This window comes from Mobula birostris, chromosome 5 (genome assembly GCF_030028105.1).
Source record: "Mobula birostris isolate sMobBir1 chromosome 5, sMobBir1.hap1, whole genome shotgun sequence".
NCBI classification, from domain to species: domain Eukaryota; kingdom Metazoa; phylum Chordata; class Chondrichthyes; order Myliobatiformes; family Myliobatidae; genus Mobula; species Mobula birostris.
Window position 1 is genome coordinate 133,474,397 of NC_092374.1, and position 144,179 is coordinate 133,618,575.

The window sequence follows — 144,179 nt, forward strand, 5'->3', positions numbered from 1 at the left end:
TCTTCACAGATGTGGAGGTAAATCATCCAAGTATTTCGAGCTGAGGAGGCTGACAAGTGCTGACAAGTGGCTTGTATTATGCTTCAGGTAGGAATTTAGCGCCTCTCAAGTAGCAGCTGAAGCGTTCACAAGCCCACATGAAAGCCAGAGTCACTTTTCCAATTTGGGCATAACACTGTTCAGTAGGAGTCAGTGCTCTTGATGAATATGCCCCCAGTTTCCTTACACTACGTCGTTTTGCATGAGCACTCCCTCTAGGCTAAAGGAAAAGGCATCTGCTGAGATATTGGTTGATTTGTTCAGATCAAAGAACGCCAATATTGGCAGAGAGATAAGCTCTGCTTTAAGTGATGAAAATGACTTCTCCTGTGGTTTGTACCAGGTCCAATTGTTTCTCTGACAGAGGAGGTCACGTAATGGCTTTGTTGTTTCCACCAAATCTGTAATGAGCTTTCCCAGCTGGTTTACCACTCCAAGAAAACTACAGATCTCTGATCCATGTTCCGAACTCCTGCCAGTTTGTCTGAATTTGGTTTCACTCCCTCTGAGGTCAGTTGGTGAGCTAAGAACTTCACCTCTAACTTTGCAAATTTGCATTTCTTTGTGTTCAGGATGATTCCAGCCTGTTTCAGTTTCTCCAAGAAAGCTTCCACTCTTTTGTCATGTTCCTCACTTGAGCCTCCGAAGATGAGTATATCATCCATATGGCAGACAACTCCTTCCAGTCCCTCCAAAATTTGCTTCATCCTCATCTGAAAGAGTTCAGGGGCTGATGAGATGCCAAAAGGGAGTCTCTTGAAGGCGTAGCATCCATATGGTGTGATAGAGTTTGTGAGCTTCTGTGACTCAGAAGCTAGGCAGATCTGCCAGAACCCTGAGTTTGCATCTAGTTTGGTGAAGAACTTTTACTCCAGCATACCCAATGTGTGCTCAACAGAGAGCAGAGTAAACTTCTCCCATTTCACTGCATTATTCAGTTTTGTTAGATCAACACAGGCCCTCAGTTTGCCATCTGGCTTGGGAACAGTAAAAATGCCCACACACAGTCAGTAGGTCCATTCACTCTACTTATGATGTCAAGAGCCTCCCTTCTCTTAAGTTCAGCGTTGACTTTGTTCACCAATGGGACTGCTGTACACCTCACTGTGATCAGAGAGTAGGGTGTCACTGCTGGCCTCAGTTGGGTAGGGTGCTCTTCTTTCAGTACCCCCAGGCCTGTGAACGACACTGGGTAATTCTCCTGCCAATGAGCATTGTTTGGCTAATCCAGTCTTGCAATGAGGTTCATTTTTTCGATGGCATGTCATCCCAGTAGTGGTGAGAAGAGATTCCGACCAACACAGTGGTTGGCACCTGTCTGGCTCGAAGGACAATGGGTGCTGATGATCATCATCACAAGCCTGGGCAGAAGGTATGGGGGATCCTGAGATACGTGGTCATCAAAATCACCCTCTCAGGCTCACCAGTGTAGTCCAAAGGAATTCTTATGAAGCAATAGGTTTGGCACTAGCATGGTTGCAGGAGCTGCCAGAGGGATGTTCAATGACATTCAGCCACCTTAGGGGCTCCACTCTAGATTTTCTGTCTCATTTACTCACATGGCCTTTGTCTCTCCTGAGGCTGTCCACAAGGTAGTGGGGTTATTTACTCTTGGCTGGGGATCTGGTTCCTGAGCACCAGGGCGTGTCCACACCGGTGGGCCTGTGCGCTATGTGTGCAGGGGTCAGACCTCCTTCTCGTCTTCAACATAGACATCCTCTTTTAACTGTTTCTCATTTTTATGGATGGAAGTAGTAAACATTCCTTTCACGCACAGCTTATATTTCCCTGACCCCATGAGTGCTTCCTTTGTTGGCTTTAACGTAATTAGTTTTCTTCACCAGTCTTGTGAACAGTTCTCGGGGATGGCTGCGATATCTGTCCCAGTGTCCAATTCGAATGTCACTGCCTCATTTGCAACTGAACGGTAGTACACCAGCTTTGTCTCCAAGGAAAGCTGGTTCTCCATCTGAATCATGGTCTTCTGTGACCACTTTGAGGAGAGTGAACCACAGGAGAAAAGAAAGGTGGAAGGGACCCAGGGAGATGAGATAGACGGGTGAGAAGAGAATAGAAGAACTGGGTGGGAGAGGGGATTTTTTTTAAACCAGAAGAAGAAATTGATATTCATACCATCAGATTGGAGGCCACCCAGACAGAATATAAGGTGTTGCTCCTCCACCCTGAGGGTGGACTCATCTTGGCACAAGAGGAGGCTATGATCGATATGTTGGACATGTCACAAGTGTGTGATCATACATTTCCTTACGCTGTATTCAATTTGCCACTTACTTGCCCATTCTCCTGATGACTGGCTTAAGCTTATCCATCACCTGAAGCTTCAAAATTTCAAAGTTCAAAGTAAATATATTAACAAAGTACATATATGTCATCATATAAAACCGTGAGATTCGTTTTCTTGTGGGCAATCACAGTAAATACAAGAAACACAATAGAATCAATGAAGGACCACTTCCAACAGGGCGGACAGCAACCAAAGTGCAAAAAAAAACACCAAACTGTGCAAATATAAAAAAGAGAGGAAAAAATAAACAATAATAATGAAAAATAAATAAGCAACAAATATTGAGAGCATCAGACAAACAGTCCTTGAAAATGAGCTCATAGGTTTTAAGAACATTTCAGTGTTGGGGGTGATTGAAGTTATCCCTCTTGATTCAAGAGCCTGATGGTTCAAAGTTGAAAGTACATTTATTATCAATAAATGTATAAATCATGCAACCTTGAGATTTGTCTGCTTACAAGCAAGAAATCCAAAAGAAACCAATTAAAAAAAATAAAGACCAATCCCAATGCTTACAGAGAAAGCAAATAAAAATCAGAAATCATGCAAACAATAGAACTGAGCAACAACAATAGAAAAAATAGAGGGCTATGGGTAACCCTAGTAATTTCTAAGGTAAGGACATGCTCGGCACAAATTTGTGGGCCGAAGGGCATGTATTGTGCTGTAGGTTTTCTATGTTTCTATGTTTCTACAACACAGCATTCTGAACCAAATTGAGTCCTTAGATCCAAATCCCCGAGCAGCACAGTGTAGGCCCAAAGCCTCGGTATTCAATTCATCATATCAGTGGGGCAAACTGCCTCAAAGTTTACAGACACGAAGCACAGCAGCCAGGGGTAGTCTCATACCCTTAGCGTCATGGAGAGAGGAGCCCCCCGTCTATCTGGGCCGGCGTTTAAATTGTCCAAACAGTGGATCATGCCTCATATTAGGACCTGGGCTCTGCTGCAGCAAATCGCTCTGGGCTTAGATTTCACTGCTGAAGATGCTGTTCTTGACCTCTCCACTCCAAATCAGCCTGGTGCTTATAGCGATCCATCCTCGCAGCCGGGAGAGTTGGATGGGCATCAGATCTCCACTGCCTCTGCCTCGTCCTCTCCTCTCTAAATCGTTCACTCCGACCAGCATGGCTCCTACTCCAAGTGCGTCAACTTTGCACCACGCCGGCACAGCACATCTCTCAAATTCACTTTGCTTTTGCTCAGCTGTTCATTATTTGCAGTGGTAGCTTACCACAATTTACTTCAAAAAAAGTGTTGTTAGTAACGTTTTTTAATTGAATTCCTTTGCTTTCAAACTACCAGTAGGCCGTCACACGTCTTCGGCAGTGCCATCTTAGACCGTAGGATGGTTGAGAGATAATAACTTAACCTGATGGTGTCTGTCCTGAGGCTCCTGTAACTTCTTCCTGATGGCAGCAGTGAGAAGAGAGCATGACCTGGATGATGGGGTTCCTTGCTGATAGTGTCAGCATCTCCTTCCCCAACAGCAATCTGTGAGATTAGAGCCACAAGAAGATTGGAAATGTAGCAATGTAGGTCCTGCATGTAAGGCCGCTGAAGAAGTTTCAGTTGCTTGGCATTCAAGATGAGGTAGACATTAGATCAGACCTTGGCTTTGTGGAGGAGGCCAGAGAGTGGTAGAAGATGGTTCCCTCTCTGACTACTGGAGTGCTGTAGGGATTGGTGCTGAGTCCATATATCAGTGATCTAGTTGATAATGTGGCAAACTGGCTCAGCAGATTTACAGATAACACCAAGACTGGCGGGTGTGGTGGACAGCGAGGAAGGCTATCAATGCTTGCAGTAGGATCTGAACAATCAGCTTGGACAATGGGCTGAAAAATGGCAGATGAAATTTAATGCAGACAAGTGTGAGGTGTTGCACTTTGGGAGGACCAAGCAGGGTAGGTCTTACACGGTGACCAGTATGGCACTGAGGCATGCGGTAGAACAGAGGGAACTGGGGAATACAGGTGCATAATTCCTTGAAAGTGTTCTCATAGGTAATAGGTTTTCATAAATCAAACTATTAAGTACAGGAATTGGGATGTTATACTGAAATTGTATAATACTTTGTTGAGGCCCAATTTGGAGTATTATGTGTAGTTTTGGTCACCTACCTAAGGAAAGATGTAAATAAGTTGAAAGAGTACAGACAAAATTTACAAGGATGTTGCCAAGACTTGAGGACCTGAGTTATAGGGAGAGGTTGAACAGGTTAGGAGTTTATTCCCTGGATTGAGGGGAGAATTGATAGAAGTAAACAAAATCATGAGGGGTACAAACAGGATAAATACAATCAGGTTCCTCTGAGGTTGGGTGAGACTACAACTAGAGATCATGGGTTAAGAATGAAAGGTTAAATGTTTAAGGGAAACATTAAGGGGAACTTCTTCACTCAGAGTGGGGTGAGAGTGGAAGTGGTGGATTTGGGTTCAATTTCAACTTTTAAGAGAAATTTGGATAGCTACATGGATATGGAAGCCTGTGGTCCGGGTGTGAGTCAATAGAACCAGGCAGATTAATGATTTGGCATAGACTAGAAGGGCCGAAGGGCCTGTTTCTGTGCTGTAGATTAATGGTTCATCATAAACTAGATGGATCAAAGAGCCTGCTTCTGTGCTGTAGATTAATGGTTCAGCATGGACTAGATGGGCCAAAGGGCGTGTTTCTATGCTGTAGTTCCTGGTTCATCATAGACTAGATGGGCTGAAGGGTATGTTTCTGTGCTGTGGTGCTCAATGACTCTATGACTGAGTGTTCAAACAGTTTTTATGACTTCAGGTTTGTTGCAGCTGAAGGTTTTTGAGTTTCAATGGCTGTTGTCTTTTAACAGCCCTCTGAAAATTGCCCCCCATCTTGGGGGCAAGTAGAGATGTTTCATAAATATTGTCTTGGGAATCAATCAGCTAACCCTTTGAACAAGTAGGTGTATAGTGTCTGACCGCTGGCAGTATTTTACATTGGTACCTACATTTTACATTTATGTCATATTGCTAGGCTACTATTCAACATATCATTAATTTGGCCTTACTATTATGGACCATCATGTCCTTTAATAATCTGTCAGCTGGAATTTTATGAAGCATTTTCAGAAAATCATTTTAAATTATATATCTTCAGCTTAATTATTTCACCAAATAATTCCAATTGAATAATAAGGTATGATCCATTATTTCCAAATCCTCCCCATGACTTTATTGTGTTGTTTCTAATTCGTGGTTAAATGCATCCTTTGGATCTCATTCCACCAGTTTCTCTAATGTGCAGGTTGAATTAAATACAGATAACCTCTAGGCCTTGGTTACATTTACACTCAGTGGCCACTTTATTAGGTGCACTTCTACACCTGCTTGTTAACGCAAGTATCTAATCAGTCAATCATGTGGCAGCAACTCAATGCATAAAAGCAGGCAGACATGGTCAAAAGGTTCAGTTGTTGTTCAGACCTAACATCAGAATGGGGAGGAACTATAATCTAAGTGACTTTGTCTGTGGGATGATTGTTGGTGCCAGAGAAGGTGGTTTAAAAATATCAGAAATTGCCGATCTCCTGCAGTGTTTACAACACAACAGTCTCTAGAACAGGGGCTCCCCACATTTTTATAGCATGGACCAATTGCATTAAGCAAGGTGTCTGTGGACCCCAGGTTGGGAACCCCTGCTCTAATTTACAACAAGTGTTGTGAGAAACAAAAGACATCCAGTGAGCTGCAGTTCTGTGGCTGAAAACCCTTTGTTAATCAGAGAAGTTAGAAGAGAATGGACAGACTGGTTCAAGCTGATAGGAAGGCGACAGTAACTCAGATAACCACATGTTATACCAGTAGTGTGGAGAAGAGCATCTCTGAATGCACAACACATCACACCTTGATGGGAATGAGCTGCAGCAGCAGGTGGCCACACCAGATTCCACACCTGTACCTCATAAAATAGCCACTGAGTGTATGTCCCATTCTATTCAACGCAGACAATACTCCAGAGCAGCTTTAAAGGAGACTGACATTATTGGACAGCAAACTGCTCAGTTAAGACATTAAACTGGTGTCCCACCTACTCTCTAAGGTAACATTGCATGAGTTCAAAGGAAAGAGAGAGTGTCATACATGATGCCATATGCGATGACACCGAAGGTTTCACTGAGGACGTCCAATAGTTTTGCTTTCATATCTTTAAAGTCAGGGGAGGAGAAGATGGCAGCATGACGCAGCGCGCACGGCCACTCCAAAATGATATCGTATTTGTGAAGTAGATACCATGCACAATCCTGATTTGATGGAGACAGACGTGAGAAGCACAGAGGAACATCTGGAGAAACTTCTGAAATGCCCACTTCACTGCCACTGCTACTGTACGATCGAGAATCTCCGGAGGGGAAGGCCCCAAATCCTTGGCTTTGCCTATTGCCTGTTTCCGGGGCCAGGGTCGAAGTGCTCGGCAGAGATGGTGCTCGGTGCTCAGTGTCAGAGGACTGGTCAGAGGCTCAAAGTTTTTGGACGGACTCAAGACTCGGCTGTGGTCGGGTGCTTCCAGGGTGCTGCATTGGCAAGTTTGCAGCGCTGGAAGCTCATGGCAGGGAGAGTTTTTCTTCCTTCTACCGTCTGTGTGAGATGATGGGACTTTCGAGAGACTTTGAGACTTTTTTACCGCACCCATGGTCTGTTCTTTATCAAATTATGGTATTGCTTTGCACTGTTGTAACTATGTGTTATAATTATGTTTTTTTTGTCAGTTTTTCAGTCTTGGTTTGGCTTGTTTTCTGTGATATCACACTGGAGGAACATTGTATCATTTCTTAATGCATTCATTACTAAATGACAATAAAAGAGGACTGCGTGTCCTCATAATCTAATCTAATCTAAAGCACTTTGTACTGTGATCATGAAGGTTGCTACATAATTGCAATTATTTTCTTTAACAGTAAATTCTGCTAACTTCAAGAGGAATTTGGGGTATCTCCATTGAGATATTCCTACCAAATGCATCTTTCTGTACTCCATTTTTAAAATTCCTCTGAGATTGTTTTTTTGAGGAAAAACTGTTTCACTCTTCCATCTCCATCAATACCTATTCTCCCTGTTCTCCGTCCCAAGCAGCCATAGTACACACACACACACACACACTCACACGCACAAACATCTTTTTTCCTCGTTCTTCAGGATTCTAAGCATGCTTTCCAGATCAAGCAGCAACTTTTTCTGATCTTCTTCCAATGTAGTATACTACATTTGGAGCTCATAATGTAGTCTCCTTTACATAAGGAACATTAAATGGTGTTTTTCTCTTTCCCTGTTCTGACGATATTTCTCTTTTCCAGATGCCATATGATCTGCTAAATGTTTTTTTTTGTTGCTCCTCCACATTAAGATAACCAAATGCAGATGGGGCATCTGCTTTGTGAAACATTTCCATTCAATATGCAAACATTTTCCTAAACTGTCACCTCATGCCAATTCTATGCTCTGTCCTTGGCCTAGTACATTTCGAATCACTCTCAAAAGCATTTCATTTTCCTTCTATGCACACTACTGTCTAACATAGAATTCAGCAATTTCAGATAATGAGCATTTTAATCTTTTCCTTTTTATTCCCAGCTGCCAAGCAATTATTTTATTTTAAGGTAACTGCAATTTTCATTTATGCCTCATCGAGATTGTCCTTTCATTTGTTTGTTTCTAAATGAGGCGGCATGGTAGTGTAGTGGTTAGCACAACACTTCGCAGTATCAGTGACCCCCGTTCAATTCCCACCGCTATTTGCAAGGACTTTGTACATTCTCCTCGTGACTGCATGGGTTTTCTTCAGGTGCTCTAGATTACTCCCACAGTCCAAAGACGTACCAGTTGATAGGCTAATTGGTCATTGTAAATTGCCCAGTGATTAGGCTAGGAATAAATTGGGGGTTGCTGGATGGTGTGGCTCAAAGGGCCTGTTCCACACTGTATCTCAGTAAATAAATAAACCTCTTTTTTTTCGCATGTATTAATTAAATACTGCTCAATTGATTTGCAATCGATTGCTTGTACTTGAGAATCTGAGTTATGGGGAAAGGTTGAAAAGGTTGGGACTTCCTTAAAGCATAGGAGAATGAGGGTAGATTCGATAGGGATATACAAAGTTATCAGCTGGTGGGGTGGAGACCCCAAAATTATTGGGTTTCTACCAAAGGAGGTATAAGGCATTCATAGAAACATAGAAACAGAAAATGTACAGCACAATACAGGCCCGTTGGCCCACAAAGCTGTGCCGAACATGTCCTTACCTTAGAAATTATCTAGGGTTACCCATAGCCCTCCATTTTTCTAAGCTCCATGTACCTATCTGGGAGTCTCTTAATAGACCTTATCGTTTCCACCGCCACCGGCAGCCCATTCCAAGCACTCACCACTCTCTGCGTAAAAAAACTTACCCCTGACATCTCCTCTGTACCTACCTCCAAGCACCTTAAAACTGTGCCCTCTCGTTTTAGCCATTTTAGCCCTGGGAAAAAGCCTCTGACTATCCACATGATCAATGCCGCTCATCATCTTATACACCTCTATCCGGTCACCTCTCATCCTCCGCCGCTCCAAGGAGAAAAGGCCGAGTTCACTCAACCTATTCTCATAAGGCATGCTCCCCATTCCAGGCAACATCCTTGTAAATCTCCTTTGCACCCTATCTATGATTTCCATGTCCTTCCTGTAGTGAGGTGACCAGACTGAACACAGTACTCCAACTGGGGTCTGACCAGGGTCCTATGTAGCTGTAACATTAACTCTCGGCTCTTAAATTCAATCCCACAGTTGATGAAGGCCAATGCACTATATGCCTTCTTAACCACACAGTCAACCTGTGCAGCAGTTTTGAATGTCCTATGGACTCGGACCCCAAGATCCCTCTGCTCCTCCACACTTGCCATTAATGTTATATTCTGCCATCATATTTGACCTACCAAAATGAACCACCTCACACTTATCTGAGTTGAACTCCATCTGCTACTTCTCAGCCCAGTCTTGCATCCTATGAATGTCCCGCTGTAACCTCTGACAGCCATTCACACTATCCACAACACCTCCAACCTTTGTGTCATCAGCAAATTTACTAACCCATCCCTGCACTTCCTCATCCAGGTCACTTATGCAAACCACGAAGAGTAGGAGTCCCAGAACGGATCCCTGAGGGACACCACTGGTCACTGACCTCCATGCAGAATATGACCTGTCTACAACCACTCTTTACTTTCTGTGGGCAAGCCATTTCCGGATCCACAAAGCAATGTCCCCTTGGATCCCATGTCTCCTTACTTTCTCAACAAGCCTTGCATGAGGTACCTTATCAAATGCCTTGCTGAAATCCATACACACTACATCTATGGCTCTACCTTCATCAAAGTGTTTAGTCACATCCTCAAAAAACTCAATCAAGCCAGTAAGGCACGACCTGCCTTTGACAAAGCCATGCTGACCATTCCTAATCATATTATGCCTCTCTAAATGTTCATAAGTCCTGCCTCTCAGGGTCTTCTCCATCAACTTACCAACTACCGAATTCCTTCCCTCCACTAGCCTGCAAGTCACCCTTGGGCAAGGTGTAGCAGCTGCTTAGCCACATCATCCCGCTGCCCCTGATCAGGGTCACGTGAAGCCATGGGAGCAGGTGGTGGGTGGTCGTATCAGCAGCTGGTGCATATCACAAGTCTTGGTTTTGTCACCAATGACGCCAGGCAGGTAGTCTCTGAAGAGTATTGATAATGGCTGGTGTCATACTGCCCAGAAGGTGGCAATGGCAAACTACTTCCGTAGAAAAATTTGTCAAGAACAATCATGGTCATGGCATCATGATCACCCACATCATACAACAAGGCACAAAATGATGGTGATGATACAGAATTCTGAGGGATATCGATAGGATAAATGCCGACAGGCTTTTTCCACTGAGGTTGGGTGAGACTGAAACTAGAGGCCATAAGTTAAGGGTGAAAGGTGAAATATTTAAGGAGAACATGAGGGGGTACTTCTTCATTCAGAGGGTGGTGAGAGTGTGGCATGAGAGCCAGGGCATTGGTCCTGGAACAAGTCGACAGGACTGGGCAGAATAATCATTCGGCACAGACTAAACGGGCCAAAGAGCTTCTTACTCTGCTGTAGTGTTCTCTGATTCTAATTAGGTAACATCAAAGAAAATTTAGTACAGTTTTTTCCATGTATAGACAATGTTTATTTTTGGCCAATTGGTTACCTGACCAGCAGTAAATCCAAGTAGAACTGCTGCTGTACTGTCAGGAGTTGTATGTATACTTAATAGCTGAGTGGAAGATTACTGTGGCCGGTAGGTGAACATAAAAGGATTATTTTTATATCGGCATATCTTATTTCACCTTTGTTACTGATAGGCTTCATGTGAAAGCAATCAGCTATCAGAATACCCAGTTTGAGCTTAGTGAATGACTTTTCTGTAGAATCACAAAGGGAACAGCCTGAGGACAACTGTCACATGAAACCTACATTATCAAGATGACAAAGACAATTTGTAACAATTTGCTTCTTCCCACATGGGTACAATTTATTCAAAGTAATCGTTTTCATTTTCCATCACTTATTATTCTCCCCGTGACACTGGGTGAGCAGCAAATCTCCATCTGTTCAACCAGTGTAAAATTCATTACTGAAATTGAAGTATAACCCTTGACAGGTACTTACAACAATTAGAGTATTTTGTTTCAGCTCACTGGCAATCAGCCACCACTATACAACAGGTGTGGATAGTTGTAGAAAGAGTAACTTTTCATTGAAATCGTTAAAGGGGGAGATTTGGTCATAGGAAGGGTGAGGTGAATTCCACGATACTTATAAGCTGCTTTGTGTTTAGAATTCTGAGACCATTAGTGTTGCACATGGATCTGTGCTGGGACCTCTACTGTTTGTTAAAAAGTTTAATAATTTCAATTTGTTGGTATCATGAAAATTGGTATTATTGATAATTAGGATAAAGGACAAGGTTAAGTCAGTAAAATAGGCAGAGCAATGATAGATTCCAAGCACAAAGCAACTTCCCACCTTTACCCTCTGCCTCCTGTTACTAAATGAATTTTGGATAGAATTTGCCTACTTGTTTTGGATACCATGTTTCTAAGCATTTAGGTCTTTATTAACTCTTTGTGGAAAATGTAATTGGCAAACTTGGATCTCCCCCCCCCATCAGAGATGCCATGTTTAATACCTGCTTTTCCAAGTGTTATCCTGTACCTCAAATGCCATCCCCACCCCCACCAATAATATACATTATATTCAAGTTTAATTTGGGACATCACAGTAGTGTAGCAGTTAACATTGTGCCATAACAATATCAGTGACAGAGGTTTAATTTCCACCACTGTCTGCGAAGAGTCTGTACATTCTCCCCATGACTGCATGGATTTCCTCCGGGTGCTCCAGTACCCCCCCCCCCCCCCACAGTCCAAAGGCGTACGGGTTAATTGGTCACATTTTGTAACTGGGCGGAATGGGTTTGTTGGGCCGGAAGAGTCTGCTACTGCGCTGTATCTCTAAATATTTTTTTTTTTGAAATTACCTGACTTCTCCCTCCTGTCCTGCTACAGTACATGAAAATTCCCATGGTATTAAAATTGTCAAAGAAATTTTTATTGCATTCACTAATATTACATATTGAAGCCATAAAGTTAGAAACTTAATTAAACATTAAAGTAATACTTGGTGTATTAATTAGATAGAGGTAAATATTCCAATTCATGCACTGTACAGTTTTATTACAATTTACTGCTTCAGTGTCAATTTAACTCTGTATAGTCTACTTTCAATGTAGTATAAATTTGGCAAGTAACATTGTGACAGAGAATGTGAAATATACAAAGTTAAAAAAAATAGACATTCATGTTAAATGTACAGAAACACATTTCAGATGGGGAGGTACACAACAATAAAATACTCAGTTTGTTTTTAAAACAGAAAACACAAATTACATTGTGATGTCTCCAAAATCAAACGTTAAAGGTATTGAATACAAATTAATGCATTAATCTGCCTGTTTCCCTTCAGATCTGAGATTCTAAACAATAGATTACTGGTGGTGTCTTGAATTTACCATTCCAGATTTATCCTCAAGGACCTGAACACAGTAAGTACCAAATTGTAATTCAGATGAGAATTGACATACAGTCAGTGGCCACTTTATTAGGTACACCTGTATACCTACTCATTAACACAAATATCTAATTAGCCAGTGTCATGTGGCAGCAACTCAATGCATAAAAACAAATAGGCATGGTCAAGAGAAAGGTTCAGTTGTTCAGACCAATAGAATGGAGAAGAAATGTGATCCAAGTGATTTTGATAGTAGAATAATTGCTGGTGCCAGATGGAGTGGTCTCAAAAACTGCTGATTTCCTAGGATTTTTACACACAACAGACTCCAGAGTTTAGAGATTGGTGCAAAAAAAAAAACACAAAAAAAAAATCCAGTGAGTGGCAGTTCTCTCAACAAAAGAGAGGTCAGAGGAGAATAGCCAGACTGGGTTCAAGATGACAAGGCAACAGTAACTCAGATAACCACACATTAAAACAGCATTGTGCATAAGAGCATCTCTGCGTGCACATATCAAATCATGAAGTGGATGGACTACAGCGCAGAAGACCATGAACACACACTCAATGGCCACTTGTTAGGTACAGGAGATACCTAAGAAAGTGGCCACTGATTGATTGAGCGTTCACAATTACCTGCTCAGATGGTACACAAAAAAGCAACAAACTGTTCAAAATATCAATGATTGGCATGTTTATAAAACAGAATAGACCATTAAAATACTTACTTAGGAAGGCTTCCTATAAAGTTAACTGACAAAAATGGGATATCAGTCCTAATTTCAAAACTTAAAACATCAAAGACATTGCTTTTACTGGATAACTGGAAGAGATTGTTTTACTTAGACTTGAGAGATTTACAGTTAAAGTGTTATTCATTGTGTTGCTGTGTTGAACATTGTGTGCATGCTATTTTAGCACCAGAATGTGTGGAAATGTATGTGGGCTGCCCCCAGCACATTTTTGTTAGTTGTTAATACAAATTATATATTTCTCTGTACGTTTTGATGGATGTGTGATAAATACATCTGAATCTTCAAGGATCCTTGTAGCAATGTACCCTGAAGTCCGGTAGAGTTGACCATGATTAGAATACTGACCAACAAAACACTGAACATTTTACACAAACAATTAGAATACTTGAACTCTACGTATGAACCCAGAATGCCTGGAACAGATTTATATTTGAGCAAAATGCTGAAAATATTGACATTACATAAGCAATTTAGTAGGTTTTGGAGAAGGCAGCATGTTTATTAGCTAAAATGTGGGACAAAACTCAAAGGTTCCAAAGAATACAGCACCATGTAAAATTCCCAATCTCCCAATTTTATTTCAACACAAGGTTTGATTTGCATAATTATTAGAATATGCAATGGAAAAGTAAATGAATGATAGCATGCCAGGAAACACTTCAAAGCACAATTTCCCTTGGTCATTCTACCCTAAATGCAAGATCAATTACATTTTGTCAAATGGTTTGCTCACAAGCTGCCTTTATAAATAAAGATTGCAACATAATGCCACAACCATAAATGACAAAGAACATTTTTATTTAGTATTTTCCATAGGATTAAGAACTCCTGCCCCAAACAAATTAAGGTTACAGTATTGTGCAAAAGTCTATTTTTTTATATAGATATAAAATTAAAAAAACTAGGATGCCCAAGACATTTGCAGAGTACTGTATTTGTCAATGTGGAGTGAACAGCGAGAATGTAAATCTGGTGGGAGCAAATGATTTGGGAAAGGCGAGGGTGGAATGCCACAGGACAGGTGGTAGAGAAGGATTGTTGGAGCAGTGGCACAGATACAGATATAACCAGCCCCAAGACTCCTGAAAAGTCATTTAATTCCAAAGAATTGGTTTATTGATCATTACAGAATGCCTCCCTGGTGCTTCCTGCTCTCTCCGCTCTCCTGATCTCAACCATGATTTCCCTCTTCCTGCCTCCTTCCCATTCTCAGTCCACAATAGAGACCCATATCAGAATCAGGTTTATCATTACTCACGTCATGAAAATTGTTTTTTTTTTTGTAGCAGTACAGTGCAATACATAAAATTACCACAGTACTTGGGCACCTTGGAGAGAGACAGATATACAGTGGCATGCAAAAGTTTGGGCACCCCTGGTCAAATTTTCTGTTACTGTGAATAGCTAAGTAAAAGATGAACTGATTTCCAAAAGGCATAAAGTTAAAGTTAACATTTCTTAAATATTTTAAGATTACTTTATTTCCATCTTCTACAGTTCCAAAATAACAAAAAAGGAAAAGGGCCAAAGCAAAAGTTTGGGCACCCTGCATGGCAGTACTTAGTAACACTCCCTTTGGCAAGTATCACAGCTTATAAATGCTTTTTGTAGCCAGCTAAGAGTCTTTCAATTCTTGTTTGGGGGATTTTCACCCATTCTTCCTTGCAAAAGGCTTCTAGTTCTGCGAGATTCTTGGGCCGTCTTGCATGCACTGCTCTTTTGAAGTCTAGCCACAGATTCTCCATGATGTTTAGGTCAGGGGATCGTGAGGGCCATGGCAAAACCTTCAGCTTGCGCCTCATGATGTAGTCCATTGTGGATTTTGAGGTGTGTTTAGGTTCAATATCCTGTTGTAGAAGCTATCCTCTTTTTATCAAAATAGAATTTCTTGGCCGCAATGAGCAAAGGTACGCTTGGAGAAAAAAGGGTGCAGAATTTCATGAAAAGAACCCCTCTCCAACTGTTAAGCACGGGGATGGATCGATCATGCTTTGGGCTTGTGTTGCAGCCTGTGGCACGGGGAACATTTCACTGGTAGAGGGAAGAATGATCTCAATTAAATACCAGCAAATTCTGGAAGCAAACATCACACCGTCTGGAAAAAAGCCAAAGATGAAAAGACGATGGCTTCTACAACAGGATAATGAACCTAAACACACCTCAAAATTGACAATGGACTACCTCAAGAGGCACAAGCTGAAGGTTTTGCCATGACCCTCACAGTCCCCCGACCTAAACATCATCGAGAATCTGCGGACAGACCACAAAAGAGCAGTGCATGCAAGACAGCCCAAGAATCTCACAGAACTAGAAACCTTCTGCAAGGAAGAAATGGGCAAAACTCCTCCAAACGAGAATTGGAAGACTCTTAGCTGGCTACAAAAAGCATTTACAAGCTGTGATACTTGCCAAAGGGGGTGTTACTAAGTACTGCCTTGCAGGGTACCCAAACTTTTGCTTCAGGCGTTATTCCTTTTTTGTTATTTTTAAACTGTAAAAGATAGAAATAAAAGTTTTTTTTTGCTTAAAATATTAAAGAAATGTGTCATCTTTAACTTTTTGCCTTTTGGAAATCAGCTCATCTTTTTCTTGCTTAGCTACTCACAGTAACAGAAATTTTGTTCAGGGGTGCCCAAACTGTGTGTGTGTCCGTGTCTGTCTCTCTCTCTCTCTCTCTCTGTGTCTGTGTACACACACACACATATATACACACAGCTGAGTGACCCAAACACAACTTCAACAAGTGGGTTAAACCAGGTGAGGTGTGATGGACCTCCTACTCCAGTCAGACAGGGACATGCCTGTCCTAGCATGTGAAGTCAGCTCCAGCACACTGGGTGGATAAGATCAATTGAGATCCAACGGCTAGGATGTCACTTCTGCAACACTCTGAAAAGAGCGAAGGGCATGGCAAGGCACAGAAATTGTGGTTATTTATTGCAACCAAGGAAATCCCCAGTTTGTGATGACTGGTCTTACCACTGGACCCTGACTTCCAAGATCAGGAGAAGAGAATTGCCCCAGGGAAATGGTTTTTCCACTTTAAAAACTCTTCTGCACAGGCTTCCTGTCATTGTTGGATATGACGGACAACCATCAGTAGAGTCAGTTTTTCAGCCCAACTCATGCAATGCCAACCAAGGAACCCACTTGAGCTAGTCCAATTTGAGTGTGTTTGGCCCACATCCCTCAAAACTTTTCCCATCTATGTACCTTTAAACATTGTAATTGTACCCACCTCTATCACCTCCTCAGGCACCTTGTATGGAAAACCTGTTCCAAGTGCTCCAAAGCTCCCCCATGTCTTCCCCCAGCCCACATTAATCCATTTCCTTAGTTTTAGCTCCCCTACCCTGGCTGATAATTCACCTTATATAAACTCCAAGGTCACTTCTTGGCCTCTTATGCTCCAGGAAAAACAGGCCCAACCCATAGTCTCTTTATGGCCCAAACTATAAAGTCATTGCAAATCTTTACTGTACATTTGAGCTCAATGATGGCATCCTTTTGTAGCTAGACAACCAGATCTACACTCAGTACAGTTCAAGTAGTCTCATTAATGTCTTGGACAGTTTATTTGAAAGGCAAGAAGTTCGTTGGAACATCAAAGTAAAATAGAATGGAAATTGATCCGTAAAACCATCAGCTTGCTGGTGTTAATCAGCAGATTTACCTCAAGAGCAATGGCAGCAAAAAAATTGCAAAATTGAGATGGGATTCAGTGTAAAATGGTGGAGTGAATAGAAATATAGAACAAGCATTTTCTCTTAATTCAATACCAAAATGCATGGCTCAGTTTGTTAAACCACATGCTGCTGTCCTTCAATCCAAGCACATTGATAAGAGTTTAACCATCCTACACTAATGTGGTACTTAAAATTCCATTTCTCACCTGACTGAACCTTTAAAGTAGCATGTGATTTTGCACCAGTTTTCATACTTAGAGAATTTGCACTGTCAGTGATCATGCCTCAGAATTCATTCCTGGTTTCAGCAGTGAACATACCATTTAGTTAATCACACCAGTGCAAAGGTACACTGTTTCTGTAATGTTTCCCTTTATGAGGTACAAACACATGTTTAGTACTGCTAGCCCAGGATGAATTTCAGACAATTCTTTATACCACTTATTGGGAGCTGGGGCAAAACAAAAACATTTTCCTTCCCAGATCCAGAGGTGTCAATACAGTTTTTGAATTGTCGATGTCTCACTCGCTTGGGAAATAATAAACATTGAGGTATACTGGAGATTGAAGGAATGCTGGAGACGAAAGATTAGTCAAGTTATGCTGGTAAATTTTATTTGTAAATCTTCAAATTTATTTTTTTTTCAAATTTTGATGACATTTTTCTGATCAAGAAAAATTAACCTTGAAATTAGTTTTGTTAAAGATTGTAAACAATCTGGATAGCTATTTGGCAATATAATGTCACAGTTCATTATTACTATAGAACCTCATCCCCTTCAGCTCAACAAAAAGGTCACAATAAAATCATGGAAAGATTCAATTACCTACAAGAGGGTGAAATTCAAATTGCATGCAATTCATGTTAAGGCAAATGGAGAAAATAAATTGCTATAGTGTTTTCAGTTTTAAACTACAGTAACAATCTACCACCATTCAGAAATTATTCTTGACTTCAAAATATTCTTATACAAATCAGTCACATGATATTACAGACACTAGTACAATCCAATCTCATTCTTTTACAAATGTCTAAAAACAGCAAGATATTGGTCCACTTCACTACAGGTCCGTTGTATTCTTCAAAACATCTGCAAGAACTGGATTTTATTTTTTCCCTTCACAAGTCCATAAGGGATAGTGTACATGCATTTAGTCACATAGGACAATTAGTTCCAACAAATAGATCAAACTTTTCAATTCTTTGCCAAAGAAAGTCAGGTAATGCAAAACAATACCATCTTAATTATTGTGCTGGTGTGGTAGTGGCAGTGTGGAATATTTAACTGACAGTGACGTCGAGATCTCCACCTGTTTTTAATACACCACGTGGATGCAGAGGACGCAACATGGATTGTACAAACAGTGGAATGGGTATTGTGCAATCAATCCATTAAAGGCTAGTGACAATAGTGACAAGTGCTAGTGGAGAATTAGGTCTAAAATGACCCATTAAGTTTTTCTTTTAGCCAGGGTATTAAGCAAGGAGGTGAACTCAAGTAAATACTTCCTATTGTGTCAACTCAAAGATGAGCAACAGCAGTGGATACAAGATTATTCACAGTGAACTGCTTTCCAGCCTGTTCAAGATTTACCAGATGCATTGATAAATCTTAATATTTACCATTGGCCTCCACTAGCCAAAAGCAAGTTGGGGTTAATCATTCTCCTCTCCTCCAATGAATGGCACATGTAGAAAGATCACAAATGGTAATATACAAAAAGGGGATTGAGTGCTCTACCTACTTTATCAAATGTCATTTAATAATAAGTTCTCACATTAAAAAGGTAAATTATACTTTGATGAACTGAAGTACAACAGCTTCAATGTACTGCCTTTTATAGACCAGCCACTTTGATGCATTTGAAATCTTCCCTGTAATTATTTCCAAGAATGATTTTGAAAGGTAGTTTTGAATAATTAGTTAACTGGATGAATAAATCCAAGAACAGAAGAATGTTATTACTGATATGAACAGTTGCTCAAAGTTAAATGTCCAGAATAAAACAGCAAAGAAATAGAAATTTTAAAGACGTCTAAAGGATACAATGTATTTAACAGTTCACAGAGCAATGCATTGGCAATGTACCCAGCATTACCCAGCACTCAAAATTAACACTGTTTTACTACACAATAAACAATGGCCAATTCTAAACAAATTGAGTGGCTACATGAATACCAAATGCCCAATTCAAATTTCTGTCAATTTACTCCAAACAAAAAAAATATTCACAGAATGCAACATCGCTCTCGGACACTCTTTTTGTTTCGGCTGCTCTTCTTTCCATTTTTATCTTTGTTTTCCGACATTTTCTTTGCTCGGACCTCTCTCATTAAATCAAAAAATACCTAAGAAAGTAGAATATTTTTTTTAGGGCTAGTAGTATTAGAAACATACAGATTCCAAGCCATTTCAAAATCTCCACAGTTTCACCTGGAAATTATATACATTATGCTATTGACAGATCTGTATAAATGAAGAATTTGCAGGGCTGAATAGATAAAAATCTATTCTGGAAGCTAGTTCTAAGACATTCCTATCAAAATTGCAAGGTGTAAAGTCAAAAAGTCAAAATAAAATTATGTATACATTACCATACTACCTTGAGATTCATTTTCTTGCAGGTAATTTATAGGAAAATGAAAAACAAAACCATGGAATTTATGGAAACTACATAAACAAAGACTAATAACCAACATGCAAACTTTTTACCTTCATGAAAAATACCAATTAGGGTTAGTCCTTTATTTTCAATACCTTATTCATCAAGTAAAACTGTAAGCGATTAAACTATCCAGTAAACTGAGTCCTCACCTTATCTACATTGGCACGTGTTTTGGCTGAAGTCTCAACATACTGAACTCCCCATTCTTCCGCTTTGCTCCTTGCTTCTTCAACAGAGACTTGCCTCCGATCTTCCAAATCAGACTTGTTACCCACTAAAAGTAATGGGATTTTATCTTCCTCTGCTTTCACACGGAGAATTTGTTCCCTTTAAAAAAAAACACACACACACATTCTGTAACTACAAGTGACAATTCCATAGTAGTTTTTAAAATTGGTTCATTGGCATAACAGAACAGCTATGACAAGAACCCGTGTGCAACAAAAAAAAAGTAAAGGGGAAAAAAAAAATCAGGCTTGTCCAGCATTGAAGCTGGTCACCTCGTCATTGCCAATGTCTTTGCCTATCCACACTTTTCCATCATTACGTTCACATCCATCTATGTCCTGCCCATGTCTGTACCTGTCCAAATGTCTCTTAAATGTAGTGACTGTATCTAACACTTTCTCTGGCTACAAGTTCCAGATAATAATCACTGGGAGGAAAACCCTCCCCTACCTTCAAAATCTCCCTTCAAACTCACTCCACTCATCTTAAACTAGTCTTCATTCCTGGTATCTCTAGCCCGGAAAAGGATTTGACTATTTACACCTTTCAATCTTATATACCTCCAGCCGGTCAGTCTTACATACCTCCAGCAGATTAAGTTAGTTATCATTATTTCTTTGTTATGAACATTAAATACAGTGGCCAAAACCACCAAGGTTTATGCCTCATTTATGACTTTCGAAGAACGTCTGAATTTGTGTCTTCAGATCCAACGCCATCCTTGCCTTTCACTTTACTGGAACACGCTGAACTCGTATTACATCTTAAGAGACTTACACTTGTTAGTTGTGGTTTCATCTGCAAGCACTGCTCCCAATCGACTTTCTCCAGCTCCTTTCTTATGCCGTTGAAATTTGCTTTCCCCCAAATTCACAATTAACTCATTGATCAACATTATTCCTTACATCTACTTTGAAATTACAGAATTATAGTCACTGTTCCCAAATTGTTCACTGACATTTGCATTGATTTCCTAAAATTAAGTAGTGCCCCACTGCACGCAAGACTCTAAACATTGTCTAAAACTTTATTGGACACAAGAAATTCTAGCTCATTTCAGCCCCATTGCAATGAGGCAATCCTGATCAATATTGGGAAAGTGAAAATCACCCATGACTCCGTGACTATGCTCTACACCTTTGTAATTTTCCTACATATACTGCATGTTCCTTCAGTTCCTCTTGGGTGGCCTATAGCTTAATCCCAGCAAAGTCATTCCTCAATTCTACTCGTGTTTCACTGGCTGAGCCTTCCAAGATGTCCTCTAGGTAGTGAAGCTCTCCAAGATCAGTAGTGTGATCCCTCCATTTCCCTGTTTGTTAAGCATGAAACTTCTACATCCCAGAGGAAAAACAACATTGGAGCACCAAAAATCTCATCATCCATGGGCTCAATCACGACAGAACAATAATCATAGAGCGAACTGAATCAGAATCAAGTTTAATATCACAGGCATATGTTGTGAAATTTGTTAACTTTGCTGTAGCAGTGCCATGCAATACATGATAGTATAGGAAAAAAACGTACAGTAAGTATATCAAATAGCTAAATTAAATAAGTAGTGCAAAAATAAAATTAAGAAAGTAGTGAGGTAGTGTTCATGAATTCCACTTCCATTCAGAAATTGAATGGCAGAGGGAAAGAAGCTGTTCCCGACTTACTGAGTGTTTGTCTTCAGGCTTCTGTACCTCCTTCCTGATAGTAACAATGAGAAGGGGGCAGGCATGTCCTGGGTGATGGGGGTCCTAATGATAGATGCCACCTTTTTGAGGCACTACTCCTTGAAGACATCTTGGATACCATGGAGGCTAGTGCCCATGATGGAGCTAATTTTACAACTCCCCACAGCTTACTATGGTCCTGTACAGTAGCCCAAGACAGTGATGCAGCCAGTCAGAATTCTTTCTATAGTATATCTGTAGAAATTTGAGCGTTTTAGGTAACATTCCAAATTTCTGTAAACCCCTAACAAAATATAGCAGCAGACTTGCCTTCTTTAAAGCTGCATTAATACGTTGGGACCAGATTAGATCCTCAGAGATATTAATACCCAGGAACTTGAAATTGCTTACTTTTTACTTCTGATCTCTCTACAAGGATTGCTGTGAGTTCCTTTGTCTGACCTTTCCTGAAGTCCACAATCAACTCATTGGTCTTACTGACATTGAGAGCAAGGTTGTTGCTGAAACACCACTCAACTAGCTGGTATATCTCACTCCTGTACAGCTTCTCATCACCTGAGTTTCTGCCAATAATAGTTGTATCATCAGCAAATTTATAGATGGCATTTGAGCTGTGCCTAGCCACACAGACATGAGTGTAGAGAGAGTAGAGCAGTGGGCTAAGTACATCCCTGAGGTGCGCTGGTGCTGTCAGCAAGATGGAGATGTTATTACAAACCCACGCAGACTGTGGCCTTCTGGTTAGGAAGTGAAGCATCCAGTTGTGGATGAGGTACAGAGGCCCAGGTTCTGTAGCTTTTCGATCAGGACTGCAGAAACGATGGTATTACACTCTGAGCTATAGTTAATAAACAGCATCCTGACATAGGTATTTGTATTGTCCAGGTGATCCAAGCACTAAAAAACAATCCTATTAATAAAGTCCTAACCTATTCAACTTTTTCCCTACAACTCAGGTCCTCAAGTCCTGGTACTATTCTTGTAATTTTTCTCTGCATTCTTTCAATCTTATTGATATTTTTCCTAGAACACTACAACACAAAAACATGCCTTTTGGCACATTTAGTCCATGCCAAACTATTATTCTGCCTCATCACACTGACCTGCACTCAGACCATAGTCCCGCATATCCCTCCCATCCATGTATTTATCCAAATTTCTCTTAAATATTGAAATCAGACCCACATCTACCACTTCTATCGGCAGCTCATTCCACACTGTCACCACCTTCTGAGTGAAATTCCCCCTCATACCCCCTTTAAACATTTCACCTTTCACCCTTAACCCATGTCCTTTAGTTGTTGTCTCACCCAACCTCAGTGAAAAAAGACTACTTGCATTTACCGTATCTATACTCCTCAATTTTGTGTACATATACACATATCCACATACACATACGTTGTGCAGCAGTACGGTGCAATAAGAAAAACAATTTCATGAAACGTGAGTGATGATAAACCAGACTCTGATATGGGTTTCCATCATTGATAAGAGTGTGGGAAGGGGGCAGGGAGAGGAGAATCATGACTGAGAAACGGGGAAAGGGAGGGGGAGGGAGTGGGAAACACCAGAGAGACATTCTAATGATCAACAAACCAATTGTTTGGTTTCAAATGACCTTGCCTGGTGTCTCAGAGTTGGGTGTGTCTGCACCTGAGCCACCACCTGCCCTTGGCACTCATTCTCTGCCACCTGTCCCACACCCCTCCACCCTCACCATCATTCCTAACATCCTTTCCTCCTGTCAGATTTACAAATTCACTCTTCGCTCCATGATGACAAATACAATACCGTGCAAAAGTCTTGGGCATATTGGCTATATATATGTGCTTGCTGTGTACACCCACGTTAAGGACTCCAGCTGTTCAAGGAAGGTCATTGTCACCTTCTCAACAGTAGTTAAAAAGTGGCTCAGCCTGCAAAGCACACATTGCTGGAATGAATGGAAATGTTGATAACTATCAACCTGCCGAAGACAATTGTGCCATAACTTACTCTTTTCTATGGACGCTCTCTGACCTGCTGACTTCCTCCAGCATTATGAGTGTGTAGCCTGGGATTATGCTGTGACTGACCAATTATATATTAAAACATTATTTTAATCCATGAGGGAAGGGGACAATTTCAATCTTTCACAGTCATCTGACACCTGAGAATACAAGAAACCAGAACGTCAGCCAAGCAGTGAACCAAAGCTATCAGAACTACCACAATGGTACAGCAGACAGTGTTCTTACCACAGAGCTACATACTTGGAATCAATCCAGTGCTGTTTGTGTGGAGCTTGCACATTTTCATCGATGGTTCACTTAACAAGACATGCTGTCTGGCTGCCAGGCTAATCGCTTTTTCTAAATTACCAAATGTAAACAGGTGCTCAAATAGTGGCGTGCATAGGTACACAAAGGAATAGTTTATAGTTTAATAAGTGGTTGTACTGGTGTGGGGATGGTGGAGATAGGGAGATTAAAAAGATTAGTTTTGTCACATGTACCTCAAAAATTACAGTGAAATGTGTCATTTGTGTACAATCAAACCAGCGATGATTGTGCTGGGCAGGCCGCAAGTGTTACCCTGCTTCAGGTGCCAGCGCAGCATGCCCACAACTTGCTAACCCTAACCATACACCTTTTGAAATGTGAGAGGAAACCAGAGCACCCAGAGGAAACCCACGAGGTTACAGAGAGAAAGTACAAACTCCTTACAAAGGCAGGAATTGAACCCCGTCGTATAGCTGGCATTGGCTACGGTACCAAAGCATCCACAGGGAGGAGGATGATTGTCAAGTATAGAGTCAGCAGACCTTCTTATATCAAAATACAAGACCCACAAACATTTAGAAATAACAATGATCCTGAAGATTTCATTCCCTCTTCGGAACACATTTAAATTATGCAACTTAACTGCACGTTTTGTGAAGTAGCACAGCCCAGCTAAATCAAGATGAAAATTTGAAAGACAATGGATGCAGGGATAAGAAATTTAAAAAATAGTAACTATATAAACAATCATCCAAGATAAAAAGGGACAGTGAGGAAAGAACCAGAGGATCTCTGGCAGAATTAAAAAGGGATGTTAGTAATTTGTACAAGTACAGATGTGTAGCTGGAGATCAATTCTGAATTACTTTCCCATGGCTACAATATTATTTCTTGATATTTTAATCTTGTTATTGGATGGCACAAGGAATATCTGATTCTGCTACATCTGCTGCGTGGCCTGCTAAACATCTCTTCTAGAATTCACGCGCTGTCTTCTGAAACGTATTTGCATACAGTAAAGCTAAATTTAAAAATACACAAGAAATTTTTGCATCTTTTCCCTATTAATCAGGAAGCAAGTTGAGACAGGTAGATAAGGGCAAAGGGACATGATTTTTGTCAGTGATAGTACGAAAACCTGAAGAGATAATAGGACATTAGATACTGACAAACTGTTGAATTTTTCCAAAGAAATAACGAGGTTCCAAGCATTTCAGGACCATTAAGTCCCCAAAAAAATGGAAACCATCAAAATAAAATGAGGTAACTTGTAAACAGTAGTTAATAGGGATTCAGAAAGGGGAAGATTCTGTACAAACTGGCAACAAGCGTGAACTTACTTCAGGAAATAAATGATAAATTAAAGGAAGAATGATGAACAATGGATACAAGTAGAGGGCTGGGTAGTATTTTAATTGATCACTTTTGTGATACTGGCACTATATCCTAGATTAGGAAAATATTAATCACTGCAGTAGTCAAATGACACCATTAATCTGTGAAATTCAAAGCACTGTTCATAAGATATAAAACACATGCTTCATGAATGACTGTCCATCTGGTGCAGACAGAAATTCAAGCAATAATATGCTGCATTTTACACCAGAGAACTTTCAAAGGCAGCTCTTGAGATTGAAAAGAGCAATGATTGGAAAAATCAGGGGTATCACAGCTTCCATCAATTCACTGATTTTCCATTAGACTCCGATTTCATAGCTAACTCATATTACATGAACTGAGCAATTTCTATCTCACTTCATTCTAGTCAAATCCTTTGCTAATATTAAAATCTTTGTTCACTCATTGCTATAGTACTATTCTCAATTGATTAATCTGTAAATTTCAATAGTTTCAATAGTTACATTTAATAGAAATGTATACAGTATACAATGTGAAATCTTGTCCTTTGCTGGCATCCTCGAAAACAGAAGAGTGCCCAAAAGAATGAGTGACCGTAAAAACATTAGAACCCCAAAGCCCCCCTACTCCCCCCTCCCACACACAAGAAACAGCAAAGCAATGACCCTCTCCTCCTCCACTTACTTTAGCAAAAAAAGCATCAGCTCCCCATACCCACCAAACAAGCAAGGCCCCCAAGACAGACCATGATCTGCACTACAACAAAAACTAATCGTTCACCTGATAATTCAACATACCAAAGAGGCTCTCTTCCTAATAAAGGGGCAGAAAAGTGTCACCATTTCACAGTGAGAAGGGAGACATAACCAAGCAACTCACTTATGATTATATATGATTCCATATAGAAAAATATTGAATGTACAGATCATAAGTGAATCACCTACCAACCAGACATTTTACCACCCAAACACCAGTCTAATGCCACATTCCTGCTCACTCATTATACTGACACTTACATTCCACAGCTCCCTTCTGGTACAGTTCAATGAACTGAATACAGGAGTTGCTGCAATTCTTGATACCTCAAAAGGTTTTCATGTATAACCTTTGTCAGACTGAGAATTAGATCAGCAAAAGTTCAAAGTTCAAAAGCTCCAAGTAAATGTATTATCAAAGTACAGATGTCACCACATACATGCCTGAGATTCATTTTCCTGCAGGCCTACTCAGCAAATCTTTAGAATGGTAACCATAACAGGATCAACGAAAGATCAGCCAGAGTGCAGAAGACAACAAACTGTGCAAATGCAAATATAAATAGCAATAAATAATGAGAACTTGAAATAATGAGATAGAGTCCTTAAAGTGAGATCGTTGGTTGTAGGGACATTTCACCGATGGAGTTGTGAGTGAATGCAGTTATTCAAGAGCCTGATGGTTGAGGGGCAGAAACTGTTCTTCAGCCTGGTGGTGAGAGTCCTGAGGCTCTTGTACCTTTTACCTGATGGCAGCAGTGAGAAAAGAGCATGGCCTGGGTGGTGGGGATCTCTGATGACGAATGCCACTTTCCTGCAACAGCATTTCATGTAGATGTGTTCAACGGTCAGGAGAGTTTTACCAGTGATGTACTGGGCTGAATCCACTACCTGTTCTAAAATTCTCCGTTCAGTGTTTCCATACCAGGCCATGACACAGCCCAGTCAATACACTCTCCACTACACATCTACTGAAGTTTGTTAAAGTTTCTGATGTCATGCTGAATCTTTGCAAACTCCTAGGTAAGTAGAAGTGCTGCCGTGCTCTCTTCACAATTGTATTTACGTGGTGGGTCCAGGACAGGTCCTCTGAAATAGTAATACCCAGGAGTTTAAAGTTGCTGACGCTCTCCACCTCTGATCTTCCTATGAGCACTGGCACATGGACCTCTGATTTTCCTCTCCTGAGTCTATAAGCAGTCCCTTGATCTTGCCGACATGGAGTGAGAGGTGCTTGTTATGACACTACTCAGCCAAGTTTTCAATTTTCCTCCTGTATGCTGATTCACCACCACCTTTGATTTAGTCCATGACAGAAGTGTCATCAGCAAACTTGAATATAGTATTGGAGCTGTGCTTAGTCACACAGTCATAGGTGTAGAACAAGTAGAATAGGGAGTCAAGCACACAGACCTGTGGTGCACCTGTGCTGAAAGAGATCATGGAAATGTTGTTGCCAATCTGAACTGACAGGGGGCTGAAATGCTTGGTTTCCAAATATGGTAACAAGATTAATTTATATGAAGTGTATGTGACAGGAGGGTGCCAGAGTGGAGATGTGTCACCATCAAAGGAGGTGCAAGGTGCTCCTACCTTCCTCTAGCCTGCATATCACCCTGGGGCAAGTGTAGCATCTGCTCAGCCCCCCCATCAGGGTCACATGAAGCCACAGGAGCAAGTGATGGATGGTCATACAAGCAGCTGGTTATGTGACCACTGATGCCAGCCAATCTCTGAAGAGTATTGATAATGGCTGGGGTCACCCATCTTGTAAAGACACTGCCCAGAAGGCAGCAATGGCCAACCACTTCTGTAGAAAAATTTGCCAAGAGCAATCATGGTCATGACACCATGATCACGGCAATGATGTGACAGGAGGCATTTAAATTACAACTTCCCAAGAAATGCCTACAAATCAAAAACCTGGAATGCCTCTCGATCTGGTCTTTGTGATCCTCTATCAAGACAAACACCCAACTATCCTGAGGCAAGACAATCCACAGGTACACAGTTTAAAGACAGTCTACAATAAACAGAGGTTGAAAGTGTGGCAACTGATTCCATGCAGTTAGTTATTTACCACTTGCTGACTTGGTGCTGCAAAATGACACAGACCTTTACATCAACAGACATCAGCTTAGCAAGTTAAAGTTGTCTAGATCCCCATGAAGTCACAAAATGAATACACAAAACCTTAAAACAAAAGCTGGCATCAGAATACGATGCCAAGATAGAACATTGCTGTATTGCCCTTTGAAGATGTTGGGAGGCTCATTTAACCATTCCAGATTAGATAGTACAAAAGCTAAATTCATCTCAGGAAATCAGTGTGCTGTACTTGTTTAATTCAGAGATTAAAAATGCAGGTACAATAAACTCAAGATATAATTTCAATTTCCATCTAATGAGTGTGTATTGTTGAAGTCCTTCAGGTAGCATAAACAAAAACTTTGGCTGCATGTTAATATGGCCTACAGAACAGACAATACAAACCACTAGCTCTACATACACTTTAAGAAACAAAGTACCAAGGAACTCACATAAAAAAAATCTCAAATATTATACTAATTCACAAAACAAAAGACCACTTAGAGTCATAGAACACTACAGCACAGAAACAGGCCCTTCTGCCCAACTAGTCCATAATAAGGCATTAAGCTGCTTATTCTCATCAACCTGCATCCGGACCATAGCGCCCCCCCCCCCCCCCCCCATGCACTTCCCATCCATATACATAAGTTTCTTAAATGTTGAAATCAAACCCACATCAACCACTTCTACCGTTAGCTCATTTCACACTCACCAGCCTGAGTCCCCCTCCTGTTCCCCTTAAACCCATGACCGCTAGATGCAGTCTCACCTAACCTCGGTGGAAAAAGCCTGCTTGCATTCATCCTATCTATATCCCTCATCATTTTGTATCCACTATCAAGTCTCCCCTCAACCTTCTGTGTTCTAGGGAATAAAGTCCCAACCTTTACAACCTTTTCCAATAACTCAGGTTCTCAAGCCCCCTCAACATCTCTGCACTCTCAATCTTATTTACATCTTTCCTGTAGATAGGTGACCAAAATTGCATACAGTACTCCAAATTAGGCCTCACCAACTTCTTATACAACATCCCAACTCCTGTATTCAATACATTGATTTATGAAGGCCAATGAGCCAAAAGCTTTCTTTACAACCCTATCTACCTGTGATGCCACTTTCAAGGAATTATGTATCTCTGTTCTACAGCACTCCTCAGTGCCCTACGACTCACCATGTAAGACAAACCCTGGTTGGTCCTTCCAAACCAGAAACAACAAATGTAGGCTCATTCAAGTTTTAGAAATCCCATTCTTCCATCAAAGTACATTCTCAGAGCATTGCATCAGGAAGGCCAACGGTATCTTTTCTATTTTCCAGAAGACACAGGAGCTTGAAAGCCCAGACAACCAGGGTCACTACTTCTGCACAACTATTAAATTTTTGAACCAGTCACTTCATGCACATCCTTTCCCGGTAGTGCTCGAACAGTCAATTCTACCTGTTTTTGCACTACCTCAGTTTGCACTACCATACTTTGCACCCTTTGTTCTTTAGTGTTGTATTTATCATTACTATTTATACAATTTACTGAGAGCTTCACAGAAGCAAGGTGTATATAAATATACATTAATCAGAAATTTTAGACCTTAGGAAATATAGAGAAATAGTTTTAGAGCTTTGCATGATGTGCAATCAGCAATGATAATGAACAAAGGAACTTCAAAATAAATGCTTCTTGATGAGCAATTTTAAAATTCGAAGGCAATGAGGTATGGAGGAGCTGTGTAGAAAGGTTTTTTTTTTGTGCATGGGCCAAGACAGCCAAAGGAATTAGCAATGGAATAGAGTCAATGGCTTAGGGAGAAGTCATGCGTCCAGAGTAGATTGCAAAGGATAAGGAAGGTTTATTTTAAGTTGTTCTGATTGATGCACAAGTTTATGGGATAAGAAGCTTAGAAAGGATAAAGAAGAATTTCTCTTTCCACTCAAGTGGTTGGAAGTTGGAATGCACAAGAGCAGGGGGTTCCCAACTTTATGCCATACAGTCTTATCATTAACCAAGGGGGTCAGTGGACCCCATGTTGGCAACCCCAGCAGAACATGCCACAACAATTAATTATCAGGATGAGCACTTGAATTACTAAGGCATAGAAGGCTATGGATCAAGTGCTAATGAATGGGGTTAGTATAGATAGATTTTTGACTGCCAGTCTGCACAAGATGTGATGAGTGGAAGGGCCTGTTTCTATACTGTACAACTTGAAAAGCAGGAAATTCTTCATTATTTCATACAAGTACTTCCTCAACGGCCCCCCCCCCCCCCACTTTGCTGTTCTTGGCACTACTGTGTATGCTTAGGCAAAGTTTCTGTTTGCAACTTAATTCGTTGGCTATAGGAAAGGCTGAGAAGCCTTAAGGACATAGGAATAAAAAGCAGTTATTCTTTGCAAGTAAAAAATACATTTCCCATCATTTAAGAAAGCAAATTTCATTACCATCACAGATATTCAAGTAGCTGGCACCCTACAATTAGGTTATTAGGAGAAATAGCCTATTTAAGCTCTGACCTCATTCACAAATTTAATAACTGGTAGAAACCAATAGCAGTAAAATTATGAATAAACCTGCAGAAGCAATCATCATGGTTCCTGTGTTTAGGAAGATAGTTTTAGATGTCACATACAACTAATTTTGTTACTTATTTTTGACACCATTAGACTACCATATTGACTCTAAATTGCTCCAATGTCTTGCTAAGGGGGAAGTGAGGAATGCATATCTGCCAGATGAACTCCTTTTAAGAGAATAGCAAGTTCAGAGTGGCCTCATTAATGGAGTACCACTGCACATTAACCAGCAGAGGGCTTATTGTCAGACAGATGTGGAGCAGCTTCCAACAGAATCCTCTAGCGGCTGTTAAATGGATGTGCTTCAATTTATAAGACTGCTAGCAATCCTTGCAACAAATATCACTGAACCAGCTGTGTATGAAAAAAATGTGAATATCTAAGCATATCAACATAAAGATTTAAAGTTTTTCCTTAAATAAAAGCCATGAAGCAATGAGATTTTAGTTTCCATTAATCTTTCAGCATATTTGAAACGAACAACTTGACTACTCTATTACTGATCAACATTTTAATTGTCAAGGCATGTTTTAGCACCTCAACTCCTCCTTACTACTGCCTCCCCTTTATTTTAGTTTAAGATTGTTTAATTTCTTGCTACAATACTGTTTGTATATACAGGAAATTTCTAGTTAACTGGGACACATCGGGACCAGTACATTTTGGCTCAATTAAGCCGCTGCCATAATTTCCAGAAGTTTCTTGCAAATAGTATAAAAAGACCAACAACCATTTAACTGAGTAACAAATGTGTATTTACACAAAATACAGAAATTAGAAGACTACAAATACCACTACAGTACTATAAAACTGTATTCCTTGTAGTTAGAGGAATTCATCCACTACACACCATGTTCTTTTGATTGACTGTAGATAAACAAATGTGTATTTACACAAAATACAGAAATTAGAACACTACAACTACTACAGTACTATAAAACTGTATTCCTTGTAGTTAGAGGAATTCATCCACTATACACCGTATTCTTTTGATTGACTGCAGATAAACAAAATCAGGGAAAACACATAGTGCAGATAATGGACTGCCTTCATACAATGCTTTCGACAGCTGAATCTTCCAAATCTTCTTTTTCAATGTAACGTTCAAGATTGTCGATCTTCAAATTCTTCGTAGTTCCTCACTTGACGTGGTGAAATTGTTTCATATTCATTCCCAGCCGTTTCTGGCATCTCCAAGACTGAATGCTTGAAACTGCAGTGAGCAAAACGGTTCCGAGTTGTCTTACTACTTATTTGTTGCCAACTATTAGTGATAAAAAAAAAAATCACTGCTTTGAACACAAACACACGCAACTGGCAGCATTTAAAAAACTGTTCTCTCTAAGCATGGTGTGGTGTCTAAAGGCCACACATGTGCACACGACTAATGCTAGTGAAAAACTATCAGCAACAGTCTCCTGAACCAATTAAGCAGCAGAGTGCCCCAAGAGAATCCTGGTTACTTTCTCAATTAGTTTCGATTCTTTTAGAGTTATTCCAAATAAGTGGCTACCTTGATTAACCAATAGCCCAATTAACTAGAATCCATTGTATACACGAATACCTCCATCATACATCTTTTGCTCGATAACAATAGATAAAGAAATATGCCTACTACAAAAAGGTTGTAAGAGGTCAGTTACTGAAAAGTTATATTAAAACCAACAGAAATTTTTAATGTTTTAGCATAAATTCTAAATCTTCCTGGAGTTGCATAACCCTCAGACTTTTCAAACAGAAGTCCTGTAGGGGATTGAAACACTGCAATTGCTTTAGTTGCTATGGAGAAAACTGTAAACAGGAGTTCCCAAAAACCCTTACATCTGTAGTATTAAGTACAGCTGACACCATGAAATAACTTAACTTCAGCCACGAACAAGTCATTACCAGTCCGCAAGCTTAGAAGACCAAGACAATATATGATTGAGTAGTGCATAAACAAACACCAGGTGTAACTTGTTCAATAGGTAACGCTCATGCAAGATGGACACTGACTAAACTCAGCCCTTAAAGTGAAAAATCCTTCAGTGGATTCTCTCCTCTTGCCACCAACTAGTCCTGTTCCAGTGGTCAACCACATTACAAAGGCACCTCCAGTACCTAATAAAGTGGCCACTGAGTACATCTTCGTGGTCTTCTGCTGTTGTAGCCCATTCACCTTAAGCCTCAAGGTGATATTCTTCTACATAGTTTCATCATGTGGGTATTTGAGTTACTAGCACCTTCTTTTCACGTTGAACTAGTGTGGCTACTCTCCTCGGACCTCTCTCATTAAAAGAGATTTCCGCAAATAGAACTGTCGCTCACTGGATGATTTTTGTTTATCACATCATTTTCTACAAACTCTATAGACTGTTGTGTGTGAAAATCCCAGGAGATCAGCAGTTTCTGATACTCAAAAATCAAGATCACATTTCTTCCCCACTCTGATGTTTGGTCTGAACAACTGAACCTCTTGACCATGTTTGCATGCTTCTATGCACATAGTGCTACATGATTGGCTGACTAGATATTTGCATTAATGAGCAGGTATACAGGTATACCTAATGAAGCAACCTCTGAGTGCAAATCATCATTCACAAGATTGAATCTGTGTCTCCGACTGTCCAGTGAATAATGCAATATGCTCAAAATAACTAAAAGTGCTTGGGTATTATTATTATTAACTAAATTCTGTATTTTTGGATTTCGACAATACGGGAAGAGAAGAGAATTATCTCCACATGGTTCAGTGGATGGCAGATGTTCCTTAGTCTTCTGCTTCCAATGAAGTGATGCTTTTCAAATGTCACATTACATCAAGACCTTGGAGGTGCAAGAGATCAGATGAGAGTGAGGAGAGTAAATACCGATGGCCAGCAAATATTTATACTTTTTTTAAATTAAAATTGCCAGTCACAATTCCTACATTACTGAAGTATTCATTGACTACAAAGATTTTGTGGCATCTGAAAGTCAAAGTCTCTCTCCATCACTGCAAGTCTTACCTGTGCAAGTGACTGGATACAACTTAAAACAGCTTAAGTGGCTGAATGCATACATGAATAAAATGACAAGATGCTTACCCAAAATGTGATAGAAATACAGAGGCAAGCCAGTCCTCTACATTTAACAGATCTGCTTGTGCAGACAAAAAAGGTAATACTTTGGTAAGCATAACAGTTCAGGAATAAAAAAAATAAAGATGTCTTCATACCAAAATGCTCCAATGAATGTAACAGATTTCACAAGAATACTAGTGCATTAATACCTCTGCAAGCTAAATTATATGATCATGTTAGAATGTTGGCCTCCATTGGTGTTACACAGAAAAATCATGGCATTAAGTTTAAAGCAGGATATTGCAATGAATCATACCTACAAGTTAGTCAATGGCACCATAACACAGCAGTAAGTTATCAACAGCTCCCCTCTCATTTAAAGCCCATCCTTTTCCCTGAAACTAGTTTCAGTAAACCAACTTCCATTTGCAAATACTGGAAAGTACTAGGATGCTGCATTTAAGCACCCCTGTACTATTGGATGATTTGGAGGGGGGGGGGGGGTCGGGGAATTCGGCAGGAGGCTGTTCCAACCCAAAATTCCACAACAGCCATCTCAAAGTTGGGTAGCCCCAAAAGCTCCAGGCTTCCTATGCAACACAAACATATCACAAGTATTTATTCATCTCACTAAAAATCAGGCAGCAACAAGAGGTATTGCTTGAAGTGGCTGGTTAAAAATAGTAGTATTTGATCTTAAAAGTCCATATGAATTTTACCACACATCTGTTTTCTTTAGCTTTGGGTCCAATCGTAAACTTTTGAAGTTCAAATGAGCTGCTGCTTTTAAAATAAGAACATACATCAAGGAATAATTGCAGCTCTTGGGGAAAACCCAAGTTGTCAGTTTTGTTTTCATTCAATGCATCTACAGTAGGCAATGTGCCAAACAAAAATCCCTACAGAACAGGCTTTTGCAGCACGTTACACAAATGTATCCTAATATATCAAGGTATCAAAGTACTGCTGATTTTGTCTTGAGAAGGATAAGAGAACTGTGTAGTTCTGCCTTTCTTCCTTGAAACTTTGGATCATGCCAAAGAGCTGAGAAAGCATGATACTGAAGATTCAAGGAAGAAAGTTTTAAAAAAAAATATGACCTTATCACTCAATTTTGAGTAGAATTTTGCACATTTGGGAGGGCAATATGTTTGCTCGATGTTTCATTTACAGCTTCTATGGAAACTCTTATTTTTCTGAAGAATAGACTGTAGTTTTAGTTTTCAAAACACACCACCACCAATATTGCAAGGATTGCAAGATAGGTACAGAATTTATAGTACTGTGCAAAGGTCTTAGGCACATGTAAAAACAAATCCAGAAAGCAAAGATGCTTTCAAATATAAAGAAGTTTCTAAATGTTAAAACATTGACTTAAAAAAACTATAGTAAAGATATATCAAATCTATATTTGATGTGACCACCCTTTGACTTTAAAACTGCATCAATTCTCTTAGATACACTGTCATGCAGTTTTATAAGAAAATTGGCTGGTAGGTTGTTCCAAGCACCTTGGGGAAATTGCCACAATTCTTCTGCAGATTTTGGCTGTCTCGCTTGCTTCTGTCTCCCCAGGTAATCCTGAACAGCCTCAATGATGTTGGGATCAGGGCCCTGTGGAGGCCATAGTATCTATTGCAAAACTTCTTGTTCTTCTCTCCACTGAAGATAGCTTTTTTAAAAAAAAAATGACTTCGCCTGTGTTTGGGGACATCCTCCTGCCGCAGATTGAAGTCGGGACTGATCAGAAGCCTCCCTGATGGTATTGTGTGATGGTTGAGAGTCCGCTTTGAGGAATCCATTACCTCTGACCAGATCGCTAATCCCATTTGCAGAAATTCAGCCCCAAACCTGCAGAGATCCTCCATTGTCCTTCTCTTTTGACTCATCAATCCAGACCACTTACTGGCATTGTCCAGCCTCCCAGTCCTTGCATTTTCTGCACATAGGTGAGTCTCTTGGCTTTGTTTCCACTTCAGAAGAGGTGGTTTCTGGCAGCAATTTTTCCATGAAGACCACTTCTGACAAGAGTTCTCTGGACTGTAGAGGGGAGTACTTGGGTTCCACTGGTTTCTACGAGTTCAGAGCTGACAGCAGTGCTGGACTTCTTCCAATTTAGAAGGGGCATCAATTTGATGTATCTCTCATCTGCTGCACTCAGTTTTCGTGGTCAACCACTGCGTTTCTGGTCCTCAACCTTGCTCATTTCTCTGTGCTTCTTCAGAAGAGCTTAGAAAGCACAGCTTGAAACTCCTGTTTGCCGCAAAATTTCTGCTTGGGAGAGACCTTGCTGATGCAGGATGACTACCTAGTGTCTTGTTACTGTGCTCACTCATGCCACGGTGTAAGAATTGATGATTTGAAGGTCAACCCGTCACATCTTCACCTTTTAAGTTTGGCTCTCCTTCACCCAGTTTGATTCCTTTCATACTCATTTGTTTCAGTTAATCAGTTTTGACCATTCAGCTCATTATGCCATTGATTATTAGCATCCTGCTTGTTACCTTTGTTTAATCATGCACTGTTTTTATTGGAAAAGTAGTCTATCTTACTGTCTTTAATGGAAACAAAAACTTCTCTGTAAAATTTGATTTTTTGGAAAATGAATGTTTGAAAATCTAAAATTGCCTCTTTTCTACTGTCACACTAATGAAGACAAAAAATAAACACCCAAAACAAAATTTATATTAAAAACTGAGTGTCTAAGACTTTTGCACAGTACTGTAAGCCATTTGGTCCATCAAGCCTGCTCCACCATTTGATTATGGTTGATTGATTTTCCCTTTCAAGCTCATTCTTACTAAGTACCCATCAATCTCCACTTCTCAGGAAATGAAGTGGGGCTGCAACAGCATGGAAGGTTGGACTGAAGTCCAAGACACTGATCGGAAAGCAAACAGTCAATAGGCAGTAATGAACTGATGACTATTTGATATTTTAATAAATGAGAATGAAAGGTACTAGAGGACACACATTTAAATGTAAGAGGGGGAGACATTTTAAATGGACCAGAGGGGCAACTTCTTCATACAGGTCCATAGAGAATGAGCTGCCAGAGAAAGTAGATGAGGCAGGCACAATAACACTAGGATAATACATCAATAGTAAAGGTTTAACAATAAGGATTAAACACAGGCAAATGGGACGAGCTTAGATGGGCACTGTGGACAAATCTGGACCAAAAGGCTTATTTCTGTGCTGTATTACACTGACTATGGCTACATGAAAACCTAGGTGCTAAATGAAAAATTGTAAAAAGTAGAGGAAATAAACTAGTTTTCAGAGCCAGCTCTACAGGAGCAGCTAGCTAATAGGAAATGAAGCCATAAGCAAAGTTCCTACACAGCAATAGACACACAATAGTCAGCAAGTCCATCCCATGAATCTCTCAAATGGCTCTTTGCATGTTCTGTGCACGCAGGTCAGGTATTTGTAAGCCAGGGAGGACTTCTAGAATCCTTACAAAATATTTTAAAACTTCAGATTACATAAAACTTAAGACTAAGTGGACCAGGGTGAATCTGCAGTGTGGAATTAAAATACTTTTTAAACTTTCAAGCCAAAACTGCTTTCTCAATTCATGCTAAATGTGCACTATGATTTTACTTCTCATTGCTGCTCGATTTTACTGGTTAAACCTTACAACAAACATCCAATATTTGATGCCACACTGGCTATATTCTCGAAATTAAATAATTCGTATTTAAGATTTCTCAGAAATCTTCTCCCACTCTGGCAACAGAATGAAAAATGGCACTGGGTCCCCATGCTTTAGACAAAAACTATTTGGAAGGGCCTCAACACTGGGAAATTAGGATTGCTTAGAAACAAAAGATAGCTGATTTTCAATGAGCCTCAGTAGGATCTGTGGGATACATTACTAGACAGAGCCAACAAAATAGAAAACAGATGAGTTAAGAATTGAATGGACAACACCCACCCCCCCAACCACCCAGAGAAATGAGTGACTGAGGGACAGTGCTGGGTTGGATTAATCTAATCAAAACAACCAATATACAGTCAATATACTTTTCTCTGTGCAAAACCTGGTACAGAGTTTGCTTTAACTAGAACTGTTAAAAGTAACTAGGATTTTACCAATACATATCCTCTTTAAAGAAGTCAAAAGATGCACAGCTTTCCTTCTTCCTGTAAAAAGCAAAATCAGATTATTTTCAACGACTTACCTAAACTCTACAGTGGCAGTAAAAGATTCTTGCTCAGTTATCGAGAAGACACAGAGAAAACCCTCCCCACTACGGAAGTAGTTGTCCCGAATTGCTGCATAATCCTCCTGTCCAGCAGTATCCAAGATGTCTATCTGCACCTCCTCACCATCCAGAACAACTTTTTTTCTGTAACTGTCAGCTTTAGTAGGCTCGTAGTCTTCAACAAACTGAAAGGGAAAATTAAAATGGTACAAAAAGAACAGGCATCAAATGCTTGCCCCATTCCTAAATATCGTGTAAATTGCATTCCTACTTTTCTGAAAGAGTTCTATTATCTTCTGAAGTAACTTTTTGCAATGGTACTTTGAAAACCACACCTCAGGGGTAACTTAACCACAAATGTCTGTTGTGGAAAATGTGGTCTCAACCAAGCATTTTCACCCCTTTTGATTAGGACTTCTAACTCATTTGTCTTCTTAGTAGAGGCACCAAGATCATCAACTTCCCCACTACTCCCATAAACATGATAGCTCAGTTGGAGAAAATCAAACCCAGTACCTCCCTAGTCCTTGCAACTCAACTGATTACTATCTTAATTTCACAAATGTGAGGAAGGTAGTAGTACTCCATCTGCCTTCATTACAACAAATGGCATTTCTGTTTGCATTACGATGTCTTGCATACAAACTAATACTTCTTTATAGCACTGAAAATATCTTGAAGGGAATAGTTTGATTTTTATAGCATATTTTGAGTTGGAAAAATTGGCAATGACTTTTAAAGTGCAGGTTATCAATCCTTTGCAGAAATGGAAAGCTCATGCAAAACTTCACAGCAGATATGCTTTCATAAGGTAGGAAGAGGCAAAAGTTATTTGTCATAATGTTACACAGCAGTGAAATGTAAGACAGATGGAAGGAGATCCCAAAGTGCTGAACAGAAGCAATTTCACAGAAATACAACTTTAGAGAATGAGATACTAAAAGCAGCAAAATTTTATTGCAGATGTTTTTGGAGGTTTTCAAACTAAACTTACTTGGGTACGAGAACCCAAAGCAGGTCTGTAACAATGGATTTCATGTGAAATAGGATCTCATGAGTGAGATGGAGATATTATTGGGCAGTTCAAAGTTCATGGAAAAACTGAAGCAACAGCAATGGTGAGAATCGCACTTGATTATGCAAATTCTTAAACATTGTTCATTGCAAGAGAATAAGTCGACGATTGACCCATTTTTAAAAGATTACGATTTAACAGGGTAGATGAAATGATCTATTTGTAAGGAGGTGGGTAAAATCCCACCCAAGACTTTGTAGTTGACAGCAACAAAATCGGAAGCTCGTATTTTGGCATTGAAGAGGTTGGCACTTAGTCACAACAATACCAGGAGGATAAAATAGCACTGGTAAAACAAGCTGAGCAAAATGTGAAGATTAAGTCATGATCCACATCAAGGTGTTTACAATAATTTAACATGGGAAACTAATTCCTCTGATATAAACCCACATTAAAGTTTAAAGCCTGCATAATCAAATTTGCCCCTGAATGATGGTAAAAGTTTCCAACTCACGCCATTCACTTTCCTTCCCTATGAATTAATAATTACTATCCCTTCGAAAGTTACTTCTGGGAAGTCCGGTCACACACAAGTCAAATCCTTGCTTTCCAAATTTTGTGGTGGATTCCATTACCATCTTAGTTTTACTACTAAAACCCAGCTGCACCTTTTTCCTTACTGGCACCTCTACCTAGCACAATAGTGAAATGAAGCTCCTTCTCTGCCACCACCACTTACACTCTAAAGTAAAATGAATTTAAGGACCGCTTTGCCATAAATACTAAGACCACCATTTCATGACAAACCTTGAAGGCTCCAACAGATGTACACTTGAAACAGCTTTGCACTCTGGTTTCTCTCCCATCTCTTATTTTCACCAATTAGCACACTTAACCCAATTCCAGCAGAACAAATCACTTGGGCCGATGTGTTCCCAAAAGGGTAAAAAGGACAGCAATTCCAAGGAATTCAGGAGACTAGAGGAATAGATTTTAAAAAAAAAAGCACGGAGCAGGTACAGAATTGAAAACAGCTCCAATCCATTATGAATGTATAAACTATAGAAAGATACTTCAATAAATTAGGATGTCAAGGCAGCTACACACGCACAGTGTTAGGTTTGCTTTTTCTATATAAAAATTTGAATGGAAGTTTGATTATGAGGTTTGCAGGTGGCGTAAAAATTAGTCCTGGAAGGGTCATAATACTGAACAGTCCTAAACTGTTTCAATGACTTTGCAGCTTCACGTTTTATATTCTGTGCTTTTCACTCTTTTTTGTTGTTTGTGTCCTTTGTTCGTTTGTTTTTTTTGTGTTAGCCGTTTTTGTTTCTCTATACACACTAGACCAGGGTCCCAACTTTTTTTATGCCATGGACCAATACCATTAAGCAAAGGGTCTGTGGATCCTGGTTGGGAACCCCTATCCTAGCAACTTGTGTATGAAAATCCCAGGGAATCAACAGTTTGACATACTCAAACCACCCCATATGGCACCAACAATCATTCCACAGTCAAAGTCACTCAGGTCACATTTCTTTCCCATTCTGATGTTTAGTCTGAACAACTGAAACCTCCTGGCTATGACTGCATGCATTTATGCACTGAGGTATTGCCAGTTCATTGACTGATTAGATTTCGCATAAGGTACAGGTGCAGCTAATAAAGTGGCCACTGAGTGTATACAATGGTCCTAGGGTCTATCAAGGAACAGAGGCACAGAGTACAGTGCAGGATCCTTAAAAGGTGCCAGCCAGGTAAATAAGGTAGTGAAAGAAGTACACGGAATACTTGCCTTTATTTGCCAGAACACAGAATAAGAGGCCAGAGTTTTGTTACAACCATATAAAAATCACTGACAAAGTTGCAACTGCTATACACTATGCAGATCTGGTCACCACAAAACAAGGAGGGTATAATTGCATTGGAGTGCAGAGGAGATTCAACAGGATGTTGCTTGAGGTGGAACTTCTTGGTCATGAGAAACCTGGCTGCCTGCCTTGGATAAAAGAACACAAAGGAGGAACTTGATAGAGGAATACAAAATTATGAACTGCACAAACAGGGTAGATTAAGAAACTTTCTCTCCATAGCAAAGGTACCTAAAACTAGAGTATAGGAGTTTAAAGTTGGAGGCTTAGAGAGAAAGAGCTTGTTCAACAAGAGGGAGTTCAAAATCGGAATGCACAGTCCCAAGGGGTGGAGGAGGCACAGATACTCTACATTCAAGTGTCCAGCCAGGCATTTGAACAGCCAAGACTACAGACCAACTGCTGTACAATGTGATTAGTGTAAATACGTTCTTGATGGTAAACACAGACATGGTGGGCCAAAGACCTCGTTTCAATGCTGTATTAACTATGACCGACATTTTGCCTTCCTAGTTCCTACTGCAAATAGATTCTTCTTCAATATGGCCTTAACTCTATATACCAGTCATAATTCCTTCTGCAAAAACATCTGAAATTACCCTGAACACACTGCCTCCACTCTTTCTGCACAAATCCCAACCTCACCATCAAACCCACAGATAAAGGGGGTACCAAGGCTTGGTGGCAACTCTGAGACACCTTCTCATACCTAACCCTTGAAGATGATACCATGACTGACCTCCATCTCTGGAGAACTCCCATCCACTGCCACCAAAATCATAGTTCCCTTAACTTGCACTGCTCATTTCTACCTCCTACCCAAGTTCCACAAACAAAACTGACCTCAATCGGCTCATTGTCTCTGCCTGCTCCTGCCCCACTGAACTCGTTTCCTTATACCTTGACTCCATTCTAATCCCCTTGGTTCAGTCCCTTCCCACCTACATCCCTGACGTTTCTCTTGCTCTCGATCTCCTTACTTACTTTCAATTCCCTGGCCCTTCCAACCTCATTTTCACCATCGGTGTCCAGTCCCAGTCCTTCTATACACCATCAAGGCAGCCTTAAAGATCTCCACTTCTTTCCCAATAAAAGAACCAACCAGTTCGCTCCATCACACTCTTCCGTCTGGCAGAAATGGTCCTTACCACCCAAATTTTCCTTCAACTCCTCCCACTTTCTCCAGACTTTAAGGGTAGCCATTGGCCTCAGCAATGCCTGCCTTTTCATTAGCTACAGGTCCATGCTCCAAGCCTTCCTCAGTAATCTCCCCAACTCTTCCTCCCATGCAGAGCTCGATTTCATCAATTTTGCTTCCAACTTCCACCCTACCCTTAAATTCATTTGTTCCATTTCTGACACCTCCCTCCCCTTTCTCTATCTCTGTTTCCATCTCTCTAGACAAACCATCAACCAACATCATTTGTAAACCTACCGCTTCCCACAGTTATCTTGACTATACTTCTTCCCACCCTGTCTACTGTAAAAATGTTATTCCCTTTTCACAGTTCCTTTGTCTCCACCACGTCTGTTCCCAGAATGTGGCTTTCCTTTCCAGGACATCAGAGATGTCTTCCTTCTTCAAAGAACGTGGCTCCCTTCCACCACTATTGATGCTGCCCTCACCCACATCTGCTCCATTTCTTGAACATCCGTGCTCACCCTATCTTCCCACCACCTGAACAGTTCCTCCTATCCTTACCTACCACCCCATGAGCCTCCACATCCACAACTTCCACCATCTCCAAAGGGATACTACCACTAAACATATCTTTACCTCCCCTCTCCATAAGATTGTTCCCTCCATTTCTTTGTCCATTCATCCCTCCCACTAATCTCATCCCTGCAAGCAGCCAAAATGCTACACCTGCTCAATTACCTCCTCCCTCAACTCCATTCAGGGCCTCAAATAGCCCTTCCAGATGAGGCAACACTTCACCTGTGTATCTGCTAGGGTCAAGTATTGTGTCCAGTGCTCTGGATGTGGCTTCCTCCACACTGGTGAGACGTGACGTAAATTGGGGGACAGCTTCTTCGAGCAGCTCTGCTCCATCTGCCAAAAGCCGAACTTCCCATGGCCCAACATTAATTCCAATTCCTGATCTGACACGTCAGTCCATGGCCTCCTCTTGTGCCAAGATGAGGCCACCCCCTTTGGGTGACGGAGCAACATCTTGGATTCTGTTTGGGTAACCTCCAAACTGATGGCATATTAATTTCTCCTTACAGTTAAAAATTTTTCCCTCCTCCTCCCCTCTTCTTCTACTTCCCACTCTGACGTTTTACCTCTTTCTCACCTGCCCATCTCCTCCCCCTTCTCTTTCTCCTATCAGATTCCTTCCTCTCCAACCCTTTACCTTCTCTACCCATTTAGCTATCCTCCTCCTCCTAACTTTATTTTGGCATCTACCCCCTTCCTTTCCAGTCCTGAAGAAGGGTCTCAACCTGAAACGTCAACTATCTATTCATTTCCATAGATGCTGACTGACCTAACGAATTCCTCCAGCACTGTGTGCTGCTTTGAAGTTGTTGAACTTTTGTAACTTTGAAATGTACAGTAATACCCCCCTTTATTCTTAAAATATGAATTGTAGCAATTCCCACTATGTCACTACAACAAAATAGTCCTAACCAAAATTACATTTTATTACAAATAGCTTACTGCTACCCAGTCTTTGATACCATTGATTACACCACATGCCCTCAAGTCTCATACAGTCTCTCGAAGAAACTTTTACCAAATCATACTTTATATCACATCATGTAGCATCCCGAAACAACCTGGGTCCCATGTTTTGACATCCAGCTCATCCTTTGACTCAGTCTCTTGATTTCTCATTCCAACCCCAATTAAAAGGAATAAAAATCAGACGTGAGTGCATAGCGAAACATCTGGAAAACTTCTGAAATGTCTGCTTTGCTACCGCTGCTACTATGTGGTAACCGGAATCTCTGGAGCTGAAGGCCTTGGAATCCTCGGCTTTGCTTGTTTCAGCGGCCCAGGAGAGGTCGAAGGCACCTGGCAGAGGATGGCGCTCGGGAGGCTGTATCGGAGAGGCTGCTCGGAAGCTCCGAGTTTTCGGACGGATGGTCTCAGGGTCGGCTGCTTCCAAGGTATCGGCAAGTTGATGGTGTCTGGAGGTATATGGCAGGGAGTTTCTCCCTTTTGCCGGCACTATCTGGGACTCGGGAGTTGATCGACTCGGGGACTTTGAGACTTTTTTTTGTACTGTGCCTATTGACTATTCTTCATCAAATTATGGTATTGCTTTGCACTGCTGTAACTATATGGTATAATTATGTGGTTTTGTCAGTGTTAGTCTTTGGTCTGTCTTGTTTTCTGTGATATCATGCCGGAGAAACATTGTATCGTCTCTCAATGCATGTATGCATTTCTAAATGACAATAAAAGAGGACTGAGTGTTCTCATAATCTAAAAATCAACCTTACATTAATAGAATCTAGACTGGATTAGAGAGACAGTTTACACTAACAAACTAGATTGCAAAAAATAAAATGATAATTTTTTACTATTCACCATCAGATTAAATTTGATGCACACTAGCAAACATGTCACAACTATATAAAAGCTAGATGAAAATAAACAAAAAGCATAATGATTAAGAAGTCCAAACTCTACAATCTGAAACATTATACAAAGAAAACAATGATTTATATGAAATGGCAGATTATAAACTCCCTTTTTTAAAAAATTTCAGACATCAGGGAAAAAAAAAGACATGTTTAAACAGTCAGTGAAAGGAAAACATTTAGAATAACTTGTTTGCTGGGAGCAAAAAGTGAAGAAAAATTAATAGCTACTACAGTGGAAGCACCAAGATATTAGGGATGATATTTTCTGTTGAGACAACTAACTTCTCACCTTTGACATTTTGAACTTTTGGAAATATTTTTAAACAATTGACAGCCACATCTATAGTGGATCTGTACGAATGAATTTTCTTTATTGCTTCAGATCAAGTAGATTAATTAAATGCAGCTTTCAATTCATCTTCAATTTCCAAACATTGATGGAGAAGAAGTGAACACAAAGTTTATGGTTTCATCCTAAATTACTAGATAACAATGGAGAAGTACACGTAAGTACTGTATAAAAAATTGGGCAATTTTAATATTTTCTGGTGGCACACTGTCTTCTTACACTTAGCTTACATGATCAATCTCACTCTGGCAAGATCGTGGAAAAAGTAAATGGGAAGTATCACTTTAGTACAGCAGAGGGTGCTCTTTGAAAATTGGATTACAGCTAAGTATTCTGTGCTTCCAAATAACGACTTGCCTGGGAATGCTCAACGTTGATATTAGAAGATTGGTTTCATGAGCCAGCACTAGTGCTCTTCATAAGCAGGAATTCACAAAAGTCTTGGCGTGGTCCCAAAAGTCAATCAGCCAGTAGGTACCTGATGTAATAGTTGCTGTCATCAGAAAGGAGGTACAGGAGCCTCAGGGCCCACACCACCAGGTTTAGGTGCAGTTATTACCCATCATCCATCAGACTCCTAAACCAGAGTGGATAACTTCACTCAACCCCTCACTGAACTGTTCCCACAACCTATGGACTCTCCATATTTATTGCCTATTTTATTTTTTCTTCTTTTTGTATTTTCGGTTTGCTGTCATTTGCACATTGGTTGTTTGTCTATCCTGTTGGGTGTGGTCTTTCATTGATTCTATTGTGTTTCTTAGATTTACTGTGAATGCCCACAAGATGATGAATTGCAGGGTTGAATATGGTGACATACATGTATTTTAGTAAATTTATTTTGAACTTTAACAATGCAAATTTGTTAACAAAATGTTATACGTTACTGCAAGGAAACTTGGGTTTTAATTAAATTTTTTCTCCAATCCATCCAAATTGATTCATGAAATGTTCCTCAAAGTCATTTGTGTGTACTCTGCATTAGAATCAAGCAGCAGTTAGAACAAGGTCTGCACATAGTATAAAGCACAATCTCGCTATCGAGTACATGGGAATGTAGCTCACGCGGCCTCTCAAATGATATAATCAATATGGTCACAGCTAACTTACCCAGGCTGCAAACTCACCCTTCTAAACTTTAGCTTCTATTTCATGATCCTTTAAAAATATATCTGCTTCCTCTTTAAATACCTAATGATTCCAGCGCAAGGAATAACAGAGATTCACCACCCCCGGAGTCAGAGTTACCCAACATGGGAAATGCTCTTTAACCCAACTCACCCACACTGACAGTGTGCCCAGTGAGCTGATCCTATCTGCCCGCGTTTGGCCCATAGCCCTCTAAACCTCTCTTACCCATGTACTAATCTAGATGTCTTTCAAAATGTTCTGAATGTTGTGACTATGTCTGCTTGTTCGAGATCCTCTCACTGGGAGAAGTGTCAATATCGACCCCATCATACCATAAGATAAAGGAGCAGAATTAGGCCATTTGTCCCATCGAGTCTGCTTCGCAACTCCGTAAGATCCAGACATTTTTCAAAAACTTTAAACAATACAAAATCTAGACCTTTAGCACCTGATGACAAGCCAGCCCTCTCAACCCAGGAATCAGCCATGTGAATTTTGGCATAGCTCCAAGAAATTATTTTCATTACTATTGCAGAAGACTTTTTTTTAAAAAAAATGCCATCTCGCTTAAGTTTTAATGCTGCAAGGATGTAACTCAACTGAATGGGGAAAACAAACTTCATTCAAATTTGTCTATTGCAAGGTAATGTTTAAACAAATGGAGTATTTCATGAACCTACCTACATATACTCCAGAAATCATAGACAATTAAAACTAATTTCTTAAAGTTTAGAAGATGAACTGAATCCTCTAAAAACAAAATTGACAAAAAAAAAATCAGGAAAAATACAATAATTACTTTACTGTTTTTGAATTGTTCAGCTTCCTATTTTATTTAAATTGTCCTTTATAACAGGATTAATACATCTGTGTCAGTATATTAAGATGCTATCAGAACTAGAGCAACAATTTAAGCTATAAATTTGCCCTAAACAAAACAAAGATACTCTTCTTGTAGCTAAGTTCCAACCAAGATGCCATCTTACCTCATCATACATGAACTGCAAGGTTAGTGCCGACTTGCCTACGCCTCCACTGCCAACCATGATCACTTTGTGCAGGGCCAACGAGCTTTGATTCTTATTCTTGTTAGCTGCCATTTTAGATTGATTGTCAAATGGATAACTCGTCCTTTATTTGCACGCTCTGCTGTAAATGAGAAACAAATTTCACTGTGCTGCCACTGAATAAGAACAGATATTAAATTAACAAGCAGGCAAGTACATGATGGTTCCATGCGTATTTCCACTTTCTTTTTCTATCAGTTTCCTTCTTCAGTCTTTTATCTCTTGCACTTCTCACCTCCCAGCATCATCCCCTCTTCCCAACCCACCCTCCTTCCCCTTCACCTGGTCTCACCTATCACCAGTCAGCTTGTAGTCCCTTTCCCTCCTTCTACCTCCTTATTCTGACTTCTTCTCCCTTCCTTTCCAGTCCTGAAGAAAGATCTCAGACCGAAATGTTGACTGTTTATTCCTCTCCGTAGATGCTGCTCAACCTGCTGAGTTCCTCCAGCATTACTCTGGATCTCCAGCATCTGCAGAATCTCGTGTTAATGAAGCGGCAATTACATAATGGTTCCGGGCATATTTGAGTTAATGGAGCAAATATGCATGCAGCCCTTTTCCATCACAAATAAAGGATTTTCCTTTCAAACTTGCTTTTAAAATAGCTGAATATTGATCATAATAGAAATATGTGGCATATTCCTTGTTCATTAAATTGGAGCGAGGTCCACGAGAGACAGAAACAGGAGGAAATCAGTTTTTCCTGCAAGTATTAGTCACTTGCTAGAGATCAATTTTACAACAGAAAAATCAGAAGAGGAAAACTAAATCTTAAACATCCTACATCATAAAAAATGCACAAAAATTTAAAAATTTGTAATATGTAGAATTCAGTAATGAATTCTGATATTTTTAAACCAAGGTTCTTTTACAAGTCAGGGAAAAGACACAAAACTTGTTGCTTCATGATCATTTTATTAAGGGTAGATAGAACAAACAGGAAAAGAAGCTCATAGCAGAAAGCTGAAAGACAGACTAAGATGGGGCTCAGCATGGAACTGTTATTTTTAAACTACAGAGAGAAGGAAAACTCCATTCAAATTTGTAGATAAGAATCAACCAATGAAAAAGCACTTATTCAAATAATGCAGAACAAACTATTTTCCAGAGCTTTCCAGAATTATACTTTGAATAACCATGAGTAAACTGTTAGATGGATACAAGAACTACTTAAACTACAAGCAGATAATTCATTGTTAAACTGCAAAGAAAATAACAATTACAATCCAACTCATTCAGCTGCATTTTCCAAGATGTAGTCAATTTTTTAGGATCAAAGCCAAAACAATGGAGAGATCAAGTTTGGGGTAAGTATGCTTGAGCCATTTATCAAACTGGCACCATGAACAACTCCAGAGTGTAAATCAAGCAAGCTCTGAACCCTGGCAACACTAAACAATGGGCCATCTGTGCAGCCTCTTTACAATTAATCCAGATAAATGCAGTTAAATTAATTACAGTGCAGAATTATTCATTGGAAAATATACAATTTAAAACATTTATGATTTCAAAATTAATCAAAACACGTATACTAATAACAATATAATTAACATTCTTGCTAAAATGAGAATAGAAACACTACTATATTTATTTAGGGATACAATGTGGAATAAGCCCTTCTGGCTCACCGAGGTGATTAACCCTAGCCTAATCACAGGACAATTTACAATGACCAATTACCTACTAACCTGTACATCTTTGAACTGTGGGAGGAAACCAGAATACTCGGAGGAAACTCAAGCATTCCCTGGGGAGAAAGCCACAAACTTTCTTACAGAGGCTGCCAGAATTGAACTCCGATGTCCTGAGCTGTAATAGCATTATGCTACCAGGGTGTCCGACTATGCAATGAGATGCAAAAAGAAAAAAATCACGTGGAGTGGCAAGGGGTCCAAAACAGCAAATGGCAAGAACAAAAATGAAAATGCAAGTGGACCAACCAGTAGTGCTTTCCAACTAAATTTCACGACCTGAAGTAATAGCAAGCAGTAAAGAGGTTAGGTTTGAAAGCCTGCTCGACTATGTAGTAATCATTCAGATCAGAAGAACACTATACAAGTAAATTTTGCAGAGGGTGATTCTTAAGGAACAGGCTGCAGTGATAAATTCAAATAGTGGTAAAGAAAGGACAGAGGTCACAAGAGGGTGAGGGGTACATGAAACAAAGCCGAAGGGTAGAAAGCAAATGTGTGCTTCCAACCATGATTAGTGTCAGGATTTGGAAAACAGAGGTCCAAAGCCTTATCTGGAATGCTCATTTGCTATACATCAAACCATTTACAGTCGGAACTGCCACCATTTCTCCAAACATTGTTTGATTGCAGTTAGTAAAAAATGTTCCCAGAATGATCATTGCCACTATGTGACTCTATACCAGGAAACATGATGGATGGGGATAAGTTTTGCAAGGCAAGAGACGATTTTACCTCAAAATAGAAGATTAAGTTTAAAAACTTTCTAAAATATTGCTGGTAAAGAACGTGTATACACAGTTGCTAGACATACTCTGTAGATGATGTTATGGGAGTTGGTTCATTATGAACATGGCTCCTATGGCAGGAACGCACTTTTCACACATTCCTACCACAGCACAAATAGCGACACTGATCACTAATTAATGTGTTGCAAGATCAGACTGCAATGAAAGAAATTCCATCACTTTAAACAAGGGCACTATTGCACTGACATCAGCAAGCCCTCTCACCAAGACTTGCTGCAGCAGTTTGCTGCCGAGTCCTTCAAGAAGGAACTGATCACCAGCAGCATGGAAACCGTCAAAGAGAAATGGAATTTCTGTGAAATACTATCTATAGCCTTAGCTACCTTTGGGAAGAAAACCTCAAACAAATTACTGGTTCGAAGCCAAATCCAATTAGATGACCCCCATCATTGAAGTCAAACATGCTTCCCTTGCCAACTAAGAGAAGCCTACAGATCCTCAGGACTGCCAGATGTAAAGTTCAGCAGACTGCCAGGCGCCGCGCCAATGAGTAGTGGATACAGTTCAGTGAAGACATCCAGACCACTGCACTGACAGGCAATACCAGACGTATGTATGATGGCATCAAGAAAGCTCTCCCCCCCCTCACTGCAAGATGGCTCCCTTCAAACCCATCAATAGGAAAGTAATCTCAGACAGGGCCAAACAGATGGAGAGATGGACAGAATATTACTCTGACTTCTACTCCAAAGTGAACACTGTCACCTCTTCAGTCCATTGAGTGCCTGCCAACAATGGAAGAACTGGATTCAGAGATGACCCTAGAGGAGCTCAGCAAGGATATCAGCAGCTTGACCTCAAGTAAAGCACCAGGCCATGATAGGAATCTCCCCCCAGGCCTGATCAAGCACCGCATAACTAACCTACTGCGCCCTCTGCATGAAATCCTGTCAGTGCTGGCAGGATGAACCACAGGACACGAGGGACACCAAGATCATTACTTTCTACAAAAACAAAGGTGAAAGAAATGACTAACAACTACAGGGGCATCTCCCTCGAGTGTACTGACAAAGTCTTTGCCAGAGTCTTCTTGCTTCAACGATCGAAGTTGGCTGAGTGTGTCTAGCTGCAATCAGAGTGGTTTCTGTGCTACAAGGTCGACTCCAGGAGAAGTGCAGAGATCAAATGAAGCCCCTCAACATTGTGCTTATTGATCTCACCCAGGCATTTGACTTGGTCAGCAGAGGCCAGCTCTTTCAGATCCTCTCCAAGGTAGGCTGCCCATCAAGATGACAGAGCAGGATCAAATCCTTCCACAACAACATGAAGGGGACAGTGCAGTACAACAGCAGCACTTTGGAGTCCTTTAACATAAGCAGCAGCCGTAAGCAAGGCTGCAGTCTCAACCCTATGTTCTTTGGGGTCTTCTTTGCACTCCTCCTGAGCCATTGCAACAGAGGGGACCTATCTCCCCACTAGATTAGATGGCAGGCTTTTAAACCTCACCCACCTAAGAACCAAACCAAAGTGCACAAGGCTATGATCAGAGACATGCTGTTTGCTGATGACACAGCAGTTGCAACTCACACTGTGCAACACCTCCAGGGACTGATGGATTGCTTCTCCGAGGCTCGCAAGGAATGTGGTTTATCAACCTGAAAACGATATACATCTTGATAAACGACATGGAGGCACCACCAGACATTACCATTGACAACTACAACTGGATATTGTTCATCAGTTCACATACTCAGCGTCCATCCTCAGTGACAACCGCTCCTTGGAAGCAGAATTGACAAACACATCAGGAAGGCTGCAACAACTCTTGCCCGCCTCACCACACGAGTGTGGGAGAACATCAAACTCTCAGTAAAAAACAAAGATGGCAGTGTACCAGCACAGAGGGGATCTACCAGCACACTAGATTACTCTTGCACTGGGCTCGTCAGTCAGACAATGCTGCACCAACAACATGGATAGCGAGGATACAAGATCCATGGTCAACCCCAACTAATGGAGGGCCACACAGTGAATGAACATGGCAAGTTACTAAGGTTAAGACTGTTGGCATCAGTTGTTCTTTATGCTTTATAAGGTATTAATTCAATTAATAAGTTTTTAGCAAGACTGAATTTGTTGTTTCACTAACGTAACTAACATATTTTTCCACAATGTGGTGTTTGACTCTAGCTACTGGTGGTAAAATGATATAACATTTATATAACAGCTTATCACCTTTAATTTTTCATTGGCCAAGTGTTAAACATACTATACGTGTCTCTCTTCCAATAGGCCCTCACCTATCTCAGGAATCTGCCTCATCTCGATAAAAAAGTAACACACAAAATGCTGGAGGAACTCACCAGGCCAGGTAGCATCTTATGGAAAAGAATAAACAGTCGACGTTTTGGGCCGAGGCCCCTTCATCAGGACCTGAATCAGATTTTCTCGTCTCAGTATGAAAGTGTTTGTTTCTGCAAAAATCACCAAGCAGTCTTTGTATTTTCCTGAGTTTCTTTGTGCTTTAGTTTCATGTGCCTTGTGCCTGTTTCTTTGTTTTAAACTTTCAGTAAACAATCATGTAGCAACAATTTTTCAACTCATTCTTGGACTCCTAAAAGAACCTGCAGATCAAAACTCACCAAATCCAACACAACCTACCAAGTTGCAATTATCACTCTGATTTCAGTCAAAAATTCCCTGCTCAATCCACTCTGTTCTGCACGTGCCATGCTAGTCACCCAAAGCTCAGTCACTTTTTAAATCATTCTTGCCACTAGTTGATGAAGGAAAGGCAATGGATGTTGCCTATATGGGCTTATGCAAAGCCTTTGACAAAGTCCCCATTGGAGACTGGTCAAGAAGGTCAGAATTCACATGATAGCAATATACAAAGTTTTGAAGGGTATAATCAGAGCTAATACAATCAGGCTTTTTCCATTGAGGTTGGATGAGACTAAAACTAGAGGTCATGGATTTAGAGTGGTGTGGAGATATTTAAGAGGAACATGAGGGGGAACTTCTTCACTCAGGGGTGCTGAGAGTGTAGGACGAGCTGCCAGTGCAAGTGGTGGATGCAGGCTTGATTGCAACATTTAACAGAAGTACATAGATGGGAGGGGTATGGAGGCAATAGTCCAGATGGTATTAGGCAGAGTAATAGTTCAGCATAGCCTATATGGGCCAAAGAACCTGTTTCTGTGCTGTAGTGACTAAGATAGGGTCCCTTCCAATCAGTTTCAAATAATATTAAAAGCAGTACAGGTTTCCCCTGCTATCCGAATGTAGAGCGTTCCTATGAAACCGGTCGTAAGCCGAAATGGCATAAAGCGAAGAAGCAATTACCATTAACTTAAATGGGAAAATTTTTTGAGCATTCCCAGACCCAAAAAATAACCTACCAAATAGCACATAAAACCTAAAATAACACTAACATATAGTAAAAGCAGGAATATGATAAATACACAGCCTATATAAAGTAGAAATAATGTATGTACAGTGTAGTTTCACTTACCAGAATCGGAAAGTTTGAGCCAAAATCGATTTGTCGAAAAAAAATCAGCACTTACATGCATGTGCACGTCACACGTTCACGCACATCACGCATTCGCACGTCACGCATGCACACACACCTGCTCGCGCAAGGCTTCATGGTCATGGTAGTCTTTCTCGGGGTAAACAGAAGTTTAAAGCGAGTGTCTTTTTCCGTAAAAGCGAAAATCCTCTTTTGGTTAATGAAAACAGGTACTAATGTAGGTCTTTCGTAAAAGCAAAATGTCGTAAAGAGAACGTTCGGAAAGCAGGCGACACGTGGATATCAAACATCAGAAATGTAGTTCTGATGAAGAGAGTCTCTGACCTGGGGCTTTGAATCTGTTTTTCTTCTCACGGGTACAGCCTCACCTCCTGGATGCTTCCTCCACTTTGTTTCTGTTTAACATTATATGTTCCTTACTGGCTTTTAATAAAAGTACTTCAATCCCTAAATTGTAAGATGTTTAGAGAATGGGAACAAAAAAAAATAAAAATCACTGATGAACCATTATTAACTTAGCCAAATAGCAGAGTTCACTGGTATTTTTAACGGATATATCTTCAGGATAATCCTTTGATTAGCCGTGATTTTTACTGACATTGATTGAGAATAACTGAATTAGTTCACAAAGTTCAAAGTAAGTTATCAAAGTTCCTAAATGTCACCATATACAATCCTGAGATTCATTTTTTGCAGGCATTCAAATACAAGAAGCACAATAAAATCATTGAAAGACTGCACCCAACAGAATGGACAAACAAATATGCTAAAGACAAATGTGCAAACACAAAAGAGAAATAATAAAAAATAAATAATCAATATATATCAAGAACATGAGATAAGGAGTAATTGAAAGTGAGTCCATAGGTTGTGGGAACAGTTTAGTGATGGGGTGAGAGCCACTGTGTGAAGTTATCCTCTCCAGTCCAAGAACCTGATGGTTGAGGGGTAATAGCTATTCCTGAACCTGGTGGTGTGGCTCCTGAGGCTCTCCTGATGGCAGCAGTAAGAAGAGAGCTTGGCCTGTGCTGTGGGGATCCCTTATGATGGATGTTGCTTTCCTGCGACAGCATTTCACGTAGATATGCTCAATGGTGAGGAGGGCTTTGCCCATGATGGCCTGGACCATATCCACTACTTTTTGTGGGATTTTCCATTCAAGGGCATTGGTGTTCCATACCAAATGGTGATGCAACCAGTCAATATACTTTCCACCACACATCCATATAAAAATTCAGAGCTTGCGCAGTTAACTAAGGGCAAACAAAGTTTCAAGGAGGGGCAGAATGGGAGCATGGAAAAAAACAAATTGTTAATCTGACACAAGATCACAAATATCTATGAAGTTGCTAATTTAAATGAAAAGAACAGATGGGAAGATCAGGAACTCAAGGTCATGTCTGGATTTGAGAGCCTAATAATCTCCATCTAGGCAAATGCAATCTGGAGGTGCTTCCAAAGGCACTGTAAGTTTGAGAATGTAGTCATTATATCCTGGACTTCTCACTGCAGATCTCATCCCAAAGTAGTTAAAACACATTTGTTTAAAAAATGTTTCCCTTACTGGCTCAGCTCATGTTCTGATTGTTCACTTTTATACCTTGTTTGCAGTTGCTGTCATAATTGTACAACTTTGGGTGTGCACTTCTAATTATCAACACATGGATCCAATCTTGTACAATGCCCTGAAGCAAAGGGCACAGGTGATGGAAAAGCCACATTGTCAAATCAAGTTGCACAAGCACTTGTTTTGTGTACAATGCTGTGCTTTGATACTGTTGCAATTGTAAGTGGAGAAATTTCTGTTACACACCTTTACACAATCAGCTGCAAAACACAGCAAAAGAGAAAGAATTGCCTTTCCTGCTCACAGGTTTGATACTGCTGGAAGACCACAACCATACACTCCCATATTGTTATACTGAGAAATCAGAAAAGAAAGTTCCACAAACTAACTGAATGTTTACTGTAGTGAAGTACCGTAGCCCTTCCCTCCCAATTATCCTCACGGTGCCTCCTAGGGCTGTGTGCTGAACCCACTGCTGTACACACTGCTCACACATGACTGCACAGCCAAACACCCGACTAATCACAACGTCAAGTTCACCGATGACACAACAGTGGCAGGGCACATGGCCAACAGCGATAAGAGCCTACAGAAAGGAGGTAGAAGAGCTCAGGGTCTGGTGGCAGGCAAATAGCCTCTTCCTCATCATCAACAAGACAAAGGAGATGGTTTTCAATTTCAGGAGAACTCTCACCACTCACACCCCTCGTTATACTGGTGGCACAATAATTTTCAAACACCTAGGAGTGCACATCTCATACAACCTCTCGTTGTTCCAGAACATATCCGACACAATCAGGAAAGCTCACCAACATCTTTTACTTTGAGGCGGCTGAAGAGAGCTGAACGATGCACATCAATACTTATGACCTTCTACAGATGTGCAGTAGAGAGCATCCTCACAAGCTGCACTGCATCACGGCACGGAAACTGCACTGCAGCAGACAGGAAGGCCCTACAACAGGTAGTTACAACTGCCCAATGCTTCACTGGCACCAGCCATCAAGGACATATATACCAGAAGGAGCTGGAAAGGGGCCAGTAACATCCTACCCATGGACTGTTTGTCACACTCCCATTAGGTAGGATACATAGCATCCACACCAGGACCACCAGACATTAAAAAAAAGTTACTTTCCCCAAGCAGCAAGCAACACTTCCACCAACTAACCTATCCCTCCACACCACTACTGTATCATTTCCTGTTCGTCACCCATGTACAGACGTTCCTGTGTCTAGCGTCACTTTTAATACATATAAGCTATGTATATATATATTTACTGTGTTTTTTTATTGTTGTGTTATTCATCTTATTTTTTTGGGCTGCATCACATCTGGAGTAACAGTATTTCATTTTCCTTTACTCTGTGTACTGATAAACAATCTTGAACTGCTCATTCTGCTGCAAGTTTCCCCTTTAATCACAAACCTTTACAAAGTAAACTACTTATACTAATTAAAAAGGTACAGCATGCAATAAACAATGAAATATTTCAGGTGATACCCGAGAACTTTGTGTGGATAGAGACCTCACAAGGTACACAAACTCCAACCAAGCACACATACCACTGGAGTATGCTCATGGTATGGGGGCAGACTCTCCGTCAACCTTCACCTAGAAATTATGTTGCATCCTGAAAGTGCTGCGATTTCTTTTTTAAATATTAATTGCAGAAACTTTGAGTTAAATCCAGAGACAGCATTCACATAAGATAGGTAGCATTAACAGAGCAAGGCAAAATAATATTCTAATTAACATGTCAGGTGAAATAGGTTAGCAATACAAAGAGTTTTGATTTAAGCGTGCATATACAGTTGCAAGAAAAAGTTTATAAACCCTTTACCTGGTTTTCTACATTACTCAGCAAATGTGATTTGATCTTCATCTAAGTCACAATAGTAGACAAACACAATCTGCCTAAACTAAAAACAATTATTCTTTTCCTGTCTTTATTGAACACATTGTTTAATTATTCACAGTCCAGGCTGGAAAAAAAAGTATGTGAACCCTTGTATTTAATTACTGGTAGAACCTCCTTCAGCAGCAACAACCTCCACCAAATATTTCCTGTAGTTGCTGATCATACTTGCACAATGGTGAGGAGGAATTTTAGGCCATTCCTCCATACAAAACTGTTTCAGTTCATCAATATTTCTGGAATACTATGCATGAACAGCCCTCTTCAGGATCCCACCACTAAGCACATCTTTCTTTCCCTCCCTCCCCTCTCTGTTTTCCACAGGGATCGCTCCCTACGTGACTCCCTTGTCCATTCGTCCCTCCCCCATCCCTCCCCACTGATCTCCCTCCTGGCACTTATCCTTGTAAGCGGAACAAGTGCTACACATGCCCTTACACTTCCTCCCTTACCATTCAGGGCCCCAGACAGTCCTTCCAGGTGAGGCGACACTTTACCTGTAAGTCGGCTGGGGTGATATACTGTGTCCGGTGCTCCCAATGTGGCCTTTTATATATTGGCGAGACCCGACGCAGACTGGGAGACCGCTTTGCTGAACACCTATGCTCTGCCCACCAGAGAAAGCAGGATCTCCCAGTGGCCACACATTTTAATTCCACATCCCATTCCCATTCTGACATGTCTATCCACGGCCTCCTCTACTGTAAAGATGAAGCCACACTCAGGTTGGAGGAACAACACCTTATATTTCATCTGGGTGGCCTCCAACCTGATGGCATGAACATCGACTTCTCTAACTTCTGCTAATGCCCCACCTCCCCCTTGTACCCCATCCGTTATTTATTTTTATGCACACATTCTTTCTCTCACTCTCCTTTTTCTCCCTTTGTCCCTCTGACTATACCCCTTGCCCATTCTCTGGGTTCCCCACCCCCCTTGTCTTTCTCCCCGGACCTCCTGTCCCATGATCCTCTCATATCCCTTTTGCCAATCACCCGTCCAGCTCTTGGCTCCATCTCTCCTCCTCCTGTCTTCTCCTATCATTTTGGATCTCCCCCTCCCCCTCTCAAATCTCTTACTAACTCTTCCTTCAGTTAGTCCTGACGAAGGGTCTCGGCCTGAAACGTCGACTGTACCTCTTCCTAGAGATGCTGCCTGGCCTGCTGCGTTCACCAGCAACTTTGATGTGTATTGTTTGAATTTCCAGCATCTGCAGAATTCCTGTTGTCAGCCCTCTTCAGGTCATGCCACAGCATCTCAGTGGGGTTGAGGTCTGGTCTCTGACTTGGTCATTCCAAAACACGAATTTTCTTTTTAAACCATTCTGTAGTTGATTTACTCTTGTTTTGGATCATTGCCTTGTTGCAGCATCCAATTTCTATGAAGTTTCAGGTGACAGACTGCTACCCTGATATTCTGTAAAATGTCTTGATACAATTTTGAATTCAGTGTTCCCTCAACAATTGCAAGCTGTCCAGGCCCCGAGACAGTAAAGCAGCCCCAAACCATGCTGCTTCTTCCACCATGCCTCACAGTTGGGATGAGTTTTGGTGTTGGTGTGCTCCCCCCCCCCCAAAACATAATGTGCATTTCTGCCAAAAAGTTCAACTTTTGTCTCATCTGTCCACAGAATATTGTCACAGAAGTGTCGTGGAACATCCAGGTGGTCCTTTGCAAACTTCAGACGTGCAACAATGCTTTTTTGGAGAGCAATGGTTTCTTCCATGAACATCATTCTTATTCAGTGTTTTTCTTACAGTGGACGCATGAATAGAGACTTTAAAAAGTTCCAGAGATTTCTGCAGGTCTCTTTCATCTCCTTCAGTATTGCATGTTGTGCTCTTGCTGTGATCTTTTCAGGATGCCCCTTCCTAGGTAAAGCAGCAACAAGCACTGAATTTCCTCCATTTGGAGACAATTTCTCTTACTGTGGACTGATGAACACTCGAATCTTTAGAAATGCTTTTGTAACCTTTTCCAGCTTCATGCATCTCTACAATTCTTCTTCTAAGGTCCTCTGAAAATTGTTTTGATCGAGGCATGGTGCACATAAACAGATCTTTCTTGAGAGAACAGGCTTTGTCAGTAACGTGACTTTGTGTGTCTTTTTTTTTATATAAATAGGGCATGCCACGTCTACAACCCACACCTCCAATCTCATCTCATTGATTGGAACATCCATCTCCTAACAGCTTTCATAGAAGGTATTACCCCAAAGGTTCACAAACTTTTTCTTGCAATTGTAGGCTGAGAAAGAGGCAGGTTAAAGATATAATGAACAAAAAATGTTTTAAGGCTCCAAATTAAGATTCAACTTTGTAAGTTTATTTTTTTACAACATAAGATCCTAAATAAAGTATCCATAAACTAACAGTAATGCTAAAATGTATTAGGCAATTTACCAACAGAATCAGTATCAGGTTAAATATCACCAGCATATGTGGTAAAATTTGTTAACTTTGCAACAGCAGTACAATGCAATACATAATATAGAAAAAAAACAGAATTACAGTAAAGTATATTAAATATTAAGTGTATATTAAATAGTTAAGTTAAAATGAGTAGTGCTAAAAAACAGAAATAAAGTAATAAGGTAGTGTCCACGGGTTCAATGTCCATTTAGAAATCGGATGGCAAAGGGGAAGCAGCTGTTCCTGAATTGTTGAGTGTGTGCGTTCAGAATTCTGTACTTCCTTCCCAACAATAAGAGGGCAGTTCCTGGGTGGTATGGATCGTCAATGATGGATGCCATCTTCCTGAGGCACCACTCCATAATCCCATTAACAATATGATAGCTGCTTACCAAATTTATCCTCAAGTCATTCAGGGCACAGCTCACCAGGACTCCAGAAACTTCTGTCCACTCTTCAATAGAATGCCAAGTTTTTTTGTATGTTTGTATGGGGTCTGATGATGCTGGCTACTTTACCAAGGCAGTGAGAAGTGTAGACAGTGTCCAAGGAGGGAAGGCTGGTTTCCACTATGAGCTGAACTATGTACACAACCCTCTGCAGATTTCTGTGGTCATAGGCAGAGTAGTTACCATAACTAAGCCACGATACATCTGGATAGGATGCTTTATATGGTGCATCCATAAAAACTGATGACTGTCAAAAAGAAGCATGCCAAATTTATTTAGTCTGATTAAGTAGAGATGCTGGTGAGCTTTCTTGGTTGTGGCACCAATGTGGTTCCACCAGAACAGGCAATTGCTGGTGTGTGGTTCCACCAGAACAGGCAATTGCTGGTGTTTATTCCCAGAAGGGTGAAGCTTGAGGCCTCTACACCATTGATGCAAACAGCAACATGTGCACCACCCCTCTTCCTGAAGTAAATGGCCAACTCTTTTGCTTGGCTAATATGAGGGAAAGGGGATCGATATGACACTATGGCATTCAGCTCTTTAGCTCCTTTCAAATGTACCTCATTGGATGCACAAGGCGAGCCAATTCATTGGAAAAACATCACTTCCAAGCTTCCCTACAAGTCAAACTTCTTGCTGAATTGCAAAGGCCATCAGCATGAGGTCAAAATCCTACTAGTATTGTAAGAACAGCTTCACCACAAGAACTCCAGTGATTTGAAAAGACAACTAAATTCCTCAGCATGCTTCTAAGATGTATCCAAAGAAAATATGTATTTTTAAATATTTAAATTTTCTAATTTTCAAAGCTATAAAAGATTAAGTATGAATAAGTCACATTTATTGTCATATGCACAAGTACATTCATGCACAGGTGCAATGAAAAACTTACCTGCAACAGGATCAAGGCACATAGCACCAGAGACAACACTTACAAAGAAATAATTGTGATGTGTGTGTCTTAGACGCCAGACAAAACAATAACTATTTAGAAAGGGATAAGAATTTAACTTCAGGCAACACAGAGACAAAGTTAAGCAAGGTGGTGAATACAGGTTGATTTGGGGGCGGGGGGGTGCTGGCTGTGTTGGTTAAAAAGAGAGAAACCAAATCTTTAGCAAGGAGGACTATGAACAGAAGATGAAGAATCTTTATCAGTAGAGCTCAGAAACTGCAAGGTTAAAAATACCCTGATGGGAATTATATACGAGCCTTTGACAGTAGCCAGATGTGGAGTACAAATTAAAACAGGAGATAGAAAAGGTACGTAGGAAAGGAAATGTTACAGAAGTCATGAGGGACTTCAACATGCCGGCAAACTTGGCTTCTGCTTCCTTGGGAGTCTGTAGAGATTCGGCATGACATAAAGCTTTGACAAACTTCTATAGATGTGTAGTGGAGAGTGAACTGACTGGTGCATCATGGCCTGGTATGGAAACACCAATGTCTTTGAACGGAAGATCCTGCAAAGGGTGGTGGATATGGCCCAGTCCATCACAGGGAAAGCTTTCCCCACCATTAAGCACATCTACATGAAACGCTGTCGTAAGAAAGCAGCATCCATCAGAAAGGAGGTACAAAAGCCTTGGGACTCACCACCAGGTTCAAGGACAGTTTCTACCCCTCAACCATCAGGCTCTTGAATAACTACACTCACTCACTTGCCCCATCAGTAAAATGTCCCTACAACCAATGATTTCGTGTTAAGAACTCTTTCTATCTCATGTTCTCGTATTTATTGTTATTTACTTATATTTGCACAGCTGTTTTCTGCAAACTCTGGCTGATCTTTCATTGATCCTGTTATAGTTACTATTCTATAAATTTGCTGAGTACGCCCACAGGAAAATGAATCTCAGGGTTGTATATGGTGACATACATGTACTTTAAAATTTTATCACTTTGAACTTTGAAATCAGGCTGGCACTGGATCCCACAATAAGGAACATGTACAAGAAAGATTTATAGTGGAACTTATGATCAAAATCCATTAGAGAAATGGGAACTCTGGATTTGGTGTTGTGCAATGGGCAACATGTTACTGTAGCAGATAGTGCAATTGCTTTACAGTGCCTAGGTTCAACTCCCACGGCTGACAGGAACTTGTACGCTCTCCCCATGACCTCATGGGTTTCCTCCGGGTGCTCCGGTTTCCTCCCATATTCCAAAGATGTACAGTTGTTTTGCATGTAATGCTGGTGCCAGAAGCATGGCGATACTTGAAGCATGCTCCTGATTCTCATCATGGGCTGCTTCAAATTCTCGCTGATTTGATGCAAACTGACATAGTTCACTGTACGTTTCAATATACATGTGACAAAGCTAACATTTATCATATCTTTAAATTTGATTAGCTAGTTTAAAGAAAAGGAGGCAGTGATCACATAATAGAATTCATCCTGCAGTTTGACAGGAAAAGCCAAGATCAGTTGTATTGGTCTTGCAGTTTACAGGCAGCGTGGCAGGGCAGCAGCGGCCTTTCGGATCTGGTGCTACTTTAATTTAGTTTTTTAATTTAATTTTAAGGCACACTTAGGGTTTAGGGCAATGGATAACAGAGCAACCATCTACCATTGCCAGATACTGCTACAATACAGAGATCACCCAAAAACAAACCTTTATGAAGATCTGCTGGTTAAACTGCGTGACCTCGGCTTACTGAGAGAATGGGACCCGCAGTCCTCCGAGTCGCCTGATGCCAGTGGCCGGAGGTGGGGACTTCGTAGAAAAAAAGGATGACAGGAGTGAAGGTAGGGCCGATTAGAGATAAAGGGGGGGAAGATGTGCCTGGAGGCTGTGGAAGTGAGCGAGGTCCTCAATGAATACTTCTCTTCAGTATTCACCAATGAGAGGGAACTTGATGATGGTGAGGACAATATGAGTGAGGTTGATGTTCTGTAGCATGTTGATATTAAGGGAGAGGAGGTGTTGGAGTTGTTAAAATACACTAGGATGGATAAGTTCCAGGGACCTGACAGAATATTCCCCAGGCTGCTCCACAAGGCGAGGGAAGAGATTGCTGAACCTCTGGCTAGGATCTTTATGTCCTCGTTGTCCATGGGAACGGTACCGGAGGATTGGAGGGAGGCGAATGTTGTCCTCTTGTTCAAAAAAGGTAGTAGGGATAGTCCAGGTAATTATAGACCAATGAGCCTTACATCTGTAGTGGGAAAGCTGTTGGAAAAGTATCTTAGAGATAGAATTTATGGTCTGATCAGGGACAGTCAGCATGGTTTTGTGAAGGGCAGATCGTGTCTAACAAGCCTGATAGAGTTCTTTGAGGAGGTGACCAGGCATATAGATGAGGGTAGTGCAGTGGATGTGATCTATATGGATTTTAGTAAGGCATCTGACAGGGTTCCACACGGTAGGCTTATTCAGAAAGTTAGAAGGCATGGGATCCAGGGAAGTTTGGCCAGGTGGATTCAGAATTGGCTTGCCTGCAGAAGGCAGAGGGTCGTGGTGGAGGGAGTACATTCAGATTGGAGGATTGTGACTAGTGGTGTCCCACAAGGATCTGTTCTGGGACCACTACTTTTCGTGATTTTAATTAACGACCTGGATGTGGGAGTAGAAGGGTGGGTTGGCAAGTTTGCAGATGACACAAAGGTTGGTGGTGTTGTAGATAGCGTAGAGGATTGTCAAAGATTGCAGAGAGACATTGATAGGTTGCAGAAGTGGACTGAGAAGTGGCAGATGGAGTTCAACCCAGAGAAGTGTGAGATGGTACACTTTGGAAGGCCAAACTCCAAGGCAGAGTACAAAGTAAATGGCAGGATACTTGATAGTGTGGAGGAGCAGAGGGATCTGGGGTACATGTCCACAGATCCCTGAAAGTTGCCTCACAAGTGGATAGGGTAGTTAAGAAAGCTTGTGGGGTGTTAGCTTTCATAAATCGAGGGATAGAGTTTAAGAGTCGTGATGTAATGATGCAGCTCTATAAAACTCTGGCTAGGCCACACTTGGAGTACTGTGTCCAGTTCTGGTCACCTCACTATAGGAAGGATGTGGAAGCATTGGAAAGGGTACAGAGGAGATTTACCAGGATGCTGCCTGGTTTAGAAAGTATGCATTATGATCAGATTTACTCTTTGGAGAGGAGGAGGATGAGAGGAGACATGATAGAGGCATACAAGCTAATAAGAGGAATAGATAGAGTGGATAGCCAGCACCTCTTCCCCAGGGCACCACTGCTCAATACAAGAGGACGTGGCTTTAAGGTAAGGGGTACGAAGTTCAAGGGGGATATTAGAGGAAGTTTTTTTACTCAGACAGTTGTTGGTGCGTGGAATGCACTGCCCGAGTCAGTGGTGGAGGCAGATACACTAGTGAAGTTTAAGAGACTACTGGACAGGTCTCTGGAGGAATTTAAGTTGGGGGCTTATATGGGAGGCAGGGTTTGAAGGTCGGCACAACTTTGTGGGCCGAAGGGCCTGTACTGTGCTGTACTATTCTATGTTCTGTGTAAGCGGTGTGCGAGGAAGCGGAAGCGAGCGAGCGGGCAGGAGTCCGTACCAGGAAAAAAGCAAGCCCTAGCCGGCAAGCTCTCCCGTCCATTCTGCTCTCCAATGGACATTAAATTGGACTACATCCGACTCCAACGAAATACTCAGCAGGAGTACAGAAATGGACATGATCCCGGACGCCGCCATTTAGCTGTTTATTTATGTAACAGCTTTTCCCCTAAGCCATCGGACTACCAACCTACTGCCCTCCGCTGTGCCTATTGTCTTGTTTATTATTTATTGTAATGCCTGCACTGTTCTGTGTACTTTATGCAGTCCTGGGTAGGTCTGTAGTCTAGTGTAGTTTTTGTGTTTTTTTTTACGTAGTTCAGTGTAGTTTTTGTATTGTTTCATGTAGCACCATGGTCCTGAAAAACATTGTCTCGTTTTTACTGTGTACTGTACCAGCAGTTATGGTCAAAATGACAATAAAAAGTGACTTAACTTGACTTGAAAGGCAACCAGCGGTATAAGTGGCGACCTGGTCAAAGTTGATTGGAAAAGAACCCTGGAGGGATGATGGTAGAGCAGCATCGGCAGTTGTTCTGGCAGTAATTCAGAAGGCACAAGATTGATTCATCCCAAAGCAGGAGCATTCTAAAGGGAGGATGAGGTAACCATGAGTGACAAGGGAAGTCTAAAAGCAAAAATTAACAGGAAGCTAAAGGATTGGTAACCTTTTAAAAACCAACGGAAAGCAACTTAAAAAAGCAATAAGGAGAAAAAAGATGAAATATGGAAATATGAAGGCACGGTAGCTGTTAATATAAAGTCAGAGTTTTAAGATACAAATGTAAAAGAGAGGCAAGGTAGAAATCAGACTACTGAAAAATGATGCTGGAATCGTAGTGATGGAACAAAGAAATAGCATTTGGACTGAATGAGTATCAGGCATCAGTCATCACTGGAAGATAATAGTGACAGGCTAGGAATTTGACGGTTGTTTGGAGGGGGGTGGTAAAAGCAAGTGCAGGGGCTAATACTAAGGTGAAGGTGTTTGGAAAGCTTTAAGGTCTGAACTGGATGGACTATACCTCAGAGTTTTGAAAGAGGTAGTTGAAGAGAATGCACATACATTAGTAGTGATCTTTCAAGAATCACTAGTGCCAGCTGCCAGGAATGGTCCAGAAGACGGAAATAATCACAAATATCACTTGGGGGGGGGTGGGGGGAGAGAAGGCAGCAAAATTATAGGTTTGTTAGCCTGATTTCAGTGGTTGGTAAGATTTTAAGAATCCATTAAGGATGAGGTTTTGTGGTTCTTAGAAGCACATGATAAAATATGCGGAAGTCAGGGTTTTCCTATAGAGAGGTCTTGCTTGCCAAATCTGTTGGACTTCTGAGGAAGTAACAAGCAGGATAAGCCGGCTGGTGGTGTAGTGGCATCCATATCAGACTTTGAGGCAAGTGGTCCCAGGTTTGAATTTGGCCGGCTCCTTCATCGGTGCTAGGCTGAGTGTTGGGCTAATAACTCAGCCTCATAACAAAAACAGACAAAAATGCTAAAGCCCTCTGGTGAAAAATGATATTGTATCTGTTAAATAGGGGCCGTGGACAATTCTGATTTGATGGAGAATGGACGTGAAAGCACAGAGGAACATCTGGAGAAATTTCTGAAATGCTCACTCGCTGCTGCCATTATTGTGTGCCTGGGAATCTTTCAGAGGGTAGGCTTCAAAATCCCCGGCCTTGTCTGCTTTTGGCGACCGAGAAGGAGGTCGAATCATTTGGACAGAGATGACGCTCAGTACTCGGTGTCGGAGAGCTGATCAGAGCTCGAAGTTTTCGGATGACTCAGAGTCGGATTGTGGTCGGCATGGCAGGGAGAGATTTTCTTCCTTCCCCCGTCTGCGTGAGATGTGGGACATTTGAGAAACTTTGGACATTACTGTGCTCATGGACTTCTTCATCAAGTTACGGTATTGTGCACTGTTTAACTATATGTTATAATTATGTGGTTTTTTCAGTCTTGGTCTGTCCTGTGTTTTGTGATATCACACCGGAGGAAATAATGTATCATTTCTTAATGCATGCATTACTAAATGACAATAAAAGAGGACTATGTGTCTTCATAATCCTAATCCTAAAGAAACGGCACAATTGCCACCTGATGCACCAAAGGTAAGGAAAGGAACAAAAACAAGCAAAATAAACAGTCAGTGAATATCTATTTGGATTTTCAGAAGCCCTTAGACAAGGTGCCACACAAGGCTGTTAAACAATATAGGAGACCATGGTATTATAGGAAAGGTACATGCATGGATGCAAGACTGGCCAACTGGTAGAAGACAAAGTGGGAATAAAAGGAGCATTCTCTGGTGGGCTGCCAGTGATCAGTGTTCCAGGGGGTTATTGTTGGATTTGCTTCTTTTCACATTATGTGTTGATAATCTGGATGATAGATCTGGCTGAGTTAGCAGATGATACAAAGATAGATAAAGAGTAGATAAGTGTTGAGGAAGCAGGGAATCTGCAGAAAGAATTAGACCAGGGGTTCCCAACCTGGGGTCCACAGAACACTCAGTTAATGGCAGGGGTCCAAGGCATTACGAAAATGTTGGGAACACCTGACTTAGACAGATTAGGAGAATAGGCAAAGAAGTGGCAGATGGAACATATTGTCAGGAAGTGTACGGTCATGCTCTTTAGTAGAAGAAATAAAGGAGTAGGTGCATCGGGACTTCCAAGAATACCTAAAGGTTAACTAGCAGGTTGAGTCAGTAGTAAGGCAGGCATACAGAATATTAATATTCATTTTGAGAGCACTAGAATATAAAAGCAAGGAAGTACTGCTGAAGATCTATAAAGATGTTGGGCAGAGCATATTTGGAGCATTGAGCAATTTTGAGCCCTTTATTTAAGTACGAATGTGCTGGTGCTGGAGAAGATCCAGAACAGGTTTGCAAGAATAATCCAGAGGATGTATGAAGAACTTTTGATGGCTCTAGCGCTGTGCTTGGAGGTTAGAAGAATGCGGGGAAATCCAATTGAAATGACCAAATATTGAAAGCCTAGTTAGAGTAGACATAGGGAATATGTTTCCAGCAGGACTAAAGAGTCTAGTGCCAAATACACAGCATCAGAATAACAGATGTCCCTTTAGAAATGAGATGGAGGAAGTGTGGTGAATCTGTGACATTCATTGCCAAAGATGACTGTCAAGAACAAGTCATTGTGTATATTTAAAGAGAGGATGATATGTTCTTGATTAGCAAAGGAGTCAAAGGTTATGGGGAGAAGGAATGAGAAGATTAGATTAGCTTTATTTGTCATATGTACATCTAGACGCTGCTTAGAAGGCGGCAGTGGCAAACCACTTCTGTAGAAAAATTTGCCAGGAACTTGGATTGTCATGGAAAGACCATGACTGCCTATGTTATATGATACGGCACATAATGAACAAACATCTAAATAAATAGTGAAACAGTTTTGCATCAACAACCACAGCTGAAGATTGTGCTGGGGACAGCCTGCAAATGCCGCCACACTTCCAGCACCAGCATAGCTCACTAACCCCAACAGTATTATCTCTGAAATGTGGGAGGAAACCCACATGATCACAGAGAGAACGCACAAGCTTCTTACAGACAGCAGTGGAACTGAACCCGATTGCTGATTACTGCCGCTGTAATGCATTGTGTTAACCGCTATGTTAGAATGAGGTTGAGGGGGAAAAAGAAATTAAATCAGCCATGATCGAATAGTGGAGCACACTCAAGGAGTCACATTCTCCCTGCAGTAATAAAATAGACATCATTGTCTGTTAAGAATGCAGGCGCCAATTCATCCCTATCATACCAGGAGACCAATTAGCTTTGGAAACTGACAAGCCCATTTCTTCGACAGAAATGCAAAATTGTTATCAAACAGTGTAACATCCGTTGATACCTTAAGGCTATTAAAACTATCCACTCGATGTGCAACATTCTGATTATGTACCATTCAAGGTATATGGTTAAGTCCAATAAATATTCACATAAATATTCTCACTTAAATTGTTTATTTGACTTTTGCAAATATTAGTTCACAGACAGTTTATCTGCCTGAATCATCTAATCTACTCTCCTGCTACATTCCAGTAGGAATGGACATGCATAGGAACATCCCATTCTGAAACTCATTAAGAAGTGAAAGAAAACCTGCTTTAAAATATCCCCAAGTGCTTTAATCACTACTTCAATTATCATACTCACTTTTGCTGTACTTCAGAGAAAACAGCTGCCAACTTATGCAACCAATTCTACAAACAGCAACAATATTAGACAAACAGCAGCAGATTGATTGGGGGTCAGCCATCTGCAGAACATATGTTTTTCCATAGGGAAGAACAATAGGATTTTCAAGCTCACACAAGAGAATGTAAATGGCCTTAATTTATGGCTCATCCAAGTACAACTTAGTTGAACACCAAATCATCCACAGATCTTAAACAAGAAATATGGGGTATAGCAAGAAAATTACAGGTTACATGCCAGGAACTAGTTCTACAATTCAGAACATTACCAAGGAGTGGTGCATTGTCAGAGAAATTTGTTTGGATTAACATCGGGGTATCTGCCCACAAAAAGTGTCAAAGAATCCACAGAATTGCCCAAACATTTCCCAATGAATTGGTATCCCAAAGGAATTAGTCATTGCATAATTCCCACTGAGAAACAAAGCACTTTGCTGTTAAATTTACATACATCTTAAATTTGGCAGTTAGGAAAGTACTCATGAAGTATCAACATATGAAGACTTGTAAAAGAAAATGTCCCCTTTTCTAAAGGGGGGATATAAAGTATGAAGAAAGCATCCTCTTTAGTGAAGCAAACACATGGACGAAGAAAATCAGTATGATAAATAGGATGAAAAACTCCGCTCAGTCGAGCTGAGTAATGAAATTTAATCGAAATAAATCTGTGTACCTTCCTACAATTCACTGACTCAAGCAAGGTCACGGAAAATTTATGATTTTACACTAATGCAACAGTGTGGCTTCTTCTTAGTCAGACATTACGGATAAAACACAATCTGCTTCCTGTCTTCGTGTATGTATTCATTTAGAGTTACAACACAGAACAGGTCTTCCAGCCCGACAAGCTGCACCCTCAGCAACCCTAGCTTAATCACAAGACAGTTTACAATGACTATCCCGTACTACTTTGGAACACGGGAGGAAACCGTAGCACCCAGAGGAAACCTATGCTCTTAATGGAAAGTACGTACAAACTCCTTATGGGCAGCGCCAGAACTGAACTCCAATGCCCTGAGTTGTAATGGTTATCGCACTATTCCCTATGCTACCATGCCAACAAATGAGGCCAAGGTAGGAACCACAGGTTCAAAGTTCAAAGTAAATTTATTATCAAGCTACCTATATGTCACCATATACAGCCTTGAGATTTATTTTGTCATGGGCATACTCAAATACATAATAGAATCAATGAAAGACCACACCCAACAGGGCAGACAAACCAATCAGCAAAAGGCATCAGACTGCAAATATAAACCAGAAAAATAATAATAAATAAACAATAAATATCTAGAACACGAGATGAAGAATCCTTGAAAGTAAGTCCAGAGGTTGTGGGAACATTGGAATGATGGGGCAAGTGAAGTGATCCCCTGTGGTTAAAAGCCTGATGGTTGAGGGGTAATAACTGCTCCTGAACCTGGTGATGTTAGTCCTGAGGCCTGTACCTTCTTCCTGATGGCAGCTGCAAGAAGACAGCATGACTTGGATGGAGGGGGTCCTTGATGGTGGATGTTGGTTTCCTGTGACAGCATTTTTTGTAGATGTGTTCAACAGTGAGGAGGGCTTTACCAGTGATTGACTGGGCCATATCCACATTTTTTTGTAGGATTTTCCATTCAAGGGCATTAGAATTCCACACCAAGCTGTGATACAGCCAGTCAATATTCTCCACCACATTTCTTTAGACATTTTTCAAAGTTTTAGATGTCATGCTGAATCTTCACAAAATTCTAAGTAGAGGTGCACACATGACCCAGACATGCAATGTTAGAGAGGCAGCCTTGGTGACAAATTATACCACAGAATTTAGTAGAAACTTAGAGAGATAGGAAGACACACCCACAGTTGTACAATATCTTGGATCAGAATAAATCAAGGGGAAGGATCTCAGCTGGTCATAAGGAAATGCTGATATCCACCATCTCAAATGTGATGTGCATTTGAGGTCTTCGAATTTGATCAATAAAAAAACGTGTTATAGGATTAAATGACAGTTCTAAAACAAACTCCACATGTTGCTGATGCTTGGGCCAACCCTACATAGTTAAGATGCTTAAAATCAAGAGTCACTTTATGATTAGGGACTAAAGCAAAAGAAAACAAATCCAAAAAAAGGTCAACAAGCCTCCAAAGTTCCTGGCTTGCCATCACCCAAACCATGAATTCAGAGTAAGTGTTTCACATCAACACCTCCTTGCAAGAGTTACCCATCTTGTTCACCCATTCTCACACTAGTGTTTTTCACAATTATCCAACTCCCATTTTAAATTCACTACTCCAATTGCTTCCATCAGCCTTTGAGTGTGTTCCAGGTCATAAATTGCCACATTAGATTTTGTGCTTACCCCTGATTCTTCTGCCTGTCATCCTCAAATGATTTACAACTAGCTGCTGTTCTTGCTGCATATGGATTTATCTTATTCTTTGCTGACCTTGAAGAGTCCCTTGGCTGAATGTACATTGCAGGTTTAAAAAATTACAACTCCCATTACAGTTTTCCATGCTTTTAAAAAAAAAAGCCAGTTCAATGACTGCAGATCAAGAGCAGAAAATAGCATTAAAGACTAATTCTACGAAGTTCCTAAAGTTATTTCCCAAATGAAATTTGAAATGCTTTACAAACTATGCTCAATGATCCAAGAGAACATCCCACTGCACAACAAACATTTCAATATTTTCTTGCCAATGTTCCATGAATCAATCTCATTTCAAAGGGCAATAGACAGCAAATCTAAATATACACAAAATAATGCAGAAATTCGAAACCTGCTTGCACTTCTTACAACATAGTCCCTTTATTTGCTGTGTTGTGGATAACTTCATTTACCCCAACACTGAATTGATCCCACAACCTCTGGACTCACTTTCAAGAACTCTACAACACTTGTTCTCAATATTTAACACTTATTTATTATTTTGTTCCTCTTTTGTATTTGCAGAATTTGTCATCTTTTACACATTGGTTGTTTGTATGTCTGTTGTTTGCAGTTTTTCATTGATTCTACTGTGTTTCTTTGTACTTACTGTGAATGCCCACAAGAAAATGAATCTCAGGATAGTATAAGGTAACATATGTACATTGTTAAAAACTAGGATATGGTCTCCACTACACAGGGAGGAAAAAAACAAATGGAGATTCCAGTATATTCAATCCACAGAGCTTCTACTCACCTGTGACTGACTCTCCATCCCACTCTGAGTCTCCGACTTTGTTCCAATAAACAGCAATGCAAACACATTGACAGCTGCAATACCTTTTCAATACTCAAGTTTTAAATTTTAGATAATACTCTAGCCATCAATAGAAGGCACTGAAAGCACAAGGCAGTATTTGTGGACAACGTTGAAGTTTCAGATTGAAGATTCTTCACCAACTTTCTTTCTATAGATTCTGCTTGGTGTCTCCATCATTTCTCATTTTTAATTCGTTACCAATATCTACTGTTGATTTTCCCTGATTCTGTTGTCACCTGTTACACTTCTAGACTTAACTTTTTGCCTTTTCTATTCCACTTTTCCTGAACTTCATCGCATCATAACTGATGCCTGACATGGTCATATTGTTAGAAACGAAGTAGGAGCTCATGGTGGAGCTGACAATTCCTTGGGAAGACCAAATTGAGGTGGTGTTTGAGTGCAAGGCAGCCAAATACCAGGAGCTGGTAGAGCAGTGCCAGAGACAGGGGTGGAGGGTGCACTGTGAGCCCTTAGAGGTCGGGTGCAAAGCTGGGGGCTGCTCGCTCCACAGAAGCTACTGTCTCCTTGACATAACCAGGGCTACAAAGAGAACAGCTATCAGGACCATCACAGAGGATACTGAGCGAGACTCCAGATGGCTACGGATCAAGAGGTGTGACCCATGGTCCAACGCTGTTGGTACACAAGCTGGGGCCTGATCAACCTTGGTTGGGTCATATGAGGCTGCCCATGGTATTACAGGAAAAGATTCTAGCATGGATAAAGCAGTGTCTGATTGGCAGAAGAATGGTAATAAAGGGAGCCTTTTCTGGCTAACTGGTGGTGTTCCACAGGGGTCTATGTTGTGAATGATTCTTTTTGTGTTGTATGTCAATGATTTGGATAATGAAATTGATAGCTTTATTACAAAGTTTGCAGACAATATGAAGATAGGTGCAGGGGCAGGTAGTTTTGAGGAAGTAGGGAAGCTACAGAAGGATTTAGGTTAGACTGGGCAAAGAAATGGCAGATGGAATAGTGTCAGGAAGTGTATGGTCATGCACTTTGGTAGAAAAAAATGAGAGTTGATCATTTTCTAAATGGAGAGAAAATACAAAAAAAACTGAGGCTCAAAAGGATTGGGAGTCCTTGCACAGGATTCTCTAAAGGTTTATTTGCAGGTTGAGTCTGTGCTGAGGAAGGCAAATGCAATGTTAGCATTCATTTCAAGAGGACTAGAATATAAAAGCAAGGATATAATGTGCTGGAACTGGAGGGGGTTCAAAAGAGGTTCATGAAAATGATTCCAAGATTGAATAGCTTGTCACATGAAGAGCATTTGATCGTTCTGGGCCTGTATTCAGAACAATGAGGGGTGACCTCATTGAAACCTATCGAATGGTGAAAGGGCTGGATTGAATGTATGTGAAGAGGATGTTTCCTATGGTGGGAAAGTCTAAGACCAGAGGACCAAGCCTCAAAATAGAGGGGTGACCTTTTAGAACAGAGATGAGGAGGAATTCCTTTAGCTAGAGGGTGAATCTGTAAAATTCCTTGCACGGGCAGCTGTGGAGACCAAGTCTTTATGAATTTTTAAGATAGATTCTTGATTAGTCGGGGCATGAAGGATACGGGGAAAAAGGCAGGAGATTGGGGCGGAGAAGAAAATTTGATCAGCCACGATTAATTGGTGGAGTAGACACAATGGGCCGAATGGCCTAATTCTGCTCCTATGTCTTATGCTCTAATCAATACTGCTTGGTAACTTTATTGTTTAAAACCAGAGCAAACATGACAACCATGACAAAAAAAACTGCAGATGTTCAAAATTAGAAAAGGTCAGAAAATGCTGGAAACTAAGCGGGTTGGGAAGCATCTGTTGAGAGAGACAAATTTGTTTCAGACCTTCAGCAGAATTGATAGCAGAGCATCTTCAATTTGGAATGTTAATGTCACCTTTCATAGAAATACCTGATGTGCAGTTTTCAGCAATTTCTCTTTTCGTCACCATATTTTGCTGGGCTGAATTTCAATACCTGGACAATCACCTACCTGGTTATATTCTACTCTACCTCCTTTTGCATCTTAACAAATATAATTGGAATTTAAGTTATTTACTTATTTTCCAGGACCTGGCAAAGTCACTAGTCATTGCTCATCCCCAATTTCGTTTTGAGGGGGGGGGGGAGGGGGGGCTGAGAATGAACTGGCTTCTTCAACTACACAGTTCCGCTGGTGATAGCACTCGCAGTGCCAAGTTAGGAGTCCAGCATTTAGATACATCTATAAGTTTACAAGTCAGAAAGGCACACAACTTGGAGAGAAAGCTGCAGGGGTGGCATTTACATGCCCGTGCTACCCTGACCCTTCAGGATGTTTGTGTTGGGTTTCAGTATCATACCACACAGACACATGCTTGTCAGCTCACCATCTGCATTGAATCTATTTAATTCGCTACAATCCCATTAGCTCCCTCCTCACCCGAGCTCTACCACTCTCTTACACATTTGTGACAAGTTAAAGGAGCTCTTTAACCAATTAACATGTTTAAGAGAAAGCAGGAAATTAAATAAGAAGGTAAACTCCACACAGAGGATTTTATTTTGGGGGGGGGGGGGGCAATGGGAAATATACTTGGGTTGCCGGAGCTACAAGCCACAATGATGCTGCCAGGGGAGTAGCCAAGCAACAGCAGTGTCATTTGTAAATGGTACTCACTGCACCCATTGGACATCAAAGAGAGGTGCATACAGCCCAGACTATTAAAGGAAAAACACTCCCCACCATTGAGCACATCTACAAGGAGCACTGCCACAAGAAAACAGCATACATCATCCAGGCCATGCTCTCTTCTCACTGCTGCCATTGGGAAAGAGATACAGGAGTCTCAAGACCCACCAGAACAGTTATTACCCCACAACCATCAGGCTCCTGAACCAGTGTGGATAACTTCATTCACCTCAACACTGAATTGATTCCACAACCTATGGACTCACTTTGAAGGACTCTACAACTCATGCTCACAACATATTTACTTACTTATTTATTCATTATTACTGTTTTTTGTATTTGCACAGTGGTTGTTTGTCAGTCTTCGTGTGTAGTTCATCAATTCTGTTGCATCTTTGTTCACTATGAAAAACCCACAAGAAAATGAATCTCAAGGTGGAATATGATGGCATATACATAGATTGATGTGACTTTGAACTTCTTATTCCATCATGCTGTGTCATACACAGTGGACAGCTTGAAGTGTCAAATGTCACTCACTGTACAATACTCAGCCTGTTCTTGTAGTCATACCACGACTACTTCAGTAAAGTCCCCGGTGACCCCCAGCGAATTGATTTTGGGAGGAAAAACATTCAGTGGCATCACCATTAACAGAGTATGTCAATAGCACTTGGCGGGCTGTGAACCAAGAAGTGGAATTAGCCTAAATTGTGCATTCTTTGCCAGTGCTAACGTGGAGCAGTGAATGATAGACTCTCCAGCCATTAGCAGCTAATTTTTAACCCTTACTAATCACAGAATGAACTTTCTTCAATCTCCCTCTTGGATTTTAAGTACTGGGGGAAATGCATGTCTCCATTACCAGAAATTGCTTGGAAAACAGATCTATCCTACATCCCTCAATTTAAAAACCTCAAATCTCCCCTAATCTGTTTGAATCCAAAAAACACTTCGTAGCTTTGCCACTCTCTCCACAATTCATAAAATTCTTCAGTCTAGGCAACATCCTTGTTAATTTCTTTTCTGTTCAGTCAATTGTTTTTACACCCTCTGTAGTACTCTAGCTTTGGTCTAGTACTCTATAGTTTTAGCATGACCATCTTGCTTTTATATTCCATGGCTCGATCAATAAAGCCAAGCATCTTGTATACATTAATAAATCAAACATTTTTGAACTTTTTTTTCATACCCACACTTTTTTTTTTGTTCTGGAAATAAAGGTTGTTTAGCCTTAAATTCCTCATTGCAATATTTCCTGCCATCATGATGATCTACTTCCCTGATTAAAAGCTTTCAAGTTACATTCCAGATGTTATGGGAAAAATGTTACTCACAGGATGTGGTTTATTTAAATTTCACATCCATTAGTTTCCAAACATCCCAAGTTGAACCATTATTATTACAAAGCACGTTGCACATTTATAGACAGAGGAGATTCTGCAGATGGTGTAAGCGCTCCTCCTTCCATTTCTTCCCTGGTCCACTCTCCTATCTGATTCCTTCTGTTTCACCTTTTCCAATTATCAACTCCCCAGCTTCATACTTCATCCCCCCTCCCCCAACAACCCAGCTTCACCTCTCACCTAGCTGTACTCTTCCCCCCACCCCAATCACCTTATTCTGGTATCTTCTCCCTTCTTTTCCAGTCCTGATGAAGGGTCTCCACCCAAAATGTCAACTGTTAATTCATTCCATAGATGCTGCCTGCTGAGTTCCTCCAGTGTTTTGTGTGTTGCTTTGCATTTATAAACTATCTTCACAAGTCAATTGGTTTTGATAAAGGGATCTAAAGAATAAAGGAACAATTAAGGAGGATTCTCTCCCTTTCCCCCAAACAATGTTTTAAGCAGAATCACACATCTTCCCCCCCCATGATAGATATTCAAATGTGTATTTTTATTTACGTGTAACAATATTTTGTTTTACTTCATTGGAGAATTTAACAATTTCATTATAGTGTTAAGCTTGTTTAAGGATATCCATGAAAATCTCGTCCTGATAGACCTCTGAATATTAAAGGTTGATGCAGCTTTCTGACATGATATTCATTTTGAAAGATGATCAGTTTCCCTTTTTACAGATACTATCTGAATTACTGTGCATCTTTCATGTTTCCAGCATCTGCAGTTTGGTTTTTCAAAAGGCTAGTGTCGGTAGATAGCTTGGCATATATAATATAAAAGTATTTTGTATCTGTGCAATTAACTTAGAGACTATCATCTTTAGTGAATTGGAATTCATGGAGGATGCAATCCTGCGCTTCTGGCAGAAATTAGAAAATGATTCAGAAATTGTTATAAAACATTTGAATATTGACGCTAATTTGCAACCCTAATTTGCAAATTATGTCTGTAGCAGGGGTTCCCAACCTGGGATTCAAGGATTCCTTGGTTAATGGTAGAGGTCCATGGCATATAAAAAAAATTAGTAACCACTGTTCTATAGCATTGCTGCAGTGTGAAAACAAGTGGTTATCGCAGGCAAATATAATAAATAAGGCAGCCCAGTCAACGAATAAGCAACAATAATAGTTAAGATTCCCCACACAAAAGTGGGACGTTGTTAGTTTGGTGCTTGGTAGCCACTGGTAGAATAAAGATTGAATCAAAATGTTATTATTTAAAATTTTAAAAGCCAGCAGTTTGCAAAAAGAGAATATTGTATGTACACAATTCCTGAATTCCTAAGTCATACAAAGCCAACTGTAAATTATAAGCAATTCATTGTAAGCTAGACTGATCAGGAGCCTTGTTTTTTAATTAGTATGAGTATAGTAATTAAGTCTCATCTGCCAAATCTGTGCATACAAAATTCAGCTTTATTATGAAGCTGCCCACACAATTAACAACACAGTGGAAAAAAAACTTTTTGGGACCAAATGCCCTCATATTGAATGATGAAAACAAGACAATTTAATCTGACATTGAAAGGCTACCCCGCTGTTTCACCAATTCTGGGGTCTGAATTTGGATCCAATTCAGAATATAGTGACGCAAGTCATTTCAACTAAACTCTTTGCAGGCACAAGTGGGTTGGAACCAGAAGCTTTCATTACAACAATACACTCAGTCGCCACTTTATTAGGCACACCTGCTCATTAACACAAATATCTAATCAGCCAATCATGTGGCAGCATCTCAATGCACAAAAGCATGCAGATACAATCAAGAGGTTCAGATTTTGTTCAAACCAAACATCAGAATGTGGAAGAAATATGATCTAAGTGATTTTGACCATAGAATGATTGTTGGTGCCAGCTAGGGTCGTTTGAGAATCTCAGAAATTGCTGATCTCCTGGGATTTTCATGCACAACAGTCTCTAGAGTTTACAGTGAGTGGTGCAAGAAACAAAAAACATCCAGTGAGCGGCAGTCCTGTGGGTGAAAACACCTTGCTGATGAAAGCGATCAGAGGAGAATGGCTAGACTGGCTCAAGCTGACAGGCAGGCAACAGAAACTCAAATAACTATGCATTTCAACAGTGGCATGCAGAACAGCATCTCTGAATGCACAACTCATCGAACATTGAAGTGGATGGGCTATAGTAACAGAAGACCGTGAGCATACACTCAATAGTCACTTATTGGGTACAGGAGGTACCTAAAGTGGTCACTCAGTGCATACAAGTACACAAAAACATCCAGTAAGATGGCGGCACATGAACACACATCAGCCTCTCGGGGACCAACTAAGGTGCTCTTTTCTTTGCTAAATGTGTTTTTATAAATAGTAAGGGTATTCATGACTCCAATAACTACGTGTACAGCAGGTCTACTGCATCAGTGAGCTGCTCATTTTTCAGAGCAGCCGGCTGGCAGTCCAGAAAAGGCGAGCTAGGCCATTGGGCCACAGAAGGAGCTGGATTAGGGTCGGAAGAGCTGACCTGGGTGCAGACCATGCTGCTGCCTGCTACTCAGAGTTGGTGCATTCAAGCTGGTGTAAAAGTGGCATGCAGCAAAACCGTGAGCGACTGTCTTGGCAATTTCTTTTGCAATCTCAAGACCCTGTTGGACATTGATTGCCGCAGGACTGCTTCCCCTGTTTGATGACGAGGCAGCAGTGTCACCTCAGTTGTAGCAAGGACTAGGCCTCAAGCTATGGCCTTGTGTTGTAGTGTAGCGTCCGGGCTCAGTTGGGGTGGTCCCTCTTGTCGGTGCTGCCCTCCAGTGTTGGATCAGTGGAATTACATGCTGACTGCTGAAAACCATCAATTTGATGGACTTGTTGCTCAGGGTTTTGGACTAAAAATTTATTTTCTTACGTGACTGTGTCTTTTCCCTTTCTCATTAGGTTGAATGCGCATGTACGTTTTTGTATCTTGGCCCCAGAGGAATGCTGTCTCGCTCGGCTGAATCCATGTATGATTTGAATGACAATTAAACTTGATTTGATTTGACTTGATAAGAGGGCTGGAGGTTGTAACAAAGCCACCTACTCATACAAAAGCTGTACAACCTTCCTATAATTTAAAAAATCTATTTATGGGAGGTGAAAGTACATGAGAAGGCAGCATTAATTGCCCATCCTCAATTGTCTTTTGAACAGAGTGGCTTGCTAGGCTTTTTCAGGTGGTTGGAATGCAAATAAATTGTTCAACCCCGAGTGCACTTTTAAGGACAGGACTTCTTTCCTTGAATGCTTCTTTGTAAGGTCACTATTTCTGACTAGCATTTCATTCCAAAGGATTTAATTATTCAAATTAAAATTCCCCATCTGTTCTGGTGCAAATCAGGTCCACAACAATAATGTCATCTCGGGATACTGGTCTGGTTTTAACCAGTACTTCATGACGCACTAAAATATTGACATCTTACAACATCTCACCTGCAAAGATCTCAGTTCTCTCTTTTTCTTAGTTAATTTTGTTATATTTCCATCAAACATAGAAGCAGAATCAGGCCACTCAGCCCATTAAGTCTGCTCCACCATTCCATCACAAATGATTTGTTATCAATAAGAATAATAAACTTCCATTAGGTTTGTAAAGTGGTTTGCAATATGCAGCCATGCAGCTGCCACATAAAATTCAGTTTCGTTATGACATCTTGAAATTATTATTACTGGGAATTATTAGTACAAAATATTATTGATATCCTAAAATGTAGATACTAATCACATGAAACAAAAAGCACACAATTTTCTGAATCACACTAGCATTGCATAAAAATAGATGATCCATGAGAAATGTTAAATCAAAGAAAGCCCTTCCATTCTGCAAGGTATTTAGAAAAATAGAGACCAATGTGAGATGAAAAATTGTGTAAAGGTATTACAACACTTCAAGGGGCATTCTGGCAGAAAATGAAAAATCAAAGACTGCAGACAATAGGAAGAACCAGCAAATATGCTGAAAACCCAGCAGTTCAAATAGCATCTGCAGAAAAGAGAAACCCAGGGAACATCTCAGAACAAACTTCTCACTTCAACATTTCAGCATCCTCAATCTGAGACACCGGTTTCCTTCCCCAGGCTCTGCCCAAACCACTGAGCATTTCCAGTATTTTGTTTCATACCCCATCAGAACTCAATAACCGCTGGTACAGTCTAAAAGGATCCACCTTTGTGTCAAATCAAATGAACGATATTCTGATTCAGGTTAAACTATGCATGGGATCCACCTCAGTACGTTAACCGGATCAGAATAATTCCCCAGATAGTATTAATTCATATGTTCTCCATTTGTGATCATTTGGCATCAATGACACATTTGAGATTATTATAGTGGCTGAGATTTTTGTGTTGACTTTTTTCGGGTGGCAAGATGGAGATCGGTCTCTAGCAAAGGAGATGTAAGGCACTCCTTCCCTCCACTAGCCTGCAGGTCACCCTTGGGCAAGGTGTAGCACCTGCTTAGCCAACCCCCTCTCCCCCCCCCCCCCCCCACTGATCAGGGTCATGTGAAGCCACAGGAGCAGGTGGTGCACATCAGAAGTCTTGGTTATGCAGCCACTGACATCAAGCAAACAATCTCTGAAGGGTGTTGATCATGGCTGGGGTCACCCATCTTGTAAAGACACTGCCCAGAAGGTGGCAATGGCAAAACACTTCTGTAGAAAAAACTTATCAGAAACAATCATGATCATGGAAAGACTCTGATCACCCACGTCATACAACATGATAAGTAACAAACTATATTGGCTATGGTCATCAAATTCATGAGGACCACAATTTCATACCCAGTTGACCTCAGTTCATAGAAACAGAAAATTTTAAGTACGTGTTATAGATACACAGCTTCATGACCGAAATATCTTAAAAACACTATGTACTCTTTTCTTCTTAAGATTTTGGTATACTGTATTTTAAAACTGCATCTCCTGAATGCTGCAAGAAACCCTGAAAAGGATCCTCGCATGTTGGAAGCTCTTGTGCTACAAATAATCAAGGAAAATTAGCCAAGGCAAAGGTTATTAAAATCATCCCAAGGTAAATTCAGCTCTGTCTGTTTTAATAGTGTTTCATAAATTCTATTTTATTTCTTTATTTACACTGTAAATGCCAGAAAGAAACTGAGTCTCAAAGTGATATATGGCAAGATGCACGTACTGATAATAATTGTAACTTTTGACCTCTTTGGCAAAGGAGATCCCTTAACAGGTCTTGGGACCTCCCCAGCACAGATACAATAGAAATACCATTCAATGTGTGCATATGGTGTTAGATTAGGCTATGACACCAATATAAGACCACAAGATATAGAAGCAGAATTAGGCCACTTGACCCATCGTGTCTTCTTCCACCGTTTCATCATGGCTGATCTAAATTTCCCCTCAGCCCCAATCTCCTGCCTTCTCCTAGTATCCCTTAATGCCCTGACCAATCAGGAATCTATTAACCTCTGCCTTAAATATACATAAAGACTTGGCCTCCACAGCTGCCTGTGGCAATAAATTCCACAGATTCTTCACTCTGGACTAAAGAAATTCCTCATCTCTGTTCAAAAACAGCCTCTATTCTGAGGCTGTGTCCTCTGGTCTTAGACTCTACCACCATAGGAAACATCCTTTCCATGTCAACTCTATCAAGGCCTTTCAACATTCAATAGGTTTCAATAAGGTCACCACTCATTCTTCTGAATTCCAGTGAGTATAAACCCAGAGTAATCAAACACTCCTCTGTTCTGGAACTCCTACTCTGATTTTTTTTAGAAATTACTTGGGTGAGGAAGTGAAAGACTGGGTTAATAAGTCTGCAAAGGACTCGAAGCTTAGTGGTGTTGTGGGTAGTGTAGAACAGGGGCTCCCAATCTGGGGTCCACAGACCCCTCAGTTAATAGTAGGGGTCCATGACATAAAAGAGATTGGTGACCCCTGGTATAGAAGATTGTTGTAGATTACAATGGGACATTAACAGGATGCAGAGCTATACTGAGAAGTGGCAGAGTTCAATCTGGAAGTATGAAATGATACACTCTGTAAGGTTGAATTTGAAGGCAGAGTACAAGGTCAATGGCAGGATTCTTAGCAGTATGGCGGATCCCTCAGTTGCCGTTAATAGGTTATTTAAGGCATATTAGCTGTCAGCAGTCAGGGGACTGAGTTCAAGAGCCGCAGGGTAATGTTGCAGCTCTAACACTTGGAGACGACACTTGGAGTATTGTGTTCAGTTCCGGTTCCCCATGATAAGAAAGATGTGGTAGCTTTAGAGAGGGTGCAGAGAGATTTATCAGCATGCTGCCTGGATTAGAGAGCAAGTCTTCTGATAGCTTGAGTGAGCCAAGGCCCTTCTCTTTGGAAAGGAGGAAAATAAGAGGTGACTGGACAGACATGTACAAGAAAAGAGGTATAGAGAGAGTGGACACCCAGACCTTTTCCCCAGGATGGAAACAGCTAATATGAGGGGAGGTAATATTAAAGTGAACGGCAGAAATTATACTGGGGATGTCAGAGTTATTGTGTCTGTCTAACACTGCCAGGGGTGGCGGTAGGCATAAATACATTAGGGACATATTAGAGACTCTTAGCTAGGCATATGGATGAAAGAAAAATGGAGGACTATGTAGGACCTGAGGGCAAGATTGATCTTAGAGTTAGTTAAAAGGTCAGCATAACATCATGAGCCAAAGGGCCTGTATTCGCTTTTTTTTTGTGTAGACGACCTGCTTCAACATCACAGTATAACCAGAGGGACAGGAGTGAAAAGTAGCAAAAGCTTTAATTAAAATCTGAAAATGATGGAACAGTCAGATCAGACTGAGCCAGTGATAAGAGAAACAGTTAATGACTCGAATCAAATATCCTTCAGTGAAACTGGAAGAACAAAAGCAAATAACACACATAAAAGTTGCTGGTGAACACAGCAGGCCAGGCAGCATCTCTAGGAAGAGGTGCAGTCGACGTTTCAGGCCGAGACCCTTCGTTAGTCCTGACGAAGGGTCTCGGCCTGAAACGTCGACTGCACCTCTTCCTAGAGATGCTGCCTGGCCTGCTGCGTTCACCAGCAACTTTTATGTGTGTTGCTTGAATTTCCAGCATCTGCAGAATTCTTGTTGTTTGCGAACAAAAACAAATCACAAGTTGCTTTCTGTTCCATTTGATGTTTGCTTTAAAAAAAAATCACATCTGGACCCAAGCACTAAAGGATTGCAGGGATTTACAGACAAGTTATTTGGCAATATATCATTTGTAAAAACGATAAACCCAAACCCTTAACCCAGTCTTCCTTTCTTTACAGATACTGTTTGAGCTGCTGTTCAAGGTCTGTATTTTCATTAATCTTAGTTCAGCTACCTGTAGTATTTTTAATTCTAATTTCGTAGCAACCTCACATTCAACATGAAGAGTTACCAACATTTTCTATTCTCTTTTAACTTTAACCCAGAACTAACTTCAGGAAATGTATTTCCCTCCTGATAATACTGACTTTTTTAAAATGCTGGATTACAGTCCTATACAGAGAACATTAGTCAATAAGCATTTGTATGCCAACAAACACATCCAAGTGTGCTTTGATTCTTTGTATACATGCCAACAATGCCAAGGGAGAAGGCATCAGAATTACGGTCCATTTCCCCTCCCTTACAGGTCAGGAACACAGTTCCAAATGAAGCTCTTTCACAATCACTACAATCCATATGGATTAATTTACTGTTATCATGGAGACAATTAAGTACTTCAAATCAAGACAGCCAAACTACTGAATTTGATTTGTAAGCTTGGTAGTTTTGCTGAGCACATTTGACCTATCACTTCCAAATCACCCACAGCTTTGATTTGCTTTGACAACTTTTTTCTTTAAAAAACTCACACTTTAAAAAGCTTTCAATTTAATGGATGATAGAATGTCATTCAAAATGGCTGCCTGAGGTCAACAATCCACATATGCTTCTTTCACTCTAAGCCAAGTCATTGCACATGGAATTAATTGGAATAGTAGCAAAACAGTCTAAGTTATCCAAGGGAAAGCGGTCTGGTCAGCTACCTCAAATATCTAGCCCCTTCACCATTATCACTCATTAGTCATAGCGCATTCTATTTGTATGCAGTAACGTGTTTAGGATTGGCTGACACCAAGTAGAAAACCAGAACCTTTATTTAGAAAAGGTGGGGAGGGTGGTGGGGAAGGCACTTGGACATATCACCACCACTTCCCCCTCTTGATTACACAAGTCACACCTCCACAACTAGCCTTTTTAATTCTATTGAGCCACTTATGATAAGAGAATTACATTTTCTTAACAAAAGCACTTGTGGGCACACCCTCGCCATTTGGGCTGCAATATACCAACATTTCCAGGAAAAGTGGATAAGGATGTCTTCTATTGCCCAAGCTGTAGTACACAGGGTCGGGGGAAACACAAATAATAGAAAATAAATAACATGATCAGCTGTCATTGATTTTCCTAGTATTTTAATGGTTTTTATAACCATACAAATTACTTAACCCAAAACAATCATCTGACTCATTAAAACAAGCTAACCTGGTGAAAAAGTATAAGAAAATTAAATACGTTGGGGGTGAGAAATTAAAATAAATAATACGAATGCTGCATTTCTAGTTAAGACGATTGAAGTCAATGTGAACGATATGCCATTCATTTAAAATGAATCAAACTTCCCAGTATTTTTCGTTCGTTTTATATGCTAGCATAATGACAACTTATGGAGGTAAAAAGAAATGCACAATTAAAGGAGGAGATGAATGGTGCAGAGTTGCTAGTCAGCAGCTTCTTCCCAATGTGCAGGCTGCTCTTCCAGCTTTGAAAAAGCCCTTGAAAGAAAGACAGCGCAACCAACCCTGCATAAACACTACGCCCCGCCCATCGGCAACACCCATTGGTCAACTGCTCAGACAAGAGCGCCTGTACTGCTCTGTCAGTGGCCGACCGGACCGTCAATCAAAACTCCAACTATCCTATTAGATTGATAGGTCGTAATTATTTTCCTCGCTTCTCACACTCGCACCTAGTGCCAGAGCAAATTTCTGAATTAAACCACCGCGGCTAATGCACGGAACCAGATGAGAGGAGCGCGGCTACTCACTGAGTGGAAGCTATCTGCGGGCAGACATGAATGCGGCAAAGCCCTCGCCCACTCGTTCACTCCATGGGCTGTGCCCGCGGCCGGGGAGACAGGAAATGACGGTGCGCATCCCGCATCCAAAAAAAGTCCGCCCCGCTCATGGGAGGGAGGCTGATGGGGCGGTCCAGCAGAGAGGTTCCGCCCTCCTACTATCAGCGGTGGTTCACAGACTCCAAGCTACCAATCTACCAATCTGAATTACAGGGTGCCCATAGGCAAAAGTTGCAAATCTTCCATCATAACTGAAAAGTAGGTCAGTTTTGGTTACGTATCTGGGGAACAATCATATATACTGGTAGACAAACGTACTGGTATTCTAAAGGGCGTGCATGTTATATAAATAATCTGCGTTGTTTCTTTCCTACAATATATCTTTTTAGTATACTGCCACTTACATTGAAGCACTTTGCGAAAGAAGTAGTAAATATTGTTGGTCTAGTTAGGCCTGAATTTCTTTTTTTAGTTGCCTACAAAATTTCAAAACAATTTTGAAATCAAACCTTAGGGTGTGGAGAAACATCCCTACCAAAGGATGTGTAAGGCACTTCCGCCCTCTGCTAGCTTGCAGGTCACCCTTGGGCAAGGTGTAGCACCTGCGTAACCTGCCCCCCGCCACCTCCCCTGATCAAGGACACGTGAAGCAATGGTGGTGGATGGTCTTGTGAGCAGCTGGTACATATCACAAATCCTAGTTAATGTGACCACTGATGCCAGGAAGACAATCTCTGAAGAGTATTGATCATGGCTGGGGTTACCCATCTTGTAAAGACACTGCCCAGAAGAAGGCAATGGCAATCCACTTCTAAGAAAAAATTTGCCAAAAACAATCATGGTCTACCATGGTTACCCACATCATACGACATGGCACGTAATGATGATGGTGATGATGACTCTAATTTTGGTGATGATAAGATGATGCATCAAACACTTAGGAAGGCTAGCATTACTAGGTTCTGACATGTGCAGAAACTGTACTATAACAAATCCTATTTCATCGTCAGCAGAGATTACCACTCATTCAGTGATCTGGTGGTTAATGGACACCAGAAGAGTTTTCGGATGATCAGTGCCACTTTTTTGAGAAGTAGACAATGTATTCATCTTCAGAGGAACTGACCATTAGATATTTCACATGGCTGACGCTATTAGAAAGGATGGATGTGATGCATGGAAGCAATCTTAAATATCCTTGGCTCCTGATATCCATTTTAATTCCTTCGTCAACTGCTGAGATCTGCTACAAAGAGAACTACATAATTTCTAGATTCAAGATTCAAATTTATCACGTTCAAAGAAAATTTGTTATCAAGGAACATACTGTATATGTCACAATATGTAACCCTGAGATTCATTTTCTTGTAGGCAATCACAGAAAATTCAAAAAACACAATAGAATCATTGTAAGACCACACTCAACAGGAAAGGCAACAACCAATGTGAAAAAAACAAACTGTGCAAATACAAAAAGAGAAAACAGAAGAGTAATAACAAGTAATGATAAATATCGAGAAAATGAGATGAAGGGTCCTTAAAAGTTAGTCCGTAGGTTGTGGGAACAGTTCAGTAATTGGCCGACTGAAGTTATCCCCTCTGGTTCAACAGCCTAATAGCTGAAGGGTATTAATTTTTCCTGAACTTGGTGGTATAGGTCCTGAGGCTTCTGTACCTTGTTGCTGATGGCAGCAGTGAGAAGGAGCATGGCCTGGGTGGTGGGGGTCCCTGATGACGGATGCTGCTTTCCTGCGACAGTGCTCAATGTAGATGTGCTGATGGTGGGGATGGCTTTACCCGTGATACAAACGTGTGTTTACATGCATACATCGAAACATACTGTGAAATGGCCATTTGTGTTAACAACCAACACACCTAAGGATGTGCTGGGGGCAGCCAGCAAGTGTTACCACATATTCCAGCACCAACATAGCTTGCCCATAATGCTCATCAGAGCAAAACAGAAAAAAAATTAAACAACAGCAGAAAGAGGCGCCCCTTTCCTCCTTCCCACCCGCACACACACTGCTCCGAACCCATGACAGGTTGTCTTCAACCTCAGACTTGGACTCACAGACATTGGGCCTTTGGCTATCCCAATCAACTCACAGAGATTCACAGACTAAGGTCCTGAGGAAGAGGCCTTGATATAGTGGAAAAAAAATAGTGTTTACATCAGTTTGAAAGAACCAAGTCATAAACATAGAGTATATGTCAAGTCTATGTGCTATCATATTCTAGCAACCCGAAGACAGCATGCTGTATGCTTGAGGGAGAGAGGGGTATATAGAGCAGGTCAAGAGACACAGGATGGGAAAGTACATGCTCTCCAAACAGCACATGCTTCATCTCCTAGCGTTGTGGTCCAGTAAGGCCTGTGCTCTCTAAACAACAATGGCCTTATCGCCTAGCGGAGTGGACCGGTAACTGAAAATTCATACTACTGTAGTGTGTAGCTGTTCCTGAAATATCTTACGAGGGCAAGAAGTTAACTTTCAAATACTGAAACGAACAGGAATGGAACAAATAGTGAACAACAGATCAGAGCACAGAAACAGGTCTGTCAGCCCATCAAGTACCCCCTGAACCATCAGGTAGCCTGTTTTACATTAATTCCACACTAATCCGTTGTATTCTTCCCACACTGAATCATGAAGAATCTTAAAGCACAGGATGTATTTGTGCCATCTCTTTGAACCAAGTATCCAATTCCAGCATTTCTTTCCTACTGCTAAAATTTACATCTCTTGCAATTAAAAATGGTTTAAAACTGTTGCCAATACTGAAGTATAAAATAAGTATGAATATAAACTGATTCCAAAGTAGCACAGAGAAAGTCTCCCTGCCCAAAAGTCACGTTACGAAATCTGTTCTACATGTATGCGATGATGAATAGGTTGGTGTGAAGTAAAGCTGATCAGCTATAGAGATAATGGAGACTGCAGATGCTGGAGTTAGTTCTAATGCAGAGTCTTGAACCAAAGTGGCAACTTACAGATTTTGTCTCTATAGGTGCAACTTGACTCATCAAATGCTCCCTGCACTCTGTTTTTCAGTCTGCTTCGAAAATACAATTAGAACTTCAATTAAAACTGGAAAAGAAAAGTTTTATGCAGAAAATGGAAGACCTCTGAAAAATGATATATGTAGCTCAGGGGTCCCAACCTTTTTTGCACCGCGGACCGCTTTAATATTGACAATATTCTTGCGGACTGGCCGAAGGGGGTAGGGGGGTGTTAATCACGACCGGAATATAAGTGGTAAGTCAACTATAAGTCACTTATAGGTGGCTAATACACTCAATTTTGTTTCTAAAAGGGTTTATCCAACAAATTTAATACTAAACAGACAGCGCATATTTTCCTCACATGAATATAGTGATAAGTCACTTATAAGTCAATAGAGGAGGAGTAGATGGCGGCGCAATGTAGCGCACAGCGGCCATTCCGGTGAATGATATCTGTTATCTGTCAAGTAGAGTGCCATGCACAATCCTGATTTGATGGAGACAGACATGAGAGCACGCAGGAACATTTGGAGAAACTTCTGAAATGCCTTCTTCGCTGCCTCCGCTACTGTGTGATCCAGAATCTCCGGAGGAGAAGGCCCCGAGTCCTCGGCTTTGCTTGCTGCTCGGTGGCCGGGGCGGGGTTGAAGCGCTCGGCCAGAGGATGGTGCACGGGAGGCTGTATCGGAGGGGCTGGTCAGAGGCTCGAAGTTTTTGGACGGACTAAGAGTCGGCTGTGGTCGGGCGCTTCCAATGCATTGGCAGTTGTTGGCTCCTGGAGGTTTATGGCAGGGAGAGTTTCTCCCCTTTGCCGCCTGCTATCGGGACTATTGGGAGTTGATCAGAACTTTGAGACTTTTTTTGTTACCATGCCCATGGTCTGCTCTTTATCAAATTATGGTATTTCTTTGCACTGCTGTAACTATATGTTATAATTATGTGGTCTTGTCAGTGTTAGTCTTTGGTTTGTCCTGTTTTTTTTGTGATATCACTCTGGAGGAACATTGTATCATTTCTTAATGCATGCATTTCTAAATGACAATAAACGAGGACTGAGTGTCCTCATAATCTAATCATAACATTTTAAGTAACATTTGGATATTAAACACACAGCGCATATTTTCCCCGTATGAACATATAAAATCATTGCAACACACCAATGTCGCTGAACCAGTGGGAGCCCTGGGCTTGTTTTCCTGCAACAAGACGGTCCCATCGGGGGTGATGGGAGACAGCGATACTCGAAGGGGGTTCCTTATGTCCAGTCTATTCTGCAATTTAGTTTTCATTGCATTCATTGCAGAAAACCCCGCTTCACAGAGATATGATGTTGGAAATGGAAGCAACGTTTTCAGTGCTTTCGTGGCTATCTCGGGATATTCAGCCTTGACTTTGATCCAGAATGCCGGCAGAGATGTTATGTCAAACATACTTTTCAGCCCACCATCATTTGTTCTTCTTCCCGCGCTGACATGGATGATTCACCGGGGATATTCACAAATGGGACACGGACCCATTCTTTTGCACGTCTTGGGTCATTTGCTGTTGAGAAGTAATGCTCGAATTCTGTTGACAGCTAAGATTGGTGATCGCGCACCAGCTGTGAGAAAGACGGTGCAGCCTCAATCTCTCCCAAAATCTCGGCTGATGTTGGGAACATGTCAGATATGCCCCTGTCCACTCGCCTTCCCCACGTTTCCAGTTTGGCTTTGAAAGCAGACACTTTATCTGCCAAATTGAAGACAGTTGTCATTCTCCCCTGAAGTGACAAATTGAGTTCATTGAGCAGGTTGAAGATGTCACACAGATAAGCGAGTTTTGCTATCCACTCCTCGTCACTAAAGTGTGCTGCCAGTGGTGACTTTTTTCCTGAAAGAAATCTCTGCAGCTGCTCTCTTAGCTCCAAAACCCTGGCCAGGGCTCTCCCCCTTGATAGCCACCTGACTTCAGTGTGTGAGAGAAGGTGTTTGTGCTCTGCATCCATTTCCTCGCAAAGCTGCTCAAACAGACGTGAGTTAATGGCTTTTGCTTTGAGGTGATTGATAACTTCAACAACGTCACTCAATATGCTGTTAAAATCAGGTGGCATTTTTCAGCGAGCCAGCATTTCCCTGTGTGTGACACAGTGTGTAGACTGGCATTCAGAAGCAACCTTTTTAACTCGGGTAGTGAAACCAGACAGCCGTCTAGTCATAGCTGCAGCCCCGTCTGTGCATATTCCAACATAGAGTGATCAGTCCAATTTGCCTGACATGTAGTCATTCAAAGACTTGAATAGTTCTGCCCCGGTTGTGTTAGTTGGCAGCAGCAGTGCACACAACATATCCTCGTGCACATCGTCTTGAAATATACATCGCACATAAACCAGCAGTATTGCCTTGTTGTCGACATCAGTAGAAAATATGGGATGAAGCAAGGTCAATTAAATTAATTTCCTTCAAAAGTATGTGTATATAAGATTCAGTCAAGACTTAATTTATGTAAAACTTCTGAAGAAAGCTCAGTATTTTTTTTCTTATTCTTTCCGAAAGAGGTACATTGCCCATTTCCTAATAGGCTGCCTTCATTGGCATGTTATTAACACAATCTCAGAAGTCTCGGTGTTCCATAAATCTCATTTGTATCCAAACATCTCATTTGTATTATTGTTATTGCTCTTAGCAGAGTATACTCTTAAAGATCATAGTACAATCATAAAGATTTATAGTGCTTTAAACTTGTAAGTCTCTACAAACACAAATAACACTGGTAAACAATTTAGCAGAAGTTCATATTTTATTGGCGGAGGATTATAGAGCTCTAGGGAGAGAAGAGTGCTGTTCAATCAATAATGCTTCTGTCTCTGTAATTCCCCCTTACCTTCTCTTTCCCCATACAATTCAAAATGTCACTCTTTAAAATATTTATTCTCTTTCCATGTAAACTTATTTCTATTTCTGTTGCCACCACTGAATCTCATAAGCATTATATATTCTACCAATATTCAGTATAAAAATTCCTCTATAGTCAGTCTCGTTTTTTCTCAGATGAGCAAAATTCCTTTTCAGTCACTATCACATGAGCCAGTGAAAAACATATGGTCTTATGGTCTCTCAAGCTAATAAGACGTAGGAGCAGAATTAGGCCATTTAGCACATTGAGTCAGCCCTGCCAGTCCATCACGGCTGATTTATTGTCCCTCAACCTCATTCTCCTGCCTCTCTCCATAGCCTTTGAAGCCCTTACTAAAAATGAGTGTGACAAAGGTCAGTGTTCTAACAAACAGGCAGCATTTCAGGCCGAGACCCATTTTCAGGACCAAAACATTGACTGTTTATTCCCTTCCATAGATACTACCTGACCTGCTGAGTTCTTCCAGCATTTTGTGTGTGTTGCTCTGGATTTCCAGCATCTGCAGAATCTCTTGTGTCAGTATTGCCTGGACAATACAAACACCTTTGTCAGGATGCTGATCGTTGACTATAGCTCAGCAGTTAACACCATCATTCCTACACTCCTTATCAATAAACTATGAAATTTGGGCCTCTGTGCCTCCCTTTGCAATTGGATCCTCAACTTCCTAACCGGAAGACCACAATCTGTGATGATTGGTAATAATATCTCCTCCTTGTTGACAATCAACACTCGTGCACCTCAGAGATGTGTGCTTATCCCACTGCTCTACTCCATCTATACCCATGACTGTGTGGCTAGGCATAGCTTAAATGCTCTCTAGAAATTTGCTGATGATACAACCATTGTATCAGAATCTCAGATGGAGACAAGAGGGCGTACAAGAGCGAGATGTAACAACTAGTTGAGTGGTGTCGCTGAAACAACCTTGCACTCAACGTCAATGAGACCAAAGAGCTGATTATGAATTTCAGAAAGGGTAGGATGAAGTAACATGACTAATCCTCACGGAGGGATCTCTTGAGTGTCTAACCTGGTCCCAACATATTGATGCAGCCATAAAGGCAGGACAGTGGCTATATTTCATTAGGAGTTTGAAGAGATTTGGTTTGTCACGTTAGACACTCGAAAACTTCTACAGATGTACTGCGGACAGCTTTCCCTCAGGTTGCATCATTGACTGGTATGGCGGGGGGGGGTGCTATTGCATGGGATGGAAAGAAGCTACAGAATGTTGTAAAATTAGTCAGTTCCACCTTGGGTACTGGCCTCTGTAGTATCCAAGACGTCTTCAAGGAGTGGTTCCTCAGAAAAACGGTGTCCATCATTAAGAACTCCCATCACCAGGGCGTGCCCTCCTCTCAATGTTATTGTCAGGTAGGGGGTACAGAAGCCTGAAGGCACACACTCAGCGATTCAGGAACAGCTTCTTTCCCTCTGCCGTCTGATTCCTAAATGGACATTGAACCCATGAACACTACCTCACTTTCATTATTATTGTTTTTTGCACTATTTTTAATTTAATTATTTAATATACGTATGTATACTTACTGTAATTGACTTATTTTTTTCTGTATTTATGCTGTATTGCATTGTACTGCTGCCTCTATGTTAACAAATTTCACAACATATGCCGGTGATATGAAACCTGATTCTGTTTCTAATTTTAATGTTTGCTTAGCCAATAGTTAGTTGTCATTAATAATGTACATATTTTTTAAAATTTCAAAATACTTTATTTTATCTGGGCTCTATTTTAAATCACAGTATAATTTTTTTTCTAAGATGACTGTAAATATTATTTAATGTTGCTTTTCTACAGATTGAAAGTTATTCAGAAAGCAGTAACTCAAAATTGGCTGTAGCTCTATGTAGCTAATAAGGTGGAAATTCTCAAAATTTGGAAAAGAAAGTTTTTTTTATAGTTCCAACTCTTGATAATTCATGAAGTTATTTATCTGGAAAATACGAACCAATATGTCAATCTTTTATTTTCCTCAATGGATGCTGCCTGACTTGCTGAGTTCCTTTTGTGTGTGTTGGTCAACATTTCCAGTATCAGAGAATCTCTTGTGTCTCGGGTAAAGAAATGAAGATCATTTGGCTCACTAAGTCTGTACAGGCTCTCATAGGAAGTCCATCAATCCCATTTCCACAGTTAGTTCCATATAACCTCGTCTCTATCATATGCCCATCAACCTCACCCTGATTCCTTTACTATCCACCTGCACTGAGTTGCCAATTAACCCACAAACTGACACTTCTTTGGGATGAGGGAAGAAACTGAGTTGTTGTGTATTCAATATTCAATATTTCAGTAATATTTGAGTAGTGCTGCAAATATATTGTTTGATTAAACATTCTTTGTTTTAATAATTAATTACGGGTGATACGTAAAAGTGTGTGAATAGTATATGTTATTATGGCACCACGTGGTGTATGTCATCATATGCGTGTGCCTCGCTAAAAGTAAAAATGAAGTTTACACCCATCTCTCAGACTCCCTTGTTTTTATTTTTATTCATTTTATGTTTTGTACTTACAACAGAGTTTAAAACGAACCTGAAGCGACTACCTACCTGCTGAAGCTCAGTGTGATGTTCGAGTTAAAAAAAAGCACAGTGAGATCTTTCAGTTTAAAAAAAAGCACAGCACATGCTTCTACAGGAATGGAGAGAGACAATTGACTTAAAATAAAAGGCAGAAAATGGAGAAATCCGTCAGTTTATAAACAGTGTACACCTGGAGATAACAATCATAAATTTAAAAAAACAGAAATGGCTGGCTATATCAGAAAGACAGATAAGTTTGATTGCACAATAGATGACTGGGTATTGTATACAGAGTGAATTAAGCAGTATTTTGAAGCAAATGAAATAGCCAATGAAAAGCAAGTGCCAGTTTTGCTGATTGTATTAGGTTTAAAGACATACAGTTTGCTCAGAAGTTTAACTGCACCAACTAAACCAGCCAAAATGAGCTTAGCAGATATTGTGAAACTAATTCAGGAACAGTTAGAATTGAGACTCGTGTTGATGGCAGAACACTTTCTGTTTCATAAACAGAATCAAAAAGAAGGGAAATCTATTTCAGAAAAGGTGGGTGAATTGAAGAGATTGCCTGAGTATTGTCAGTTCAAGGATGGGCTTAATGATGCACTGAGAGATCATTTCTTTTGAAGAATCTCACAAGAAAGCATTCCAAAACAGCTCCCAACTGAAGCACAACTCATTTAAAAGAGCGGTTGAAATTGCTGTATCAATGGAAACAGCAGACAGAAACACAATTGAGTTGCACTCAGGAATGAAAGTAAGTGTGAACAAAATTACAACATCTATACATAAACCTGCCTGGCCAAACAAAAATGTGTTACCATTGTGGCAGGGGCTCACATACACCAAACCAATGCAGGTTTTAAGGTGAAACATACAGAAAATACAAAAAAGTATGACACATACAAAGAGCATGTTGGGCAGACAAAAATAAACGGACTGCACAGGAAAGAGAAAAAGCTAAAAAAAAATCAAGTTGCAGTTTTAAAAAGAGCACTGATGGATATGTCATTGATGAAAAATTTGATAGTGATGAGAGTGACACAACATTTGGTAGTCCTGACATTTACAGTGTGAAAACTACTAAGAGGCAAGCAATATGGCTCACACCAGAAATGAATGGCAAATTAATTAAAATGGAATTGGACACTGGCTTGGCTGTTTCAGTCATTCCACAAAATGAGTTTGAGTGGCATTTCAAAGATACTGAACTGAAGCCTGCAGTTATCTAACTAAGAACCTGTACTGGAGAAAAGATAACTTCTATGGGAATGACATTCGTAACAGTGAAGTACAACAAACAACAAGCCACTTTGGGCTTGCATGTGATAAAAACAAGAGGGCCAGCATTGTAGGGGCATGAGTTGCTGAGACAACTACAACTTGATTGGAGATCCATCTGCCATTTGCATGCCACGTACCCTGTAATAGAATCAACTGAAAGTGAATTAAGAAAGGTACTGGATGATTCCACAACGGTGTTCAAGGATGGCATTGGAAAACTCAAATATATCAAGGGGTAGATAGTGTTAAATGAAGTTTTACAAAGCCTGTCCGGTTCCTTATACCATACATGATAAACTAGCCAGTGAGCTAGATCACATGGATGCTGAAAGAATTCTCTCCAAGGTTAGATGGAGCCCATGGGCAATGCCAGTGTTCCTACTGGCCAAAAAGGACGGGTCTGTCAGGATCTGTGGTCATTTTAATGTCACTATCAACCCAGTCCTAAAAGTACAAACTGTAGATCAATACCCTCTGCCCAGGATAGAGGATATCTTTGCAAACCTTTCTGGAGAAAAAAACATTTCAGCAAAGTAGACTTAGCTGAGGCCTACCTACAGAGGGAGATGGAAGGAGTCCAAAGTGTTTCTCACCATAAACACACAATGGGGTTTATCACTATAATAGGCTTGTTTTTGGAGTAGCATCTGCTCCTGCACTCTGGGAGAAAGCTAAGGACCAAGTGCTGCAAGGCTGCCCAGGCACTCAGTGTTACCTGGATGACATCATTGTTACTAGTGAGGATGACAACGAACAGCTCCAAAATCTTGAGACAGTGTTACAAAGATCAGAAGATTATGAGCTCAGAGCATGATGCTACGAGTTTTCTTCTTTTTAAAGAATCACTTACTGTGGTCACACCATTGATATGCAAGTGTGCTGAGAAAATTTAAGCAGTAGTGGATGCCCCAAGGCCAAATTACCTGTACTTGTCACAGTTGCAGTCATTTTTAGGATTTACGTGCATCTCTTTGACTACCTTATTTTACTTTTGATTAGTTTTATGTTTTGGAGTTACAAAACATAACACCAGGGAAACTACCCAGTTGCAAGGAAAACATACACGTATTTCCTTGACAGCACCTGAGATCAGGATTGAGCCCAATTTGCTGGAACTACGTGGCAACAGTACTACCTGCTGCTCCATTGCCCCACTTTAGTGATCTGAATCTGAATGAGAATCACTTTATTGCCTGTGTGTGAAATGTAGCGAATTGATTGTGATTTGGTGCCAAGCATAAAACACAGGACAACACCGTAACAGACAACACAATAGCAACCAACAGTTTATTAGATAATAGTGCAATCAGCCTTGAGCAATCAACAATTAGCAAATACACAAATGTCAATAATTAGACTGAAATAAATGTGAATATATGAACAGACTCAATAATTATCAACAGAACAAAGAGAGCAGGAAAGACCATTTAATGGATGTTGTGCGGAGACAGTTAGGGTATTACACCTGAGCTAGTTTTGTTGAGAAGCTGTTTAACTACAGGAAAGAAACTTCAGAAATGATGTGTAGTTCTGGTGGATTTGTAGTGTCTCCTTGATAGCAATTTGGTCAATAGGTGACTGCAAGGGTGGGTGGAGTCAGCAGTGAATTTTTCAGCTCTTTTCTTCACTCTGGCAATGAACAGGTTTTTTAATGTCAGCAGCTGACAGCCAATGATCTTCTCCGCTGATGGACCACTTGCTGCAATCTGAACTTGGAGAGGGAGGAGGTGGCAGGAAACCAAACGATGATAGAGGTGGTCACATTACCCTCAATGATGGCTGAGTAAAATTAATCAGGATAGCCCCTGAGATGTTAGGTTTCCTGCCCAGCTTTCCTAGTGATGAGCAAAATGTGCTTGTCCCACTTCAATGTATCAGTAATGGTAGTCCCCAGGAATGTGAATGACACAACCATGGGCATGACACATTAATTTCCTAAGGAGAGCAGGTAGGGGTTGTCGTTGGAAGTCAGTCCACATTTTCTCTGTCTTGATAGCCTTAAGCTCCAAGATGTTACGAGCAAACCATGCTGCAAGACGGTTTATCTCTCTTTGATAACAGATCACATAATTATTAGATATGAGACCAACTGCAGTTGTGTTGTCCATGAACTTTAGGATTTTAATAGATTTGTCTGTAGAGATACCATCACTTGTATAAAACGTGAATATTTGCATAAAGTGAGAACAGGAGAGGCGAAAGAAAGTAAACTGATACAAATCTAAGTATTGTCTGTTACCATCTTACCTTTGACGAGAGGATCACATGATAATATTAATGGGAACAGTTTCCTGGCAGTTCATAAGTACCTTGGTTTTGGATTATTCTTTTTATTCTGAAATATGCTTCTGGGAAGAGCAAAACTTGAGTTGTCATGTACAAAGGAATGATTAAGTATGGGCTTTAAAAGGAATAAATAAGTTCATAATTCGAAAAGGAATTGTTTGATGATCTTAGCATCTTCCCTTGTGACTTGTCGGAGCAATTAACCACGTACCAAATTTGTCCTCACTGTCTTATGACACACATCTCTTATGTTTCCATTCCCATTTCATTGAATACCTTCTGGAGCTCATTGCAACCCAAATGGTATATTCAGTCACACTGTTCTCACACTCAATTTAAACTTACTGCTTAAAAATTTCTTAAAGTTTCTGTTCTTCGGAACAAATGAGCTGGGAACTCATTATAAGCAGCTTAGAGAGTAGGCACGGCAAATACCTATTTTTCAACAGGGAGAGATCAATAACTAGGACTCACAGGTTTAAAGTAATTAGTAGAATGAACAAAGTGAATCTGATGAAAAAGTAATTTACTTGAAATATAGTGATGGCAGTAAGGATGGTGGAAGTATCTGGATGATTCTATAATGTAAGCTGCTTACCATAATCTGTAAAGGCAAGAAATGGAGATGGTAGAAAAAAGAAACATAATCTCTAAGTTGATCATATGTCATGCTTAATTAATTAGCAAAATTTTGAATAAACATACACTTAGTTGGCACTTTATCAGCTGTCAGAAATAGATCAAAACATTTACATAAAATACATAACTTTGTGTAGCTAGTGTTGTAACAAAGCCATTTGATATCATCAGTATATTGTAAGCTACTGCAATAGACTATTTAGTATTTTTAATCAGCTTCATCAAACATTAATATATTGTGGTGTTTAATGTGGGAACTTCGACTTATGTCAATGAAGAAGCTGTGGCAAATTCCCATCCTTGTTGAAATATTAATGACGGGAAACAAAGGCAGAAGCATTATGTTTCTGTTGGCCAGCATTAACTACGATCAATAAATTGGTGAATTTGAATGAATCAAAGACAGTGGGAGTAGATAAACCAATTGTCCTTGCTCTCTCCATGAGATCGACAGAATGGAGGCTGCCATTTTGTGAAGCTGCTCTATGTCCTCCATTTTGTAAACTTGTTTTGCTCAGCTGAATCAGTACTTTAGCATAGATACAATGATGCTCCAGGTAATCTGCTGGACTAGAGATTATTTCCAAATAAGTTATTTGTGAGATGTCTTTTGGTATGATGCAACATGCAGATTTGTGAATGGTGTGATCTGTGCCTGCCCTGAGTGATTCAAGCTGGTTACTGCTATGGTAACTGATTAAGAACAAAGAGGCATAAATTACCGGTTGTCACTTGCAGAGACGGCAATAAATGGATGTCAGCGTGGGCCAGAGCCAATAAGAAGGTGACACAGGTCAGTCAGATGACCTTGAGCCAATGAGATCAAAACATATAAACTAGTATGGGAACTGTATAAAAATGAGAGGTTTTGAATTCAAGGCTACAACAACTTCAAGAATAACTGCCGCTGATACAGGTGTGAGTGACCCCATGTCGGACACATGGAAATTAGATCAGGACAGTGAGGAATGCCTAGCTAGCATAGCATCCTTTAACTGGGTGTTACCTTTTTTTTTGACTATTCAGGAGAGTCAGGAAAACCTAGTGTGTGTGCACACAGGTACTTTGTTTATTAATTTGTGTGCTTGTAACTTGAGACAAAAAGGATTCTTGTCAGTAAATACAGATTCTCTCTGTGCCCAACTGTTTACTGTTAATAAGGGGTAACCCTCGTAAACAGTTCAATGAAATATTAAGAAAATGCTGGAAGAATTCAGCAGGTCAGGCAGCATCTATAGAGAGGAGTAAACAGTTGATGTTTCAGGCTGGGACCCTTCATCAAGACTGGGTTGAGACCCTTCATCCAGTCCTGATGAAGGGTTCAGCCTGAAACATAGAGAGCTGTGTGTTATGTTTGTTCTTAATAAAGACAAACAGTGTGGGTAAAACTAACACACATTTATTCACTAGACACTCCAGTCATGGCTTCAGGTCAACCTCAGTGTGTGTGACCATCTCACAAATGCCACTTCTGGTTCCAGTTAACCCATGCACGTTGAACACTGGGAACTGAAGTTCCTTATTATGTACACAAGTAATAACACATTTTCCCCCTTTAATGAAACAAAAACAATACTATGTCCTCATAAATCTTCAGGAATCACTAATGTTTTCCAACAGAGATGCTTACATTAACTTCAATTGTAATGAGCAAATACAGTCCCTTATTCACTTAACAACTTTCAGTCAGTCTCTGAGGTGGCTTGAATACCATCATTCCCACAATCCTGATCGAGAAGTTGCCGAACCTAGGCCTCTGTACTGCTCTCTGCAATTGGATCCTTGACTTACTAACTGGAAGGCCACATCTCTTCCTCACTGATGATCAACTCTGGTGCCCCTCAGGGGTGTGTGCTTAGCCCACTGATCTACTCTCTATATACCCATGACTGTTTCCTAGGCATAGCTCAAATACCATCTATAAATTTGCTGACAATACAACCATTGTTGGTAGAATTTCAGGTGGTGATGAGAGGGCGTACAGGAGTGAGATACACCAAATAGTGGAGTGGTGCCGCAGCAACAACCTGGCACTCAGTAAGACGAAAGAGCTGATTGTGGACTTCAGGAAGGCTAAGACGAAGAAACACATACCAATCGTCATAGAGGGATCAGAAGTGGAGAGAGTGAGCAGTTTCAAGTTCCTGGGTGTCAAGATCTCTGAGGAGAGCATTCTGACAGGCTGCATCACTGTCTGGTATGGGGGGGGGGAGTCGGGGGGCTACTACACAGGACCAAAAGAAGCTGCAGAGGGTTATAAATTTAGTCGGCTCCATCTTGGGTACCAGCCTACAAAGTACCCAGGACATCTTCAAGGAGCAGTGTCTCAGAAAGGCAGTGTCCATTATTAAGGACCTCCAGCACCCAGGGCATGCCCTTTTCTCACTGTTACCATCAGGTAGGAGGTACAGAAGCCTGAAGGCACACACTCAGCGATTCAGGAACAGCTTCTTCCCCTCTGCCATCTGATTCCTAAATGGATATTGAACCCTTGGACACTACCTCACCTTTTTTAATATATAGTATTTCCGGTTTTTTGCACTATTTTTAACCTATTCAATATATGTATACTGTAATTGATTTACTTATTATTATTATTTTATTTTGCTTTTTTTCTTCTACAGTATATTATGTGTTGCATTGAACTGCTGCTGCTAAGTTAACAAATTTCACGTCACATGCCGGTGGTAATAAACCTGATCCTGATCTGATTCTTTTTGGTCTGCTATTTGTCTCTACAGATGTGCTGTGTTCAGTCTCTGAGGTGGGATAATGATCCCTTTTGGTCTGCTATTTGTTTCCACAGACGTCTTGCTTTAATTTGCTGTGATAATATTATTGTCTTTTGAGAACTCTGGTTAACATCTTTATTTCTTTCACATCTTTCTGCCATCCTATCTGTTTGTCTCTATTCTTGTGCTTGCTGTGTGACCATAATTCACTCCACGTGCCTCATAATGGAGCCCTGGACCATATCCATGTGATCAGTGAGCCTTTGCACAAGTTCCAACTGACTCTGTCTTATTTCACAGAACCCCTTCTGTTGGCTGTGTATCACAGATAGCAACTCCTCCTCTTGTTTTGTGTTGAACTGGTACTGTTGGGATCTGTGTGGTCTCCCCATCTTTCTTTTTATCTTCCTCTTCAACTTCAGAGAGGATCGTGGAGATATTTTTGATTTCCAGTCTTTAACTGGAAGTGGATGAGAGACAGGTTTTGAACCAAAGTTGCATGGTGTGGAAGTAAGACTGACAACTTCTTCATCATGATCAATTTTTTCAGCACTGGCATCCTGACTGTCCTACTGGTGTAGCTGGTACAGACATAAACAAAACAACTTGCTGATGGTGTTATAGTCTGCTGCATTGCATTCTTTACCCCACGTTCTTCAACTCGTGAATCGGCAACAGACTGTCCCTCACCAATGAGAGAAAGAGAGAGAAAGCAATTCACCAAGTACAGAGCCCTCCGACAGCCTGTTCACAATATTGTGTTTCTCCAGCGATGGCTCTGTTGGTGCACCGGCATAGAATTGGCTCTGTGGAGGCCATACCATCTATTTCAGAACTCCTTTTCTTTTTTACATTGAAAATAGCTTTTACGACCTTGGCCATTTGTTTAGGGTCATTACCATGCTGCAGAATGAACTGGGACCAATCAGGCGCCTCCCTGATGGTATTGCATGATGGATGAGTATCTCCTTGTATTTCTTAGCACTGAGCATTCCATTAATTGTGACCAGATCACCAAATCCAGTGACAGAGATGCAGCCCCAAACCTGTAGGGAACCTCTGCCATTCTTCACTATTGGCTGCAGACACTCATCCAAGTAGCACTCGCCAGCTCTTCTACGGACAAACTGCCCCCTTTTTCTTGGCTTTGTTTCAAGAGTTGGCCGCAAGTCTCGAAACCCCAAAGTCGCACTCGTCTTCTAGGCTGCGTCCTTGGGATATCGATCAGTGGCCCATGGGTGAGCCCTGGGAGCAGGTCTCAACACCACAAAGAACCAAAGTTTGAGTGTAGCTCTAGGTAGGGTCTTCGACAGAACTTCATCCACCTTGAAAAGGAAAAAGAAAGACATTAAAGGTAGAAATTAAGCTGTTCCACGGCTGAGCTTGAAGAAGTCACTGTCTAGCACCATCGTAGCTCCACCCAACTCTCAAAGCTCAGCCTAACGGCATAGGTGCAGGAGGACTTAGCATGGCAGAATTTCTGGGCTCTCACCAGGCAGCATCTCTCTTGGCGAATTCAGTGAACACTGGGAACTTCGGAACACAACGTGCTATCTGGCCAGCCACTTCTCTCTGTTGGAAACTAGCGTTTCTTAATCGCTCATGATACATTTACTCTCTGTAGTTAGTCTTCATGCTGGCTTCTGACACCATGTTATCTTTGTTCTTTATAAAGATAAATATTGTGGGTAAAACTAACAGATATTTATCCACAGGACACTCCAGCCATGTCTTCTGCTTGACCTCAGTGCGTGTGACCATCTCACCAATATCACTTCCAGTTTTGGGTAAACCACCCGCATTGAACACTGGGAAATGAAGTTCTTTATTATGTACACACATAATAACACACTGTGTGAATTCTTCAGAGTTCAAAGTAAATTTATTATTAAAGTACACATATGTCACCATCCACCTCCCTGAGATTCATTTTCTTGCAGACATACACAGTAGAGCAAAGAAATACAATAGGATCACACAACTACACACAAAGACTGCCAAAAACAAAAACAATGATCAGGGACAGTCAGCATGGCTTTGTGAAGGGCAGATCGTGTCTAACAAGCCTGATAGAGTTCTTTGAGGAGGTGAGCAGGCATATAGATGAGGGTAGTGCAGTGGATGTGATCTATATGGATTTTAGTAAGGCATCTGACAAGGTTCCACACAGTAGGCTTATTCAGAAAGTTAGAGGGCATGGGATCCAGGAAAGTTTGGCCAGGTGGATTCAGAATTGGCTTGCCTGCAGAAGGCAGAGGGTCGTGGTAGAGGGAGTACATTCAGATTGGAGGATTGTGACTAGTGGCGTCCCACAAGGATCTGTTCTGGGACCTCTACTTTTCGTGATTTTTATTAACGACCTGGATGTGAGGGTAGAAGGGTGGTTTGGCAAGTTTGCAGATGACACAAAGGTTGGTGGTGTTGTAGATAGTGTAGAGGATTGTCAAAGATTGCAGAGAGACATTGATAGGATGCAGGAGTGGGCTGAGAAGTGGCAGATGGAGTTCAACCCGGAGAAGTGTGAGGTGGTATACTTTGGAAGGACAAACTCCAAGGCAGAGTACAAAGTAAATGACAGGATACTTGGTAGTGTGGAGGAGCAGAGGGATCTCGGGGTACATGTCCACAGATCCCTGAAAGTTGCCTCACAGGTGGATAGGGTAGTTAAGAAAGCTTATGGGGTGTTAGCTTTCATAAGTCAAGGGATAGAATTTAAGAGTCGTGATGTACTGATGCAGCTCTATAAAACTCTGGTTAGGCCACACTTGGAGTACTGTGTCCAGTTCTGGTCACCTCACTATAGGAAGGATGTGGAAGCATTGGAAAGGGTACAGAGGAGATTTACCAGGATGCTGCCTGGTTTAGAGAGTATGCATTATGATCAGAGATTAAGGGAGCTACAGCTTTACTCTTTGGAGAGAAGGAGGATGAGAGGAGACATGATAGAGATGTACAAGATAATAGGAGGACTAGATAGAGTGGATAGCCAGCGCCTCTTCCCCAGGGCACCACTGCTCAATACAAGAGGACATGGCTTTAAGGTAAGGGGTGGGAAGTTCAAGGGGGATATTAGAGGAAGGTTTTTTACTCAGAAAGTGGTTGGTGCGTGGAATGCACTGCCTGAGTCAGTGGTGGAGGCGGACACACCAGTGAAGTTTAAGAGACTACTAGACAGGTATATGGAGGAATTTAATTGGGGGCTTATATGGGAGGCAGGGTTTGAGGGTTGGCACAACATTGTGGGCTGAAGGGCCTGTACTGTGCTGTACTATTCTATGTTCTATGTTTTATGTACAAAAGTAGACAAACTATACAAATATTTTAAAAAACTAACATAATGAACAACAAGAAAACCAACAATACTGAGCACATGGGTTGCAGAGTTCTCGAAAGTGAGTCCATAGATCATGGACTAAGTTCATTGTTGAGGTGAGTGAAGTTATCCCCTTTGGTTCAAGAGCTTGATGGTTGAAGGGTAATAGCTGTTCCTGAACCTGGTGGTGTAGGACACTTCATGGCAGCAGCCAGTATATCAAGCACTGACCTGCACCATTGACTGTTCCTGAAGCCTTTCTGATCCATGAAGGTTAATTGCTGTTCAGTCTTGGTTCTGTTTGTCCATTTCCTCTGGTTTTGGACAAAGTCTGTAGTGACAGAACCATTTCCTGTCACTGGTCAGTTATCCATGAAGAGCAAATGGAGCATACTTGTTTTAATAAGTGAATGTCAGGTAGGAACTCCAACAAACTGATGTTACTTACACTGAGTGCCTTTTTTATTAGGTACAGAAAGTAATAAAGGGTCTCATAAGGTGGTCACTAACTGCATGTTCATGGTCTTTCTGTAGCCTATCCATTTCAAGGTTCAATGTGTTATGCATTCAGAGATGCTCTTCTTCACACAACTATTGTAATGTGTGGTATTTATATTACTGTCACCTTCCTGTCAGTTTAAACCACTCTAGCCTCTGACCTCTCTCATTAACAAGGTGTTTTCACCCACAGAACTGCCACAACCTGGATGTTTTTTTTGTTTCTCACACCATTTTCTGTAAACTCTAGAGAATGATGTGCGTGTAAATCCCAGCAGTTTCTGAAATAGTCAAACCACTCCGTCTGTCGCCAATAATCATTCCACGGTCACTTAGATCACATTTCTTCCCCATTCTGATGTTTAGTCTGAACAGCAACTGACCCTCCTAACCACGTCTGCATGCTTTTATGCATTGAGTTGCTACAACATGATTGGCTGATTAGATATTTGCATTTACCAGCAGGTGGTACAGGTGTACCTAATAATGTGGTTACAGGTTTCCCCCGCCATCCGAAGGTAGAGCGTTCCTATGAAATGGTTCGTAAGCCAGAATGTCGTAAAACAAAGAAGCAATTACCATTTATTTATATGGGAAAATTTTGTGGACATTCGCAGACCCAAAAATAACCTACCAAATCATGCCAAATAACACATAAAACCTAAAATAACAGTAACATATAGTAAAAGCAGGAATGATATGATAAATACACAGCCTATATAAAGTAGAAATACTCTTCCACAATCATTGCTGAGTTCTCTGTAGCGAAAATGTCACGCAAGCGCTCTCGGCAGAAAATCTCACGCAAGCGCTGTTGGCAAAAACACTCTCTCCAGTAACCTTTCAGCTATGAAGCTGCCAAATCATACCAAATAACACGTAAAAATACACAGCCTATATAAAGTAGAAATAATGTATGTGCAGTGTAGTATCACTTATGGGAATCGGGAAGACAGCTTGCCGAGCACACTGATGATGGTGTGTTAGACTGAGCCGTTGGAGTTTGGGTGGTGCAGTGGCCCCCACCCTCTGGGCCGCCGACCGATACTGATCCGCGAAGCATGCAGGGGTGTAGCGATAGCCGGGAGGCACACAGCACATCTTTAAGAAAAAAGCTGAAATAAACAAGCTAATTAATTAGGTGCCGCCCGGCACGTAATTAATTAGCTTGTTTATTTCGGCTTTTTTCTTAAAGATGTGCTGTGTGCCTCCCGGCTACCGTTGCGTTCTCCGCGAATCGGTACCTGTCCGCGGCCTGGGGTTTGGGGTGGTGGGACACTGAGGTGTCATCTCATCTTCGTTTGTTTTCATTAGGGCAGGCAGCTCATCTTCTCCTATGACTGCCTGCCTCGATGTCGAAGGTTGAGTTTCGACGTCTGCTGTGGCTGATTGGAAAGCTTGCTTGACTGCTGAGCCTCGCGCATTTTTCTATCATACAGTTCTTTGTAAGCACTCAAACCATCTTGCAAATATGCCCTGAACTGACGTACCCTTTCAAAATTAAAGTCGTACTTTTATCATTGCAGCGAAAATCTCACGTAGTTGCTTCACGTTCGGTTCCTGGACAACTTCACTTTTGCTACTGAATTCGGTTTCGATTGTTATCCTTTCCTCTTCCAATTGCATCAACTCTTCATCTATCAGTTCTTGGTCATGAGATGCCAAAACCTCTTCAACATCATCTTCATCAGCTTCCACAAGCCAAACTTACTTTGTCCTTACTTCATTCACCATGATCGAAATGCTTAATTATGTCTAGTTTTATGCTAAGTGTAACACCTTTACGAGATCTCTCAGGCTTTTCTGATACCTTAGAACTCATCTTACTAACGGCTGCTCATAGGCGTGTGTTTAAGCAATGCCGGCGAGAATACCGTTCCGAATCCGGGGAAGAGCGGCTGCTCGGGGCACGCGCCGATTTTTTTATCGCGTGCTGATTTTTTTTGCGCGCTGCTTTTTCTGCGCGCTGCCTTTCTTCGTAACAGTGAAAACACCTCCTGTTAGCGAAAACAGTGAACTAATGTAGGTCTTTCATAACAGTGAGGTTTCGTAAAGCAAACGTTCGAAAAGCGGGGGACACCCGTACTGAATTTATATCCCCAGAGCCGTCCAGAAGATACATGAAGTGTTCAGTTTGGATGTTGCTAGTAAGGTTCGTCCATCGTCATCGATGAAGACCTCGGCACCATTAGTACTTTTTACGAGGTCGAGTTGCTAGCTCGACACTCAACCCGGCACGGATGGAAAGTGTGCCCGGGAGCAGCTCGACTGGATTCAAACTCGGGAACCTTTGCTCCTGGAATCCGGCGCTGATGTCACTGCACCACCAGCCGGCTTTATGACGGTGTGGAGACTAGCGCTTGATTTGGATTTAAGTGAGAGAGTTGTGCAGCGTCAGCCTCACTCTCTTCCCAATTCCCATCTGGATCCAGTGGCAAGACAGAGTCGAGACGGCTGGAGATGGGACTGGGCACAGTGGATGACCAGGACATCTTCTGTGTCTTGTCCTGCTCTACACGTTCCACAACGCTTGCAGAGACCGCCTTCTTGACTGTTGGACCTTCCATTGGTCTCGTCCGCTCAATCCACCGGAGTCCGTCTTCACATGCTGGGATAGACAACTCCCTCTCTCACCGAGGGTTTGAGACCTGTCGGCTACCCTCACCTGGTTTAGCCGGCTTATCGAAGCCGTTGCCCGGGGTGTGGCTGCTGTTGCATGAAAACAGCTACAGGGAACCACAGGTGAGAGCTGAGTGCCAGGTGGGGACCAAAGGTGGACAAACCGCCCTGAAAAGGACGCGACATGTTGCTAGTATTTCAATCATAACTGACAATGCAATGTGAACTGTGAAAAAGCCTGTGGGTCTTAGTCCAGAATATAACAAAAAAAACATAAAGTCATACCATATGCAACCAGCCTCCCTGTGTCAGGTGTCCATTTGAAGTACTGATGTCATTTTATTTCTATTAACCCTCCCCCAGATTCTTCCACTCATTACGCATTCGAAGCAATTTTACTGCAGCCAATTAGCCGACTAATCAGCATGCCTTTGGGACGTGGGAGGATATCAGAGTACCCGAACACAGGGAGAACGTGCAAATTCCACACTGGAAGTCAGGATTGATTCTTGTTCCTGCAGCTTTGAAGCATCAGATCTACAGCTATACCGCTGTGTCAATCCAAAAGGTTTGTAATAATCTGCCTGATGAGGCACAGCATCTTGTGCGGAGGCAGCACGGTAGTATAGCTGTTAGCACAACTCTTTACGGGGCAGGCAACCAGGGTTCAATTCCTGCCGCTGCCGGTAAGGAGTTTATACATTGTCCCCGTGATCACGTTGCTATCCTCCAGATGCTTGCACGTTCAAAGACGTGCAAGTTGGTAGGTTAATTGGTCATTGTAAATTGTCCCACGATTAGGCTAGGATTAAATTAGAGGTTCGAAGGACTAGAAGGGCCTATTCTGCACTGTATGTCAATCAATCAATCAGGAAATACACTTTCTCAGACATTTATAGGTGATTTGAGGTCTATGATATATATATGGAGGATAATAATAACAAAGTGCTTTCCTCATCTTCAATTCGTGGTCTCCAATTACAGCACCACACGGTTTCTCACCATCTGCTGATGCCTACAGACCTGCTCAATCTGTTGGAACAGAGCAGCTAGAAGAATGTTCATCTCAGTTGCTGCTTTGAGCACCCTGAATGTTGTACAGTAACAAGCATCTATGAAGCAATAAAGTCGAGGAAGATGATAAACACAAGAGATTCTGCAGATGCTGGAAATCCAGTGCAACAAACATAAAATGCTGGAAGAACTCACCAAGTCAGACAGCATCTAACAAGAGGAATTAATAGTCAACATTTCTAGCCAAGGCCCTTCATTGTGAAATGGGCCCAGCAGAGATTGCACTTTCTGAGGAAGCTTAAACAAGCATCACTCCCCACTAACATCTTAACTACATTCTACAGAGGTGTGGTTGAGAGTGTGCTGACCTTTAGCATCACAACCTGGTACTCCAGCTGCAGTGCTGTCAACAAAAAAGCCTTGCAGAGGGTGGTTAGGGGAGCAGAAAAGATTATTGGTGTCTCCTTACCTTCCATTCAAGACCTCTTTCAGAGTTGATGCCTCCAGAAGACACAGTACATCATTAAAGACCCCTCACACCCTCTCCATGAACTGTTTGTTCTTCTGCCATCAGGCAAACGTTACAGGAGCATCAAAACTAAAACCACAAGGCTACTAAACAGCTTCCTCCCACAGGCAGTCAGACTGCTAAATAGCTACTCTACCTGACTCTGCTTTGGACACTTCTAACTTGCACTGGACACTTACAACTTGATTTTAACTGACATGTGGCTGTTGTGTTTTACTATTTATTGTTATGTTTATTATTTAGTGTTGCGCTTGTTATGTTATGATTGCACTGCTCCTGGGAAATGCTGTCTCATTCTGCCCTGCAGAGCTGATGTACGGTTAGAATGACAATAAAGTTTTTTGAATCTTGAATCTTTGAATCTTTGAATCAGGGCTGAAAAGGAAGGATTCCCTCCTCCGTCCCTTTCTCCCATGGTCCACACACACCTCTCCTTCTGTAGCCCTTTATGTTTTTCACTTATCACTTCCCAGCATCTCACTCCATCCACCCTACTCCCACCCACTTGTCTTCCCCCTTCACCTGGGCTCACGTATCATCTGCCAGCTTGTACTCCTTCACTTCCCCTCCTATCACCCTCTTATTCTGGCTTCTTCCTCTTTCCTTTCCAGTCCTGATGAAGGGTCCTGGCCCAAAATATCAATTATTAATTCCTCTTCTTATGCGCTTCCTGACCTGCTGCTTTCCTCCAGCATTTTCATCCAGGGAAGCATGGTAGCTTAGTGGTTAGCACAACGCTTTACAGTACCAGTGACCCTGGTTCATTTTTTCCTACTGCTATCTGTAAGGAGTTTGTACATTCTCCACTTGACTGCGTGGATTTCCTCCGGGTGCTCTGGTTTCCTCCCACATTCCAAAGACGTGCCAGTTGGTAGGTTAATTGGTCATTGTAAATTGTCCCATGATTAGGCAAGGATCAAATCAGGGGATTGCTGGGCAGTGTGGCTTGAAGGACGGGAAGGGCCAATTCTGCACTGCTGTCAATAAATAAATAAATGTTCTGTATGTTATTAAGGTGATCTCCAGCCAAGTAAATGAGAATGAATCAGCAACCTCTCAGGAAGGAGGTGGTTAATGAGCCAATATCCAGGAGAGAGCCACTGTTGTTCCTGGAAACAGTGCAGGATGGAATTCCATGACCTTGTTGTTTTGCCAAGGTGAATGATCTGACACTTCTAATTCCAGGTGACAAATGCGAGCCCCCAGCAGACGCAGACCAGAGCAGCAGCACTCGCTGCACTCACCAAACTCACACAGGCACACTACCCTCATGTGGGTAGGTTTGAAATATTAGGGGACATGAAAGCACAATAGTTACATTACTGCACTGGCTCGCAGCACTCTCAGCCAGTAATCAGTGATATGAGTTGAATCCCACCGTGGTAGCTGGGAATTTAATTTCAGCTAATTAAATAAATCAGGATTTTTTTAAAAATTTAAGCCTTAGTTGTAGTAAGTATGAAATAAGAAGACCTGCTCTCCTTATCTGTTTAGTTGTGACTCCAGACTCAGCAGCAATGTCATTGATTCTTAACTGCATCCTCGGTGCAGGGACAATGAAGAATGAACAATAAACACAAGTGTAATTGGTTTATTATTGTCACAAGTACCAAAAATGCAGGGAAAATCTTTGTTCTGCATGCCTTCCATATCGTATCACAGCATGACTGCATCAAGGTAGTACAAAGGAAATGCAATAACAGAATGCAGAATAAATTGTCACAGTTCAGGAGAAATTGCAGCGTGCAGGTAGACAATAAGATATGAGCGCTGTGGCAATGTAGATTGTGAGGTCAGGAGTCCATCCTAAATTAAGATAAAGCAGGCAAACTACATGGACATGAACAATAGACCAGTAGTATGATTAATTTTCCCTACCACTGATGTCAGGCTAACCAGCCATAGTACTTGGTTTTTCTCTCTTTTTTTTTGTTAAATAACAAGGTTACATCATTACCACTTTTCATACGCTGGGATACAGATCACCAGCCTCCAGGGATTTGTCAACCATCAATCCCACTGGTATCTTCAGAACAGTTTTATTTTGCTAATAACAATTTCCTTTATTTCCTCCTTCTCATTAGGCCCCTGATATTTCTAGGAAGTCATTTGTATTCTCTTCTGCAAAGGCAGAACCAATTAATTATGTAATTACTCTGTCATTTCTTTGTTCCCCATTAGAACCCCTCGTTTCTCCCATAAGGGATGTACATTTGTCTTCACTAGTGTTTCCATGTTACGTGTATATTGGTAGTAATAGAATCATACAGCACCATAACAGCCCCTTTGCTCAACTTGTTCATGCCAAATCATAGGTTCCTTTGCTTTTGCCATTTTGGAGATGAGGGGTTAGTTCACCTTTGAAGAAACTTAACAGTGCAGCAATTTTCCTCCTACCTGCATGATCATCCAAAAGTCACATTTGGACAGTAATAGCGTGGAGGATGAGAACTGAAATCACACTCCTGGTGATATCATCAGCCAGTTGCCATCCCTAGGAAGCACCTTGTCCATTAGCAGGGGATGAAAATACGTGCTCTTGGTTGGCAGTTCGGGAGACAGGCATTTGCTGTTCACATGGGTGGACTCAGCAGCATACTATTGCATTGGACTTGCCAAGGATGTGCATGCAGATGTAATATGTTTGACTGTAAATTGTTTTAAACCGACTCTCTTTGTCACTTAATCTGTGGTTTTAAATGAGAGAAAAACATGCAGCTCTAGCCCCACAACTTCACTCAGTGGCTACTTTCTTAGGTACCGCCTGTACATAATAGAGTGGCCACTGAGTGTGAGTTCATGTTTTCTGCTGATGTAGCCCATCCACTTCAAGGTTCAACATGTTGCACATTCAGGGATGCTCTTCTGTTGTAATGTGTGGCTATTGGAATTTCTGTCAGCTTGAACCAGTCTGGCCATTCGTTTCTGACCTCTCTCATTAACAAGGTGTAATTGCCCATGGAACAGCCACTCACTGGATTTTTTTGTGTTGTGTTTTGCACCATCCTCTGTAAACTCCAGAGGCAGTTATGTGTGAAAATCCCAGGATATCAGCAGTTTCTGAAATACTCAAACCACCCTGTCTGGCACCAACAATCATTGCACAGTCAAAATCACTAAGATCACATTTTTCCCCATTCTGATGTTTAGTCTGAACAACAACTGAACCTCTTAACCATGTCTGCATGCTTTTATGCATTGAGTTGCTGCCACAGGATTAGTTGATTAGATAGTTGCATTAATAACTAGGTGTACAGGTGTACCCTATACAGTGGCCACTGAGTGTATGTGATCATTCTGTGTATCCTGCCAGCAATGATCGTTAATGGACTATTGGCAATTTTATTTTCTCCATCACCAATTTTCATGAGGGTGAGCTGACTCTCTAGAGACTCAAGCCCAATGAACTATACTTGATCACATGCCTTTGTTCTTGATAACTGGCACAGATCGTCAAAGTTGATTTAGAAGGTGGTAAGACTATCCCTTTGCATTATCCTGAGCATGCACTGTCTTCTTTAAAAAAATTCTGTTGTGATGAGCATTGTGAATTGATGACAGATTGTATCAGTGGAAGAGCATCACTATAAGCACAGCTACACCTAATGATGCAGCAGCTGCTAAGCCCTAATGCTGCTGAGATACATGCTAGGATGTGCTGGGACACATCATCAGTGACGTAACCTGGGGTCATCGGGTGTTTTGGGTCTTTCGACATCAGACACTCTGGCCCAGGTGACCCAGCCAGGGTTGATCAGGCCCCAACTTGTATCCCAGTAGCATTGGACCACGGGTCACACCCTCCGCTGATAGTCCTGGTGGCTCTTTTCTTTGCAGCCACTATTATGTCGAGGAGAGAGTAGGCTCTGCACAGTGAAACCTCCCTTGCCATATAACAGAAGACACCACAACGTCCCAAAGGAGCCTGATGGTTTTCAGTCCATATGATCTCTATCTTTTACACAATCAAACTAAAGGAGATTTACCAGGATGCTGCCTGGATGAGAGAGCATGTCTTTTGAAGATAGGTTGAGAAAGCTAGGGCTTTTCTTTCTAGACTAAAAGAGGATGAGAGGTCACACGATAGAGATGTACAAGTTGATAAGAAAGGATAGCCAGAGGCTTTGTCCCGGGTTGGAAATAGCTAATACCAGGTGGCATATTCTAAGGTGTTTGGAGGAAAGTATATGTCAAAGGTGTGCTTTTTACACAGAGCATGGGTGCCTGGAATGCCCTGCCAGGGCTTGTGGTAGAGGCAGATACACTGGAGATATTTAAGAGATTCATGAATGAGGCACATGGATGATAGAAAAATGGAGGTCCGTATAGGAGGGAAAGCTTAAACTGAGCATGGAGGAGGTTAAACATTTGGCACAACATCAAAGGCTGAGGGGGCTGTTCTGTGCTGTAATGTTCTATGTTCCATGCTCTGTCCTCTATGACCCATTTAGTCAGTGTAACTGTTGGCGTATCTGAAAGTGTGAAGCATTGAAACTGAAGGTCCCAAGTTGTACACAATACATATTTTACTGCACCTTTAGTGATGAGTTTGCTCATTCAAGGCCCCATATTATACCACAGCAGCTGCTGTCATGATTGACTTCAGTTAGTCACTATTTAAATTTTCTGCCTGATTTTTAGCCAGGAGGGAACCAATTGTATTGGACCAAGGGGGAAATCAATGGTAGCATGTCAGTGCAATGCTATGTGGAGCTAGAGATCAGCAATCAGGTTCAATTCCTGCCACTGACTGTAAAGAGCTTGTCTGTTCTCCCCAGTAACTGCGTGGGTTTCCTCCAGGTGCTCCGGTTCCTTCCCAATTTCTAAAGACGTACATGTTAGGTTGTAGGCATGCTACGCTGGTGCTGGAAGCATGGCGTCACTTGCGAGCTGCCCCCAAGCACATACTCGGCGCGTTTCACTGTATGTTTCAACGTACATGTGACGAGTAAAGCTAATCTATCTTATATCACTTCCAGGTATTGGAATATTAATCAACATACTTCCAGTTTGGGGTCTCTTCTCATTGCCACCATCAAGGAAGAGGTACAGGAGCCTCAAGACACACTCAACATTTCAGGAACACCTTCTTCCACTCCACCATCAGATCTCTGAATGGACAAGGGACACATGAACACTTCCTCACTATTTTTTCTCTCTTTTTCCTGACTTACTTAATATATATGTACTTATTATTGTCATTTACTGTTTATTATTATTATTATTATTATTGCAATGTACTGCTGCTGCAAACCAACAAATTTCATGACATAATCCATCTTATCATACTAGAGAACCATTCAAAAGCCTTATAACAGCGGGAAGAAGCTATCTTTGGGCCTGATGATATACACTTTCAGGCCTTTGTATCTTCTGTCCAAAGGGGGGGGAGAGAAGAGTGCATTAGAATTGAAATTGGTTTATTATTCTCATGTATCTGTGTGGGTGGGATCTTCATGCTGACTGCTTTACTGAGGCAACGAGAAGCTTAGGCAGAACTTATGGAAGCGAGGCTGGTTTCTGTGATGTGCTGATCTGTGTCCACAATTCTGCAGTTGCCGTAGCAAGCCGTGATGCATGCTAAGGTGTATCAATAAAAATTAGTGAGCATCAAAGGGGTTAGGCCAGATTTCATTATCATCTGCTTCCTTCCACCTCTGCTGATTCCCCAGCTCTCCTCCATCAGGCATCCTTCTCCTATTTCTAGATACCTTCCAGATCCTCCCTGAAGTCCAGGTTGGAAAACATGCAGTGGCTATTTCTCGGGAGATTATCACAGGTTGCCCTGTTCAATCTCAAGTATCAGAATCTCATATTGAGCAAGCTACTTGTAATTTCCACAAAGGTCCTGAAGGTTATCATTAGTTAGTGTACATACTAGATTATCATATGCTTCCAAGGGGGAAGAGAAGATGGCGGCGTGACGCAGCACACGTGGCCTCTCCAGTGAATGATATCAGTATCTGTCAAGTAGGATGCCGTGCACAATCCTGATTTGATGGAGACAGACGTGAAAAGCACGGAGGAACATCTGGAGAAACTCCTGAAATGCCCGCTTCACTGCCGCTGCTACTGTGCGATCCAGAATCTCCAGAGGGTAGGCCCCGAATCCTCGGCCTTGCCTGTTGCTGGTGGCTGGGGCCGGGGTCGAAGCACTCGGCAGAGATGGTGCTCGGTGCTTGGTGTCGGAGGGCTGGTCAGAGGCTCAATGTTTTCGGACGGACTCAAGAGTTGGCTGTGGTCGGGTGCTTCCAGGGTGCTGCATCGGCAAGTCTGCGGTGCTGGAGGTTCATGGCAGGAAGAGAGTGTCTCTTCCTTCTGCCGTCTGCGTGAGATGATGGGGCTCTCGAGACTTTGAGACATTTTTTACCGTGCCCATGGTCTGTTCTTTATCAAATTACGGTATTGTTTTGCACTGTTGTAACTATAGGTTATAATTATGTGGTTTTTGTCAGTTTTTAGTCTGGGTCTTGTGTTTCTGTGATATCTACTGGAGGAACATTGTATCATTTCTTAATGCACGCATTACTAAATGACAATAAACGAGGACTGTGTGTCCTCATAATCTAATCTAATATATATAATCATACATATTGGAGTCAGAATGGACGAATAAAGAAATAGTCTTGTGGCTCATCAGCCATCCTTCCTTGGAGAGCGATGTTTGAACTATGACAAACACTGTGGACCACCTAAGAGTCAAAGAGCCATGTAAATTGCATGGAAACATGGCACTGGAAGAAAATGCGGGAACCCTATCTGGGATATCTGCATCATCGTTAGCCGCGGGTCAGGTGCCAGCAGACTGGAGGGTAAAAAAAGTTGTTCATTTTAATTAAATAGGGTGGCAAAGAAAAACGTGGGATCTTTAGGCCAGTATGTGTAACATCCAAGGTAGGTAAGTCACAGGAGAGGATTTCGAGGGATAAGATATATGTACATTTGGAGCGACAGGGTTTGATTAGGGGTAGTCAGCCTGGCTTTGTGTATGGCAGATTATGACTTGCAAACTTGAGGTTTTTGATGTGGACCAAAGGAGTTGATGAGGCAGGGAGGTAGATGTAGTTCACATGAACTTCAGAAAGGCTGTTGATAAGGTTCTGCTCTGGAAGGTTAGATCACATAGAATCCAGGGAGAGCTGGCTAAAATATTACATGGTTGATTTGATAATGGAAAACAGGGAGTGATGATGGAAAGTTGTTTCTTGGACCAATGACCCATGACTGGTGATGTGCTTCAGGAGTCGGTGCTGGGCCCGTTGTTTGTCATATATTCAAAGATTCAAAGTACATTTATTATCAATGAATGCATCCAGTCTAGAACCCTGAGATTCATCTTCCCACAGACAGCCACGAAAAGAAAACCATGGAACCCATTCAAAGAAAAACTTCAAGCCCACAAAGTACGAAAAAGAAGAATGGCGCAAACAACAAAAAAGTGAGCAAAAAAAAAAACACAGAATATAAAATATCAAGTCAAAAAGTTAACAAAACAGCCCAGGAATGTTCAGTTTCCACTCAGTTCAGTTCAATCTAGCGCTGTGTTGTTTGTTGACTGCTGGCCACAGAGTCAGTCTGCCACAATCAAAATGACACAAAATAATTAAAAAATGGTGTAACCAGAAACCAGGAACACGTCACAATGGCCCACCTTCAAACTGTAGATCACAGGCCCCAATAGGAGTTGAATCATATTTGAAAGCAGAAGAACAAGTAAAGGAAGTAAAAGAAGTAGCTTTATAAACTTCTGTATTTCAGCAATTTTCTTAAGAATGTTCAAGGCATGGTTAGCATGTTTGCAGAGGACACTAAGATATATGGTATATTGGACAATGAAGAAGCTTGTCAACAATTACAGGGGGATCTTGCTCAGCTGGGTAAGCAGGCTGAGGAATGGCAGATGAACTTAGGTAAGTGTAAGGTGTTGCAATTTGTAAAGACAAATCCAGGTAAGGCACTTAGGGCCTGGGGAGGTTTGTAAAGCAGTGGTACCTTGGAGTACAAGTACATAGTTCAGTGTAAGTGGAGTCACAGGTTGTCAAAGTGGTGAAGAGGGCTTTTGGCACATTGGCCTTCAAAAGTCTGAGCATAGAGTATCCAAGTTGTGAAGTCATGGTGCACTTATACAGGATGCCATGAGCCCACACTTGGAGTATCATGTTCAGGAAATATAGGAAATAATTTACAAGGGTGCTACAAGCATTTGAGAGAAAGTGAGTAATTGACATTGCCTTCTCTGCTGGAAACTTCCTACAGGCTCTGATCCTGCATGTCATAAGTTTTGTATGTCCTTCTTTTTATCTTCTCTACATGAAATTACCATCTTCAGTCTATCAACCAGATCTTCATCCAGCTTATCACCACAGCAGTTCCGGCCCCGTGCTGTCAGAGATATTAACTTTATCTCATCTAACATTACCCTACCATTCCTGCTCTTTAAAACTAACTTCCTCTCTTTCTCTCTCTCCCTGTCTCTCCACATCTCTCTTTTCCCCTCTCTCCCTCTCCCCCCTCTCTCCCCATCTCTCCTCTTCTCCCTATCTTCCCCACACCTCTCTTCCTCTCCCTCACTCTCCTTCTCCCCTCTCTCCCCATACCCTCAGCCCCTCTCTCCTTTCTCCCTCTCACCCTCTCTCCTCTCTCTCTCCTTCTCTCCCTCTTTCCCTGTCTCCCTCTCTCCCCACCTCTCCCTCTCTCTCTTCCTCCTCCTCTCTCCTCCTCTCCCTTTCCCCTCTCTCCCTCTTCTCCTCCCCTCTCACCCTTTCTCCCTCTCCCTCACTCTCTTTCTCTCCCTCTGTCCCTCTCCCTTTCTCTCCATCTTTTTCTCTCTCTCTCCTTTTGCTCCCTCTCCCCCTCACCCTCTCTCCAACTCTCCCTCTCCTCCTTTTTCTATTTCCCTCTCTTCCCTCTCTCCCTCTCTTCCCCTCTCCCCATCTCTTTCCCACTCCTCTCTCTCCCTATTCCTTTCACTCTCTCTCCTCCACTCTCCCCCTCTCTGCCCTTCTCTTCCTCTCTCCCCCTATCCTTCTCTCCCTCTCTCCCTGTCTCACCCTCTCCCCCTCATTCTCCCTTTCTTCTTTCTCCTTTCTATCTAACCACAGATGCTACCTTGCTGCCTGGCCTGCTGACCATCTGAAGGATTTTGTTTTGATTAAGATCATTGGCAACTTTCTTTAAGTTCCTAGCCGAGTTGGACTTGCAGAAGGCAAAAGCCTGAGAAATTCACATAGGGTCTCAAAGGCAATTGGAGGCGCTACATGACGGTTTGATGACATTGTGGTTAAATTACTGAATTAGAACTTAGAGGCCTGGGTGAACAATTCAGACAGATGAGTTTAAATCTCCCAGCCAATGTTTAATTTAAATTTGGTGAAATAATTTTGAATAAAATGTGAGTTTTACTAATACTGCCCAGAAAACAGTTCAATTGTTGTTTAAAAAAGACATCTGTTTTTATTAATATCCTAAGAGGAAGGAAATATGTTATTTTTCTCTGGCCATATTGGTTAACTGTTAACTGCCCTCTAGAATGGCCTAGCATGCCACTCCTTTGTAAAACCGCAGGAGGAGGAGTTCAGCTGTGTCCGGTGGGGATGGGAGGGTGGTGAGAAGGAATTGTCAACATTTTGGGCTAAAACTCTGTACCTGGGCCTTCTATCCTCTCCCCCACCTCATAAAAGCTACTCAAGCCAGTGAGTTTCTGCATCAGATTCTCGGTTCCTTCAGATTCCATAATCTGCTGTCTCCTATTGCTCCATTTAGCAATAAAAATAGACCAACCATCTGCACCTCAGCTCCTGACCTTGGCATGGCAAAATGGTTCCCAGAACCAATCAAACTCATGTTAAAGATCCATCTCTCCATGGCTGAATTGGAAGATGTGAACACTGAGCCGCCCTGTGGAGGCAAAGCCCCATCTTTACAATGAGGATGCCCTCTATCAATTTGTAAAGGCACTAGCATCATTTAACTCGGATCAATCCAAACACAAAACTGGGTATACATGAATTGCAGTGCACCATCAACCAAATCAGAGCTATAGTCCACAACAACTCTGGCACCAAGGCAACCTACGCCAAGGTAGTGTAGCGGTTAGCACAGCACTTCTACAGCTCTGGGCGTCGGAGCTTGGAGTTCAATTCTGTAAGGTGTCTGTGTGTTCTCCCCATGGAATACACGGGTTTCCTCCAGGTGCTCTGGTTTCCTCCCACAGTCCAAAGACATACTGGTTAGTAGGTTAATTGGTCATTGTAAATTGTCCTGTGATTAGTCTTGGGTTAAATCAGGAGTTTCTGGGCAGCATGACTCAAAGCATTGGAAGGGCCTGTTCCAAGCTGTATCTCAATAAATAAATAGCCTGAATATGTGGTACCAATCAAATTAAGCTGAATAATATTACCACATGAACTCTCTAGCAAAAATTTCGTGGAATGTGCAAAGACACAAGAGATTTTGCAGATGCTGGCAATCTGGATCAACGCACTCAAAGTGCTGGAGGAGCTGGGCAGATCAGGCTGTATCTATGGAGGGAAGTGAACTGTCGACATTTTGGGATGAGACCCTTTCAAAAGGACTAGAATGGAAGAAGGTAGAAGCTAGAATAGAAAGTTAGGAGAGTAAGCACAGGTAAAAGGTAAGTACAAGTGAGAGGGTTAGGTAGGTTGTTGGGGAAGGGGTGGTGAAGGGAATGACATGAGAAGCTAGAAGGTGATTGGTGGAAGAGGCAAAGGGATGAAAAGAAGTAATCTGATAGGAGAGGACAGAAGGTCAGGGAATAAAGGAAAGGAGGTAGGGAACCAAAGGGAGGTGATGGACAAGTCATGAGGGCAAGGGAGGGGAAGAGAAAGGGTGAGGGATCCACGGGGAGGGGCATAAAGGAATGAGAGAAAGCAAAGCTGGGGGGGGGGGGATGGGTTTAGGATGGAAGCAAAACGGAAGGGATTGGTTACTAGAAATTAGAGAAACTGCTGTTGATGCTGTCAGGTTGGAGATTACCAAGACGGAATATGAGGTTTTCCTCCTCAAACCAGCATCTGGCCGCAGTGTGAGAGAAGAGGAAGACGTGGACAGACACAGTGTGGGAATCAGAAGTGGAATTGAAATGGGTGACCAGTGGGTTATCCTGGCTGTTACAGCTGATAGAACAAAGGTACTCAGTGAAATAGTCCCCCAATCTGTCCTAGGTTACCGTGCAGGATCAGGAAAAGCTGCAGAGTTGTAAACTCCGCCATCTTCATCACAGACACTAGCCTTCCCACCATCTACATCATCTTCAAAAGGCAATGCCTCAAAAAGGTGATATCCATCCTTAAGGACCCCCACAACCCAGGAAGTGCCCTCTTCTCATTACTACCTCAGAGAGGAGGTTCAGGAGCCTGAAGACTCAGATTAAACATTTAGGAACAGCTTCTTCCCCTCAGTCATTACATTTCTGAACAGTCAATGAACACCACCTCACTATTTTTGCTCTCTTCATGCACTACCTGTTTATATATGTGTATGTTTATATCTTATTGTACTTTATAGTATAGTTTATGTATTGCAATGTATGACTGTCACAAAACACTAAATTTCACAATGTTATGGAGTCATGGTCATAAAACACTGCAGCATAGAAGCATCCCCTTTGACCCATCTAGTCCATGCCGAACTATTAGCCTGCCTAGTCCTATTGACTTGCATCCGGACCATAGACTTCCATGCCCCTCCCATCCAAATTTCTCTTAAATGTTGAACCCACATCCACCACTTCCACCGGCAGGTCATTCCACACTCCCACCGTCCTCTGAGTAAAGAGATTTGCCCTCATGTACCCCTTTTACCATTTACCCATGACCTCTAGTTCTAAACTTGCCCAACTTCAATGCCAAAAGCTTGTACTTACCCTATCTATACACCTCATTACTTTGTATATCTCATTTTCCTATGCTTCAGCGAATAAAGTGCTAACCTATTCAACCTTTACCTATAACTCAGCTTCTCCAGTCCTGGCAAACATCCTTGTAAATATCTGCTCTCAGGTTCAGGCTTTACATTTTAGGACATCTGAGTAAACCTTTTTTCAGAAAGAGGAATTTCCCTTCCATTATTACCAATGAAGCCCTTGCCTGCATCTCCTCCATTTCTCACATGTCTGCCCTCTCCCCATCCACCTCTAACAATACCTATCTACCATCCCACAAGCCTCCACATCTGACACGTTGTTCTCCATAACCTTTACAATGTCCAATGGGATCCCACCTCCAAGCACATCTTCCCCTCTCTTGCCTTCATTGCTTTCCAGAAGGATAGCTTTCTCCACTACTCCCTTGTACGCTAGTCCCTCCTCATCAATCTCCCTCCTGGTAGCTATCTCTGCAACTGTTCAAAGTACTACACCTGTCCCTAGACCTCTTCTGTCACCACAGCTAAACTGTCCTCACATGTGAGGCAGCGCTTCACCTGTGAATTTGTCAGTGTCATTTATTACATCTAGTGCTCTGAGTGTGGCCGCTTCTACAACAGAATCAGAATTGGAATTATTATGACTGACATATGATGGAAGTGGAGGAATTGAGAGATGGGGGTTGTTTTCTGCAAGTGATAGGGTGGGAAGAGGTGCAGTTAAAGTAACTGTGGGAGTCAATGAGTTTGTAAAAGACTATAAAAACTTAAGTTCTCCCAAATAACTTAAATATCACATCAAGGATGTGATAACAGCACATTTGGAAAGCGGTGAAATGATCGGACAAAGTCAGCATGGATTTGTGAAAGGAAAATCATGTCTGACGAATCTCATAGAATTTTTTGAGGATGTAACTAGCAGAGTGGATAGGGGAGAACCAGTGGATGTGGTATATTTGGATTTTCAGAAGGCTTTTGACAAGGTCCCACACAGGAGATTAGTGTGCAAACTTAAAGCACACGGTATTGGGGGTAAGGTATTGGTGTGGGTGGAGAGTTGGTTAGCAGACAGGAAGCAAAGAGTGGGAATAAACGGGACCTTTTCAGAATGGCAGGCGGTGACTAGTGGGGTACCGCAAGGCTCAGTGCTGGGACCCCAGTTGTTTACAATATATATTAATGACTTGGATGAGGGAATTAAATGCAGCATCTCCAAGTTTGCGGATGACACGAAGCTGGGTGGCAGTGTTAGCTGTGAGGAGGATGCTAAGAGGATGCAGGGTGACTTGGATAGGTTGGGTGAGTGGGCAAATTCATGGCAGATGCAATTTAATGTGGATAAATGTGAAGTTATCCACTTTGGTGGCAAAAATAGGAAAACAGATTATTATCTGAATGGTGGCCGATTAGGAAAAGGGGAGGTGCAACGAGACCTGGGTGTCATTATACACCAGTCATTGAAAGTGGGCATGCAGGTACAGCAGGCGGTGAAAAAGGCCAATGGTATGCTGGCATTTATAGCGAGAGGATTTGAGTACAGGAGCAGGGAGGTACTACTGCAGTTGTACAAGGCCTTGGTGAGACCACACCTGGAGTATTGTGTGCAGTTTTGGTCCCCTAATCTGAGGAAAGACATCCTTGCCATAGAGGGAGTACAGAGAAGGTTCACCAGATTGATTCCTGGGACGGCAGGACTTTCATATGAAGAAAGACTGGATGAACTGGGCTTGTACTCGTTGGAATTTAGAAGATTGAGGGGGGATCTGATTGAAACGTATAAGATCCTAAAGGGATTGGACAGGCTAGATGCAGGAAGATTGTTCCCGATGTTGGGGAAGTCCAGAACGAGGGGTCACAGTTTGAGGATAGAGGGGAAGCCTTTTAGGACCGAGATTAGGAAAAACTTCTTCACACAGAGAGTGGTGAATCTGTGGAATTCTCTGCCACAGGAAACAGTTGAGGCCAGTTCATTGGCTATATTTAAGAGGGAGTTAGATATGGCCCTTGTGGCTACGGGGGTCAGGGGGTATGGAGGGAAGGCTGGGGCGGTGTTCTGAGTTGGATGATCAGCCATGATCATAATAAATGGCGGTGCAGGCTCGAAGGGCCGAATGGCCTACTCCTGCACCTATTTTCTATGTTTCTATGTTTCTATAATGAATTTCATCAAAGCTCCATAATTTTGTCAAAAATACTGGTGGACAGTTAATTAATTGGTGGAACGAAAAGGCTGCAAGAATATTCCCATTTACACAACCAGGTTCAGGGGCAGTTATTCCTGAACCAGTGCAAGTAACTTAACTCACCTCACCTCAACTCATTCTACAACTACTTTTTGGAAGAGGGGTGGGTACAATTGGAGTGTGGAAGGATGGTAGGAAGTGGGAGAAGTGATTGTAATTATTTGTAAGCATTCATATTCCTGATTAAACAGATCTGCTGAGATTAAACAGATCTGGTCTGCTGAGTTCCTCCAGCATTTTGTGTGTATTGCTTTGATTTCCAGCATTTGCAAATTTTCTCTTGTGGGTAATAACAAAGAGCATTTTGAGTGACACACAGACAGTAGAACTGAGTAGGATGAGTTCCATCCCAGTTTTCTCCTGAGTCCGTACTGTCATAGAAGCCATTCTCCGGCCATTTTGATCCACTCCATGAAGTAAAGAAACCAGTGACAGCAAAAGCTGTGGACTCACTTTGGCTGCTCACATTTCTGAAATAGCAATGCCTCTAGGCAGTCCATTTTAGCTTGGTTAGAACACAGACATCTACTTGACATTTTGGAATATTTCCCGGGTATGTCCTGTATTCAGAAAATCAGGTCATATCCAATGTGACTAATTACTGCTATATGATTGCTGTACTATTCTACTCTCAAAATTGAGTAAAGGTCTGTGAGTTGTTATTGACAGTGTTAACCAGTGGTATTTGCCTACCTGCTTGGTGAAGTTTAGTTTGCATTTCACCTGGTCCACATGGCTCTATATTTCATTGCAGGCTTGGATCAAACGCTGATTTGGAAAACCTCAGTCGCTAATTGAATTTCTCTTTTAACTGCTTGATGTTTCCCTTAACCTTCAGGACATTAACCCTTTTTGCCTTCCTCCAACAAAACATTTAGACACTACCTCCACTGCCTGCCCTGCAGCAACAACTGATGCTTTATATCAAGAGGATGGTCGTAGTTATTGTACATCAAAACCAAAGCCAGGTTTATGATCACTGACAAATAGTATGTCATGAAATTTGCTCTTTTTGTGCCAGCAGTACAGCACACGACGTAAAATATTGCTATGAGTTACAATAACAACAAAACAAATAAATAGTGCAAAAAGAGAACGAAATAATGTAGTGTTCGTGGGTTCGTGGAACATTCAGAAATCTGATGGCAGAGGGGTAAAGGCAGTTCCAAAAACACTGAGTGTGCATTTCAGGCTCTGGTATCTCCTCCCTGATGGTAGTAATGAGAAGAGGGTACGTCCTGGTTGGTGAGGGTCATCTGAAGATGTCCTCGATTGTGTGGTGGCTAGTGCCCAAGGTGGAGCTGGCTCAGTCTACATCGTGTAAGTAGCCATGACAACTGAATATGCCTTAAGCAGTGTGTGTAGAGGTTTTAATCACCTCCTGTGTAGGGTCAATGTGTCAATTACTAGACTAACAGTATAGGGAGGACTGGGGGGAAACAGAAAGTGGAATTTGTGTTGATAGTCAGCGTGGTATCAGTAGGCTGTGTGACTTCAGGACTCCATAATGGGAATGGGAAGTGGAATTAAAATGGGTGGCCACTGGGAGATCCTGCTTTTTCTGGCAGTGTTGCCTCAGCTGGAAGGAATGTTTAGGGCCCTGAATAGTAGTGAGGGAGGAGGTGTAGGGGCAGATGTCGCACTTGTTCCACTTGCAAGGATAGGTGCCAGGAGGGAGATCAGTGGGGAGGAATGAATGGAGAAGGGAGATGCATAGGGAGCGATCCCTGCAGAAAGCAGAAAGGGGGGGAAGAGGGAAAAATGTGCTTGGTGCTGGGATGCCGTTGGAGGTGGCAGAAGTTTCAGAGAGTTATGTGCTGGATGTGGAGGCTGGTGAAGTGGTGCACAAGTGCTACACCTGCACCTACACCTCCTCCCTCACTACCATTCAGGGCCCCAAACAGTCCTTCTGGGTGAGGCAACTCTTCACCTGTTGAGTCTGTTGGGGGGCATATACTGTGTTCAGTGCTCCCGGTGTGACTTCCTGGATATCGAAGAGACCCGACGTAGATTAGGAGACCGCTTCACCAAGCACCTACACTCTGTCCACCAGAAAAAGCGGGATCTCCCAGTGGCCACCCATTTTTATTCCACTTCCCATTTCCATTCCAATATAGTATGTCTACCCATGGCCTCCTCCACTGTCGCGATGAGGCCACACTTAGGTTGGAGGAACAATACCTTGCATTCTGTTTGGGTAGCCTCCAACCTGATGGCATGAATATTGATTTCTCAAATTTCCGGTAATGCCCCCCCCCCCCACCTTCACCATTTCCCATCACCCTTTTCCCTCTCTTACCTTATCTCCTTGCCCGCACATCGCCTCTCTCTGGTGCTCCTCCCCCCTTTTCTTTCTTCCATGGCCTTCTGTCACTTTCACCAACCAACATTCCTGCTCTTTACTTCATCCCTCCCCCTCCAGGTTTCACCTATCATCTGGTGTTTCTCTCTACCCTCCCCCCACCTTTTAAATCTACTCCTCGGCTTTTTCCTCCAGTCCTGCCGAAGGGTTTCGGCCCGAAGCGTCAACTGTACTCTTTTCCTAGATGCTGCCTGGCCTGCTGAGTTCCTTCAGCATTTTGTGTGTGTTGCTCGAATTTCAAGCATCTGCAGATTTTCTCTTGTTTGTGATAACAAATGTGGAATTAATTTTTTTTAGATTATGAGAACACTCAGTCCTCTTTTATTGTCATTTAGAAATGCATACATGTATTAAGAAATGATACAATGTTTCTCTGCAGTGATATCACAGAAAACAGGACAACCCAAAGACTAACACTGACAGAATCACATAATTATAACATATAGTTACTGCAGTGCAAAGCAATACCATAATTTGATGAAAGAACAAACCATGGGCACAGTAAATAAAGTCTCAAAAGTCCCCGAGTCAATCGACTCCCAAGTCCCCAATAGTGGCAGCAAAAGGGAGAAACTCCCTGCCATAAACCTCCATGCACCGACAACTTGCCGATGCCTTGGAAGCAGCCGACCACAGCCGACACTGAGTCCATCCATCTGAAAACTTCAAGCTTCTGACCCGCCTCTCTGATACAGCCTCCCGAGCGCCATCCTCTGCCGAGCACCTTCGGCCTCCCCCCGACCGCTGAAACACGCAAAGCTGAGGATTTCGGGGCCTTCTGCTCCGGAGATTCCGGTTACCACACAGTAGCAGCGGCAGCGAAGCGGGCATTTCAGAAGTTTTCCAGATGTTCCTCTGTGCTCTCACGTCTGTCTCCATCAAATCAGGATTGATTTACAGTTTACAGTTTACAAAAATAATTTACAGTTATTAATATGGAAGTTAATGATGAAACTAATGTCCTGAAAGCACTAATGTTCCTCAGGGAAAGGAAATCTGCCATCCTTATCTATTCCATCTCCATCATGGGGACAACCTTCCCCACTATCGTGTACATCTTCAAAAGGCAATGCCTCAAGAAGGCAGCATCCATTACCAAGGAGCCTCACTACCACCATCATGGAGGGAGTTGCAGGAGCCTAAAGACTCACATTCAATCTCTTCGGTACAACTTCTTCCCCTCTGCCATCAGATGTCTGAATGGTCTATGAACACTACCTCACTATTCCCATTTTGCACAAGGTATTTATTTATTGTAAATTATAGCTTTTTATGTTTTGCACTGTACTGCTGCCAGAATATAACAAGCTCGACAACATGTCAGTGACAATAAACCTGAGTCTGATCCTTGGGTGTATGTGATTCTAGACCAACAGCAATATGAGTATCTCGTGTACACTAAACCATTCCACTGAAGGGAAATGAGGAATAAATGACAAGTGCTGATCTACCCAGTAATGCACATGTCCTGCAAAATTAACAAATTGCAAAAAAAGGCAGCCTCCATGTTTCAGTGCATCATCTCATTGCAAAACTAAGTGAATAGTGGCTGAGTGGAGTTTGAAGGAGCAGGCACAATTCATTTACAAAACTGTGGAGCATTAAGAGGGAATAAAGAACCTTTTGTATGTAGTGCATGAACTTAGGTTGTTCTCAGTCATTTTTTTCCGGTTATTATCATTGTTCAGCAACACTGGTATTTTGGTACTAAGAAAACATTTTGGCAAAAGCATCAATCTTTGTCTTCTTGAATAATTTGCCACTGAGTTAGTACGGAAATGGTAAAAATTAATACCTGCTCATTCAAAGTTATTCACAGGTGCCCACAAATTTACTAACCTGGAATTTTTCAACCCTCTCTCCCACCACCACCCTGAGTTTCCCAATCACAGTGAAAACCCATGGACTCTGTTACATTTTCACAGGCAGGTTTTATTGGTCAATACTCTATCTGCTGCCTGGCCTGCTGAGTTCCTCCAGCATGTAGTGTTTGTTGCTAATGTAATTTTTAAAAAAATCATTTTCAAGGTAAGCCTGCTCAGTGACTTTTAGTAAAAGTTGAAAAATCTTAGCCTTATTTATTTGACAATGTAATCATTCCTCTTTGAGGACAGGCATATGTTAAACATTTGAGTCAGCTTAGCTAGAAAAGTTGGCATTTGGACTTGGTTACATGCCAAATTCCATCATATACATGGAAATGTAGGCTTAAATGTGTTAACTTTGTATCATATTTGATAGTTTTAAATTGTAACATAACTTGCCTGAAGAGGGCTTTTATAAATTGTAACATGATTTTGAAACAATCTAACGCCTAAGCACAAACTGATAACATTAACTAGGCCACAATATACTGTTGAAGTAGACAGTTAATACTTCGCCTGACACAGGAAACTAACTGGAGATAGCCAAGAAGCAGTTTGTTCCTGTTTCCTCTTGCACTACTCTATCAAGTTCTAGCAAACTTCCTCCTTTTGCTAAATTAGTTTATCTGCTGTAGTTTCGATCACTGTTAGCTGTCAACAGGTTGTTTGGGATATTATAAAATGGACATCAAAACCAGATTTGCTAGAAAAAGTTGATTTTTTTCAGTTCCCTCAGAAGTAAAATGGACAAATTCTGAATATGTGATGTTAATGGGGAAAGGGAATTAATCAAGGCAAAGTGAAGTTAATTGCCAGTTTATTTTGTTTGGTAGGTTAAGTGTTGTGCTATGCAACTATCTTCTTCCATATTTAAATCACAGCATGAGTATAAGTTATACAGTCTGCTGGCATAATTATCTCAGTGCTCCAAAAGGAGACAAAAAAAAATCAATAAAGTACATGGGTCCTACTAGAATCAATCCTGAAAGTATAAATATGGGTTAAAAAAGAGTTTATCCAAAAAATCATCATCAATTCAAACTCATCTTCTTCGGTAATCTGTAGGACCTGAGGAAAACAAAGTTCCACTCCACAATGAAAGATAGCTATGTGTGAAAGATTGAAGATGAAAGATTGGTTCATTTGTTATATGCACATTGAAATATTTAAACGTACAGTGAAACACATTGATTGCATCATTGTTTGTTGGGGTCGGCCTGCGAATGTTACCACGCTTCCAGCGCCAACACAGCTTGCCCACAACTTACTAACCCTGACATGTACATCCTTTTGGAATGTTGGGGGAAGCCAGAACACCAACTGAAATCCACATGGTCATGGGGGAGGACATAAAAACTCATTACAGATAGAGGCAGGAATGGAACGCCAGTCTTCTGATTGATAACTGTGCCACACCTTCAATTGATTCAATCAATGTGCTGCAGCTATCGCAAGCCAGATTTCATGTGGAATAACAGAGTGAAGTGCTGGTCTTATGATGATAAGGGCAAGAACATTAGAAGACCAACCCAACACATACAATATCCTGGAGGAGCTCAGCAAGTCAGGCCGCATTGATGGAGATGAAGAAACAGTTATGTTTCTGGTCGAAACCCTTCATATTAACTGATCTTATCCACATTTATAATGGTCAATTCAGAAATCATATATATGATCTCTTTAGACTTTTGCCAAATCTCTTTGGAACAAACGTAACACAAGGGGAACTTCCCTGGGGTCACTGTGTTGAAACATTTATTATTTGACTTAAGAGCAAACTACTACTACTACTACCACCATGTCAAATCTGGCCTAAGAGCAAAGAACTTATTCTAAACTTAGTCACATCAGTATTGGGGTAAGTTTGAGAAATTTGAGAAATGCAAATTGAGAATAATTTAGGATTTACAGTAAGCCCATAAAATACAGGAGCAGATTTAGGCCATTTGCTCCACCATTCCATAAGGCTGATTTATTAACCCCCTGAGCTCCATTCGCTACCTCTCTCCATAACCTTTGATGTCTTGAATAATCAAGAACCTATCAACCTCTGCTCTAAATATAGTCAATGACTTGGCTGGCACAGTCATGTGTGGGCAATGAATTCCACAGATTCACCACCCTCTAGCTAAAGAAATTCCTCCTCATCTCTGTTCTAAGGAGACGTCCCTCTAATCTGAGATGGTGCCCTCTGCTCCTAAACTCACCCATTGTAGGAAATATCCTCTCCATATCCACTCTGTCTAGTCCTTTCAATATTTGACAGGTTCTTCTAAATTCCAGCAAGTACAGAATCAGAGTCATAAGATGCTCCTCATATGTAAACCCCTTCATTCCTGGGTTACCCTGGCAAAGCCCAAGCCATTTTGGAGTAGGTATAATGTGGATATAATGTAGGTAGAGCAAATTGGAAAGTTGACCTTGCTTTTCCTTGATTACAGTTAAGATGTTTAGAAAGAACCTAATCACCATGGGTGACAGGACGGAGATATGTCTCTACCAAAGGAGCTGTAAGGTGTTTCTACCCTCCACTAGCCTGCAGGTCACCCTTGGGCAAGGTGTAGCACCTGCTTAGCCAACCCCCCCCCCCACTCACTCCCTGATCAGGATCACATAAAGCCATGGGAGCAGATGGTGGATGGTCGTATGAGCAGATTGTGCATATCACAACAAGTCCTGGTTATGTGACCACTGGCGCCAGGCACACAATCTCTGAAGAGTATTGATAATGGCTGGGGTCACCTGTCTTGTAAAGACACTGGCCAGAAGAAGGCAATGGCAAACCATTTCTGTAGAAAAATTTACCAAGAACGATCATGATCGCCTATGTCACGACATACAACACAGCTTAGCTGACTTAGAAAGATCAGAGACACTGATTCTGCTAGTTCATACAGGGTATTTAACATGAAGTGTCAATATAAACAACAGGATATACTAACAGAAAAATAACAAGAAGGGCTTGATATCTCAATATCTACTTCAGCCACACTTTAAAAAAATATCTTTATAACAACAACATACAAGGTCAAATAAGCTAAGCGAATACTCATTGGAATGTACACCCCATGGCCACTTTATTAGGTACGCCTGTACACCTAGTCATTAATGCAAATACCTAATCAAACAATCATGTGGCAGCAACTTAATGCATAAAAGCATGCAGACATGGTCAAGATGTTCAGTTGTTCATCCAAACATCAGAATCAGAAGAAGTATGATCTAAGTGACTTTGACCGTAAAATGATTGTTGGCGCCAGACAGTGTGGTTTGAGTCTCGTAGAAAGTGTTGATCTCCTGGGACTCTCACACACAGCAGTCTCTAGAGCAGAGGTTCCCAATCTTTTTTATGGCACGGACCCCAAGGTGGGAACCCTACCCTGGAGCTTGCAAGCTTGCAGAGAATAGTATGAAAAACAAAAAAAACATTCAGAGAGCGGCAATTCTGAGGGTGAAAACACCTTGTTAATGAGAGAGGTCAGAGGGGAATGGCCAGACTGATATAAGCTGACAGGAAGGCAACAGTAACTCAAATAACCACACGTTACAATGGTGGTGTGCAGAGGAGTATCTCTGAACTCATAATGCATCAAACCTTGAAGTGGATGAGAGGAAGACCACAAACTCAAAGAGGCCCTCTGTTGGTCGATGTTGGCCATGGATGCTGCATCTCAGCTGTCAAGCCAGGGCAGTACAATATGGAGAGCCAAGTGTCGCCCATGCAGCAGGCTCCCTCTCGCCTCACAGCTGATAAATCCAAAGGAACGGCGGAAACTGATACAATTTGGCACCAGTGGCATCGCAGGAGCTGCCAATCAGCATTGAATTCAACATTGGACTGCCTTAGGGACCCCAGCTCCAGATTTCCTTCTCAGGGTTCACTCCCAAAGCCTTCCACATGAATGGGTATATTCACAAGGCAGCAGAGCTTTGAGGTCAGAGCTTTCCCTCTCCTCGATGAGCTGCCAGCCACAGTTGGTGACCCCAACCTGCCTGAAGTGGCTGGTTTTCAGGCGCCAGTAACCTGCCTTTGCCCCTTCTCCTGTCTGTGGAAAAGGTTGCGCCGGGCTTAGCAGCTAAGCCACACGTGAAGGCCAGGAGCTGGACTTAGTTGTCAGAGGCTATTTGATAAGCAGGCCACTGGAAGCATTTAATAAGTAGTGAGTGCTCATCTCTACTACCTCCCTCCAGATGTGACAATCTTAAGGAACCACTCAGTGGCCACTTTATTAGGTACAGGTGATGCCTAATTACATGTCCACAGAGTGTAGATTCCTGAGCTGCAGAACCACTGAACTGTCAAGTTACTCAGTACAAAATGAAAAATGCACATTGCAAAAGCTGGATACATTTTTTGGACTTCTATTTCATTGCCTCAAGGCAGAGAAACAGGGTGTTAAATCCATCCTCAAGTGATGAAACTACGTAATGCACAACTCTGTGATATGGCAAATTGCTCTGGGATTGCAAAAGGCTCAGACATGATTGTCTGGCCATACTTTCTCATCAAAGAGATGTCTTCTTATGTTCTTTGGTTCTTGCAGAGTCTGGAAGTCATTTGAAGTAGGTTCTTTTAAAAAACAGAATGATGTGTCAATTTCAAAGAAAGTGATAGTTTGAAAAGCATTCGGTCATTGTAATTGGCATGCAAAGGAGGTAATCTATCTTCAGTTTACAATAGCATCTTGACAAAATGAGATGTACCTGCATGTTTATAATTGTAGTGAAATTGATATGGATGATCAGCTATGGATAGGACAGCCAAAACCGTAAAGCCCTGGAGAGACTTTAATTATCTTTACCTCATGGACCATCTTCCACAGACTTTTTGAGGAACTATGCAGCATCAAGTTCAGATTGACTTGGAGCAATTCGTAGTTGTTAAAGATTCTCCGAGGCTGACATCATGGTGTGTTGCAAACATGTTTCCGCATTAATGAGCAACTCGCTGACTTCTTACACTACAAAAAGTACTCACAAATAGAGCAGGAAGCTTGAGAAATGTTTAAAAAGAGATTATGTGGGTAAATGAACAATCCATTAACCTGTGACCCTGCATATGTTAGGGCTATTAATCTTGTCAGTGAATACTTATCCTAAATTAGACTTGATAAGCAAAGACTTACAGATTCTGAGAACCCTCATATCTGTTACACGTTCCCCCACCCCACCTCCTGCTTTGCTTTGTCTCTGTCTTTGCAAATGTGTCAAATACTTAAGGCTTCAGGCAGGTACTAGCTGGGGCCCTTTTACCACGAAGCTAAGAGCTGCGGACTTGACAGAAAATCTGCTGCAGGTAATAACAAGTAGAAGTGCATGTCCCCCACCTCTCCCCACCTGAGCTTTCTCTTAAAGTTTCAATTGTGTCAATTCATACCACAAAATACTGTATGTTAAAGCTGAAAATCTGCAATAAGCAAGACATGCTGGAAATGCAGTCCAGGTTCATTTGAACAGATTAGTTCATGCTTCATGAATAGTTTCACAAGCATTCATTCCACTTGACTTGCTTTATGGTCTAGTGGCTCCAAGGAGTGCAGAGGATGTGGGTCTGAGTGCACAGTGTGCGTGTTTAATCTGTCTCCATCACCTAAGACCATTCTGTTGCATGCAAGACAGCGCAGGGTATCTTTTGAGTGTAACAAACAATCTGCTGGAGGAACTCCTCGGTTCGAGCGGCAGCATCTGTGACAGAAAAGGAACTGTGATTGCTTCAGATTGAAACCCTACATCACTATGGATCAGCATTTAGTGCTCAGAGTGGCAGAAGATCGAAGATGGGGTCTCAGAAAGCCAGCGCCTAGGCCACTGAAGTCCACTACTTGTGAAGTTTGCAGGCAATTATCATTCATGATTAATAGGCTTGAAGTCTATTTTTGCCAAAAAGAGGATACTGTGGGGTGACCAATACGTTACTCACATTTCTGATGGAATTAGGCACAGAGTAATTGTGGAAGAGCAAAACTAGAGGCCATCAAATTTGAGGACAGTCACCAAGAAATCAACAGGAATTTCAGAATAAACTTTTTTTTTAAACTAATAAATGGTGAACTAATGGAACTTCAGGGAGAAATGGAGTTTCTGGCTGTTCCCTAAGCCTTAAGGAGCAGCCAGAAAAATATTGAATTGTAGAGACAAGAAGAGGCAAAGCACAGAAATAGACCCAAGACATGCTGATCAATATTTTTGCCCCAGTCACATACCATGTTTGTTACATATATGCAGAGCAGGAACAACACCAGTGCAGTAGGATTAAATGTTTTTACTGAATAACTTTAGCCACTGTACACGCTGAGCACCTTACAGTGCAGGAACTACAAACCAAGCCCGCTGAGGTGAAAACATACGCATTCGAAAGCCCGTGCTAAAAGAAGGCCCTCGTGATCAATCGAACATGTCCTTACCTTAATTTCTAAGGTAAGGACATGTTTCGCACAGCTTTGCGGGCCGAAGGGCCTGTATTGTGCTGTAGGTTGTCTATGTTTCTATGACTGCCTGCGTACTCGCCATGTTCCTGCAATTGATCCGATACTCCCCACATTCCATTCAAGTCCTCAGATTTTGCCACTCATTGACTTGTTAGGGTCAATTTACCTACTAACCTGCATGTTTCTGGGAGGAGGGAGGTAACCAGAGCACCCAGAGGAAGGCCATATGATCACAGGATGAAGGTGTCAACTCCACAGATAGCATCTGAGTTAAGGGTTGACCATAATTTAGCCGCTTTACTACTTGTGTTGTCCTTGCACCACTGTGATGCCAAAAAGAAGTTGTTTATGCTGAGGATGAACCATGGAATCACAAGTTCACAGAACTGTTACAGTACTGAAGGTTTTTTGGTCCTTCAGGTCAAGTGCAGACTCCTGTAATAGCAGTTCCATTAGAATCATTATGCTTCTGTTTTCCCACAGCCCTGCAAAGGACTCTCCTTCAGCGACTGATCCCATTCATCTGTGAAAGACATGTTTCCAGCATCCCCAATGAGCTCTAGATCATAACCTCTTACAGAATAAAATGCATTTCCTCACATTCTTATCATGTGCCCCACTCGTAAACCTTCTTCACAGGAACAGCTTCCCCCTCTTTACCCCGTCTAAACCAATCTTCTCCTTATATCTCTCTATCAAAACACCTTTCAAGTTTCTTTATTGTTGTGCTCTTTAGTTAACTTATCTAGAGATAACAGGCCCTCCTGGCCCCATGAGCCTGCACTGCTGAATAACGCCCATGAGCCTAATTAATGTACGAACCTGTACGTCTTTCGAATGTGGGAGGAAACCAGAGCATCCAGAGAAAACCATATGGTCTTGGGGAGGGTGTTCAGGCTCCTCACAGACAGCCACAGGAATTGAACCCGGATGACTGGTGTTGTAATAGTGTTACACTAACCATGGTGCTGCCATGCTGCCACCAATTTTATTGCAAGAGAACAACCCCAACACCTCCCATATAAACTTGATTTTGAAATCCCTCATTCTATTTTGTATTTGCTCTGGGATCTTCTTGTCTGTGAAGAAGAGTAGGAAGAGCTTTCACGAGTGCACATTTGTCAGTTTTGACCTGCTACATGCTGTTTACTCCAGTTAACTACGGATAACAAAATGTATCCATCATCAGGGACCCCCACAACCCAGGACTTGCTCTCTTCTCACTGTTGCCATCAGGAAGAAGGTACAAGAGCCTCAGGACTGACACCGCCCGGTTCGGGAAGTTCCTGCCCCTCAACCATCAGACTCTTGAACCAAAGAGGATAACTTCACACACCCCATCACTGAGCTGTTCCCACAACCTATGGCCTCACTTTCAAGGACTCTTTATCTCATGTTTTTGATGCACCTCAGGGTTGTACCATACTGTGTGAAAGTCTTAGCTAAATACATATTGCTATGGTGCCTAATACTTTTGCACAGTACTGTATTAGTTTTATGTATTGCACTGTACTGCCGTCACAAATGAAAACAAATTTCATGACATATGTGAGTGATGTTAGCCCTGATTCTGATATGGGTCTCTATTGTGGACTGAGTGTGGGAAGGGGGCAGGGAGAAAGGAATCAGGGTTGGGAAAAGTGAAAGGGAGAGGGGAGGGAGTGGGTAGCGCCAGAGAGATATTCGGTAATGACCAATAAACCAATTGTTTGGAATCAAATGACCTTGCCCGGTGTCTCAGGACTGGGTGTGTCTGCACCCGCACCCCTCCCCACAGCACTCCTTATCTGCCACCTGTCCCACAACTCCCCCACCCACCCGCACCCCTCCACACCACCCCCCCACCCCCCCGCTGGCACTCCACCCTTGCCATTCCCAACATCCTTTGCTCCCGGAAGATTTACAAATTCACTGTCCACTCCACATTGACAGATACAGTACTGTGCAAAAGTCTTAGGCATTCTGTCTATATACATGTGCCTAAGACTTTTACACAGTACTGTATATGTACTATGATAATAAACTTGCTTTGAACTTTGTACTTTTATCTGATCTATTGTGTACAGTTTTGGTCGCCACATCACAGGAAGGATGTGGGGAGGGTGCAGAAGAGGTTCACCAGCAGGTTGCCTGGTTTTAGGAGCGGTTACATAGACTTGTTTCCTCCGGAGTTTGAAGACTGAGCGATGACCCGATTAAAGTACATAAAATTACAATGGGAATAGGGTCTTTTTCCCAAGGTGCAGATGTCAATTACTAGATGGCGTGGCTTTAAGGTGAGAGGGAGCAAGTTTAAAGGTGATGCATGAGGCACATTTTTAACTCAGAGGGTGGTAGGTGCCAAACACGTGCTGTCAGAGGAAATGGTAAGAACAGTTACAACAGCGATATTTAGGAGCCACCTAGGCAGGCACAGGAGCAGGCAGGGAAAGCAGGGATATGGATTATGTGTAGGTAGATGGAATTAGTTTAGATTGACATTATGTTGGCACAGACATCATGGCTCAAAAGGCCTGATCCTGTTATTGAATAATGAAGTCATACAGCACATCTGACCATCTGATCCATGCTGACCAAGATTCACATCTAAACTAGTCCCATTTGCTCCCATTTGGCTCATATCCCTCTAAACCAAGGGTTCTTAACATTTTTTATGCCATGGACCCCTTTGGCATTCCAGTGAAGACTATGGATCCCTTCTCAGAATGATGTATTTAAGTGTATAAAATAAAATACATAGGTTTGCACTAGAAACCAATTGTATTGAAATACAGTTAACAAAATATTTTAAAACAAATTTGTGATATAGTAATATACGTGCTTCTTCATTAAAACATTAGGTAACAAGGCTATAGATGTAAAATACAGGTAAGTTAAAATGAAGTTTTATTTTTTGAAATATCAGTGTGAAGGCTGCTGCTGCTTAGCTTGAATAAGAACATTAAACTGCTAACATTGCTGTGGTCTATTGCCTACATTTATCATTGAAAGAAATGCTAAATTTTAGTTAAAGGTTAGTGAAAATAAAGATGTAATTTTTTTTCCCAGCCAAGTTCATGGACTCCCTGGAATCTCTCCAAGGACCCCAGGTTAAGAACCCATGCTCAAAGCGTTCCTATCCTTGTGCCTGGCCAAGTAACCTTTATATGTTATTGATGTACATACCTGCCTCAACCACTTCCTCTGGCCGGAATTCTATGTTCCATGTTCTATGTTGGAGCAGTTCCTGCTCCCATAAACATTTCGAACTTCTGGTAACAAGTGACTTCTGGTAACAAGTTCCATGTATCCAACATCCCTTCCCTCCTCTCATACCAGAAATGCAATCTGTTTTCATTGTTCCGAAATGTTCATTGAAACAGTATCCAGATTTGTTTTTTGACCTATAAAAAAACATCAAGGCTTTTGACAGTTTCTCTACTGCTAGAAAGTGCTATATGTTATCCTAAAAGTTGCCACATTTAACATAAACTATTGTCCTTGCATTCAAAATAGAAGCATTGACTAATAATCTGGTGGGATGCCTTCATCTGTCACCATAGTAACTTGGTGTTAATTCAGTGTTAAATTCAGTGTTAATTGGGAAGTCAGATGAAAGGAGAAAGTATTCAGTTAATGACAGCCCCCTACAAGCAACAAAGTATAGATGATCTTGGGGTCAAGTCCATAGTTCATTGAAAGTGGCTACACAAGTTAATAAGGTGGCAAAGAAGGTGTATTGTACACGTCTTCGTTGGTAGGGGTGCTGAGCGTAAGAGTAAGGAAGTCATGCAGTAGCTGTAGAAAACTTCAGTCAGTCCACACTTGAAGTATTATGTGCAGTTCTGGTCATCCCGTTATAGGAAGGATGTGGAAGCTGTTCCTTAAACATTGACTATATATCTTCAGGCTCCTCCACCTCCTCCTCAATGGAAATGATGAGAAGAGGGCATGTCTTGGGTGATGGGGTGGGGGGTGGTTCTTTAATGATGAATGCCACCTTTTTGAGGCATTGCCTTTTGAAGATATCCTTGATGCTGCGGAGGCTGGTGTCCATGATGGACCTGGCTCAGTTTACAATCCTCTGCAGCTTTTTCTGACGCTGTGCAGTGGCCTCTCCATACCAGACTGTGATGCAGCCAGTTAGAATGTTCTCCACGGTACGACTGTAGAAATTTGCCAGACTCTTTGGTGACATACCAGATCTCCTTAAGCTAAAAGTTGAACTTCTGATCTCCCAGTCTACCTCATTGTGACCCTGTCACTGTATTGTCTATCTGCACTTGAGTTTCACAGTAATTATCAATCCAGTCCTATCCTGACAGTTGTATCTGCTCTCCTCATCCAAGCAAGTGGCAAGCATTCTATCACACTCCTGATCTGTGTATACAGTAGAAATTCCTTAATAAAAGTAAACCCAACTCAAAAGTTTCATTTACTTAATAGCCAGTATTTCCTCATTAAAATGATCATTAATCTTTAGATTTCTATTGAAAGATTAACCTATTTAAAGGAACATATTGAAGTTATGTTATTCATGGGTTGGCTGACATTAGAGCAGTATTTATTGGCCAACTTTACTTGGCCGGAGGTAATTGGAATCAGCAGGAATATGTGTCACATTGCGCAATGGCAGAAAATAGAAATATTAAACTGGCTTCATTTAAAGCAACACACACAAAATGCTGGAGGAACTCAGCAGCTCCGGCAGCATCAGTGGAAATTGCATAAATGGTTGATCTTTCAGGCTTGAACCTTTCTTCAGGATTGAGAAGGAAGGGGGAAGATGCCAGAATAAAAAGGTAGGGGTGGGGCTCCTTCCTAGAACTAGATAACTAAAAGGTGATAGATGAAGTCAGGTGTGTGGGAAAGGTCAAGGGCTGGAGAAAGAAGGAATCTGATAGGAAAGGAGAGTGGACAATAGGAGAAAGGAAAGGAGGAGAGGACCTGGGGTGGGGAGGCGGGAGGATTAATAAGCAGGAGAGAAGAAGTGAAAGGTCAGAGTGGGGAATAAAGGAAGGGTGGGTGGGGGTAATTTTGTTCACCTCAAGAAGAATTCGATATTCATACCATCAGGTTGGAAGGTACCAAGATGAAATATAAGGTGTTGCTCCTCCACCCTGAGGGTGGCCTCAAATTAGCACAAGAGGAGGCCATAGATCAAGACATCAGAATAGAATGGAATGGCCACTCCGCTGCCCAATAGTAACAGTTGCCTTCAGCCTTGGGAAAATAAATGATTTTCAGACACATGGCCCTGAACAAACAAGTACTACAGCTCTAATTCTCTAGTCGGCTGTGTTTCATTTTGGAGAGCAACCATATGGTCAACACATTACATAAAAACGATGCAGCTCAATTCGTCCCTATTTGTGGCTTCTTGTAAAACATTGAAAATATTTGCCAATCTGCCTATCCAGAAAATCTCCTCTAACATCAACTCCAGAAGTTGGATCGCCCCAATTTAGTTCATCTGTAATTCACTGACAGGTGAGGAAAAGCTTATTGATCAAATCCAAAAGCGAAATCCTACTGTTGCTCACAAAGTGAAACAAAATGTAAAATGCTGGAAATACCCAGCAGTCTGGACAGCATCTGTCCATCCTTGATCCTGTTGGTTGCTTTTCCAAGGCAATGGGAAGTACAGACAGAGTCAATGGAGGGAAGGCTAGTTTTTGTGATAGATTAGGCTGTCTTCGCAAATCTCTGCAAGTTCTTGTGGTCTGAGGCAAAACAGTTGCCATACCAAACTGTGACACATCCAGCTGGAAAATGTTCTATGGTGCATTTGGAGAGGAATATAATTGAAGGTACTCGCAAGTTTACCAAATTTATACAAAATTGCAAAGACTGCAAATACACAGCAGGCCAGTCAGCGTCTATTGAGAGAGAAACAGAAAATGAAAAACTTAACTCTATGAACTTTCATGGGAACTGGTAAGAGTTAGAGATTGACCCCATCTCTAGCAGGCACAGGGGAAGGGCAATAGAGAAAAAGCATGGGGTAGATTGCAATCTGGTAACTTGACTATTTCATGACAGGATGAGCATAGTTCAGAAATTCTACTCTGTCCAATTTCTGCCACGGCCTTTTTGCCCTTCCCCTTCCCTTAATTCTTCTGAAAATATACCAAGGTGATTTCCTGAAACGAAGTTTGTAACAGCAAAGTGCGGATGCTGGAACCTGAAGTAAAATGCAAATGGCCGGAGCAACTATTACCAATTGCCACTAAAAGTTTAGACTATGAAGAAATTAAATAAAAACTTGAAAATGACAGAAATATTAAAGATAATCAGTGTATGCACATTTTGGTTTTAAAAATTTAACAAATCCTGATGAAATGTTCAAAGCAAATTTTAGTTTTTGAGACATCACTGCATTTCTAATATTTTTTGTATTACTCTGAATAATTTTCTCTTGTTATGGCCACGTCACATGAAATGGTAGTTTTAAAATGAGGAATTAATTAAACTTCATTGCCTTTGTCTTTCAGTCAGCTCACAGACCATTGAACTTCACTTCAGCTGGATGCAAACTGATAATTTCCCAATTGATTCCAGTTGCTTTTAATCGCAGAAGTAATCACTGTCAACTTGAATTTCTACAAATCTGATGAAACAAGCCAGAAGCCTAACCCAATACAGCTTGGCTACTTAAAAGCATGGCACGAGTGGCCAGGAATGTCATTGTAACTGTGCATTCTGGTTTCAAGCCATGTTCCTTTCCAAGGGAAGTACCATAGGAAATTGCACTTTATCCATTTCCCAAACAGGGTTATTTTTCATTTTGTATGCAAGGAAGAATTCTGCTCAATTCCAGCCAGAGGAAGTTGCTGATTAAGGAGGAAAGCACTGTATGCATGTGAACTTACAAGTTCTTCCAGAGTAACACACACAAACATAGCATGCCCTCACCTCAATAACTGTGCATCTTTTGAACGTGGAAGGAAACTCGTGTGGTTACGGGGAGAATGTACAAACTTCTTGCAGATAGTAGTGGGAATTGATAATTGATGGTTGTAAAGCAATTGCACTAACTGCTATGCTGCCCACTATCCCATCATTCACCATTCGATGTCTCACACAGGTAGCTCATCCATGCCAATTTGTAAGGAAATTGACTCTTTATTACCCAACAGGATATTTATTAATGGTTAGGCAAATATTGCTTTTCCTCATTTACAATATATTTTCTTAAGAGAATCCAAAAGGAATTTTAATGCCACAGCCACTTTTCTTCCAGGCGATGTGCTGTAATGACCAGGAAATTAGTCCAGAGCACTTCCAGAGGGATAGAAAAGTGAAGGTGTAAAGCTACTGTTTCAGAAATCATCACCAAAAAAATGGGAATTTCAGCAAGAGAGTTGGCATGGAAAGCAAATGATGAGAAAACAGTACCATCCACAAACTGCTGGGGGAACTCAACAGGTCAGGCAGCATCTATGGAAATGAATAAACAATTCACCCTTTGGTCCATTGACTCTTTATTCCTCTCCATAGATGCTGCCTGACCTGCTGAGTTCCTCTAGCATTTTCAGAATCAGAATCAGGATCAAGTTTAATATCACTGGTATATATCATGAAAATTGTTGTTTTGTAGAAGCAGTGCAATGCAATACATAATAATAGAAACAAAACTGTGAATTACAGTATATATATAATAGTTAAATTAAATAAGTAGTGCAAAGTTAGAATTAAGGAAGTATTGAGGTAGTGTTCACGGGTTCAATGTCCATTCAGAAATCAGATGGCAGAGAGGAAGAAGCTGTTCCTGAATCGCTGAGTGTGTGACTTCAGGCTTCTGTACCTCCTCCCTGATGGTAGCAGTGAGAAGAGGGCATATCCTGGGTGATGGGGGTCCTTAATGATGGTTGCTACCTTTTTGAGGCATCACTCCTTGAAGATGTCCTGGATACTACGGAGGCTAGTGTCCACGTTGGAACTAAGTAAGTTTACAACTCACTGCTGCTTAATTCGGTCCTGTGCAGTAGCCCCCACCACCACCTGTACCAGCCAGCAATACAGCCAGTTAGAATGAAATATAGCCACAGTGGATTTCCAAATTTCTGGATTTCCAGCATCTACAAAATCTCTTGTGTTTATGAGAAACCAGTACATGTTGCTCAAAGGGATCTAAGTGTGCAAAACACTGCAAGTAACTCACAGCATGCAAGCAATTAGAAGGCAAATAACTTGTTGACATTAATTGTAATGGAGCTGCAGGATAAAAGAAAGAATATCTTCTGCAAATCTTAAGGGATTTAGTGATACTACTTCAGGAGTACTGTTTGAAATCTAGTTCTTCATTTTGAAGGAAGAACAAATTTACTTCAAAGTCAATGCAGAAATAATCACTATATGCATTGTGTTGCAACAAAAGAGGATATAACTATACTTACTGAAATTTACAGGAATAAAAAGCAAATTCATTAAAACGTATGATTTTGCGAAGCTGTATCCTCTGGCTGACAGGCATGCTCTTTGACCTAAGGGACTATTTGAAACTAAGACAATAGAATCTCTATTCAATAAACTTTCCAATTCACTCACACTGATGGCAGTGGAAGTATGCAGTCTGTTCATGGCATAAACCATAAGACATAGGAGAAGAATTAACGCATTCGGTCCATCAAGTCTGCTCTGCCATTTCGTCATGGTTCTTCCCCTCTGCCGTCTGATTCCTAAATGCACATGAAACACTATCTCACTTTTTAAATATGTGTTATTTCTGTTTTTACACAACTTTTAATCTATTCAATAAATATATTATAATCGATTTATTTATTTATTTTTACTTTTTTTCTTCTATACATTGAAGACCTTTTGCTACCTTACATTGAACCGCTGCTGCTAAGTTAACAAATTTCACGACACATGCCAGTGATAATAAACCTGATTCTGATTCTGATCTATTTTCCCTCTCAATCCCATTCTCCTGTCTTCTCCCCATAAACTTTGACACCCTGACGAATCAAAAACTTATCGACCTCCATTTTAAATGTACACAATGATTTGGCCCCCACAGCCATCCGTGGCTATGAATTCCACAGATTCACCATCCTCTGGCTAAAGAAATTCCTCTCATCCTTGTACCCTAAAGGATGTGCCCTCTGGTCCTAGACTCCTCTACTATAGGAAACATCTGTTCACAGTTACAATGTTTGCAGATGGCAGTAAAATCTTATTCAGTAAAGAAGGTTTCTCAAGGATGACACAGAGATCTTGATCAGTTGGGTAAGTGGGCCCAGAAATGGCAAATGGAGTTTAATTCAGAGAAGTGCAAGGTGTTGCATTTTCAAAAGTCTAACCAGGGTAGGACTTACACAGTGAACAGCAGGTCCCTGGAGAATGTTGTAGAACAAAGGGAGCTAAGAATGCAAATTCAGTACATAGTTCACAGGTTGACAGGGCGTCGAAAGAAGGCTTTTGCCATGCTAGCATTCATTAGTCAGGACAATGACTTCAGGAGTGGAGATATTATGTTGCAGTTATACAAGACATTAGCAAGGGCACACTCAAAGTATTGTTTCAGTTTTGGGGACCATGCTATGGGAAAGATGCCATTAAGCTGGGAAGAGTGGAGAAAAGATTTACCAGGGCTTTATTCCGTGGAACATATGAGACTGAGAGATGATCGTATAGAAGTATATAAAATTGTGAGGGGCATAGATAGGGTGAATACACTCAGTGGTTTTCTCAGGTTTGTGGAATCAAGAACCAGAGAGCACAGACTTAAAGTGAAAGGGGAATGGTTTACAATGATCAGAGGGCCAGCTTGGTCGGTGCTTCTGGGGGAAATTCAGAAGGTGAAGGAAAAATACATCTCAAGGATTAAGAAGGATTCCAAAGGGAGGATGAGGCAACTGTGGCTGACAAGGGAAATCAAAGACAACATAAAAGCAAAAGGGAGGGTATATAATATAGCAACAATTAGTGGGAAGGTAGGGGATTGGGAAGATTTTAAAAACCAACAGAAGGCAGCTGAAAAAAAGCCATAAGGGAGGGAAAGATGTAATATGAAGGTAAGCTAGCCAATAATATAAAAAAGGATACAAAGTTTTTTCAGGTATATAGAGAGTAAAATGGAGGTGAAAGTAGATATTGGACCAATGGAAAATGATACTGGAAAGGTAGTAATTCGGGACAAAGGAATGGCAGATGTACATAGTAAGTATTTTCATCAGTCTTCCCTGTGAAAGACACTAACAAACTGCAAGAAATGTGGGAGTGTCAGGGGACAGAAGTGAGTGTAGTTGCTATTACTAAGGAGAAGGTGCTTGGGAAGCTGAAAGGTCTGAAGGTAGATAAGCCACCTGGACCAGATGGACTAATCCAAGGAGTCTGAAAGATGTAGCTGAAGAAATTGTGGAGGCATTAGTAATGATCTTTCAAGAATCATTCGATTATGTAATGGTTTTGGAGGACTGGAAAATTGCAAATGTCACTCCACTCTTTTAAGAAGGGAGGGAGGCAGAAGAAAGGAAGTTATAGGTCAACACACACAAAATGCTGGGGGGATTCCTCCAGCAATTTGTGTGTATTGCTCGGACTTCCAGCATCTGCAGATTTTCTCTTGTTTGTGATTGAAGTTATAGGCCAGTTAGCCTGACCTCAGTGGTTGGAAAAATGTTGGAGTCCATTATTAAGGACCGAGATTTTGGGGTTCTTGGAGGCACATTCTGCATGCTTTTCTAAAAGAAAAATCTTGCTTGACAAATTTGTTGGAATTCCTTGAGGAAATAACAAGCAGGATAGACAAAGGGGAGTCAATGAATGTTGTATATTTAGATTTTCAGAAGGCCTTTGATAAGATGATGCACATGAGGTTGCTTAACAAGATAAGAGCTATGGTGTTGTAGGAAAGATACTAGCATGGATAGAAGATTGGCTGACTGGCAGGAGACAAAAAGTAGGAATAAAGAGGCTTCTCTGGTTTTCTGTCGGTGACTAGTGATGTTCCACAGGGGTCAGTGTTGGGACCGCTTCTTTTTATGTTATGTGTCAATGAATCGGATGAAGGAATGGGTGGGGTCAGGAGGCTTGGAGGAAGTAGGGCGTCTGCTGAAGGATTTGAGAAATGGGCAAAGAAGTGTCAGATGAAATACAGTGCCAGGAAGTATATGGTCATGCACTTTGGTAGAAGGAATAAAGGCATGAACTATTTTCTAATTAAGGAGAAAATTTGAAAATCAGAGGTGCAAATGGACTTGGGAGATCTGAAGCAGGACTTCTTAAAGGTTAACGTGCAGATTGACTCCGTGGTGAGGAAGATAAATGCAATGTTAGCATTCATTTCAAGAGGACAGGAAAACAAAAACAAGGATGTAATGCTGAGGCTTTATAAGGCATTGGTTACACCGCATTTGGAGTATTGTGAGCATTTTGGACCCTTATTGAAGAAATGATGTGCTGGTGTTGGAGAGGGTCCAGAGGAGGTTCACAAGAATGATCATGTAAGGAGCATTTGATGGCTCTGGGCCCGTACTTGCAGAAGTTTAGAAAAATAAGGGGGGGGGGAGTCCAACTGAAACCTATCAAATACTGAAAGGCCTAGAGAGAGTGGATATTGAGAAGATGCTTCCTGTAGTTGGAGAGTCTAGGACCAGAAGGCATAGCCTCAGAATTGTGGGACGTCCATTTAGAACAGAGATGAGGAGGAACTTCTTTAGCCAGCGAGTGGTGAATCTGTGGAATTCATTGCCACAAATAGCTGTGGAGGTCAGGTCAAAGATTAGTAAGGTCATCAAGGTAATGGGGAAAAGGCAGGAGAATAGGGTTGAGAGGGACAATAAATCAGCTGTGATGG

General features: G+C 41.4%; 1 protein-coding gene across 9 annotated transcripts; it reads right to left on the reverse strand.

Moving 5' to 3' along the window:
- Positions 1 to 17,465: 17,465 nt before the first annotated feature.
- On the reverse strand, positions 17,466 to 84,319 carry ralba (v-ral simian leukemia viral oncogene homolog Ba (ras related)). Of its 9 annotated transcripts, none has more exons than XM_072258710.1 (7): positions 84,219 to 84,319; positions 74,044 to 74,136; positions 53,061 to 53,183; positions 46,681 to 46,840; positions 37,711 to 37,919; positions 19,689 to 19,866; positions 17,466 to 19,222 (listed from the first exon to the last, which is right to left on the reverse strand). In XM_072258710.1, the coding sequence occupies exons 4-7, from the start codon at positions 46,792 to 46,794 to the stop codon at positions 19,103 to 19,105; spliced, it is 621 nt and encodes a 206-aa protein (XP_072114811.1). In that variant the 5' UTR covers positions 46,795 to 46,840; positions 53,061 to 53,183; positions 74,044 to 74,136; positions 84,219 to 84,319; the 3' UTR covers positions 17,466 to 19,102. The 9 variants fall into 9 exon arrangements, with proteins under 9 accessions (XP_072114811.1, XP_072114810.1, XP_072114812.1 ...); XM_072258709.1 differs by having other exon boundaries at positions 46,681 to 46,843; XM_072258711.1 differs by lacking the exon at positions 74,044 to 74,136 and adding an exon at positions 64,036 to 64,187 and having other exon boundaries at positions 46,681 to 46,843; positions 84,219 to 84,317.
- Between the last annotated feature and the right edge of the window lie 59,860 nt (positions 84,320 to 144,179).

Bases quoted from the DNA above. Each gene is read 5' to 3' on its own strand.
- ralba (XM_072258714.1), bottom strand. From the start codon at position 46,794: ATGGCAGCTAACAAGAATAAGAATCAAAGCTCGTTGGCCCTGCACAAA. The intron at 37,920-46,680 runs GTAAGATGGCAT...TTTCCCTTTCAG, and splicing joins TGCAGTTCATGTATGATGAG to TTTGTTGAAGACTACGAGCC. The intron at 19,867-37,710 runs GTAAGTCGTTGA...TTTTTTTTAAAG, and splicing joins ACTGCCACTGTAGAGTTTAG to GGAACAAATTCTCCGTGTGA.